The sequence below is a fragment of the Thunnus maccoyii genome, chromosome 4 (genome assembly GCF_910596095.1).
Source record: "Thunnus maccoyii chromosome 4, fThuMac1.1, whole genome shotgun sequence".
In the NCBI taxonomy this organism is placed as follows: domain Eukaryota; kingdom Metazoa; phylum Chordata; class Actinopteri; order Scombriformes; family Scombridae; genus Thunnus; species Thunnus maccoyii.
The window spans coordinates 32,244,030-32,364,023 of NC_056536.1; the positions used below are offsets into that span (position 1 = coordinate 32,244,030).

At 39.1% G+C, this 119,994-nt stretch overlaps 2 protein-coding genes and 1 long non-coding RNA gene across 11 annotated transcripts; 1 reads left to right on the plus strand and 2 right to left on the minus strand.

Annotated features, from left to right (window-relative positions):
* Positions 1-13,892: 13,892 nt before the first annotated feature.
* On the plus strand, positions 13,893-79,952 carry magixa (MAGI family member, X-linked a). 9 transcript variants are annotated; one of them, XM_042409276.1, is made up of 22 exons: positions 13,893-14,126; positions 14,276-14,381; positions 34,005-34,056; positions 34,206-34,443; positions 35,433-35,549; positions 38,744-38,863; positions 41,898-42,071; positions 43,418-43,619; positions 44,126-44,196; positions 44,781-44,948; positions 49,415-49,584; positions 49,670-49,772; positions 50,292-50,463; positions 50,595-51,231; positions 53,108-53,171; positions 53,647-53,862; positions 53,952-54,236; positions 69,182-69,376; positions 71,757-71,833; positions 72,327-72,473; positions 75,503-75,641; positions 77,465-79,952. In XM_042409276.1, exons 1-22 carry the CDS (start codon positions 13,952-13,954, stop codon positions 78,331-78,333), a joined length of 4,497 nt encoding a protein of 1,498 aa, XP_042265210.1. In that variant the 5' UTR covers positions 13,893-13,951; the 3' UTR covers positions 78,334-79,952. The 9 variants fall into 9 exon arrangements, with proteins under 9 accessions (XP_042265210.1, XP_042265212.1, XP_042265211.1 ...); XM_042409278.1 differs by having other exon boundaries at positions 49,673-49,772; XM_042409277.1 differs by having other exon boundaries at positions 43,421-43,619.
* Positions 73,032-74,332, minus strand: LOC121895817. The gene is made up of 3 exons (XR_006095849.1): positions 73,493-74,332; positions 73,260-73,364; positions 73,032-73,137 (listed from the first exon to the last, which is right to left on the minus strand). It is a non-coding gene; the product is annotated as an uncharacterized LOC121895817 (long non-coding RNA).
* A 12,498-nt stretch (positions 79,953-92,450) lies between the features above and the next one.
* Positions 92,451-94,735, minus strand: LOC121895747. The gene is made up of 4 exons (XM_042409170.1): positions 94,538-94,735; positions 94,265-94,447; positions 93,383-93,517; positions 92,451-93,070 (listed from the first exon to the last, which is right to left on the minus strand). Exons 1-4 carry the CDS (start codon positions 94,733-94,735, stop codon positions 92,873-92,875), a joined length of 714 nt encoding a protein of 237 aa, XP_042265104.1. The 3' UTR covers positions 92,451-92,872.
* Positions 94,736-119,994: the final 25,259 nt, after the last annotated feature.

Sequence of the window (119,994 nt, forward strand, 5' to 3'; positions counted from 1 at the left end):
GTGTTTGTTGTCACTAATTAGGCCTGCAAAGGAGGCAGCTCTCGCCTCTTTGATGTTTTGGTTGAGTATGGACAGCGATGCTCAAGGAGAAGGACCTTTAGTTTAGATTTCTTCCAATTACGTTCCACTCTTCTAAATATCCTTAAACCAGGTCTCAGTTAAAAGTAAGAAATCCAGATTGTGAGATAAAATGAGATTGTTAAGAATAAAAGTCTTGTTAAACAGAGATCTTACGTTACGTAACATAAAAACACTGCTGGAGTGAAAGGCTTGACTGAGAGTGAACTCTTGATGGAGATCTGAGCCAGACTGTTTCTATTAAGAGCAGTCTGACAGTGTTTGACACGTTTTAGTGGTCTGTTGTTAATTATAACAGAGATAGGATGGACTGGAGGAGGACCAGGCTCCGCCAGAGAAATAGAGGTCTGTGTCCTGGTAGACAGAGAGCCTGGACACAGTTTAACGCATGGTCTCTACATGCAGCTAAATGTCAGACTGAAGAAGCCATTTGCGTGAATACCGTCTTTTTTGTAAAGATCCCTCCTATGAAGTCATGGCCTGTAGTGGTACAGATATTCATTAACCAGCAGTACAGACTGTGGAGGCAGCTAAAGTGCTCAGAGCCCTTACCTAGAGATGGCATAAGGCCAGAGAGGGTACAGTTTTTGCCCGGGTTCTCTGGAGTTAGGCTGAGGGACTCAAAGCTAGACTGTAGTTTTATTGATTGTCTTGACATGATGTCATTAGTTCCAATGTGCATGATAACAGTGTAGACAGTTGAAATGCAGTCTGTATGGCTGGAATGTGTATAGAGACATCAGAGACTTTACATCCAGAGAAACAGTAAGTTAGGTCACAAGGGAGCTTGACGAACCTGCAGATGGAATCACCAATCATAAGGATTTTGGGTTGACCATTGAGGCATCCTCCATCGTAGATCGTCAGCTTTGGATGCCGAAGGTCGTCTGTATTGGCAGCCAAACCTGCTCAACTCATGGACGCTCGGTCTTGGGGGTGTTAAGGGAGAGCACGCCGAGCTGGATGATGCAAGACATTTTCTAGTCGATAAAGTGACATCAGCCACTGGAGTAACAGGCTGGGATCTGTTGTCAGCAAACGCTGTCATTGGGGAGAGTGAGCTTTCCCAGGGGAGGTAAAAGTCTGGATCAAACAGGGCGACCTTTACTGAGGACCAGCTGCAGGAAGGACGCGGACCATCAGCCAGACCTCCGTGCTCCTCTGGGTTGGACCAGATGGCAGCTAACTGCTAACTCATAGTTGAGCTTGGCAATGTAGGAGATGGTCATCACTGTTATTAGTCTTTGGAGCCGTTTCTAAACAAACTAACACAACCAAACTCTTCATGATGAAGGAACATGTCGCCCAGTGCAGCGGTGTGGCTCACTGACGTGTTTTTAATAGTTTTTGGACAACAACAGAGGGATAAGATATATCAGGCTTTGATACACACACAATACTTTTTAGTAGATCAGTTCATTGTTGGTTTGGATCCAAACATGAGATTTGTTGACAATAAGAAAAATATAGACAATTGCAGCCAAATCCTTTAATGCTGAATGTAACTTTATTCCAGAGATGTTTTTTAATCTGATATCTGTGTCACATGACCTCCTCAAATATGTCGACGTGTGTTCCCAACTTTGAGAAATGTATAGCGACGGGCTGCATGAACCAATCAGGACTCAGACTGTTGACTTGTATTTACTACAGTCACCAATAGCAACAGGAAGTTACCTCTGCTTTTTAACATCCACCCTGTCTCTTTCCTTTCCTTTCCTTTCCTTTCCTTTCCTCCTTTTGTCCTTGCTTCCTCCCTCTACATCCTCCACTGTCTTTCTCTCCTCTGTATCTTCCTCTCTCCTCCTCTACCTCCACCTTTCATCACTCACTTCTTCTTCTTCTTCTTCTCCCACTTTACTTTCTCTCCTGTTCACCTGCTCCTCCTTTATTCCCTCCCTTTCCTCCTCCACCTCCAGATAGATAGACAGATAGAAACTCTCCATCAGATCAGTATGTGCGTGTGTGTGTGTGTGTGTGTGTTAGTGTGTGTGTGTGTTTGTGTGTGTGTGTGTGTGTGTCACTAAGCTTCTATATTAAGCCGTTCATAATCTGCTGCTGCTGCAGCCACAGAGAGGATTTACCTCTTTCTCTCTTTTCTGTCTCTGGTCAGTTGTTTGTGTCCCAATCAAAACGAAAACAGTTAAAATCAAATAACTCTTCACTGATAAAAAACACTTTCTAAATATCTCTCCATGTTTAGTTTCTCCTTGTGATTTGCTTCCTGTATTTCATCTCTTGAACTCAGCAGAAACAGTCACATTATGTTTTATTTAATTCTAAAGAAATAACAGAAATAAAACATGTTCAACATCTTTGCTTTCTTTGTCAAATTCTGTTTGTTTTCTGTAAAACTGAGCTGCTGTTCACACACTGAATACATCACCCTCATATTTTCATATCAGGGTTACACATGTGATATATAGAAATAGATAAATAAGAAGGATAATGTTAGCATATACTGTAAAATATCATACATCATACGAATATGTTGTCATTAGCTTAACATAATTAACCTTAATTCAACCTAAGATTTCTAGTTTTTATTTCAGTACCATTTCATAACTCATATCTATGAGTCCTTCTGGCTTATTAAGATGAATAAATGAACTCATCTCATTAAATTAAGTTTCAAAAGAAACATAAACAACATATTAGCAGATTTCCCAGCATGCACTGTTTTAGAGTTAAAACATCTCTTTTGTAGTTAGAAGAAAATAGACATGATAGCAACTTACTGTGTGTCTTTATATTAAAATAATTCACAGTGGTTTGTTTTTATAACAATAAAAACAATGTAAACCATGATGAAGTTATTAATATTGAACTCAGGCCCTGAACTCTCACCGATCTTTGATCTGACTTTACGGAGCAACAGCAGCAAAAACAGCTGTAAGTTCTTTCTGTCGAATAAAATACTGATTCATCTAATTAAGAAAATATAAATGATAATCTGAATTATATTTACAATTTCAAACTTTCAAACCAAAACCTGAGGTGTTCTTGTCCACAGTTTCATGTTTGGTAAACATTTCCTGTTAATACTTAAAGGTTCAGATACACAAACAATCATAACATCATTGATGCATCATGAACTAGAATCTCATTCATGTCTTAAATATGTTCATTAATGCATCAACTGCAGGATTTCCACCTTCAGGATTTCTGAGTTATTGATGATGTTCAGGTCTTCTTCAGAGTTCAGTCTGCAGTTAAAGGGATGTTCATCTGCATCATGTTGAATTAGAAGTGTAAATAAACTCAGACCTGCTCCTCAGGAGAGTAGTTCTGTGTAAGACAGACGCCACTGAGCATGTGCAGGAACGCTGTTCTGTTTACAGCTTCACTAGCTTGTTGTCTTACAAATCACAACCTCTTGACTTTGTACTACAAATAATTTCAGTACAAGAAGTCATGATAAGTAGCAGAACAAGCTAGCGAAGCTGTACTAGGAACATCTCTCCTGAGAGTTAAGGTCTTAACGTTGTTATTAGTCTTTGGAGCTGTTTATGAGAAAAGGAGAACAGACATTATTTTAGTTTGTGCTACATTAAAAATTTCTCAAAGAACTTCAGTTCAAAGTCAGGAGGTTGTGATATATAACACAACAAGCCAGCAAAGCTGTAACCAGAACAGCGTTCCTGCACATGCTCAGTGGCGTCTGTCATACACAGAACTACTCTCCTGAGACTGAAAATGTGATGCTGTTATTAGTCCTTGGAGCCGTTTCTAACGTGACCAAACTCTTCATAATAAAGGAACATGTCACCCAGTGCAGCGTTGTGACTCACTGACGTGTTTTTAATAGTTTTTAATAGTTTTGGTTCAAACATGAGATTTGTTGACAATAAGAAAAACATAGAAAATCACCAGAATGATCCTTTCATAACTCAGAAATCATGATGATTAAATTACTGCAGCTTCTTGCATTAAGATACGAAAGAGATTCTGTTTATTCTTGTACATTCCTGATAGTTCATGATTATTAAGTATTATTATGAAGGAATATATTCACGATAACTCATGTACTCTTATCATAAGGTGTCACCAAATTATCTTGCAAGGCAAAGATTACAGGAAAATATGAAAAATTAAACATAATTTGGTGCAACAGAAATAATTTTGCTCCCTGTCATCTTAATAATAATAATCTTCATTTATAGAGCATGTTACAAAGTTCTTCACAAAGGCAGAAAAATAAAACAGACGAATCATAAAATCATCAGGTTTTAAAAAACAGATAAAGCTAATTTAGTGTAAAAATAAGGGAAATTTTAAAATAAATCATAACAGATACAGTTAAAAGAAAATACAGTATATTTAATCAATATAAGATAAACTTAATTATCTACTGAGCCCTCAGATTTGTCTTGTGGATCATTTAGAGGCTGCGACCCTCAGGTTGAGAACCGCTGCTGTACACAAACATATCTGTGGTTATATTTTTTATTTCTAACTGTTTTCTAGTGTTGAGTTTCCTCTTTGATGACCTGAGTGAACTTGAGTGTGTGTTTGATTGTGATCTGATAATAATAAGTCGTGTTTAACATTCTTCATGATCTCCTATTAAAAAAAGGCAGAATCCTCATCAGATGTGTTTGTTTTCTTCTTTACAGTCTGAATGACTGTCAGAATAATTCCTGCTCTTTTATTTTCATAAAACCTGCTCTAATTTTCTCTCTCCCATAATCCTCTCTGTGTGTGATGTCATCCTCAGACAATTTAAACAGACCTCTGCTGCCTCCTGCTGGACGATCGAGCTGCTGCAACCAGAGTTCAGTCTGATTATTCTGCTTCCTGCTGACGTCACTGCTCTGTGGAGGAAACAGGAAAGAAACAAAAAGCCAAAAAAATCAAAATAAAACAAAAGAGAGAAGATAGAGTTTTATTAAAATAACAATATATAAACTGAGCTGAACAACTGTAAGATATCTTATCTGTTAGTTGATCAGTCTTTTACATTTTTGCAGGATGTGTACTCCACATATATGTACAACAGAACATCATATCATTCATAAATGTTTGAAAACAGATTTTGTACACAGTTTTGTAAGAAGGACACACCAGAGCTGCAACTAATCTGTCTTTATCTTATGGGGTGTGCTTGAATACAAATATGTTATTCGGCAAAGCACAAATAGTGGGGGTTTTTTATGAATATTTGTTTCATACAAATATTTTAAAAATTATTTGGTTTTGGGAAGAAAAAAAACAAACATGTCAAATACCAGCGTGCAGGTCGGTTACATCACTATCTCAGTGTCTCTCCTCTGCTCCGCTGTGACGTCTATCAGCAGGTCTCAACGAGGGGAGTCACATCCACCTGCTACATGATGCACATTTCTTAATTTGGACATCACTTTTCTAAATTTTCTAAAATTATAGCGTAATAAAAACAAAAACAGGATTTTTAAACCTCTTTCCACTTTTATTCAAATACAAATACAAATAATTTTGCTGCCTCAACAAATACAGATACAAATACAAATACTGGGCCCTCTGCACATCCCTAGTATGTATTTATTGGGATCATTTACAGTGTTAAACATAAATGTTACCATGTGTTGTACTGTACCAGAGTTAGCTTATAGCTAACTAGCACAATTAAAACATATAACAATAAACAGTACAGCTCTAAATTAATCTGTATAAACACAAGAGCACATGCTTGTAGCACAGAGATCACAGCTTCAGACTTTAACATAGAGAACTAGTTTCTGTGTTTGCAGGTGTGTTTATGTATTTATGTATTAATTATGTTGTTTGACATGTTTGTTTTTATGCAGAAACATTTTTTAATCTAACAGTTTTCTCCTTCAGGAGACAATAAACAACAATAAACAAAAGACAATAAAGTAATTACCTTGATTACAGGTACAAACTCCTGTTTTCACCTTTATGAGTGATTTAATATTCATTCATATACAGTTTAGCTGTTTGAATAAAGTTGTTATTGACACTAATCAATAAAGTTATCTGTCAGACATCATCAGCTGATTAAACATTTTATTCTGGTTCAGGTTTGTGGATCCTGCTGGAACTTTATTTCTCTTTTTTTTAATTCTTTTGTTTATGGTTATTGTTGGTTTATTTTTATAAAATCATTCACATTCTGTGACAAACAGAGCTCGACGATAACAAGAGTCTCCACTAGAGGGAGCTGTTCTGTTACATTTTGCTCAAAGTTGAGTTAAAACTCATCAGATGTTTGTTTGTTTGTTTTTTGGTGTATATATACTAATGTATGTATTTGTAACTTTTTTTTGTTTTGCTTTGTTTTTTAAAATTAGTTTATTTATTTATTTAATTTATTTATTTACTTTTTTATTTACCTTTTTTATTATTATTATTCATTTTATTTACTTATGCACTGATAATGGCTGTATGGATGATGGACACATGGACACATGATGGAAGGTCAAAAATCATGATGGAACCCTTAACATTGCTTCATTTACACCTGTATTAATGTAAATATTTGAAAAGCTGATTGTACTGTATGACTGCACTTGAGAAAAGGAAAAAAAGGTAAATAAATAAAGTTAAAAAAAAAAAAAAAACCTCATCAGACGTTAAAGTCTTTATATCTGAGCATCAGCAGGACTGTAAACATGTTAAATCTAGTTTGAAAACACGTCTGAAGGAGATTCAGAGGTTCTTTCACTGATGAAAGCATTAATACTTCCTGTCCGGCTGGAAATTTCTTTTAATTATGAAATGTTTTTAAAGATGTTGAGATTACTGTCTGATTACTGATGACTCATTAGGGAAAAGTACTGTTGTGTTGTTTTATGTGTCTGTTTTAATTCACCACTACTGACTGTTTTGCTTTTACTGCGTCACTGCTGGTCTCCAGATTCAGAGTCACGACTGTCTGCAGGATCCTGATTCATTCAGACTCACACGAAGCGAAACGAGACGAAGATTCAGTCTGATTATCAGCTCGGATTCACACAAGGTTGTTAACGAGGGTCCTCACAAGTATAGACGACACACACACACACACACACACACAGCAGATGATGAATTAATCATTAGGTTTCATATGACAGCGTACAGACACTAATTGACCTGACTGTGTGTGTGTGTGTGTGTGTGTGTGTGTGTGTGTGTGTGTGTGTGTGTGTGTGTGTGTGTGTGCTGTTGATTAGAGACCGCCTCTCTGTCTCACACTTTTCCAAACAGAAGTTATTAAAAGCTTCACATTAAAAACATTAAAAGAAAATAATATTTTATATATTTCTACACTCACCGAGCACTTTATTAGGAACACCTCTGCAATCTGATGCAACAGCTCTGCCATAAATTCTATTTATTTATTTATATTTATTTATATTTTAGGAAGTTTATGCATTTTCAGTTTTTGTTGACATTGTCAGATACGCTCCGGTTCACCACCATCACCCACTACGACCTCAATAATAAACATAAAGTAGAATTATCACCTTTTCTGATAACGTCAACAAAAAACTGAGAATGTAAAAGCTTCATAAAAGTAGAATTTATGTCAGAGCTGTTGTGTGTTGGTTCCTGTTATCAATCCGTCTCAAACTGTTTTACTGTTTACTGTCTACTCAGTCGTTGTGTTTTATTATCAGCTTGTCATCTGTGAAGCACTTTAAACCTCACTAACCTGCATGAAAGGTGCTACACAAATAAAGTTTAACTGACTGAGTGTGATTGATATTTTCATCCTGTTCATCCAGGAAGTATTTCTGTAGTTTTGCATCTGTTGCACATCTGTCCGTCCTGAGAGAAGAATCCTCTGCTGCTCTTCTTGAAGTTTCTCCCGTTTTTTCCCTCTTTAAGTGTTTTTCTTTGTTCACATCGAGGGTCTAAACTCGGAGGACTGTGAAGCCCCCTGATGGAAATTAGTGATATTTGGCTTTATGTATAAAAATTTACTACAAAACACATTAAAACTATTAAAAGAGTTTTGAGACTTTTTTAAATAGTTTCAGTGGATCTGTAAGAGGTAAAACTATTCTAAAGTTTAGGGACAAAGACAGTAAATGCAGCATATAGAATTTAGTGGCATCTAGCAGGACAGACTTGGCGCTGTTCCTGAGGTCTTGAGAGTGAGCCATGGAGTGGATCATGGATGTAGAAAGAGAACTGGATACAGGAAGAGCACCAGGCTTTGAAGCCAGTTTGACATAGCGGCCAAACCGTGTAATTACAACGTCACGTGATGCACACTGGCCTAAAAAGACTTTTTCCCATAGACTTATATTGTGAAAGAGATGTCTGTAAATCAGCAGATACATTTTCTTGAGCGTCACAACCCCCGCAAAATGACTCGTCTCACTATCAGAATTAAAACCGTTCGGTCCGATCACATTTCAAAAGCCTTGAAGAGCCGCATGATTGAATTGTTTTATCCCCATTCAAGTTAGCTGAAGGGCTAAACCGGAAGTAGCTGACTTGGCCAGCGAAAGTCACTAGTGCGCTCACTCTATGGGCCGCACAATGCGGAAGATCCAGGTACTTTCATACTCGTCGATTTTTTTATGCTTCATGCCACGGATGTATAAAGAGAACTGGATACAGCGACGGAGGCGGGGCCCCGTTCATTCCTATGAAAGTTGCTCAGTGGTGCATGAAGCCAAAAAAGTTCGACTTACGTGTATAAAAGTACCCGGATCTTCCAGGATCATTGGGCCCATAGAGCATGCGCACTAGCAGCTTTCACCGGCCGAGTCGGCTACTTCCGGTTTAGCCCTCCAGCTAACTTGAATGGGGATAAAGCAATTAAATCGTGTGGCTCTTCTAGACTTTCAAAATGTGATCGGACCGAATGAATCAAATTCTGACAGTGAGACAAGTCATTTCGCGGGGATTGTGATGCTAAAAAAATTTATCCGCTGATTTACGGACGTCTCTCTCACAGTGTAAGTCTGCGGGAAAAAGTCTTTTTGGGCCCAATAGCGTCACGTGACGTTGTCATTACACGGTTTGGCCGCTATGTCAAACTGGCTACAAAGCCTGGCGCTCTTCCTGGGGGCTTGTTCATGCGCCACTGATCAACTTTCATAGGAATGAACGAGGCCCCGCCTCCGACGCTGTATTCAGTTCTCTTTATACATCCATAGGCAGGTCCTCTTCCAGGGAGTCAGCCATATTGCACCACCATGTTTCTACAGTAGCCCAGAAGGGACAAACCAAACACTGGCTCTAGAGAGGAACTTTCGCGTTTTTTGAAAGTTTCATGGCCACTGTAGGTTCTCTTACATGCTTGGAGGGGGAGGAGTAATCAGTTTGTTGCTGCAACCTCACCGCTAGATGCCAGTAAATCCTACAAACTGGTCCATACTGGACTGAAGGCTGCGTGTTGTATAAACTCTTGAACTGCTCAGGTTCTTGTGGACTAACCTTCATCTTGATTTGCATTGTTTTCATTGTTACGAAAAGAAACAATGATGACTTATTTCAACATGTATTAAAGACACACAGCAAGTTTCCATCATGTCTGTTTTCTTCAAACTTTCTTCAAACTGCAAAACAAAAGTTTTGCTGATGAACTGATGACGTTTCTTTAAAAACTTAATTTAACGAGTCGAGTAAACTTTCTCCAACTTGTCATTTCAAGTCAGAGGGACTCATAATTAACACTGGAAATTTTAGATTGAATTAACTTAAAATGATTTTTAAAAATTCTATATTTAAGTTGACAAAATATTGATTCCTCTAAATTTCTGTATGATGTTTGTGATGTTTTACAGTGTTGAGACCCTTTAAGTTACTATTTTCAGAGTCCAGAAAGAATAAATAAATTTTCTGCTAAAAACAGAACAAGTAGAAACATTTTAATCTGGAAACCAACAGTCCAGTTAACCCAGAACTCTGCACACGTCATCAACAGGTTTAAAAGTGTCATATATGACATCAGTAACAGCAGCAGAGAGAAGAGCGTCTGCAGTGAGAGATCCGGCAGCAATAGAAGATCTTTGACTCCATGTAAACAGAGAGAGAAGGAAGCGCTGATGTCAGCAAAACACAGAGAGACAGAAACAGATGGAGGAGAGAGAGAGAGACATCCTGAGGGAGAGATGCTGAGAGCAAACAAGACAAATACAAACTACAGTCTATCTATATATATATGTATACACACACACACACACACACACACATATATATACATATATTTATATATATATATATATAGAGAGAGAGAGAGAGAGAGATCCTGAGGGAGAGATGCTGAGAACAAACAAGACAAATACAAACTACAGTCTATCTATATATATGTATGTATACACACACACACACACACACACACACACACATATATATATATATATATATATATATATATATATATATATATAGAGAGAGAGAGAGAGAGAGAGAGAGAGAGAGAGAGAGAGAGATAGAGAGAGAGAGAGAGAGAGAGAGAGACATCCTAAGGGAGAGATGCTGAGAACAAACAAGACAAATACAAACTACAGTCTATCTATATATATATGTATACACACACACACACACACACACACACACACACATATATATATATATATATATATAGAGAGAGAGAGAGAGAGAGAGAGAGAGAGAGAGACATCCTAAGGGAGAGATGCTGAGAACAAACAAGACAAATACAAACTACAGTCTATCTATATATATGTATACACACACACACACACACACACATATATATATATATATATATATATATAGAGAGAGAGAGAGAGAGAGAGAGAGAGACATGCAGCAGATTTACTGACAGAAATGTGATGAACAAACAGAGAAATAAGGAGCTTTGTGTCGACATCTTGTTTTATTATTTTAGTTTGTTGTGTGTTTAGATGATGCATATTCCAATTTAATCATCAAATGATCACAAACCAACAGAAATGAATGATTACTGGTTGCACTGGGCTTCATGGGAATGTTATTTTTATCCCAGAAGTTCAGATCTGAGCTTAATATCTTGAATTTGGACGACAGGGTTTATTAAATTTGAATTTTAGATCTAAATTGTGTTTATTGAATTTCAGCAATTGAATTATGAATTTTTGTGAACCTTCAAAAAAAATAAACAAATTAGAAATGTTTTTTTTGAAATTTCTGATTGAAAAGTGGAAATCAGACCACAATAATTCAGATAAATGGTTATTAAACTGAAATATTTCACTGCTATCAATTCAAAATTCCAACATTAAGCAAACCAGAGTGTTTAAGTGTCATAATTAAGTGTTCAGTTGTTTTCATAATCACATCTTTACAATGACAGTCTATGTAGTAGGGGTGTGCCCGAATACAAATACGTTATTCAGCAAAGCACAAATAGTGGGATTTTTACAAATATTTGTTTCATACAAATATTTTAAAAATTATTTGTTTTCGGGAAGAAAAAAAACCCATGTCAAGCACCAGCGTGCAGGTCGGTTACATCACTATCTCAGTGTCTCTCCTCTGCTCTGCTGTGACGTCTATCAGCAGGTCTCAACGAGGGGAGTCACATCCACCTGCTACATGACGCACATTTCCTAATTTGGACATCACTCCCGGAGTTGGGGGTGTTCCCCAGAGATAAAACTGAGCTACTGAGCTCCCAAGAGACTCTTCATAACCTGTCGTTCCTCTTCTCCTTTCCACAAAGTTAGGTTGTAAAAAATAGGCTTTAAATGAAAAGTGCAAAGCAAGAATCACCTTTGAAGTTCGTCCCTACATGTTACATCTGTCTCTGTGTTATGGGTGTATAAATAGGATGAGTGAGGTGATGAGTAAAGTTTTAGCTCAGTAGTCAGTGCAGTCGTCTATGATCTGGGAGACTCCAGTTTGGGACTCGATGTGGGGACCTCCTTCATAAGGTAGTTTATTCATGAACACTTATTGTAACACTTTCATTTTCTAAAATTAAAAGCGTAATAAAAACAAAAACAGGATTTTTAAGCCTCTTTCCACTTTTATACAAATACAAATAATTTTGCTGCCTCAACAAATACAGATACAAATACAAATACTGGGCCCTCTGCACATCCCTACTACGTACACAGCAGGAGGGTTTTCGGGGATCAGTGAGGGTCCAACAGTAAATCTTTGCCCTGAAGTCTCCTCACAGATGAATCCAGCTGTGTTGAAACATCACTGAGAAATAAAGACCTGCAGAAAATATGAAACTGTCTCCTGAGAAACAACAAGAAGTCATAATATCAGTCACTTCAAACAACCTGTAGTTATGTTTAAGGGACAGAAGCTTTCTAGCAGCTTGTTACTATTATTAGTTATTAGTGGAAGCAGCCTGTTTGGTGTATTTACTACTTTATTATCAGTGTCTCTTGCATGACTTATGTATCAGCTGTATAATTTTATGAACCTGAAACTCATGTATATAGTCACGTATATATTGTGTCTTACCTCGACTGGTGCTTCAGTGAGTGAATGTGCTGCCTGCGGACTGTATGTGTGTGTTTTATCATGTCCACTGCGTCATGCCTTTTCTTTATTTCTAGAGACACGTCAGCATAAACCTCTCTCCACGCTGCCGGAGGGAGGGAGCCGAGCTTGAAATGTGTTGCAGTCCAGAGGAGCTGCTGATCAAAGCCTTTTTCTGTGTTCTTCACGCCGTTTAGTGTTTTTGTGCACATACTGAGCTTATTCTATTAACTCACTTTTTTTTTTTTTTTTTTGGATTTCACAGCCCCCCCTCCCCCCCCCTCTCCACCTCCTCCGTGAAATCTCACTGACCCATTTGGGGAAAAACAGTTTTCCATGAATTACTAACTTGTAACTGCATCTTTTAACATTTTTTTTTTATTAAGATCAATATTATGATTATCATGTTTTATTTATGTCTTATTGCTGCTCTGCGTGTCTGCATGCACCAAATAATTATTATAATCAGTTTTGCTCGGTTGGGGGGGGGGGGCTGCATCAACATCTGCAACTCAACACACAGACTACTGGTTACCAGTGATGGAAGAAGATAAATCTGAGGGATCATGAGATGATTAATGGGAGAAGAAAGAAGAAAAAACAAAGTTCTGATACACAAATCTGATTTCAGTTTTTGGACTTTTTCTCTAATCTTTGATTTTTGGTGAAATATTGGATCATTTGAACATCATTTCAGTTGTTGCACTAATGTGTTGCTGTTTCCTGTCGCTGTGTGTGGCGTCTGCTCCGTCACGTTTTGCTTATTTTCTTGTCTTTATGGCGTCTTCACTGGTTTCAGGAGATTTTAATGACTGCAGCTGAAAATGATCCAGCTGGCTGACATCAACACGTTTACAGAAATCTTCATTAATGCGTTTCTGTCCTTATAAATAAACACATGATTCCACTGGTACCCACACACACACACACACACACACACACACACACACAAACACACACACACACACTCACACACACGCTGATGTCAGCCTATCACCCTGAATACCCCCCTCATCACGCAGACTCCTCCCACTGAAGGTGGAGCTCTGACTTCCTCTTCTCCTTCCTCTTTCCTTCCTGCTGCCCCCCCCCCCCCCTTACCACACACACACGCACACGCACGCGCTTCCTTTATCATCACCCTCTTCCTTATTGCTTCTATGAGAGAGAGAGAGAGGATGGTAGAGAGACATTAACTCGTCACTGCTTTCACTGTGTAGTAAAGCTCCATTAAGCTGCTACCTGCGGGCATCACACACACACACACACACACACACACACATATAAATATATATATATATATGCACACACACACACACACACACACACAGAACACGTGTGTGTGTGTGTGTGTGTGTGTGTGTGTGTGTGAGTGAGAGAGAGAGAGAGAGAGAGAGAGAGAGAGAGAGAGAGAGAGAGAGAGAGAGAGAGATCTCCTTCCACCTTTCAGCGCTTTTGCATTTTTACCTGCAGTGGACATCACGCACTGTCACGCATGCACGCGCCCCCCCGCGCAGCGCACGCTCGCGCATGCACGGAGCAGCAGCAGCACCGAGGGAGCGATCAATACACTAAAAGCCCGGAGAGGATTTTTTTTTTTTTTACCGGAGCGGAGAAAAGACGCGTCGCGAGGGGGGGAGAACCGGAGGAAGACGGCAGGAAATATGAAGGTAACGGAACCGACGCTGCGCTTTGTTTTTAACCGTTTCTCTGGGCACGAGGCACACACCGGGGCGCGTTCTCGGTGGTTTTGACCGAGAAACCCGGTTTGTCGGAGTGTGTGTGTGTGTGTGCATGTGTGTGTGTGTTTTTCCTGCAGGTACAAACGGCGCTGTCAGCAGATTCACAGCCGAGCCATGCCGCCTGCTGCCCGGGCTGAAGACACAGCGGACTGACGGTCACATCCTCCATCACCACCGCGGTGTGTGAGTGTGTGTATATGTGTGTGTGTGTGTGTGTGTGTGTGTGTACACCTGGAGGTCTCATCTGTCACCGTGTAAACCTAGAACTGTAAACCAGCAGCTGGATCAGTATGAGTGAACGGGAGGTGACACCGTGTGTGTGTGTGTGTGTGTGTGTGTGTGTGTGTGTGTGTGTGTGTGTGTGTGTGTGTGTGTGTGTTTACATTGTGGACAGCAGCTGGATCTGCGCTGTAGAAGCTGCTCTTTGTCTGCTCTCAGCGTTTCTAGTGAATGGCAGCAGGAGGAGCAGGTTCCACTGGTGCTGTGTGTTAATGGACAGTAGAATCTGGATCCAGCTGGACAAACACAACAATATCATGTAGATGTGTGGAGCTACTGGTTTCCACAAACTGGGAGATGGTGTGTTACTGGAGAAGAGGAGGTTTACTTCCTCGTGTGTGTGTGTGTGTGTGTGTGTGTGTGTGTGTGTGTGTGTGTGTGTGTGTGCTCACATATATTGATAGAAGAAGAAAAGCTGCGTTTGTTGTGTGATTTAGATGAGATACAAGTTGTTTTATTCATGATTTCACGAAGCTACATGTTTTATTAAAAAGTCATTCATTTCTGGTTCTTCTTCTGGTCTTTTAGGAGCGTTAAACATGTTTTGTAGGTTTTATTTTTGCGGAGGCCGACAGAGACGACGTCCTCCGTTTGAAATGTGATGTTTTACCTCATAAGTTCTTCTTCACTCGTGCAACTGTACGTCTGATAAATCCATGTGTGCGAGAGGATGTGGTGCAGTTTCGGAGAGGAGGAGATCTTCATCAGTCAAAGACTGGAGGAGAGAGTGTGGTTTATTAATGAGAGGATGATAAATATCAGTTACGGTTGTTAATATGGAGAATAGAATCTGTAGTTGTGTTACTGGAGGTTTGTCTCCTCGTGTCAAAAGGAAAGAAGGTCTCAGTGACATCACACATCCATAGAAGAAGAAAAGATTCGTTTGTTATATGATTTAGGTGACACACGATGTTTTAAAGGTTTCTATGTAAAGGCTGCATGTTTCAGTTTATTTGTGATGATTTTCTGTGGTTGCATGATGATAAAAATGTGTTTTAGGAACATTGTTTTAATGGAGTCCAAGAGGAACAAGGTTCTCTGTTTCATATGTGATCTTTCATCCATTAGTAGCGGCTATTTTGATAATCGATTAATCGTCTTTTTTTAATGGTTTCAGCTTCTTCATGATTTGCTGCTTTTGCTGCTTTTCTTTTACAGTAAACTGCTCGGATAAAAAAATCTGAATACGTCTGGTTGATCTGTGTTTAAGTGCTGCAGCTGTGACACGATAACCGACATCACTGACAGACTGTAGAGGAGGTTGTGGTTCATATTGAAGACTGAAGGTAACTGAGGAGATGTTGATGAGTTGTTGTTGTTGTTGTTGTTGATGCAGGTTGGACTTTATGGTTCATCATTAAATACATTCAGCACAATCAATAATGCTGTATTAATAATGCCAATTAACAGAGAAATAACCAGCAACATGTGTGATACTTTTCTCAGTTCCAGTTCGTCATTTGTGAAGATTTTGCTGTGTTTTTTTTTCTCTTATGTGACAGTAAATTGAATATCTGTGGATTCACTTTGTGCAGCTACTTTAATATTCTGACATTTTATAGACTTAATGGAAAACAATTTGACAGATTAATGGACACTTTATTGTTCATCACTACAGTACATACAACAAGGTTAGATGGTGTCTCCGCTTGTTTTTAACTAAAGTGTTTTGACACTAGTGTTGTTTTATGACATTTTAACTAGTTAATTTAACTTTTTTATGTGGAAAAAACATATCAGATACAAATTATTAGAGTATTTTTTATGTCTTTGTGGCTCTTGAACTGTTCCTTTAAGGTTTGAAGCTAAAAGCGAACATGTTACTGTGTGATAAATATAATACAAACTGTTAGAGGAGCTTTCAAACATCACAGAACATGCTGAACGTTTCCATCTGACGGACAAACGCAGCCATAAAAAACTGTTGAAGGTAAATTTAAGGTGAAAGTTGGAGCAGAGTGTGTGTGTGTGTGTGTTCAGGTGTGTTCAGGTGTGTTCAGGTGTGTGTGTGTGTGTGAGGGTCAGAGCAGGAAGGTGTTGTCTTCAGGTTAATTATTCTCCAGCGTTTGCAGCAGGTGACAGATTACTGAACACATGAACACACAGTGGAGTCGAGTAGAAACTCACAGAGGAATGTGAGGAAAGAGAAAAGTCAACAGTAACAACAGAGACTCTGTTCACAACACACACACACACACACATACACACACACATACACACACACACACACACACACACACACACACACACACACAGACCGAAACACTCAGATTAACACGATTATCATCAGAAACAACACGGCGACAGATGAGACGGCGTCACCACCGGGCTGTAACGTTCATTTCACTGCAGACGATTTAAACTGCTTTCTTTTCTTATGCTTCATGTTTTAAAATTTCTGCATCATTTCCTGATATTTTCCAGAAGTTTCCTGGAAAAAAAACTAATTGAAAAACTAATTTGCTGCTAATAATATTGTAATTAATGTCAACAGGGAAGAAAGTTGTTTTTATGCACAAAATGTGAATAAAAACAGGTGAATAGTCCTGATTGGTCCACACAGCCTGCTTTACATCTCTCATAGTCTGAAACACATCCAGCATATTGGAGCAGGTCATGTGACCTGACAGCAGCACATCCGGCACAGACATCAGATTAAAAAGATGTTTGTTAGATTTCTAGAGCTGCAACTAATGAGTATTTTCTCAATTAATGATTAATCATTGGTGAAAAATGTGGATCAGTGTTTCCCAAAAGCCCGAGATGACGTCTTGTTTTATCCGCAACTCAAAGATCTTCAGTTTACTGTCAAAGACGACTGAAGGAACCAGAAAATATTCACATCTGAGAAGCTGGAACCAGAGAATTTTATCTTTTCTTCTTAAAAAAAATGACTCAAAACGATGAATCAATTCTCTAAATAGCAGGTGATTAATTTCTGTCGATCAATTAGCTCTACAGCTCAGCTCACTTCCTGTTGCTGAAGCTGTTTATATGAAAATCATCTAACGGTTATTACTTAACATAATATTAGCATTATATTAAGTATTAATATTATTTTCATTCTTCACAAATAATCAGTTAATCAGATGGTTTTGTTACTTTGTTGGTCTGATTTATTGTAAAGTAAACTATGTAATATAACATATATTTTATTGGTAATATAAGTTGTAATAATCAGGGAAACAGATTGTGTGTAATAGTGTAAATAAACTGATGAGTCTCCACTTTACACTCTGTGTTTTAGATGAAGAAACAGCGTCTGTTCTGATATCATATTATTATAAACACAATAAAACACAAACACATGAGATGTTATGACAGTAATCCAATCAAATCCACTTTATTTATGTCGCAGGATTTTAACAAACACAAGGTTTCCAAAGTGCTGCACAGCAAGATGAAAAACACAATAAATAGCACAACAGAACACAATAAAACGATGAAGGACACGAAAGGATAAAAGTAATAAAATAAGATAAAATCAAATAAAAAAAGATAAAAACAAGTGTGTGTAGAGTGTGTAGGTGAAATAATCTGATAATCAGTCTGTGTGTTATTTTATAAAACCGATCAGATATTTGATCAAACGTTCGCTGATCACAAGCTGCAGACGTACACAACGCGACAAATCCACACTTCCTGTACAGACAGGAAGTTAAAAGACAAAATGACGGAGCACAAAGGTCAATTCTCAGATGTTTGTCATGATGTAAAGTTTCCACTGAGGGCGGCGACAGAAGAGAGAAGTGATGTTGTTCCCTAAATCAAAAGGGTTTATCATGTACGGTGGCCTGTTTAGGACACATCAGCCTGTCAGACTCAGATTCAACCTTCTTCTTCTTCTCTGTCTCTAATATTAATGAATGAGCTGCAGAAATGAACCAGATCTCGTGTGAAAGTTGATGAAATACCTCCCTGAAAAAGTGTTGAATCGACAAAAAGTGAAACTACCTGAGAGGAGGAGGAGGAAGAGGAGGACAGGAGAGGTAGTACTAGCAGAGGAAGAGGAAGAGGAGCGAGGGATACGTAAAGAAAAAGTGAAGAATGAGAGGAGAGGAGAGAGAGACGGAGGAGAGGATTGAGAGAGAGAGAGGGGAAGCTGTAAATGAGAGGAAACCACAGAAGAAGAAGAAGAAGAAGAAGAGAGGGATGAGAGGACAGAGTGTTCAGACTCTCTGCAGTCTGACTCAGCTGATGTGGATCGCTCTGATTCTCGCTCCGATTGGCTGAATATTGTCTCTCGTTTTGCGGTTCAGGCGTGTCGTACAACTACTACGACACACATGTGGTCGATTATTGTATTATTTATGATTCATGTATCTATTTATGATGTTTTGGGGAGCTTTCAGTCGGCGTCCATGGTCATCCTGCTGCCTCTGAGGTCTCTGTAGAGTTAGAAACTGAAGGTAGAATCACTTTCGGATGTAAATGAAGGATTTAGAAGGTAAAACCGTGTTAAAATCTTCAGGTTTTTACTGGACAGTTTTATATTATCATTGTAAAAATTCTGTTTTACATATTAATGATTGTGAGCTGAGCCGGACACGTTTCTGAGCATCACTTCAGCAACTTGATGCATCAGATGCAAATCATTATTTGCATACTTGCAGCAGTCAAATAAACAAAAAGTGATGATCTGATATGAAAATTCTTGATACTATTAACAGATTGTTTACAATAATATGTGCAGATGCTACAACAGTGTCAGTTTGTCTTTCAGCTGAATAAACACAGCTGACTGATGAATATGTAGTTTCTACTGTTTTACTTTATTACTCCACTAATAATTAATCTTGAAGCCAATTTGACATTTGAAAAGATGATTTTCAGCTGATTTGAACAGATGATGACAACGTAGCTGTAAAACACAAACCAGCATAAACAGACTGTTTTGTGTTTTGTGTGGTGAATTAATATTGTAGAGCTGGTTAATATAACTGTTCTCATTATAGGAAGGTTATTAATTAATGATATGATGACCTGATAATAACACAGGCTGAATATGAACATGACATCACATCCTTCTTTACATATTGTACTTAGTTTCCTTTTGTTGAAATTTTCATAGAGCACACACACACCTAGCAGGCCACAGTGCTGCTTTCTGTCTTTTTGTTCCAACTTTATTGAGTAAACGATGCGTACGTTTGTTTTGGTCTGAGATGTTGGTGATATAGTTCTACATCTAATGGCTGAATGTCATGTATCGCAATTTTAAGGGGCCTACGAGCAGGATTTATGACATCACAACTTGTTCGGAGCCAATCGTGATCCAGTATTCAACTTATACAAGTGTGATGTGGAAACTTGAAACTGCTGAAACTTGACTGTAAATGTGTCAGATATCCACTTGATATGACTAACTCAGACTGCTGAAGCTGAATAGAAGCTTCACAGAGACTTTTAAATGACTGTGTGGACACACTGTGGATTTTATCCTCCATCACTAACATTGAAAACACATTTGAAGGATCTTTTAATATCCAGTATGAACAGGAGGAATGATTACGGCGAGGAAAACCTCTTTCACTGTTCATATGGACACCTGACTGCTGCTTTAACACACACTTGAAAAATTGTGAACCCGTCCTTTAACTTCCTGTCTACACAGGAAGTGGGGATGTGTGGTGTTTTGCTGTTTGAATTTGCGGCTTGTGATCAGCTTTATCAGCATTTTAGCTAATTAGATCATTTCTCCCACACAGCACTGGGATCAGCTGTTCATCTTACTGTTATAACAGTCATGTGACTGATTATTATGTGTTTATAACTCTGATATCAGAACAGAAGCTGCCAGAACATGTTGATACAATATTTCTTATCAGGTTAGTTACTGTGTTACACTGCACAGTCCAGTTTCACATGATGTGACCTTATTGATGTGGAACAAGCTGATTATTTTAAGTTATAGTATTGATTAAATATGTATTATTATAGAGGCCAGTTTCCACCAGTAGAAGTTATGTATGGTAAAAGAAGATTTCTGATGGTGAGTCAAAATGACCACGTAAGTCAAAATTAGGAGATAAAAAGAAACATTTTTTGATAAAAAGTCATTAATGCTTTATTTTATAGGTCCCTCGGTTTTATACACATTTCCTGGAGTGATATGCAGATATTTAATAGTTCATTTTTTAGACATTTTACAGAAAGGTCGGTGCAATTTGGCACAAATTATAAGAAAAATCAAATAAAAGTGTCAAGTTGGTTTAGTTGTTAAACACACACTTATTATATTTGGGTTCATTCATATTTCTTAACTCTGTTTTCAGTGTGTCAAACGATATTTTAGCATATTAGAGTTTTTTTAATAAAAAAAATAAGCTGTTAATTCTTAGGATGAAGGGTTATGTATGTAGTTTGGTTGTGTACAGGAAATGTGCTTATAATAGAAACAACCTAATATGCTAATATTTAACAAACAAAACTAAGTATTTTATGAAGAAATGTCAGGACTCTAATTTATTAAACTTTTTTGCAAAATACCAACTATGTATGAACCCAAATATAATGAGAGAGCACTTAACAACTTAACCAACTTAACACTTTTTACAATTTTGTCCTCATAATTTGTACCAAATTGCATCTCTCGCTCTGTAAAAATAACTGTAAATATACAGGAAATTAGTATGTAATTGAAGGACCTTCAAAATAAAGCGTTAACAAAACAATCAGCTTCCAGTCCAACAGAGTAAAAATGTGAAAATGTAAATAATGTTAATAAGTTAATAACCTGCATCATCAGACTGACGTGTCACTGATGTGAAACATGGAAACACATGACAGTCTTTTTAATCTGATATCCGTGCTGGATGTGCTCCTGTCAGGTCACATGACCTCTTTAGAAGTGTGAGAGACGTACAGTCGGCTGTGTGAACCAATCAGGATCCAGACTGTTGGCTTTTATTTACTGTAGCTGGTCTCCAGTGACCCAAACACGAAGAGACACTCGGACGTGATTCTTGTGTTGTGTAAATACAACCTGTGAGGTCCCGATGGCGTCACATGAGATCAAACACACAGTTGACCTTTGACCCCCCCCCGGCAGAGCACGCTCAGTAGAGATTGCTGGTGACATCATCAGAGGCTGCTGTGTCTAGGGATGATGTCATGAGAGGCTGCTCGCCGTGCGTCCGCGACTCTCAGAGATTCAGACTGACAGTCGCTGTCAGAGCCGCTCAGCGTTACCGGAGAGGAAATACAAACACTGCCTCGTCTTCATCGTCCTCATCTTCATCGCCGCAGACTCTCAGGGAGGATTTGTTCCTCTCCTGTCAGGCTACAGCGACCTCTGACCTCTGGCCTGCTGGAAGGATGGAAACAACAGAAGATAAATCAGCGCGAATGTTTAGTTTGTTCAGTTGCAGCAACTTCAACACTGACATTAAAAGCTGCAAATAATTACTATAATCAGTGTGTTATGTCCAACATGGCCTCTTCAGATGTCTTGTTTTGTCCAACTATTGGTCCAAAACCCAAAAATATTCAGTTTGTGATGACAAACCCTAACCCTAACCCTAACAGAGAAAAACAAAAAAATCTAAGACATTAGAGAAAAGAGGGAGTTTCTGATGACTTAAATGACATCACTGATTATTCGACCAATCATTTCAGCTCTTCACATACGTTTCAGAACTCAGCTGAACATCCTTAAGTGTCTGACGATATGGTGATAAATAACACGAGATGATAGAAATGTGTTTATATGAACAGATCCTTTTATATGTCGGAGTGTGTTGGATGTTGCGGCTGGTTTGAGGAAACGTTTGGAGCTTTCTGGTGTTGTTTTACTGGATGTGGTTGTACTGGTTAATGGTGCAGGAAGTGTTTTTGTGACCTGACCCCATCAGCAGCACATCATCATCTGTCTGTGGCCTTCAAAACCTGTTAAACATCCCTGTCGGAAGGATTCATGTGTTTTATGATGTGATGATGAAGGTCTGGTCGGGTTTAAGGCGGATATACTCTTGTTTTCATTCAGCTTGATTTTAACCCTCAGTCTGTTCCCTGATTAAATAGAGAGTCAGTTTGAGTTTCTGTCAGATGGGATGTTGTTTGACTTTGTGTTTGAGGAAACAAGACTGAAGGAAAAGCATCCAGGTCATGAAGCTGGTTAAGATTTTGCCGACAGTGTGCAAAGTTGTCATCAAGACAAACTGTGGCTACTTTAAAGAATCTAAAATATGAAATATATGTTTAGTTTGTTTACTATATGTGTTCTTTCATAGTTTTGATATCTTCAGTATTGTTCTACAACGTAGAAAACTAGTAAAAATAAAGAAAAACCCTTGAACCCTTTGACTGGTGCTGTATATTTGCTGAGGACTACATTATAGTGAGTTAAGGCCCCTGGAAAGGCAAATCCATGATTGGCTATTAATCATGTAATTTGGGATCTAATGTGCATATAGTAAACACCTAAAAAGTATGAGAACATAGCCTTTGATATAGCCATAGCTGTTCAAATTTGCTTGACATGGTTTTAAAGTTACTGTGTTAAGCTAACTAGCAGACTTGGGTACACCATCCAAATCTGTATTAAGTGGATAAGTAGCTCGAAAGTGTAGCATAGCAATGCTAATGCTAACCGTTTCATGTAAGTGAATGGAAGGTGCTAAAACACTTAGCTTCATATTCTGGGAGGCATAGTTCAATAAAAACAGATATGTGTGGTCTACTCTAGTCTGCTAGTTAGCTAATTAGTCAAGATAACTAGTAGACCACTGGGGTAGTTGATAGTAGGCTCAAAAGTTTTGAATAGAAAAGCTAATGCTAACCGTTTCATGTAAGTGAATGGAAGATGCTAAAACGATTAGCGCCATACTCCAGGGGTATAGTTAAATAAAAACACAGTTTCGGGTGGTTTAACCTAGTTTGTTAGTTAGTGGATTATTCAAGCTTTCAAACAAGGAGGGGAGGGTCCATTTGATAGATTTGGTAGTTAATAGCAAAACGTTTAAGCTAATGCTAACCGTTTCATGTAAGTGAATGGAAGACGCTAAAACAATTAGCGTCATACTCTGGGAGGTATAATTAAATAAAAACGAAGATTTGGCTGGTTTTATATCAGCAAAACGTTTTAGTGAATGAATAGAAAATAAAACGGTACTTGAGTTGAAAGTGAGCTGTCAATCAAACGTGATCTGGACACGCCCACACAGTCCTGAGAAATGCTTTGAGCAGCCAAATCAGCTGTTTTTGAGCTAAGTTTTCTAATAGTTATGAGTGTTTATTTTCATTCAGATTTTTGTGGATGCTTAATGAGACATTCAACTTTGATATCATATATGCATTTTTATGATTTCAAGCCACGTTTCCAGAGGCTTTAAAACCATCTAGTAACTGTTTATAGACGCACTTAATGATAAATAGATGAGTTAAAGTAGAGTTTTTTTTATCTTTGATATCCTTAAACATGATTTAACATTAAACATGTTATATTCTGTTAATTTCTGCACACAAATGCCAAATTCTGCAGATTTTTATTTTTTTTAAACTCCTGCAGGTTCTATATGAACCACCGAAATGATGAAACAGATAAATGACTCAAAAGCACCAGACGCTCCTCGCTGTAAGGAAGATTCTCCCTCATCGCTCATTAAGTTCAGTCAGCGCTAAGCTGTTAGCAACAGACTACAGACCTTTGATGTAAAAGACTACAACTCCCAGAGGAGCAGCGGAGGCTGTGAGCTGTGTTTGAGTTTATTCTGTTCAGGAGTCATGAATAATGTGCGTTAGAGATGAGAGCGATGAGCCCCGAGGTGACGCTCTGTGTGATCCCGGCAGGTCGATCCTCAGGGAATAATGCTTCTCATCACTTTGTGTGAAGTGATTTGATTGGCTGTTGATCCTGTCACTGTTTGGTAAAGTGGAGATGAAATGGAAAATGCCTTTTTATCCCTTTTAGATTGCATCCTCAGTCATATTATGCACCTACTTAACAATATCAAACAAAATCCAATCATGTTTTCATTCTGTAAAATAAAATATGACGTGTGCTTACGTAGGCTTGAACCAATCAATGTCAACCAATAATATCATCAATCAGTCCTAAGATTCATGAGGACATGCCCACTTTTCACAGAGGTCGAGAGGGTGGAGCTGACCTTAGCGCTAGCTGCACGGCTAGCACGGTTAGCATGGTGCATTTACACTCTATGGTTAATTGTAATAATGTTAATGCTAATGCTAATTTTCGCTAGTGAGAAACTGGCTTAAAACCATTAAAACAATATGCACTTATAGGAAAAAACTGCACATCCACCTCCATAGAGGATCTTTTATCACAACCAAACACTGAACAAGACTTTTTTAGGCGACTAAAATGTTACAATTAACTTTCATGAACTGAAAACACACTGTGAAATAGCAGCAGCTACACCTGTACTCTGTGAATCTGGTGGTGAGGTTACATAATCAGTATGTATTGAAGAAGACTTGAGAGTAGTGATTGAGACCATAAACTCATTAGGAAAGTGTTTACTGAGGTAATAAATCAAGTGAGATGAAGGATCATTTTCTCATAGACCTCCATACAATCAGACTTCTTTCTGGATCCAGTGGAGTCGCCTCCTGCTGGCCATTAGAGAGAATGCAGGTTTAACCTCTTAACATCCACCAGGTTGCCGGCGACCCGCTTAAGCCAGTTGTTAGCGGTTTAGCATCACACAATAATGAGTATAAGCACAATTTGGCTACTTGGAGACATTTTGGAGGTTTCGGGACACCAGTGATACCACAAACTAAAAACTCTGTAGCTCCCATAAGGTTTGGCCTAGAGGTCTGGAATTTTATGCAGGTGTGGTTGACAAGATGTAGAAGGTATGTGGTGATTTGCATAGTTCTGGCATAAGTCATGTCCTAGTTATTGTTATTCAAATATGACTCCTGATAGACGAGAACCAAAAAACACTTTTTGGAGCCTTATTTGAACTGATGTAATTTTGGTTATGTTTTAGCCACATGCTAAACAAACTAGAAGATGTTACCTTTCAAATGAAGCCTTTAATATGCATTTTGGCCTCACAATTCTTATGTTATAAGCATTTCCATTTAGGTATGCCAAATAAGTGAAAATTCCAAAAGAAAAAGGGTGGCGGTTAAGAGGTTAAAGCACTTCTGCATTGGCTTCACTGTTCAGACTGTGAGCTTCCTGCTTGGAGCTGAAACATCATCTAAATAACTTTTTCCTACTCTCAGGTCGATCCTCAGGGACATGTTACTGAGACTCCACACTGTAAAAAAAACAAAAACAGTAAAAAAAACTCACCTGACAAACGCAGATCAGGGTTAAAAAAGAAGGTTGTGATTTTACTTCCTGAGCAAAAACAAATCAGCCTTTTAACAGTTTCAGTTTGATGTGAATGTGATAAAAAATGTTCATGTGTTCATTTAGGTCGCTTTCAGTTATTATCCTGAACTCACTGTGATCAGCTTTACAAGCAGCAGCGAGTCATTTACTGACTTTTTTCCCCTCAGTTTCATCTAAATGTAGCTCAAATTTGAACTGAATTTCCAAAGAATTGTTTAAAGATTTGAATAAATGTGCATTTAAATCCACTGCAGGTAAAACTTTAAGTCTATTTATCATTTATAACCAGTATATAAACAGTTAATAAAAGGGTTATAACACACCACAGTGTAATAATAAGCAGATATAAGGTTTAAATGTTTATTAATGTACAGTATTTATTATAACTTCTCATATGAAGACAAGTTTTTCATTCATTGTCTTGTTAACAGCTGTGCAAACTGATGACTTTAGATGTGGCTCAAATTTTAACTGAATTTCCAAAAAGTAGTCAAAAGAAAATCAGAATAATGTTTGTTTTTGCTGTTATGTGAATATTAAGAGTAAGAGTAACCCTTAACCTTTGACCTTTCTGACTGTAATAACGAAATATATTTAACCAAAGATGTGTGGTTGAAATAATACTTTTGCAAATATTTGTCTCTATGCTTATCTTCTTCCAGCTCTTTATATCCCGTCTGTACATTTGGTTTTCATATAATAGTTACTTTTCTAATTTAAATTGAACAGACAGTTTAAATGCTGATGTTGCTATTTATGTATGAACCAGACAAACAAACAACAGTCATCTAGTAACTTCTTAAACCTTCAATAAGTGATTTTTTTTGTCCTTTTTTCATCCTAAACAAGTAGTGAACGTAACACTGATCATCAGCTTTTAAGTTGATATCTTGAACTTGTTACGACCAAATTATACAAGTTAAACAGATAATTATCCTTTATATTACCCGGCTGTTTCTTTACCTTCTAGCAGACCTACATCCTGGTCTACTCTGCACCGACGATCACTTTTAAAAGCGTTTTTTTTCAGCTGTTTAGAGTTGAGTTGAGGTCGGATGAGTCAGATGAGTTACTGAAGGGATTCTTTAGGATGAAAGCGTTTTGTTGGTGTGTCTGAGTGTCAGAGCTGGTTTAAACTGCAGAGTCTGAAAGATCTGCAACCTCATTAGAGACGCTGGAAATGTCAGTCAGCATCTAGCTGACCACACACACACACACACATACACATACAGGGATGAAAAAATAGGTTACATACAGTTAGACAGAAAAACAAAGGGAGAGAAAAAACGAGGCCACATTGAAGCGAACATCCACACATCCGTACAGCGTCTGTATGTGACCTACATATGACCCGCTGAATATAAATCCAGTCACACACTGAATATCAGTCTGAATCTGCTCGGCTGCAGATTCTCAGAGGACGAATATAAAACACTTAAATTAATGATTTGATCCATTAAATCCCTTAATTTGCCGCCATCCTCCGCCCGCAGAGAGCCCTGCTTCTCTGCTCGCTGGGTGTTCGTGACATTTTTCATGAGTGGATGTGCCTGCAGTATCATCACAGTTTTTACAGTTTAGGAATAGCTTCTTTTTTAATTTTTTTTAAGTCTGTTTTAATATAATACCTCTCATATGTACGTGGAAATGGGTCTTATGAGTCGCTGTAACAGTTCCTGCTCTCCATAGTGGAACTGTGAGACAGAACACTGAGTGAATCACAGTGTAATTGTGTATAAAGTCAATGGAAAGATGCGATTATACAAAAACACACCTGGGGCAGCAGGGATTGAAGCGAAGGTACGTCCGCACCAGTTGAAAATGTTTCAACTGGAGGGAGAAATCTGTCCATATCCCCGAGCTTTCTACAGAGACGAGAGGAAAAAAAAGAGAGACTGGAACAGAGAAGAATCGGAGTCTCTCTGGTGTTTTTCTGAGTTCAGTTAGAAGCTGAGCTAAACACACAAACACACACAGACACACAGTCGGTGCATCAAACCACAGCAGGCACAGCGGGAGAGCCGACGCAGAGAGCTCCAGCAAAACACCACAGGGTCCAGCAAGACGGTTGAACTGGGATCAACTTTTGCTGCAACACAACGTCATCTGACAAGGCGCTGCGATGGCAAACACATACATGCAAGCTCATATTTACTTTTAATATATGATATTACTTTGTGTGTTGCTTTGAGTTGTAAAATCCTGTCTGTCTATATTACATTAATCTGTTTGAATGCATTAATCTGTAGCTCCAACTCGACTTCCTAGATTGTGTTTCATTGTCTCATTGGTACCTTAAACAACAGGCCCCACCAGTGCAGCCCTTTGCACTGTTTTTGCAGGGCTGTTTTAGGTCTGAACACGCCTCAGAAATAGAGCACAAAATCCACAGCCCTCGTTAGCTGAAGCTCATATGAGACTTCAGCAGTCTGAAGGTTCATTATCATTGAAAAACAGCTTGTAATTGTTGTGTTATGTGGTTTGTTGTGATGCCTTTGCACAGATGGTCATGGTGCACTGAGAGAAGCCGCGTGTGCCAGAAGTTAAAGTTTGTTAAACTTTGAACCCGAGCGAAGCTGAACTTCGTGGTCGCTAATCGCTGTTGACCACTGCATGAAACTGAAAGATGGACAAAAAATAAAAACTTGTGGTGTTGAATTTCCAGAACTGTACAGTAACAAACTAGACTTATAAATAAAGATATCAACATGCAGATGCAGCCACCAGGTTTGTTACAGAAACACTGTTTGAGTCTTTGAAACTTAGAGCTCTACTGCTAGCCGTATTAGCATCATAGCTAAGCTGCTGCCCATTAGTAAGTGCCACCAGGAGTACACGGACCAACGTGAAACACATAGAGCAAGACCTTTGTTTTCCTGCGATAATGTGAGTATGCCTTGAGTAAGATAAATCAAGTCTGTTTTTTTGTTTCCCTGTAATGAAATTCCTCACTGAGCTGCGACCACGAGATACAATCTGGAGATGCTGCTTGGTTCTTTGTGGTCTCTTTAGTTTTTGCTGTGTTGAATTTTCACCATTGATGAACTTGTTTAAACCATGTGTGACGTCACCCGCTGGTTTCAATGGAGCGAGTTTGAAGCCCAGAGTTGCAGCTTATGTTTGGCGCCATCTTTTCCGTTTGGAGCCAGGAACTTCCAGATAAGGAGTGCTGACCCAAGCTAACGCTAGCTTATTGGCAACACCGAGTGCTACACACACAAGCTAACGTTAACTACTTTTGCCAAATGGTGCTAACAGGGCAGGTATCGTAATCAAATAACATTAAACTCTAGTGAAATATTGTATGTAAGGGCAAGTTTGATCCCAGGTGTTTCAGTCAGTTATTATGCTTGTTCCACCTGAGTTTTACATGAGTAAATACTCTGGAGGTCACATAGCTTTTTCATTTATATAGACCACACCACACACTCACACATTCCTTCAAACAGCATACATAAAGAGTAAAGTAGTCCCCTCCCTGAACACACTATGAATTACATCACACTCTGTACTCTGACCAGTCTTATCAGAGAGAGAGAGAGAGAGGGCGAGGGACAACAAGAAAGACAGAGAGAGAGAGAGAGAGAGAGAGAGAGAGAGAGAGAGAGAGAGAGAGAGAGAGTGAATAACAGAAAGAGAAAAACGAGTTACGAGAGAAACTAATTGAGATACTGAGACAGTCTGGGTACATGGCAGCTGAACACACAACAAGCCAAACTGTTCTTCTGTAGAGGTACGACACACACACACACACACACACACACACAGACACACACACACACACAGACACAAACACGCAGACAGGCAGGGTTCACGTATTTAGACGTGTGAAGGTTGTAAAGGCGTTTGCATGTGAACGAGTTGACAGACAGGAAGTGACAGACAGAGAGAGAGACGGGGCGAGCGAGCGTGTGTTAATGATGTGTTAATAGCAGCATGTCTACTTCATGCTGCGGCGAGTATCACTGCACTTCCTGTCTGACTGACAAACACTGAGCCGCCAAATCCATTCACAAGTACCTCCTCACATCTTTATAATACCTCCTTGCTACCTTCTTTATCCTCTCATGACTTCATTAGGAAACAGCTTTTTGCTACCTTTAATTCCTCGTTAAGGATTTCGCTGTTGATTTTCTGTATTTTTGTTACTGACAACAAATCTCATGTTTGGAGCCAAACCACCAACAAGTGATTCTACTAACAAATATTGTGTGTGTATCCAAAGTCTGATATATCTTATTCCTCCTATTAAAACTCATCAGTGAGTCTCACCACTGCACTGGGTGACATGTTCCTTCATTATGAAGAGTTTGGTCATGTTAGTTTGTTTAGAAACGGCTCCAAAGACTAATAACAGCATCACGTTTTCAGTCTCAGGAGAGTAGTTCTGTGTAAAGCAGATGCCACTGAGCATGTGCAGGAACGTGGTTCTGTTTACAGCTTTGCTAGCTTGTTGTGCTATATATCACAACCTCTGGAACTTACTGAAGTTCTTTGAGAAATTTATAATGTCGCACATTTAATTCTTCTCAACTTCACTAACTAGGAAGCTTCTTCATCTCCTCACTACTGTACTGTACTAGGATGCCTTTTACCAACTTGCTTCCTTCTTACTTACTAACTTGTCTTACCTTCTCGCTATTAAGCTTCTTATCCTCATCACTTCCTCACTTTTTTTACCTCCTCACTTCACAATTAGCTACCTTTACCTCTTCTCAACCTCGCAACCTAACTAGGAAGCTTCTTTACCTCTTCACTACTTGACTAGGAAGTCTTCTCAACATCCTTAATTCCTAACTAGGAAGCTTCTTTACCTCTTCACTACTTGACTAGGAAGCGTTTATACCCTTTTTCTACCTAAAAGTCTTCTCAACATCCTTAATTCCTCACAAGGAAGCTTCTTTACCTCTTCACTACCTGACTAGGAAGTCTTCTCAACATCCTTAATTCCTAACTAGGAAGCTTCTTTACCTCTTCACTACCTGACTAGGAAGTCTTCTCAACATCCTTAATTCCTAACAAGGAAGCTTCTTTACCTCTTCACTACCTGACTAGGAAGTCTTCTCAACATCCTTAATTCCTAACAAGGAAGCTTCTTACCTTCTTGCTACCTTAAATTCTTCTTAAGGTCCTTTCTACCTTGTGAGGAAGCTTCTTTACCTCTTCTCAACCTCACTACCTACCTCGGAAATATCTTACCTCCTAGCTACCTTTAATTCTTCTTAACCACCCCTAGTCCCTAACTAGGGAGCGTCATATCCTCCTCACTACCTACCTAGGAGGGTTTTATCCTCTTCACTACCTTAAATTCTTCTTAAGCTCCATACTACCTAACAAGAAAGCTTCTTTGCCTCTTCACTACCTCACCAGGAAGCTCCTTTACCTCCTCACTACCTAACTAGGAAGCTTCTTCATCTCCTCACTACTGTACCTTACTAGGATGCCTTTTACCAACTTGCTTCCTTCTTACTTACTAACTCGTCTTACATCCTCACTATCAAATTAGGAAGCGTCTTATCCTCTTCACTTCCTCACTTTCTTTTTACCTCCTCACTTCCTAATTAGCTACCTTTACCTCTTCTCAACCTCACAACCTAACTAGGAAGCTTTTATACCTTTTTACTACCTTAAAATCTTCTCAACATCCTTAATTCCTAACTAGGAAGCTTCCTACCTTCTTGCTACCTGAAATTCTTCTTAAGGTCCTTACTACATTATGAGGAAGCGTCTTTACCTCCTCTCAACCTCACTACCTAACTAGGAAATATCTTACCTCCTCGCTACCTTTAGTTCTTCTTAACCACCCTAATCCCTAACTAGGGAGCGTCATATCCTCCTCACTACCTACCTAGGAGGGTTTTATCCTCTTTGCTACCTTAAATTCTTCTTAAGCTGTGTACTACCTAACTAGAAAGCTTCTTTACCTCCTTACTACCTAACTAGGAAGCATCTTATCCTCTTTGCTACCTTAAATTCTTCTTGAGCTCCTTACTACCCAACAAAAAAGCTTCTTTACCTTTTCACTACCTCACCAGGAAGCTCTTTTACACCCTCGCTACCTAACTAGGATGCTTCTTAAACTCCTTACCGCATAACTAGAAATGTTCACCTCTTTCCTTCCAAACTAGAAAGCTTCCCAACTTGTTTTTCTGTGCGTCAATTAAATTTGTTGTTTCAGTCGCTGCTCTCTTCACCGACTCCCACCTTCACATATGCTCATGCATATTTAATGTACGACGTCTAGCAGCCTGTGTTTGTGTGTGTGTGTTTCCCTGTGGGTTTGATTGTGTAAATGAAATGGTGTCAGTGCTGGTCTGCATGTATTTGTATTTGTGTGCGGCTCCCTGCTGTCTGCCACCATCTGCTGTTCTCTGACAGAAGCAGAGAGTGGATGAGTCGATGGAGGAACTGATCCCAAACACTCTCAGGAAAACAGTTCTCTGCTGATTAAACATTTCAACAGAACATTTTGTTGTTGCTAGGAGATGGATTAAAACCTGCGGGCGGCATGAAAACATGTCTGTGGGGTCTGTGTGACGTTTTCAAGTCTGGAGTTCGGTAAAGAGGCTTCTTAGTAAGGACACAAAGAAGAAACTAATCCTTTAGAGTAACAAACAAGGAGGTAAAAAAGCTTTCTAGTTATGTAACGGCGAGTTAAAGAAGCTTACGGACCAAAGTGGTGACGTTGCTTCTGAGTAATGAAGTCATTAACAGGTTGTCACAGGTGTTACAGGTATGAGCAGGTGTCTGCAGGTGTGAAAAGGTGTCTACATCATCAATAGGTGTGAACAGATGGTGTTGTCAGGTGTATACAGGTCTATACATGATTACAGGTGTTTGCAGGTGTGAAGAGGTACTTACAGATGTTTTAAAGGCATGAGCAAGTGTCTGTATATCTATACTTATACATGTGTACATTTACCTTGTCATAGGTATCTGTGAGCATGACTAAATGGTGTGAACAGGTATTTTACAGGTGTGAATGGGTGTCTGCAGGTGTTCAAAAGTGTGACGAGGTCTTTAGGGGTTTTATTATGTGTTTAAAGGTGTAAACAGGTGTGAACTGTTTTTTTAGGTGTCTACATGTCTATACATATACATGTGTTCACAGGTGATTGCAGGTGTGAAAAGGTACTTATCTTGTCACCAGTGTCTATGCATGAATATATATACAGGTGAACAGGTATTTGCAGGTGTGAATGTGTGTTTACATGTGTCAAGAGGTGTCTGCAGGTGTTAAAAGGTGTTTATAGGTGTCTACAAGCATCAATAGGTGTGAACGGATGGTGTTGTCAGGTGTCTACAGGTCTATACATGTTTACAGGTGTTTGCAGGTGTGAAGAAGTACTTACAGATGTTCTGAAGGCATGAGCAGGTGTCTACATAAGTGCTTACCTTGTCATAGGTGTCTGTGAGCATGAATAAATGGTGTGAACGAGGTCTTTAGGGGTTTTAATATGGGTTTAAAGGTGTAAACAGGTGTGACTGGTTATCTTAGGTGTCTACAGGTCTATACATGTGTTCACGGGTGATTGCAGGTGTGAAGAAGTACTTACTGATGTTTTACAAGCGTGATCAGGTGTGAGCAGGTGTCTACATGTCTATACATATACATGTGTTCACGGGTGATTACAGGTGTGAAAAGGTACTTATCTTGTCACCAGTGTCTGTGAATATAAATATATATATACAGGTGTGAACAGGTATTTGCAAGTGTCAAGAGGTGTCTGCAGGTGTGAATAAGTCTTTACAGGTTTTAATGGGTGTTTAAAGGTGTAAACAGGTGTTATCGGGTGCTTACTGGTATTCTCAGATGTTTACAGGTGTCCACACGTCTATGCATGTGTTCACAGGTGTTTATAAGTGTTTAAATGTTTTGAAAGTGTGTGTAAAAGGTACTCACAGATGTTTTACAGGTGTCTATGAGCATGAACAAGTGATTACAGGTGTTCATAGATTTTTACGTGTGGACAGGTGTTTGCTTGTCTTACAGGTGTCTACAGATGTTTACAGGTGTTTACAGGTGTCTTAAGGTGTTTATAGTTGTCTACATGTGTCTACAGGTGTTACAGGAGATGAAGGACACAATTAAATTCAGATTACCTGTGAATACGAGCCAGTCGGATGCTTAAGTTGTGTTGTGTGAGCAACAGGTGAACTGTGTCTTATTGAGCATGCTCAGTAACTTCTTGCGTGTTTCTTTCTGTTTGCAGCTCGGCCGCCATGTCTAGAGCGACGGTGAAGAAGCTGCACTGGCGCTCCAAGGTAACGACGCATTTTTTAATACCTGGAATGAAAATAAATCTCCTGAATCTCTTTGAAATTGAATTTAGTGATTATTCTGACGTCAGTGAATCATTTAAGAGTCTTTAGTGTTCTCAGTTGTTCACTTCTTGTCTTCCATGTTTGTTAAGGTCCAGGAGAGCTTCGTGCCGCTGGGCGGCGGCTCCGGAGAGCTGGGGCTCGCCATCGGGGGCGGGGCAGACTACGGCGAGTTCCCGTTCGTCACAGCGGCTCCAGGGGGCGGGGCCACGGTAGGCGACATCATCTTAGAGATCGGGGGGACGCCCGTGTTAGGGATGACACTCGGCGATGTCAGAGGAGTCCTCAACTCCTGTCCTCATCCAATCAGGATCAAGACTGTCTCGCCAGGTGAGTCGACAGAGTTAAACAAAAAAAAAAACAAAAACAAAAGTAATGTAGTGAGTTTATATTGTTCTATTTTTAAAATTCATTCATGTTTGACACAATGGATAATATAACAAGCTTTTAAAATACAACACATTGTTAAAGATGAAACCAGTGGTTTCCAACCTTTTTGGCTTTTGACGTCTTACAAAAAGCAGTGTGTAGTCGGGGTCACATTTCACATGTCTATGAGTTGTTAACAGCTCCACCAAATAGTGATTTTTCCCTCTAAACTTCTCACATGCTTTCATCTCAATAAATGTTCAAATGATCCAATATTTCAGCAAAAATCAAAGATTAGAGAAAAAGTCCAAAAACTGAAAACAGATTTGTGTATCAGAACTTTGTTTTTTCTTCTTTCCTCTCCCATTAATCATCTCACGACCCCTCAGATTTATCTGCTGACCCTTTGGAGGGGCCCGACCCCTAGGTTGGGAACCACTGGACTAAACTAGCTAACTGTATATAAAGTAGTGTAAACTAGCTCCACCTCCAGCAGCTACAACAGTAACATGCTGCTCTAACACTGATGCTTCACTATTAATAATCTAATGATGTCATATATAATAATATATCAGTCAGAGGGACCAAACCACTACTTTTACTGCAATACTTTAACTACATCAAGCTCATAACACTTATGTACTTTTACTGCAATACTTTAACTACATCAAGCTCATAATACTTATGTACTTTTACTGCAATACTTTTACTACATCAAGCTCATAATACTTATGTACTTTTACTGCAATACTTTAACTACATCAAGCTCATAATACTTATGTACTTTTACTGTAGGAGGATTTTTCATGCAGGACTTTTACTTGTAATGGAGTATTTTTACTTTGCTGTATTGGTGGATCTGAGTATTTCTTCCACTGTTGGTAGAAATGTTTAGTCTCTGAGCCTGATGACATCACTATGACATCATAATCTCTCTCTCTGTCCTTCAGGTTCGTCTCTGTGTAAGGACCTCAGGTTGTACCTCAGCAAGTGTTTCACTCCGGGCTCCATGGACAGTCAGCTGCAGCAGCTCATCAGAGAGAACCTGTACCTGCGCGCTGTACCCTGTACGACACACCTGTACACACACACACACACACGCACACACACACATACACACACACACACACCTGTACAGACACACACACACACACACACCTGTACACACACACATCCAGTAATCATTAACTGAGATGTAAATGTTCTTGGTGTGTTCAGGGACAGTCCGACTTCTGACATTTAACTGTCAGTTTATGGTTCACTTTCTGGGTATTTATTTACTACAAGATAAAACATTCTTCAAAAAGGCTCCTAATCCACAAATAACTTTTGGCCTTTCTGACTGTAATAGCAAAATGAATTTAAACATAGATGTGTGGTTTTATTAATACTTTGGTAAAAACTTTTCTTTTTAATTCATTTTGCCAACATTATTTCATTCAAACACACTTTGATACTGGAGTCCAGATGGTTTCTATCCATCCTTTATATCTTCAGGTCTTATTAAGATACAAACAGTCAGTTTCTGTTCTGTTGGTTTTCATACAATAGTTACTTTTTGAATACAGATCAAACGCTGATACTTTGAGTTTGCTTTGCAGTTCTGTATGAACTGATGTTTCAATCAGCTGATGTTATTTTTGTGTAAACCAGACAACAAACAACATGTAGTAACTTCTTAAACATTCAAGAAGTGATTTTTTGTCCTGTTGTTCTCATCAGAAACAAGTAGTGAACACAACTCTGACACATCATCATCTTTTAAGTTGATATGTTGAACTTGTTAGCAAACAGTTGCTTATTTCCACATAATTAATCGTGGGGTTCCTCAGGGTTCTATTCTTGATCCTTTGTAGTTTCAGTCTGGTTGAAATGATTTTTTTTGTCCACTTGATTTTAGCAGAATAGTTTCTAAACATGACTTCTGTCATATCATCAGCTTATAGAGCAGTTGCGGCTAACATGTTAGCAAACAGTTGCTTATTTCCACATCCAGCAGTTACGGAGCAACATTATCATTCATGTGGAGTCGTGTTTTTACAGCTTTTTCTCTGAAAACGACACTATGAGACGCTGAGAGTGAACCAGAGCAGTAAAATTGCAGCCGGACAGATAAATAATGAGCTGAAACTCACTATAAAGCTCCGTAAAGCCGAGAGGAGCTGCAGAGCCACGACCAACACATTACACACCGACAGATACTGTGGTGTCATAGATGCTTTAAAGTTAAATAAAGATGGCGGTCGTGGTTAAAAGAAAGCAGTGATCTGCTAGGTAGGAGGTGGAGGGGAGAACATCTGAACAAATGACTGATGCTCTTGTTTTTTCTGGTGGACAGTTTTTAAAATGAAAAGAATGATGATGCAACAGAGCTGCAACAACAAAACAACCTCTGATCAGATCCTTCAGTGTAAATAAAACATAAAGAGTAAAGATAAAACCTGTTCAAATGCAAGGTGCAAAAAAAAAAAGATAGAAAGTAAACCTTCATTTTCTCTGGTTTCTTTTAATAAAACATCCAGATTTTTTTTTTGTAATTATGATTAATGAGAAAACATCTCCAGTTTGTTTTCTTTTGTAAATGCGATAGACTTCCACACATGTTCTGTCCTCCAGTAAATTATTTTGGTTACAGTTTATATGATTTGAATATTTTCAGCAAGGTTTAAAGGATCAATTTATTCATCCATAAGAACATGGATATTACAGAGCTCCCATCCTGATCAACCAGAACGCAGTAAATAAACACCCACAAAGTGAATGTCAGAAGTCAGACTGTCCCTGAACACACCAGCAACATTCACACAGTAACTTAAACAAAAAACCTGAAGTTGATGAAACATTAACAGTTGGATTCTCTCTCAGCGACGAGCTTCCCGATAATGAGCTGAAATATTTATAGTGATGTGTCAGAAGTTGTGATGTCATAACTGAGGTCAAAGTTCATTGAGGTCATAAATTACATAAAGATCAGAACTGCTGGTTTCTGTTTGTGGTGGTTTAAAGAAAGTGTCAGAAAACTGATTAACTCTGTTAATGATTACTGGATGTGTGTGTGTGTGTGTGTGTTTGATTACTCACACACACACACACACACACACACACACACACACACACACCCACACACACACACACACACACACACACACTGAGAGCTGAGAGGAATTTTTGAAGTGCTGCTTCAACATTGTTGAATTGACACCTGGAACTAAAAGTCAGCGACGGCTCATAAAGACGTTCAACTATTGACGTAATACAAAAAACACAGAAATGATTGATGACAGTAAATATTGAAGAAATGACACCGACTGAGTTACAGTCAGTTTATCTTGTTTGAACTGAAGTGAAAAGCAGATTTTTACTCGTTTATCTACGATGCTTGTCGGTTAAATGAACACAGCACAGTTATCAGCAGTAATTCATGTTATTATTAGTGACTTAAGTTACCGTGACGACCACTGAATGAAAGCTGAAATGTTAATATGGAAGAACATGAGACACATTCAGGCTGCTGATAATAACGACACTCGCTGCCAACTGGGTTTGTGCAGCGTTGCCAACTTTCTTTTTAAGATCCATTTAACGCCTTTTTTTCTCAAAAAATCTGGTGAATATTTGGGCAGACCTTAAAGGACACGTTCACAGTTTTTCAAGTGTGTGTTAAAACAACAGTCAGGTGTCCATATGAGCAGTGAAAGAGGTTTTCCTCGCTGTAATCATTCCTCCTGTTCATACTGGATATTAAAAGATCCTTCAAATGTGTTTTCAATGTTAGTGATGGAGGATAAAATCCACAGTGTGTCCACACAGTCATTTAAAAGTCTCTGTGAAGCTTCTATTCAGCTTCATCAGTCTGAGTTAGTCATATCAAGTGGATATCTGACACATTTACAGTCTTTTTAGCATCAAATTCCCTCTTTGTGTTTCCTCGGACAGTGTTTCCCTGTTGAGCTGCAGGTGGAAGTATAGTAACAAAAAGAGGGACTTTGGCACTAAAAAGACTGTAACGTTGAAAGATATCTACTTGATTTGACTCATTTGGACGCTGAAGCTTCATATTAGCTTCAGATAAACTTTTAAATACATTTATATGGACACTTGACTGTTAAGATTCAGTTGAAAAATAGTGAATCCGTCCTTTAACTCCTCAGTATTTCTCAGTGAATGAGCATAAATGTGACTCTCTGTGGACTGACTGTGTTCAGTTTGTGGGACGGAGCAGCGTCCAGTGATGACATCACGCTCTGCGTCCTCCCTGCAGGTACGACCAGGCAGCCTCGGGACGGGGAGATCACAGGTGTGGATTACAACTTTGTGTCCATCGAGGAGTTCTTCTCTCTGGAGGAGTCTGGAGCTCTGCTGGAGAGCGGCAAGTTCAAAGGTACGGAAAACAAACGCACCCAGCGGACTGTCCCTTTATTACAACATGTTCAACTCATTATAGTTTATAGATTTCTTTAATTTGAGGTTCTTTTACACTGTAAAACATCTTGCTGGAAAGATATGTCCTTAAAACTCACCAACACTCTCTGAAATTGAATTTTCCAGCAATTATTTTTGTTATCAATTAATCTAATTATTTTCTCAATTAATTGATTAGTCGTTTGGTCAATAAAATGTCAGAAAATGGTGAAAAATGTTTTGTTTTATCAACAACCCAAAGACATTCAGTTCATCCTCACAGAAGATTAAATAAACCAGAAAATATTCACAGTTTAAAAGAATTTTTCTTAGAAAATTACTCAAAATGATTCATCAATTACCAAAATAATTGGCAATTAATATTCTGTCGGGTGACTGATCTAATAATTGGCTAATCGTTGCTAATCTTTGATTAGCTGTGAGTTTTTCTTAAATTGAATTAATTTAAAAAAATAACTAATTAAAATCAGCTGCACATCCACCAGATACATTAAAATGCTGCTTTCACATCAATAATAATAATAATAAAACTCATGTTTTCAATGATCTGCTTTCATTTTTGATCTTTTATCTACATTTTGCTGTTAATTTGACTTAAATAAGATTTTGAGTTTAGAATAAAACATCATCATTCTTCCTCCTGCGGCGTCTAAAACACGAGCGGTGATGTTTTTTACAGCGGCCAGTGTATTTGAAGGGTGATTGACATGGAGGGTTTTTTTAACAGTATTTGGGAGGAAAAGAGGATTTTCTGTCTCTAATCCTTCAGACCTCAAACCTGCCTGTCAGCGGCTCGTTCGGCGTCTTGTCTCTCTCTCTCTCTCTCTTTAACCCACTCTGTGTCTCTCTGTCGGCTTTAATCTGACGGGATTAATGAGACTAAAATAGAAACTGAATTCACACACAAACATTTCTGTGTTCACACTCAACAAAGTGACGAACCATTACTTTATGTTTCTCTTTAATAGACTTTATATAATGATGATTCAGGGATTTGACATATTGTATTATTCATTATAATATTGATATAATTGTTAATATGATACAATAAAATTTCATATCGTGATAATGGTGATATTCCTACGTGTTGATGTAATGAGGTCAACGGTGGAGGAGTTCATCAGGGTGGTTAAAAACGATCAGACAGTAATATGTGAGATGTGAAGACGACTGTAACAACAACAAGGAAGAAGAAGAAGCACCTGGTTGAGTTTGAGGAAAGTCAAAAACCCCGCCAGAAGTATTTTATGATGTCATCAAGAATATCATTATCACAGAAATACTCTGAAATATCATGATGTTATTTAAAGGCCATATCACCCACCGCTAATGTGATTATATGTGTGTTTTACATCCTCCGCCACAGATCAAGTCTTATATTTAATAGATGTTTTAGTGTTTTTTCTACTGGTGAATCTGCACTTTTTGCATTTTGGGGAAAAAGGATTCAAACTTGTAAATGTGAACAATAATCTACAGTGTCCTAAAAATGACCTAAAATGTTTAAAACTCTGGACATTTTGGTTTAAAACTGCAATTTGGGAGGTTTTTTTTTGTCCACAGTAAAATCAATGAATTTACCCAAACAATTAAAAAAAAAAACCATTAGGCATAGAGAGAGGACCTTACGGGAAGACATCCCAATAGAAAACAATGGAGAACTAAGAAACACCCACCTGAAATTGCTACAGTATAACTGGTTAATGCGAACATATATAATTCCAGAAAAGCTAAACAGATATAACAGCAGCGCTATAACTGATATTTGTATTAAATGTGAGAAGGAAAAAGGTACTTTTTTTTCCATTGTACTTGACAATGTACAGAAATACAAAAATTCTGTACTCAAAATATTTGACAGATTCAAGTACCCTTCATCCCACAGCTGTTTATATCAGGTTTACATCCGGATAATTTGAAATTTAAAAAGAATTAACGAATATTTGTAGACTTAAGTGTGTTAATGGTGTTTCTCATGGAAAAACACCAGGAAACCAAGTATAAGCAGGTGGTTGTCTGAGATATCATAACTCTCCCTTTAGAGAAAATGACCTATTCCAGAAAACAACAACAACAGTAAATAAAATTGTAGAAATATTTCTTCTTTTTTTTTTTTACACAAGGTAATGGACTATAAAGCATTATCCTGACCCCCAACCAAGACCTGGAATAATGTGGGGGGTGGAGGGTTGACATGTTTGTTCAATGTATGTAATTTTATTACTTGATATTTCTTCGTTATGCTGTAAAAACAATAAAAAGAATGTTGGTAAAAAAAAAACAAACAAACATTAAATTATTTTTATTATTTTTATTTCTTTATTGAATTATATTTCATTATTGTTTTCCTGTACCACCACCTCAAGAAGAAGCAAAAACGGAGTCAGAAAGTATTTTATTATATCATCAAGAACATCATTATTGCAGAAATACCCTGAAATATCATATCTAACCCGCCGCTAATGTGTTTATATGTCTGTTTTACATCCTCCCCCACAGATCAACTCTTATATTTAACAGATTAAGTGTTTTTTCTACTGGTGACTCTGCACATGATGATTCGAACTTGTAAATGTGAACAATAATTGATGGTCCTAAAAATGACTTTAAATCTTTAAATCTCTGGACATTTTGGTTTAAAGCTGCAATTTGGGAGTTTTTTTTGTCCACAGTAAAATCAATAAATTTATGCAAACAATTTAAAAAATACATTAATATTTTTTTCATTATGTAGTATATCTTATTTCATATAGTTTTTTTATATTTTCTCTTTTATTGTCTTTGTTTTTTTCACTGTTCTGACCTCTTCAAATCCACACGTATACATATTTTATTACAATTACTTATTCAACAACAAATACATTTTTTTTTCAGTTTTTGAACTTTAAATCAGTGAGCTTTGACTGTTGTTGGACTTTACTTCCTGTCATGTGTTGCTGTTTGGTATTCAGCTCCACCATGATTGTTTTTCCTTTTTCTTCATCCAATCACAGGGAACTACTACGGGACGCCCCGCCCCGTCCACATCGGTCCGGAGAGTCCACCAATCACGTACCAGGAACATCGAAACCTGCTGAGGAACTTCAGGACGAGGAGCAAATCTCTGAGCAACCTGGAGAAAGCTGTGGAGGAAGGAGACAACAGCGAGGAAGACAGCGGACTGTCAGGTAACACGCACACACACACACACACACACACACACACACACACACACACACCTGGTGACAGCACTTGTTCAGTAATTCATTGTCCTGCATCAATCCTACATGATTCCTTCACAGTTGAAACATGTTCCTGAGTTCCTTAAGAGTACAGACTCCTGCTTTTATGTTCATATTGAATTTGTTTTTTTGTTTTTTATTAAAAAAAGAAAAGGACAGAAATCCATACAAACGTTGAAATGTCATTTAAAGGGTTTTTCTTCCTCTTGGTTGAGGTTTTGTGTCCATAAACAAAAGTTGTGATAAAATAAGGAGACTTTTTGAAATGTTTTTCTACTGTTGACTCAGCGTTGGAGTCGCTTCATCTGCATCAAAAGAGCAAAAATAAAGAGTGAAAAAAATAACATAAATACATACAGTCATTAATATAAAGTCACAGTAAACATTTGAATTACCATCAGCCATTATGTTTATATATCAGGTATTTTTTATGGCATTTTTTTGTAAACTACCTGCTAAAAAAAGAAAAGGACAGAAATCCATACAAACGTTGAAATGTCATTTAAAGGGTTTTTCCTTCTTCTTTGTTGATTTAAAAGTCTGTTCACATCCTGTTGGTTCGACCGAGGAAATTATTCCTCTTGTTATTTTATATTTAGAGTCTCAACCAGCTGCCAACATTATATTTTATATGATATAAAAGACAAAATAGAAATTAAATAAATAAATAAAAGTCCACTGCCTTCAACCAGGATTTTAGTACTGTAGTTATGTAGTTGTGTATAAAAAATACAGGAATCAGACTTTGTACAACTTGTTTATTTAATCTTCAGTTATAAATGCAGGTCTTTTAGTTATGATGATGTTTTTTACTGTTGACTCAGCGTTGGAGTCGCTTCATCTGCATCAAAAGAGCAAAACTAAAGGATGGAAAAAATAACAAATACATACAGTCATTAATATAAAGTCACAGTAAACATTTGAATTACATGTTTGTATATCAGGTATTTTTTATGGCATTTTTTTGTACATTATTATTCTTATGGAAAGTTGAAAACCAATATAATCAGAATTTGTAATTAAATAGATGATACACATTTATAGATACACTAACTGAGCACTTTATTAGGAACACCTGTGTAATCTAATGTAATCCAACATAACAACTCTGCAGTAAAAAATTCTGCTTTTACGAAGCTTATATATTTTCAGTGTGTGTGTGTGTGTGTGTGTGTGTGTATGTGTGTGTGTGTGTGTGTGTGTGTGTGTGTGTGTGTGTGTGTGTGTTGTTTTAACGTTTCACCAGGTGTGTGTTTTTGTGTGACTCTGACGCTCCTCTTTCTCTCTTTCAGCAGGTTCAGCCGGAGCCCCGCCCACCACCCTGCCTCTCAGCCAATCATGGGAGTCGACGGTCGGGACCCGGGAGGGAATAGAGAACGGAGGAGGAAGAGGAGTAGGAAGAGGAAGAGGAGGAGGAGGAGGAGGAGGAGGAGGTCCGCTGCCTGAAAACTGGGAGTTAGCGTTCAGTGATTCAGGAGAGCCGTACTACATCGAGTGAGTAACGAGATCAATTAAAAACATCAATAATCAGATTTTTATCTCATTTTGGTGTCTGATTCTGATTGTTTGTAATATATTAAGTTGATCTGAGGAAAGTTTAATAACATTTTAGCTTAAATCGAACATATTTTCAGTGTAGTTTGGTACTTAGTGATGATTTAAAAGCCTCATTATCTGCACCAGTACTCTTTAATTTTAACGGATGAGTCAGTTTTTGTTAATTTGCAAAGTGAGACGACACCAGACGCTCAGATCAGAAACTGTGACATCATCACTGAATGTTTCCTTTATTTATAAAAGCCAATATTTTTCACACAGAGTCAAACCAGGTTCAGAAAACACCAAACTTTAACACGCAGTCAAGTTCTGACTGGTTCCAGTGTTCCTACATTACCCAGGAGTCACTGCGAATGTTGCTTTCTGACCATGGATGAACAGATGATGATGATGATGATGATGATGATGATGATGATGATGATGATGATGTGTCTCTCCGTCAGTCATAACTCAAAGACGACCAGCTGGCTGGATCCTCGCACTCAGAGCAAAGAGACGATTTCCTGTACAGAACGTAAGTCCAAACTGTCACTTCCTGTTTCTGTCTTTTACTTTGTAATCTGCTGCTGAGGATCACAGAGACTCACTTCCTGTTACATTAGATCAGTGGCTCTCAAACCTTTTCACATCAAAGGACCATAATAATTGTTATTGTGTTAATTAAAGATGAATTATAGTGAAAATAAATTATTCCCCTATGCCCTTCAAGGCCCCCTGGGGGTCCCAGGACCCCACATTGAGAACCACTGCCTTAGACTTATTTTGACAGCAGGAGGCAGCACAGACTCACAAACTGCTTCACATCCTGTTGGTTCGACTCAGATTTTACTGCAGTTTATGAAATTATCAGCAAACTTTTCCTCTTATTATTTTATATTTAGAGTCTCAAACACCTGCCAGCATTTTATTTTATATGATATAAAAGACAAAATAGAAATGAAAAAATTAAATAAAAGTCCACTGCCTTCAATCAGGATTTTACTACTGTAGTTTTATATAAAATATACAGGAATCAGACTTTGTACAACTTGTTTATTAAAAAATTAAAGAGTAAGTCTTCAAGTGTGAACCAGTGTTTTATTCTCCGTCCTGTTTCAGTCCCAGAGTTCACCGAGGAGCCCAGTGAGCTGAAGGGTTATTCCATCCACACTCGGCTCTCTAAAGGTCCTCGAGGTTTCGGCTTCAACATCGTTGGAGGAAGTCGACCGCGAGAGTTCCTGCAGGTGTACAGCGTCACACCTGGAGGCCCGCCTGCTCTCAACACAGGTACTGATACTGTTTACTGCAAGTATTACTTCATCAGTACTGATATTACAGTTGTTTTTTATGATTGGTTACCTGCAGGGTTCAGTACTGAGTCCACACGTTGTACAGAAGCAGACGCACTGAGATAAAAACGACAGGAAGCACATGAGGATCGTTTTATGGCCGTCTATGAAGTTACATCATTGTTTTATTGTGTTTATGTAGTTTTAATGGTTGATAGTGTAGAAGTCCATTCATACTCTTCAGGGGTAATATGAGTAATATAATGATATAACAAGATAAACATTGTATGAATGATATGAGTATTAATATAGAAGAATATAGAAATAAATACAGTAAAAATGATATAAAACCAAACATGATACAGACACAGACGCACTCCACATGTGCACAACTATAGACTGTATATAAATATGAACAACATGTCTCCACTTCCTGCCACTACGCAAAACTGAAGCCAAAATATCTCCTTTCCGAGAGCGGCCATCTTGCTTTTTTTGACGTCATTTGGAGTCAGAGTATGCACAGTAGAGTCGGGTGGCGGGATGACGGCCAGCGGGACACGCCCCCCTCAGCCGTCCCGCTGCCTGACGGAGGTTTGAGAGCGGCTGTCACAGCTGTCAATCATGACGTCAGACCCCTCCCTCCCTTTCTATATCATCAAATAACTAATTAAAAACAAACTTATAAGAAAAATGAGCACTTGAACAAACATTAGCATGATAAGAACTACCTGAAATGACAGAAACCATCTTTGACTTTGATTTTTTTAGTTTGGCTCGTGTCCCATCCGCTAACATGGAGGGGGCGGGGCTTATGACCTATACTGCAGCCAGCCACCAGGGGGCGATCATGAAGCTGTCATGACGTCCATCTTTATATACAGTCTATGGTGAACACTAGTAAACAGGCTGCAGTCTGATAACTTTCCAGAGTTGTGAATATTACTGCAGTGTGTTTTTTACGATCAGCATTTAAACGCAATCATCTGTTACTCCAACCAGACTGCTGGATCATATTTCATCGTCTCACTTTAAACAACACGACCCCTCAGTGTTTTACACAGGACGGTTTTCAGCACAGGTGAAATCTTCACTGATCAAAATGTTGATCAGTGTTTCTGAAAGACCAACAATAAGGACTAAAGAAACCAGAAAACATTCACATTTGAGAAGCTGGAATCAGAGAATTTGGACATTTTCTTCTTAAAATAATGACTCCAAATGATTCATTGATTATTAAAATAGTTGAATTGATTAATCTTTGTAGCTCTTGTAGAGTTTTCTGTTGATCAGACAAAACAAGACTTTTGAAGACGTCACCTTTGACTCTGAGAAATTATAAAGAGCGTTTTTCACTATTTTTATAGACGTATATAGTCAATTTATAGACAAAACTATGAATCAATAATGAAACTTAATGGATAATGAAGATAATTGTTAGTGGTGATTGTTGTTACTGTTATAAACAGACAGACTATTCTGATGTGTTTAGTTTATTTTTGTTTTCTTAGAATCTTTTTATTATCATTTTTCCAAACAACAACGCGTCTTTTTCCATCTTATAGTTTTCAAGAGCTTAAAATATAAATATGAATTTGGAAAAAAACAAAACAAAACTCTTCATCGTGCTTTCTTCACTTTCCTCCTACTTTTCTCTCTTTTTACATAATGTTCATATAAATAATGTATATAAATAGAAAAAGGATTCTCATCAACATTCACGAGGAGATTCCTGACATCAGCGTATCTCAGACTGGATGCTTTCCAGATATTTTTAAGTGTTTTTGTTATTTTTCATATTTTAAACTCGACGTGATCTGATGTGTTCAGATGTTATAAAACAGAGACAGTTTTAGACAAACATCTCAAATCTGTTCGCTTCTCAGCTCTTTATTTTTTTTCTTTTTTCTCACGGACACAAAACACATGATCTACAGCTAATCCACACACACACACACACACATACACACACACACACACACACATACACTCTCTCTCCCTCTAATCTGTCTGACACACAGCCTCCTTTCTCTCCCACACTATCAGACCTGCTCACGTGCATTCAGGATAAATAGTCAGGAATGTAACACACACACACACACACACACACACATTTCATAAAATCTCCTGGGAAAAAGAGAGCGGAGAGTTTCAACAGGCAGCAGAAAAGACAAGAAATACAAGAAAATCTTGAAGCTGAAAACAATAAAAACAGAAACTGTAATAAACTGGTTAAAAAGACACAAACTAACCAACAATGTGGAGAAACGTACGATGGATCAGACGACATCATCAGAATCTCACTCAGATCCTCAACATCATGTTATGTGATCGTGATTCCTGCTTTTTCTTGTCTGTTGACATTTTTTCTGTTTTAAGCGTCTTTACTGATGCATTTTCATCAAAAACACCTTTGTTAGATTTATGAGAAACACTCTGTACGCTCATTGACCCAGTTTCAGTCCAGCTGCCTACAATCACCTCCTGCCACTCATCTCAAGTCAAGTCAAGTCAATTTTATTTGTTCAAATAAGGAAAAACTCCCCTTTGGAAGAAACTTCAGGAGGAGCAACAGAGGAGGAATCCCTCTCCCACTATGGAATGACAGGAAACAGGTGTTGTGTGTACAGAATAGACCAGTACCAGACCAGTAACACAGACAGCTGGACAGCTGGGTGTGTCGTAACCCTCACGAGGAGTCACCAGAGCTTCAAAAGGTCAAAGGGCCCTCTGGATTTTAAAGGGTGTGTGATTTTTTTTTTAACCCTTTCGCGCATGAATTATAATAACCTCAGTCAGGGTTTTTATTCCTCTTTAGGCATAAAAAAAAATATTTGAACATCATTTTTTTTTAAATACGCATTTTTCAAGGAGTTTGTCCAACTTAGTGGACAGATGATTAATTGTCATTTTCTCCCAACATAAAATCAATACTTGGAAATTTTAACAATTGTATCACTTCTTAGTTGTTACTTGATGTTACAACATTTTATTTACCTGCAAGGGTCTATTACTATAGAAGGATTGGCAAGATGTTCCTGAGCTGGGGAGCATTTCCGGCCTTCTCCATAATGCAGCAGCAGCATCAGGGAGGCGTCTGATCATCTGCAGCAGGACAACGAGCCCAAACATCCAGCCGGAGTCATAAAGATCTATCTTCAGCTACAAGAAGAACAAGGAGTCCTGCAACAGATGGTCTCTGGTCTCAACATCATGGCGTCAGTCTGGGATTAACATGAAGAGACAGAAGCAGCTGAAGAAGAACTGCAGCAACTTCTCCAAGACGCAGGAACGACCGACCTGCCGAGAACCTGAAACACCGAGGAGAACTGCTGCTGGTTTAAAGGCGAAGCTGCTCACAGCAACATATTGATTTACTTTAAGTTTCTGCTGTTTGCTCAACTTTGTATGAAATTAACTGATAAATAAAAACTGTTCGTGATATTATTTTTGGAAACATCCTCACTTTACTTTTAGTGCCTGAAACTTTTGCATAGTACTGTTTATATACTGTATCTCTCTCAGCATCGCATCCGCATTCCTTTCTGTGAGGAAAATAACTACATTTAATCATTATTTTAAAAGTTTATATCTTTATGGATTTAGAAAAATCAAAGAAATAAAATCTAAAAAATTATTGCGAGGATAAGGGCGCCGTGTAGATGTGAGCATGAGACTAGCATAGACCATAGACTGTATAAAAATATGGACGTAGTTACCGTGACGTCACTCGTTGGTTTCTGAAGAGCGGTTTTGAAGCTCAAAGAGAGCCGCTCCGGCCGTCGCCATCTTGGCAGTGTGTAACTCCCAGCCAATCAAAAATGGGTAAAGAGGCGGGCCGAATGGCTGAAACAAGCCACCTAGCGGCTGGCGGACCTGTCACTCAAAGCAGCCATGTCCTTCATTATGCAGAACTTTATGGCTTAATAAAATTTAAACGGATGAGTTATAAAAAAATTCACCCCCCCGTACAGTTGTCATGAAAGGAGAAATTAGCAACAGAGACCAAAACCGTTGTTTGTACCAGGCTGTAAACATGTTTATTTCTGCTGTAAAGTTGGGCATCTTAACATGGAGGTCTATGGGGATTGACTCACTTTTGGAGCCTCAAGTGGTCGTTCAAGGAACTGCAGTTTTTGGCACTGTTGCCACTTGGCGTAGACAGGTGGTTAAATATCTTTGTGCTGATTTTCAAAAGTAGTAAAAACAACCAAAGAGCTGCACTGGCCAAACATTTTAATGAACATTTTACTTCATAAAGGCGAGAGACAAAATCAGAATTGAGTGTCATTCGTGGTGAAAAATTGGTGAAATTAAAGTATGAAACCCTGCAGGTGGGGGGGTTGTCAGTGTACTCGATGGTACAACAAACGTCCATTAAAGAAAAAGGTTGTGAGTCACTGCGTCAGATGATGATAAACTGACCTGAAGACTGACTGGACTCTCGTTTGTGTGTCTCTGCAGCCGACATCCTGGTCTACATCAACGACAGCTGCGTGTTGGGTCGCTCTCATAAAGAGGTGGTGGAGATGCTGAAGTCGGTGCCGATGGGTCAGAGCGTGGACGTGGTGCTGAGGAGAGGATACCCGATGCTGTACAACCCCGACGGATGTCCCAAACAGAGTCTGGAGACGGTGCGGAGTTTAATCCGATGTTTCAGTTTATATATGTGTTCTGTATGTTTCTGTATATAAATCATTAACCTTCTAACTCCTCCAGCAGCCACAGACCCCCAGCGAGCCCTCCAACCCCCCCAACCTGAACCGCGGCCTGACGCACCTCACCTACAGCCGCACGCTGGACACCAATGGCAGCATCGCAGGTCAGGAACATGACTCACCTTTATATATACCTTCAGTTTTTACGTCTTGTAGCTTCGACTTTTTACTAAGGAGAGTTTCATGTTGATCCAAACTGTAGAAGAGAGAACTACTGACATGAGAAACATGAATTAGACTTTTACTACAGGAACCAGGAAGTCCTGAGATAACGCCTCTTTTTTCAAACCTTCCTTGAAAAAATGTCAGTAAAGTCAGCATGCACATTTTAAACCAAATGTCTAGATCCCTGCTTGTGTTGTATCCGTCTCAGATGTACGTCGCTTTGGATAAAAATTGCTGCTAAATGAAAAAATGTAAATGTAAAATGCAATAAAATCAAGTAACAGATCTGCTGTTCGCACCAAACTACACCAGCATTTCCAAACATCTCATTATTCTGTTTTATTTCTTCTGAGATGAAAACATGTTTAGTTGAATTCCTACAGAGAATCAAACACACATTTTATTATCTATTGATTTCTAATTTCACTGACAGTTAACTTCCTCGCTCTCTAACGCAGCACTGGCACAAACCCCGCCCTCCTATGCTGCTCAGCCAATGACGAACGGGCTGACAAGCCCGCCGACTCCCACTCCCTCTGAACCCCCAGTGGGTCCACCCCCCCCTCCAGAGAGGACGGCATCCAGTCACAGCAACTCTGACTCCGGTCTTTCCAACCCTGGAACACGAAGGTGAGCTTTAGCGTTAGCATCGTTAGCTACAATAACAGACAATTATTTATAGAGCGCTAACACGACGACTGATCAGAAGTTGAAATTAAACATTTCTACTTTATGTTTCTTCCTCTTCCTCCTGCTTGCAGGTCTTCTCTGATTCGCTACAACAGCAGCACTCTCCCCACCCTCTCCTCCTCCTCCCTCCTCCACCATCAGAGCTCCAAGTCCTCAGAGAGCGACCTGTCTACGTCCACCCTCCCCATCTCCTCCTCCACCCTCCCCATCGCCTCCTCGTCCTCCCACACTCTGTCCAAACTGCCGCTCTCTCAGCCTGAGACGGGCCTCCACCAACCCTCCACCAGCCCCTCTGCCGCTAACACCCCCACCCCTTCCTCCACACCTCCCGGCGCTCCTGTTCAGCGCCCGCCGATGCCCCAGACCTCCGTGTCCCTGACCCCGCCCAGAGACATCCCACCCTGCGGTTTTAATGGGTGCCCCGCCAATCACGCGGCCCCCTCCCCGGCCTCCAGAGGAAACCCGGGGCTGGTGCTGCCGGTTGGGGTGGGGTCGCCTGGGTCGGCCCCCGGCGGGGAGCTTGTGCCGGTGGCCCTCGGGCGCAACGAGGGCGGGGGGCTTGGGTTCAGTGTGACAGCGGGGGGCCAGGGGGGTCAGCTGGCGGTGGTGAGGCGGGTCTGGGATCGAAGGCAGTGCCCCTCCCTGCAGCCGGGGGACGCTATAGTGAAGATCAACGGAGCGGACGTGCAGAGTCTCAGCTTCTCACAGGTCAGAGATTAATATTTACCCAACATCCAAACAGTCAGGGTCACATGTCAATGCTCCACTCTTATTGGCTAACCAGAATTTAAATCTTCGACTGCGTCTACATGAAGTCGGCTAGATTCTAAAATGCCAACATGCGTCAACAGCAGGAGTTTCAGCTCATTTCTGCAAACACCTCCGTCCATATTAAAACGCCAGAACGGGTAACATACTGGGCATGTGCGGAGGACAGACGAGGAAGTCAGCCACAGAAAACCAGCAAAGAAGAAACAGGATATTGTTTCTGTTTTCACTGCGGCTTCCTGACATTTAGTTTATTGTGACCAGATTCCAACAGTTATAGGAGAGAAAGGTGGTAGATAGCTACGATTAACTCTAAACAAGCTGTTAAAGAAGAAAATAAACAGAACAACACTTGCGTCCGCCATTGTTGTTGTTGTCCTTGTGTTTCTTCTTCTTCCTCTTCCAATGAAACGCTGCACTGCCACCATCTGTTCTATCAGTGATATGACAGTGTTTCTACACACTACAACACCAAGCCAGCTGGAAGATTTTAGCAGGAAAATTGCCGTGATGTCACTTGTTACACTTATTATGTTGCTGATTATGATTATTATTATTATGAGTATTGCATGAAGTATGGAATATGGACAACCATCATGAAGATCTTGGATCACCTCTGGAGCTGAGTGGACAGTTGAACGTGTATTTGACAATCATTATATTGTACATGAGCCACAGTTTGTGTCAAAACTCGTCCTCCTTTGAGTCATAACTCAGTCAAATCTGAACACACGAACATGAAACACATATTTTTAGATTCAGTGTGACTCACACTTCCCGAGAATATCATTATCATCTCTGATGTTGTGAATAAACGTCCATAAATCTGCTAAGACATTCCCTACGACTGCAGAACTTGTCTGAGAATCATCACATTTTAAAGTTTTCTTCAGTAATCCAGTGATAGTTGTCTGTACATCCATGTTACACTGCAGCAGCTGCTAACAGCTGATTCAGCAGACTTTTAATGGGGACTATTTGACAAAAATTAAACAAATATAGACAAGTTGTAGCCTACAGCTAACTCCCGGACCCCATGACAGTTATACTTCCTGTTTACATCCCTGAGGCTTTAACCCAACAGCGGACTTTGTTACAGGAGAACACTGTTCATTACCTGTTTCCGACCACAAGTTTTTTAAAAAGTGTAACTACAGTCGTCCCCTAACCTTAACCCTGTATATATTATTGTAGTTATGATGACGAAGGTGGCCTAACTTTAAGGAAGTAGTAACTTCAACCCACCACATGTTTCTTTAACCTTTACAAAGTGATCATTTGAACCCAAACCATCATCTTTCCCTAAACCTAACCCGACCTGAACCACAGCGTTGTCACATCATAAAACATTATTACTGTTTAACAGTGATGTGTGTAGTTGGACAGGTGTTGGACAGGTGTTGGACAGTAGTTGGACAGGTGTTGGACAGTAGTTGGACAGGTGTTAGACAGGTGTTGGACAGGTGTTGGACGGGTGTTAGACAGGTGTTGGACAGGTGTTGGACAGGTGTTGGACAGTAGTTGGACAGGTGTTGGACAGTAGTTTGACAGGTGTTGGACAGGTGTTGGACAGTAGTTGGACAGGTGTTGGACAGTAGTTTGACAGGTGTTGGACGGGTGTTAGACAGGTGTTGGACAGGTGTTGGACAGGTGTTGGACGGGTGTTAGACAGGTGTTGGACGGGTGTTAGACAGGTGTTGGACAGTAGTTGGACAGTAGTTGGACAGGTGTTGGACAGGTGTTGGGCAGGTGTCAAGGGGGTCGTCCTGTACTTGAGCTGATACAGTAATAACCAGGAGTGTATTTCCTTCCTCAGGTCCAGAGAGTTCTGCAAGAACACACCAAACAGGGAGAAGTGGTACTACTGGTCCTCAGAGGAGGTACGCATATCTGAAAACCTCCAACGCTGTTCATTGATTATTGACATTATTAGCAGCTTTATGAGATTATAAAGCACCAATAAAGATAAACGAGTCCTGACTGCAGGTTTAAGTCGATTAATCAATTAGTTGCCAACTATTAAATTAATCTGCAGCTATTTTGATAATCAATTAAATGTTTTGAGTCATTTTTTTAGGAAAAAAGTCCAAATCCTCTGATTCCAGCTTCTTAAACGTGAATATTTTCTGGTTTCTTTAGTCGTCTATGACAGTAAACTGAATATCTTTGGGTTGTGGACAAAACAAGACATTTAGAGGACGTCAACGACATTTTTCACCGTTTTCTAGCATTTTATAGACCAAACAACTAATCAATTAATCTAGAAAATAATCAACAGATGAATCAATAATGACAATAACAGTCATTTGCAGCTCTAGTTTGGAACTAACAAACTTTCTCGTCTTCCTCTCTCAGGTCCCGTCTCCTCCCCAGTCGTCACTCCTAACCTCTACAAGCCCCTCCCCTCTCCTCACAGCCTCGCCACCCCTTCCTCCCACCCCCCCACTTCAGCCGACTTGCCTTCCCCGTCCACGGGTGCCTTGGTGGGGGGCGTCCCCCCGCTCAGCCAGGCCGGCTTGGCCCTCGAGAGCCCCCAGGAGGGGCACCTACCGGCCACAGGGACCCACCAAGGTAAATGCCCCCCCCCCCATCCCTCAAGTACCATGTGACTTCTCCTCGTCCTTCATCTCCCATCAGTCTGACTCCTCCTTGTCTTCCAGGGGCCCCTCCTGCCCAGACTCCCAACGGGCCCCCGGCCTCGACCCTCATCCAGAGCACCAGCTTCCTGGACTCTGTTCCTGTGACGTTGACGTTAGAGCCACGGGATCTGCTGGGGGTGGAGGAGAGCGCCGGTGGGCCTCCTCCACTCAGAGGAGGGGGGGGAGGAGCTCTGGGTGCAGTCGCCAAAGATGGAAGAGGAGCAAAGGCCGTGGAGGTGGACTTGAGGAGGCGGCCCGGAGAAGGCTTCGGATTCGTCATCGCCTCCCAGGAAGTGACCAATGGAGGTGAGTCCTGATGAATCCAAAGGTTTTATTTTCACTTCCTGTATTCACAGCCAGGTCACTACGCATCATAGGCGAGGACCATGTTGTTTTTCGTGTTTGTTTGTTTTTTTCTTTCTTAATTATTACTGGACTTCACACCTAAATTTGACCCCTTAAACATGCTCAAAAACTCACCAAATTTGGCACACACATCAGATCTGGTGAAAAATTTGATAATATCTAAAAATTAACCCCCAATGTGCTCTCTAGTGCCACCTATGTAACTAAAATGGCCGCCACGACCCGTAGGAATGTCGTAGAGAGATCAAACCAATCAAGACTTTGCCCCAATTTTGGCCCCCGAACAAACACTGTCTCCTCCGAGGGCGTTAATGGTATCGGCTTCAAACTTTTATAGGTGACTTATGACACTGTGCTGAAAAAAAGTTGTTAAAAACCTTGTAATAACTTGAACGGTTTGGATTTAATAAGTCCTGAAAGTTGCAGTGCCACATCACAGCTTACAATGTAAACCAATGGGGAGGCAATCTATGGGCATGAACTTTGTGTCAAACAGAGGCTTCTGACGTCTAAACTATAAGTCTGGCCACTTTCAAACCTGTATCAATGGATTTGCAACAAAATTTCCTTCTAAAATATGATTTTTAATGTAAGATTTGGCCAAAGTCATGGGATTTATGAGGAGATTTCACAAGAAGTGTACTCTAAAATCCTCCTCTCCAACTGCTCCTGGTGATGTCACTCCCTCACACTCATTATAAAATCACAGGAGGAGCAAGAAAAGACTTTAAAACTCACACTCTAATATCTCAAAAACAATAAAAGATAGAAAAAACATGTAAATTCAAGATTTGTAGGTCAAAGTCTCGTGACTCATTTAAAGTTCAAATGAAGTTTGTATCTAAAACTATGTGGAAGCAGTAAATGATCAAAAAGGTGTGGGTTCGCTCACACTCTCCATTCAAATATATGAGTATTTGTCTGTGTCCAGCTGCAGTTACTTATTGTCTCTACACACCTGACAGTACACATGTCAATCAAACTTTTATAAAAATAGAATTGATGAAAATTAGGAAAATAATTTGTTTTACACACAAACTCATCAAGAGTTTTCAATATACTCATTGAAATTCAAGTGAATGGGCCCAAAACTTGCATGATTTTGATGACACAGGTGTGAGCAAGACAGACATGTTTCAACCTGCAGAAAATTCTCATCCTGTCAATCAAACTTTCAAAATAAAAGCACCAAACTTGTAAGAAATATCCCTCATTTTTAAAAAGCAAAATTATCTGATCCTGACGGGCCAGAGCGTGAGGTCCCAACCAACGCTGCTTGCAGCTTTATATTGAAAAGTGTTTTGTCCAATATGTCGTTAAACTGTATAAATGATCACAATACATCAACATGTAGATCAGTCTACTGTTTCATATATGAAAACACACCAAACTACATGTTTATGTCCACTGAGACTGTGAGAACAGATAAATCATCAGCCGGTTTGTTGGTGTTGTGTCTGTAGTGATCAGTGCAGCCTCTAGAGGACGCCAGCGGGACTCAGGAAATGTTCACAAGCAGCTCTAATGAGTCTCTGGTTGATTAAAGCTTCTGTTTGTTCCAACGATTCAACTGAATTCAGCCGGAAGGAACCAAGAGACGAACAACACAGTCACAGAGCGAACACATCGTTTCCTCTCCTCTCTTGTTTCCTTCCTCCTTGTTTCCTCTCCTCTTCTTTCTACTTTTGTCTCATCTCTCCGCTTGTTTCTTCTTCTCTTGTTTCCTCTTTGTTTCATCTCTCTTGTTTCTCCTCTTGTTTCCTTCCTCCTTATTTCCTCTCTTGTTTAGTTTTTTGTGTCATCTCTCCTCATTTCTTCTTCTCTTGTTTCCTCTCTTGTTTCCTCTCCTCTCTTGTTTTTATCTCTTGTTTCCTTCCTCCTTGTTTCCTCTCTTGTTTCATCTCTCTTCGTTTCTTCTTCTATTGATTCCTCTCCTCGCTTGTTTCCTCTCTTGCTTCCTCTCTTCTTGTTTCCTCTCCTCTCTTGTTTTCTATCGTTTCCTCTATTTACTTGTTTCCTCTCTTGTTTTCTCTCCTTTCTTGTTTCCTTTCCTCTCTGAAGTCCTCTCTTGTTTCCTCTCTTGTTTCCTCTCCTGAAAGCAGAACAATAATCTCTTGTGTTAACATTCCTCTCCCTCACTTGTGCGTGTGCGTGTGCGTGTGTGTGCGTGTGTGTGTGTGTGTGTTTGCCTCTAGTCCATATCTGTTCCCTCCCACCACTATCTGCTCTCACTTGGCCCCGCCCCCCTCTACCAGCTGTCTCTCTCTCTCTCTCTCTAAGACTCAGTCTCGCTCGTCCGCTCTCAGAGGCACAACCTGCCTCACACACAGAGACAGACAGTCAGATAGAGAGACAGTCAGGTGGACAGATAGACAGACAGGTGGACAGATAGACAGACAGACAGGTGGACAGACAGACAGACAGGTGGACAGATAGACAGACAGACAGGTGGACAGACAGACAGACAGTCAGACAGAGAGACAGGTGGACAGTCAGGACGGGCTGCAGTAGTTTTTGTTTTTGGTGTTTTTTGTGGTCTGGACTGTTCAGCATGTTGGAGCGACTGCAGTCAGCTTTGAAAACTGTCAAAGACTCCAAACGTAAGTCAGCGAGTGTGTGTGTGTGTGTGTGTGTGTGTGTGTGTGTGTGTGTGTGTGTGTGTGTGTGTGTGTGTGTGTTTGTGTGTGTTGATACAGATCAGGGAGACACAGATACTCTGTTAAAGATTAAATAATCTGTTTTATATTAGATTTGATCCAGTCTGTCTGTGAATACAACATGTAAAGAGTTGTGAGCTGTGTGATCTCCTCTCGTCTGCGAGAGATGGAGGATAAAATTTAAAGTTTAAAGTTCAATCTGAGAAACTCCTCATGTCCTCTGGATGAGTCTCTGTCTCATCTCTGCAGCTCCTCAAGTGTCTCAGTCTTCAGCAGATGTTGTTTTCAGTTGTTTTACAGACATTTTTCAGTTTTACACATCTGCACTTCATGTCTGAAGCATCCAGTCCGACCTCTGACCTCCTGCTGCAGTATTGTATGTACTGTAACTGTACTTCCATTCATCAGAAACACTGTGAACATAATCCAGGCAGAGATTATATAAGTGAACACAAACTATATGTCTAGTAGACAGCGTTGGTCTGGTGGACATTAAAGGTTATTTAGATTAAGATAAAACCCTCAAAAGTCTTTTTAGCGTCGTTACAGAGCAGCAGCAGCAGAGGGATCAATGAATCATTCAAGTCGTTTATCAGCAAAAACTTCACTGATGTGAGTTTCTGTGTTTTATATGACGTTAAACAGAATATTTTAGGTTTTGGACTGTTGGTTGAACATCTGAAGACAACATCATGGACATTTTTCACTATTTTTATTCTCTACATAGTGCACTATATTCACTGTCTTTCTACTAACAAAAGCTAAAATGTCTGTTGTGCTTCCAGCTTCTCAAATGTGAATAATGTTCTTGTTTCCTCTGTGACAGTAAACTGAATAACTTTGGGTTGTGGGCTGTTTGTTTGACATTTTAAAATCCAACTAATCTGTTCATTAAGAAAATAATTGTTAGTTGCAGCTCTAAATCATCTCATAAAAATCTGAAACACGTGATGCTGTAAAAGTGGAATTTCAGCCTGAAAAAACACCTTTTTTCTTTTTTTTTTCACTCCCTCGTTTATCATTCCCTGGTCGGTGATTTATCAGGATGTTGTTCAAATATAAAATGAGGATTTAATGGAGATTTTTGAGAGTTAAATAGATTTCATGGAGCAGGAGGTTTGTTGTCAGAGAAGTTAATAAAAGTTCAAACTGGAAGACATTTAGTTTGTAGATGAGAACCTTTATTCTACATGTTCAACATATAACTGCTGCTGCAGGATCTACTGAACAGATTAAACATTAGAGTGTTAATAATAACGACACAGATTCATCCTGCTCTGTTGCTTCTGTTACGGCTGTAAAACGGTGGATAAATTGTTTTGAGCGTCACACAACGAATGCAAAATGACTCATTTAACTATCAGAATTTGATCTGTTCGGTCCGATAACATTTGGAAAATCTAGAAGAGCCACATGATTAAATTATTTTATCCTAATTCAAGTTAGCAGAGGGCTAACTGGATGCTAGCTGCTTGGCTAGCAGGAGTCTCTGGTGCGCATGTTCACGCTCAGTATGCATCATCCGGCCAGCGTGGGAATGTCAAACTCGACCTCAGATTAAAAACTCTGTATGCTGTGAGATACAAAGATATTTATCTGGTGCTGAAAGGTTTAATCAGCATCGTGTGAATTTGTTTGAATGTAACAGACGTTCATTTATATGTAAAATTCCACGGCGCAGGTTTAACAAACACACTACATATTTACTCTGTGATTGGTTTTATCAGCTGGTATTTAATCTGCAGTAACAGTTTGTCCTTCAGACCGACCGACTCCACTCGACTACTGGAAGGATACATTTTGGTGGAATATTCCTTTAATCCTAAACATTGAGCAGCAGCTCCGCAGGTCAAACACGTAAACCCAGAAACAAAAGTCGGAGCGAAACCCAGCTGGTACTCGACTGTCACTGTGTGAAGTTATTGACCTGTAGATTACACACACACACACACACACACACACACACACACACACACAGACACACACAAACACACACACACACACACACACACACACACACACACACACACACACACACACAGAGTTTCGATGAGGTGAAAATATTTCAGACATTCCTGAGAGATGAGGAGGAGGAGGGAGAGAAGGAAAGAAAGAAAGGAGGAAGGACTCAGTCAGATGTGAACACATAGACATGAAACACATATTAATATCATTCAGTGTGAATTATTATTATCTCTGATGTCCATCAACAGTAAACCATAAATCCACTGAGAAATCAGAGAAAAATGAGGCTGTAGATGCCTGAGAATCATCACATTATTAAGTTTTCTTCAGTATCTAATGATATTTGTCTGTACATACATGTTACACTGCAAACAGGAGCTGCTAACAGCTGATTCAGCAGACTATTAATGGAGATTATTTGACATAATGTGAACAAACATGTTGTAAAAACGTGTCTGACAGAGAACTGCAGCACCTACCTGTAGCTGAGATTAAAGCAGCACATCTGATGAGCTTTATGGGGTCTCGCTCTCCTGATGGTTTTATTTTTTATGTTGTCATATCGGTTCCCCAAATAGGCTGATATGTTGGTGTGTGTGTGTGTGTGTGTGTGTGTGTGTGTGTGTGCGTGTGTGTGTGTGTGTGTGTGTGTGTGTTATATAACAATAAGCCTCAGTGACTCGACCCAGTTGACTGTCTCTGTCTCTGTCCAGATGTGCCGTCTGTTTCCAGCTGTGGCTCTCTCTGTTCAAACACCACAAACCCAAAAAAAAAAAAAAACTCTGTCTGTCCTCATAATGAACACGTTCATACGTTCATGTTCACACCGGCGTCCCTTTAGAATCCGTCCGATTTAAAGGAACAGTCCAACATTTCTCTGTGTGTCCAGTACAGAGAGAGGTTTAATCTAATCTAGTTTAGCATAAAGACTGGAAGCAGAGAGAAACTGCTAGCCTGGCTAGCTAAGTGTGCTAAGCTAAGCTAAGCGAGGATAAACACGTCCCGGACCCGTCTATGTTCTGGACACACAGAGATGAAAGTGAGACAGAGGACAAGACGACTTCACGCTAAAATCAGTAAATAAAGTACATTTACTCAAGTACTATACTTAAGTACCATTTTAAGGTACTTTTTTGTACCATGTGATGCTACTTTATACTTCCACTCCACTACATTTCAGAGGGAAATATTGTACTTTCTACTCCACTACATTTATTTGACAGCTTTAGTTACTTTTCAGATGAAGATTTGACACAATGGATAATATAACAAGCTTTTAAAATACAACACATTGTTAAAGATGAAACCAGTGTGGCCCCTTACAAAAACATCAGTGTGTATTTGTGTCTCTTTGTCATGTTTCAGATGTCTTTGAGTTGTTTGTAGTTACACCAAAGAGACATTTCCCCTCACATGGTTTCAAATAAATAACTGTTTAAGGTCCAAAAGAGGTTAAAATTTCCAATATTTCACAAAAAAGCAAAGATTAAAGAAAAATTATAACATGCTGCTGATGCACTGATTCATCTCTATTAACAATACAAGTATTTCATATATCAGTCACAGCCCCATTTACTGCAAAATTTGAGTTATTTTACTTTGATACTTAAAGTAAATGTAACTTCTATACTTTTACAGAAGTAGGTTTTTAAATGCAGGACTTTTACTGGTAATGGAGTATTTTTACATTGTGGTATTAATACTTTTACTTAAATAAAGGATGTGAGTACTTCTTCCACCACTGAATAAAGTATTGTAACTAATTGTATGTTGAAGCAGTCAGATGTCAGTTATTCTAGTGTGCGTGTTCAGTTTTAGCACGTTGAATAGGAAATGTTAAACTTTCTAATAATAGAATCTTTAATCCATAATTCAGCAGACCAACCGAGTGGAGCTCTGTGTGTGTGTGTGTGTCTGTGTGTGTGTGTGTGTGTGTGTCTGTGTGTCTGTGTGTGTGTGCGTGTCATACTGGAGCGCAGGTGAGTTTATTGTTCTGTGAAATTGGACAGAAATCACCGAGTGTCTGTGGCTCAGGGGGTAGAGCGGGTCGTCCACTAATCAGAAGGTCGGGGGTTTGATACCCGACTCCTCCAGTCTGCATGTCGAAGTGTCTTTGAGCAAGACACTGAACCCCAAACTGTGATGTGTGTGTGAACGGGTGAGTGAGCATTAGAAACATTGTAAAGGTTGGCACTTTGCATGGCAGCCTCTAACATCAGTATGTATGTTTTGTAGAGCGCTTTGAGTGGTCGATAAGACTATAAAAGCTCTGTATGAGTGCAGACTATTATTATTATTACTATTTACACACAGTCAGGTTGAACAGAGCAGCAGGTTTGTTATATTATATTAGCATTCAACAACTACATCACTCATGAGGCTCTGCCAGCACGTCACACTTCCTGTGATTAACTACTTTAGATTCTGACATGTTAAATATCATCCAGGTCATAATCACAGCTTACATCAGTCAAAGTAATTAAATCTAAATTTAATAAATTTAATGAAGTATTGCAGTAAAAGTACATAAGTATTATGAGCTTGATGTAGTTAAAGTATTGCAGTAAAAGTAGTGGTTTGGTCCCTCTGACTGATATATTATTATATATGACATCATTAGATTATTAATAGTGAAGCATCAGTGTTAGAGCAGCATGTTACTGTTGTAGCTGCTGGAGGTGGAGCTAGTTTACACTACTTTATATACAGTTAGCTAGTTTAGTCCAGTGGTTCCCAACCTAGGGGTCGGGCCCCTCCAAAGGGTCAGCAGATAAATCTGAGGGGTCGTGATCATTTGAACATTTATTGAAATGAAAGCATGTGAGAAGTTTAGAGGGAAAAATCACTATTTGGTGGAGCTGTTAACAACTCATAGACATGTGAAATGTGACCCCGACTACACACTGCTTTTTGTAAGACGTCAAAAGCCAAAAAAGGTTGGAAACCACTGGTTTCATCTTTAACAATGTGTTGTATTTTAAAAGCTTGTTATATTATCCAATGTGTCAAATCTTCATCTGAAAAGTAACTAAAGCTGTCAAATAAATGTAGTGGAGTAGAAAGTACAATATTTCCCTCTGAAATGTAGAAAGTAGCATCACATAGAAATACTCAAGTAAAGTACAAGTACCTCAAAACTGCACCAAAGTACAGGACTTGAGTAAAGGAAGAAAGGCAGTTTGAGGAGCAGTGGAGCTGACTTTTACCTCAACAGGTTAATATTTTATTGGTTTTCCATCTGCAGCAGATCTGGCGTCAGACTGTGGTTGAAAGAACAGTTTCACCAAATGTTCTTATACATGTTTAATTGAGTCAGATGCAGCGAAGTGAACTCAGACAGACAGCGAACACATCGTCTGAGAGAGGAAACATTCAGAAACACACTTTCAAATTTGAACCTAACCTAAGATACAGTTATATATTGAAGTAGTCGGTCAGTGTGGTCTAAATGTCAACATTTTATAGATAAATTGACAATTTATGTTTTCATTTTGAAACAGGCGGTATCTTTGGGCTGCTGTTAGCATGCTACAAGCTAATGAAGCTAAAAGAGAGTTTCGTTTTTAAATGAAAACAGGCTTTTTGAGAATAAAATGTCAGAATCTGATTTCAAGCAGCTGCTTCTTGTTGTTGAGCTTCTCATAAAGATTTAAACATCAGAAACGCACGAACTGGATGTGCAGCAGCCCTTAAATCCATATCATGACGGTTCACACAGACGCTGCAACTAAAGATTATTTTCATTATCGATTAATCGTTTTATCAGAGCTGAAGGGGACATTTATGACTAGTTTGTCCAACACACAAAGACATTCAGTTTACTGTCGTACAAGATAAAGAAACAAAGAAAAATTGTCATATTTGAGAATTAAGAAACTAAATGTTTTAGCTCAGGAACTAAACTCAGTGTGGGACGTTCAGGAACTAAACTGAGCATGGTGCGTTCGGAAACTAAACGGAGCATGGTGCATTCGGGAGCTAAACTGAGCGTGTTGCATTCAGGAACTAAACTGAGCGTGGTGTGTTCAGGAACTAAACTGAGCATGGTGTGTTTGGGAACTAAACGGAGCGTGTTGCATTCGGGAACTAAACTGAGCGTGGTGTGTTCAGGAACTAAACTGAGCATGGTGCGTTCGGAAACTAAACGGAGCATGGTGCATTCGGGAACTAAACTGAGCGTGTTGCATTCAGGAACTAAACTGAGCGTGGTGTGTTCAGGAACTAAACTGAGCATGGTGCGTTCGGTAACTAAACGGAGCATGGTGCATTCGGGAACTAAACTGAGCGTGTTGCATTCAGGAACTAAACTGAGCGTGGTGTGTTCAGGAACTAAACTGAGCATGGTGTGTTTGGGAACTAAACTGAGCGTGTTGCATTCAGAAACTAAACTGAGCATGGTGCGTTCGGGAACTAAACTGAGCGCGTTGCATTCAGGAACTAAACTGAGCGTGGTGCGTTCAGGAATTAAACTGAGTGTGTTGCATTCGGGAATTAAACTGAGTCACACTACATGCTTAAAGGTCTAAATGTTGACATTTTGCTATTTTTAGTGCTACAGAGCGTTTTTCTGTGTCAGTGTTTTTAATTTCTGCTCTGTACTTCCAGCTGTCAGTCTGAATAACATCCCGCTTCAGCTTCATGTTTCCTCCTCCACCGACTCTGAACATGCTGAACTCAGCACTTTCCTTATCAGCTCACATGTAAACATCTACCCAACACTCTGTGTGTGTGTGTGTGTGTGTGTGTGTGTGTGAGTGTCAGGATGAGTCAAGGCTCTACAGCGTGGATCTGGAGCGAGGTCCTACAGGTTTCGGTGTGTTAAACACACAGACTTTTGTCTCTTTGTTTAAAATCCTTTAAATTTACTTTAAAGGTCCAACCTGCTGTTGAAGAACTAAAATGGGTGCAGTGGGGCTCAAGAACTAAACTGAGCATTTAGGAACTAAAATCAGCACGGTGCCTTCAGGAACTGTACTGGGTATGGTGCGTTCAGGAACTAAACTGAGCATGGTGTGTTTGGGAACGAAAATGACAGTCGGGCATTCATGACCTAAACTGAGCGCAGGATGTTCAGGAACTAAAATAAGCATGGTGCGTTCGGAACTATAGCTTACTGAACGCAGGGCGTACAAGAACTAAACTGAGCGATGGGAACTCTACTGAGCGCCAAGTGTTCAGGAACCATAGCTTACTGCGTGTTGGGCGTTTGGGAACTAAAATGAACCCAGGGCATTTAGGAACTAAAATCAGCACAGTGCCTTCAGGAACTGTACTGGGTAAGGTGCGTTCAGGAACTAAATTGAGCAGTGGGAACTCTACTGAGCGCAAGGTGTTCAGGAACCATAGCTTACTGCGTGTCGGGCATTTGGGAACTAAACTGAGCGCAGTACGTTTGGGAACTAAACTGAGCGCAGTGCGTTTTAGAACTCAACTGAGTGTGGTGCATTTGGGAACTAAACTGAGTGCAGTGCATTTGGGAACTAAACTGAGTGCAGTGCATTTGGGAACTAAACTGAGCGCAGTGCGTTTGAGAACACAACTGAGCGTGGTGCGTTTGGGAACTAAACTGAGCGCGGTGCGTTTGGGAACTAAACTGAGCGTGGTGCGTTTGGGAACTAAACTGAGCGTGGTGCGTTTGGGAACTAAACTGAGCGTGGTGTGTTTAGGAGTTAAACTGAGAAAGATATTTATGCCTTCATATATCACAGCTGGTATAATACAGGACTATAGAGGAGCTTTCTAACAGTCACATGATTAAATGTTTAAATGTTGACATTTTGCTATTTTTAGTGCTACAGAACATTTTTCTGTGTCAGTGTTTTAATTTCTGCTCTGTACTTCCAGCTGTCAGTCTGAATAACATCCCAGTGCAGCTTCATACATGCAGAACTCAGCACTTTGCTTATCAGCTCACATGCAAACATCCACCCAACACTCTGCATGTGTGTGTGTCTTTGTGTGTGTGTGTGTGTGTGTGTGTGAGTTCAGTGTTAAACACACAGACTTTTGTCTCTTTGTTTAAAGTCCTTTAAACTTGCTTTAAAGGACCATCCCGCTGTTTTTTCCTCTTTCAGTCCTTTCTCTTTAAATCCTGTTTACTGTACTCTCCCGCTGAGCTCAGTACAGTTTATTTGTGCAGCTTATAGTCACGCACTCTGTCTCTGATGTTTACAGACTCACGAGAACAACAACAAATATATTTCCTGACAGCACAAACTCCCTGAGACGACCAACACAAAGTAAAAAAGTGCACAGTTTGTCTAGAATGTTGATTTTCTTACTTCCAGGCAGCTGTTAATTTATGAAACTCGATCACAGTCGGTGTTTAGTCGACTATATTTAGATAGTCAGTCACATTAGCATCATTTATTGATGCAGCTGAGAGCAGAGACTGTTTTAAAAACTCTCTTGTGCAAAGTAAGGCTGCACAATTATTCAAAAATGTACCAAATCTGACATTACAACTGGCTATAAATGTAGTCAGTGTTGTTCACGTCTGTTTAGAGTAGAGCTTATGTTAGTGGCGCTCTGGTGACCAAAATGTTTAATTTATGTCCCAGATTTAAGTCAGACCTTTGCTGCACATCGTCCCTCATCTCTGTCCTCATTTTGTTTCATCTCTTCACTGTCAGCTGTCCAATAAAGACATAAGATGCACCAAAAAATACTTTAAACAAATCTAACTTATAACTTAAAGCTAGGTCTTAAACCAGCAGTAATTGTGTTTTCAATGTAAGTGATGGAGGATAAAATCCACAGTGTGTCCACACAGTCATTTAAAAGTCTCTGTGAAGCTTCTATTCAGCTTCAGCAGTCTGAGTTAGTCATATCAAGTGGATATCTGACACATTTACAGTCTTTTTAGCATCAAATTCCCTCTTTGTGTTTCCTCGGACAGTGTTTCCCTGTTGAGCTGCAGGTGGAAGTATAGTAACAAAAAGAGGAACTTTGGCACTAAAAAGACTGTAACGTTGAAAGATATCTACTTGATTTGACTCATTTGGACGCTGAAGCTTCATATTAGCTTCAGATAAACTTTTAAATACATTGTTAAATTGAACAGCTAATGATGTGGTGCGATTTACTTTCAATATGTTGACAAACTACTGATGTTAGGTTGTATAATTTAACAATAGATTAGGTTCTTTAAATCCATATTTGCACAGAAGGAGGACTGTGGATTTTGTCCTCCATCACTTCCATTGTAAGGTCATGGGAGAGGTCAACAGCTTTAATGTTCATTTGAACTGAACCTGAAATCTTAAAAACAAAAAGTTGTTTCACCACTGAAAATACTGAAAAGCAATAAATAAATATATAACAAATAAATAAATATTACAGCTTAATCTATGATCTGGTTTCTATGACAACAAACTGAATATCTTTGGATACTGTTGGGCGGGACAAAACTGATGATGTCACTGATGATGTCACTTGAGTCGGTGTCGGTTGGGGCTGAAGGCGACAAGTTTGAAAAAAATCTGGGAGAGTTGAGTTAAAGAAAAGTTCCAGGCTACATTAGCTGCTACTAGCATAGCACACCACAATCTCCAGGTGCATTGTGGGTAATGTAGGCGGCAGGTTTTGACAAGAATGTGTGGAATAAAAAAAAATACAGTGGGTGCTTTCTGTTCTGCTAATTTCTGCTTCCTCCCGTCCTCGCTCCTCCTCCGTCCTCCGGCTGTGAAACTGATCCGCCACCGCCGTCATCGAGGATGTCAGCTAATCTGAGACCATTTCAAATATGTCTCAACTCTCCTATAACATCACCCACACATCGCTCCTTTACGTCCGTTCAGTTCTTTTAGTAATTAACAGATATAAATTGTCTATTTGTGTCTCATCCTGTGACAGACAGACGCTGCTATAGATCTATAATCTAATGATACAAAAATGGAGTAGTTATCAGATGTTTTTCTTTTAAACTATTAATTAATAATTTCCACATATTGATAGTTGACTTCTGTCATATTTGACAGTTGAGATGCTGTTCGTCATGAGTCATCTCCTCTGAGTGATGCTGGAGTGAATGAAGTGAGCATTGAACTTCATTCTTCTTTAAATACTTTAAATACTACAATGTTTATTTATCATTAAATATATATATGTGTGTGTGTGTGTGTGTGTGTTGAAGGAGTGAAATGCTAAATCCCTGCATGACTCTTTTCAGCTCACACATGAACAGCTGATTGTTCTCAGTGTTGGGATACGCAGCTGCTGGTCTGTGATGTAACTCTAAAGCTTCTTACACACAGAAAGTTGCTCTTTTTTAAAGCCTCTTTTTAAAGTGTTGTTCTGCAACACTAAAAGCACCATTCCAGAGTTTTTAGACCCTGAAAACTGTAAATCCTGCAGCTATACCGATCATTCACTTCACTGTATTTCCATGAAAATCAAATCAGAGATAATCCGCCACATGTTGCAGTAAGAAGGTTTCTGTGTTCAGGTGGTTGCAGCGACGCACAACATGAAACTCTGCAAACAGCTCAGTCAGTCAGTAGTTGAGGCTGGTTAATGGTGGTCTGTCTGTCCACCTGTCTGTCTGTCTGTCTGTCTGTCTGCTGGTCATGTGACCTCTCAGTTCTGTACTTGTTTCCAGTTTTTCTTTGTTCTCGGCGATTAATGTCTCGCTGAGCCAGAAAATCTTTCTGAGAATTTCACTCCCTCCTCCCTCACTGAGGTTTCCACCCCAGATTGGACTGACATGGGATCAGGTGTGTGTGTGTGTGTGTGTGTGTGTGCGTGTGTGTGTGTGTGTGTGTGTGTGTGTATGAACTTGGCGGTCTCTGTTGCAAGACCAAACTCCTACAAATTTTTCTCTCCATGTTCATTCCTGAAAATGAGTTCAGATCAGTTAAATTAGCAACACAATGAAAAAACACTCAATTACAAATACATTCAAAATACTACTTAAGTAAAAATACATAAGTATTGTCAGCAGAATATACTTAAAGTATTGAAAGTAAAAGTACTCATTATGCAAAATGGCCTGATTGAGATTGTTGTTAAATATTAAAACTGATTAATTGATGTGTACATGTGAGCAGCATTTTAATGATGTCATGGTAACGCTCATTTTAACAACTCAGACTATTGGATGGTCTAATATATAACAAACTGATCATATGTTTTAAATATAAAATCTTCAACTGAAACGTAACTAAATCTGTCAAATAAATATAGAGGAGTAGAAAGTACAATATTTACATGAAGCATGATATTTACTCATCAGATGAACATCTTTTGTTTTTTAGTGTCTAAAACTTAAACTGTTTAAAAAAATGTTTCAGCTCTTTAAAGGAGACATATTCTGTTTTATGTGCTTTTCTGTTATTTATATCCTGTTATGATGTTAAACATGGTCAAAGTTTCATAACTTGAGGTCAGGTTTTTGTTTTATCTTGCTGATGAGCTGACGTCGGCTCGTCGCACATGCCTATAAATGGCCGTCTGTTCTGTAGCCTTGGTTGCTAAGTTTGTTGCTAAGGTGTGTTGCTAGCGTTGTTCGCTCTCATATTTCAGATGTGATTCAGCTCCAACATGTACGGATGTGTTTGAGAAGTTGACATTTGGAGTAAAGAAGGAGAAAAAGAAGTGAAATCCTGCTACTATAGTTTGTTTACGTAGCTTCCTGAAGCTGACCAATCAGAACAGAGTGGGCTCATCAGGAGGCGGGGCCTTAAAGAGACAGGAGCTAAAACGGCCTGTTTCAGACAGAGGCTGAACTGAGGGGCTGCATAAAGGACCAGTAGAAGATAAATAAGGAGTTTTTAACAGGAAACCATGCAAAGATATTCCAGTAGAGCCCCAGAATATAAATATAGAGCTGGAAATGTGCAGAATACGTCCTCTTTAACAAACTCTAATTCCAGCTTTGCTCCTGACAGACAGCATCATGTGACCGCTCCCTCAGTGAAACTTAAACATCATTTTTAGGTGTTTGAACAAATGACTGACTGTTCTTTTCCAGCGGGGTCTGTGGATGTGAGAACTGGTCTCTTGTGCTGCAGCAGCTGCTCGTTCAGACTGAACAGACTTCAATTATTAAACCTGAAACACATTTATTATTACGCAGCTATCAGAAAGTCACAGAAACAGTCCACATTTATACAACGCACATTTGTTTCCATCATTTAAAAACAAATCTGACGGGTCAACAGACATGATGAGCATGTATCTAGTGTACCAGTGTTGCCATGGTTACAGGTGTTATCCAGTTTGATTGGATGACATATGACTCTCTCTCTCTCTGTCTCTGTGCAGCCCCGTCCCTGATGTCGCACCGCTTCGTGACGGTGCGTCGCGGCAGCCCGGCGGCGCGCACGGGGCAGATCCAGCCGGGAGACCAGCTGGAGGCGGTGGAGGGTCGAGCGGTCGGAGGCCTGCAGCACCGAGACCTCGCCCAGATCCTGAGGAGAGCCGGGAACACGCTGAGACTGAGCATCACGCCCAGACACCGTACGACACACACGCTTGACTTTTACAGGTTTATTTCACACAGAGATGAGGTCCGATGGCGTTCAAAATAACTCCAACTCAAAGATGTCTGATCATCTTTTGTTGTCTGAGAAGCAGAAACACGACTGGAGCTGAAAATGAGCTGAGCAGTGAAAAATAGATGAAATGTAACTTTAAGTGAAGTGAGTCTCCACTCTGTCAGACTACAGGAACACACAGTCCGCTGGCGGTCGTACAGCGGCGTTACAGAGTGATGCGTCTTTACTCACAAACAGTCTTTGTGTGAATACAGACAGCAGCTGCAGAGACGCATCAACCACAGAAAACACTGACTTCATTTCATTAACCTTCATCATCTGCAGCTGATTAAAATACGAGAACATGCCGCTGCCAGCATGGCATTGCTCAGTTTCCTCCAGCGGTGGAAAGTAACTAAGTACATTTGCTCAAGTTCTGTATTTAAGTACAACTTTGAGGTACCAAATAGTGATTTTTCCCTCTAAACTTCTCACATGCTTTCATTTCAATAAATGTTCAAATGATCCAATATTTCAGCAAAAATCAAAGATTAGAGAAAAAGTCCAAAAACTGAAAACAGATTTGTGTATCAGAACTTTGTTTTTTCTTCTTTCCTCTCCCATTAATCATCTCACGACCCCTCAGATTTATCTGCTGACCCTTTGGAGGGGCCCGACCCCTAGGTTGGGAACCACTGGACTAAACTAGCTAACTGTATATAAAGTAGTGTAAACTAGCTCCACCTCCAGCAGCTACAACAGTAACATGCTGCTCTAACACTGATGCTTCACTATTAATAATCTAATGATGTCATATATAATAATATATCAGTCAGAGGGACCAAACCACTACTTTTACTGCAATACTTTAACTACATCAAGCTCATAATACTTATGTACTTTTACTGCAATACTTTAACTACATCAAGCTCATAATACTTATGTACTTTTACTGCAGTAAAGGATTTTTCATCACTGGTTTCTTGTTAAAATGAGAAACTTTTCATGTTATTAAAATATACTTTTCTTGTCATTATGACATATTTTTTCATAATTAGTTGATACTAAATTATTCAGTTTTTACAATAAACTTTTTTTTTTTGTTGAATCACAAAACTTTCACTTTATTTCACAAAATGAGAATAATATGAAATCAACATACATAAAAACATCCTGTCACATAGATCAATCATGTTATATGGTTGCTATGGCGACAGTGACACTGAGCACTGACTGTATCTCATTATAACAACAAACCTTCCTGTTAAAACAAGAAAACTTTGTTTTATTGAGATAAACGTTTCTCTATAACAATAAAGTTTTGTGATTTAACAAAATAAAGTGACAGCTGATCATAAGAAAAGTTTCTCGAAAACACTGAATCATTTGATATCTAATAATAATGAGAAAATACACTTCTCAATCACAATCTAATGCAATCCAATACAACTAGTGGATTAGATTGAAAAATGTTCCTAATATTTTGTCCACTTCATTAACATACTTTTCAATATAACACACTCCAGTTCATCACCACCTGAATAATAAACATAAAGTGGAATTATCATCTTTCTGACAATGTCAACAAAAACTAATATATAAACTTCATAAGTAGAGTTTATAGCAGAGCTGTTGTGTTGGATCACATTAGATTACACAAGTGTTCCTGATGAAACGGCTGGTTAGTTTATGTCATAACAACATGAAAATCATCTTGTTATATCACGAAAAAGATGCGAAAACGAGAAAGTTTTCATGTTCTAATGAGAAACTAAGTGAATATGTTGTTGTCATGGTTTTAATGTGAGAGACAGATAAACATGAGAAGCTGCTGCTGATATATTCTCTACTGATCTTTGATCATGAAACACTGTCAGCAGAGATCAAAGCTTTCAGAAGAGACTCGTTAATGAATCCAGACGGAGAACAGGATCCTCTCTGATCTCTGACGTCTCTGATTTCACACGTTTCCTCCTTTAAGGCTCGAGAGCAGGATTTAAACTCCACTTTTATTTTCATTAACGGTTCATCTGCTGATTATTCTCTCAATTAATTGATTAGTTGTTTGATCCATAAAATATCAGAAAATGTTGAAAAATGTTGATCAGTGTTTCCCAAAAAACCCAAGATGATGTCTTCAAATGTCTTGTTTTGTCCTCAAGACAAAGATATTCAGTTTACTGTCAGAGAAGACTAAAAAAAACAGAAAATATTCACATTTAAGAAGCTGGAATCAGAGAATTTGGACATTTTTTCATAAAAAACGAGTCAAAATGATCAATAGTTGGCAACTAATCGATGAATCAACTAATCGTTGCAGCTTTACTCCTCTTGAATGAACGTTTCTCTTCTCTCCTCCTCAGACTCGTCGTCCCTGTCAGAAGGAGCCGACCTGGACATCGACGGCCGGTTGATGAAGGGATCCAGAGGGAGGTCAAAGGTCGCTCTCACATTCATTCTGGTTTCTAGAACTAGAAAAAGTAGTGGAGCCTTAAAGAGACAGGAACTAAAACGACCTGTTTCAGACAGAGGCTGAACTGAGGGGCTGCAGAAAGGACCAGTAGAAGATAAATAAGGAGTTTTTAACTGGAAATCATTCAAAGATATTCCAGTAGAGCCCCAGAATATAAATAAATATAGAGCTGGAAATGTGCAGAGTACGTCCCCTTTAACTGAATCTATAACTTATCTTACCCACCAGGAGCGTCGGTTCCACGTTGATATTATTGTTATTTACTTAAAGTCATAAAACCCGAAAACTGTGCATCAGTCCAGCTGTAGAAGCAACACAGGCAGTAGTCGTGTGAATAACAGTGGTAGTAATATTAGCAGCAGTAGTTGTAGTAAAGTTTACTTGTAGTAATCAGAGTGTGTGTGTGTGTGTGTGTGTGTGTGTGTGTGTGTGTGTGTGTGTGTGTGTGTGTGTGTGTCAGGAGGAGTCGAGGTTCTACAGCGTGGATCTGGAACGAGGTCCTACAGGTTTCGGTTTCTCTCTGAGGGGGGGCAGCGAGTACAACATGGGGCTGTATGTGCTGGGACTGATGGAGGGGGGGCCGGCCCAGCGCAGCAACAAGATACAGGTAAACACACACACACACACACAGACACACACACACACACACACACACACACACACACACACACACACACACACCGGACTTACTGTGAAGCAGCTGCAGGAAGTTTTCTGCTCTTTCTGTAACGTTTGTCCTGTTTTCCTTCATGACGTTAAATGATGTGAAGTTTTCATGATCTTTAGTTTTCTTAGTTTCTGTCTGCAGCTCTGAGACTCTGAGCATCAAACATTCAACATCACAGCTGCTTCAGCCGCTCTCTGCTTTCTGTCCGTTTGAATATTTAACACCAAATGGTCCAGACTGAAAATCTAAAGTGCCGCTAGCGTCCCCTAGAGGCCACAGAGGGGTCATTAAAATCTAAAGGGTTCGTCCTCTGAGGAGCAGGAACCAGATCAGGACATTTATGTTGTGTCGGGTTGTCCAGTGACAATTCCAATAAAGTTTATTCAAACACAGCATCCTCAACGATGTTCCTGTGTCCCGCCCTCTGGCTGCTTGTATCATGACTACAATACATCACATTAACAGAGTCTCTGTGTCCGTGAACCTTCAGGATTTCTGGAGAGCTGAGGTCATGATGTCACTTCCTGTCTAGCCTCTGTTCCACCGGCTTCTGTAACTCAACGCAATCTCTCATTCAGCGTTTCCGTATTCTCAGACCGCTCAGCTGCTGTCAGAAATTTAAATCTTTGTTATTTTAACAAAATCAAACAACATTTTCGTTGCGCACACAGAAAAAACTACAACTCCCATTAAAAGAACTACAAGTGCAGCAGCGACTTTACTTACATCATCGAAACTGGGTTTTGTCCATATCTGTAAAACTTCCCACCGCTTTCCTCTGAAGTCATCGTTACTGTCTGTCGCATGTCTTCAGCCTGTAAACATCTAGGACTGATGGGAACAGATGTTTGTTAAAGGCTGATAAAAAACACATATATTGTATAAATAATGATATTAAATGTTTTTTTCAGAAAACTCCCGTCCTTATTTAAACATAGGAATCGAGTCACATGACATACTGTTGAGCATGGGTGTAGATTTGAGTATGAACGGTGGTGAAATGTCCCAACAACCAGTGTTTTTACTGATTCCAAACAATCTTGCCATTTGTCTCCATATAATGTTACCCGTTAGATCTCTGCAGGGTTGCCAGGTTTGTGTGTTTTCTGCAAAAAGAAGTGTGTTATTATGTGTCAGGGACCAAGCAGTAAAACTCAGGAACACAAGGTGTATAAAGCAAAAATTAGTCATCTATTTACAACTTAATTTCAACTTTTCCCAAAATACAAAAATAGGAAAACTAGTAGAAAGTAATTTCAAAAACTCAAATTGAGGTCAACTAAACAAACAGCATAACAGACCTGACAAATGACACATAAGGGGGGCAGGAATAAACAATTAACTCTATAACACAAAGTAACCTTAATATCAACAAAGATTTAAATCAAGAAACTATTTATAACCAAAACTAACTATCAAAAGCAAGAAAAATAAACTTAAAGTAACTGAAGTTTACTGGATCCTGAAAGGCAGACTCCCCTCTGACACGCTCCCGTTGGTCTCTTCCACTTCCTGCCTGCCGCAGTATAAGCGGCCATCTTTACCGGCGCCGACTCTTTCGGCCAGAGGGAGGACTCGCCGAATCCATGAAACAAAAGACAAATCAGGATTAAACACAAGCAAGAAATATGAAAAACAGAATGTTAACTAAAACACGTGCACTCAAATTATCCAACAAACTGTCAGTAATAAAGTGTGTGCTGTATGTGTACTGTGATTATCTGAAATGTTTGTATGTTAAGTGTTAAAAAAGAAAACTACTAACACTTGTTCACATGTGGTGTGGCCACCACGTTATGATAGAGAGTGAAAGAGGGGGATACTCGACTTGAGTATCTGGCAACCCTTCACGCTGTGTTACACGTCGTCAACTAGCTGCAGCCCAGCAGAGGCCTGGTAGTAGGAGGTGAATCTGAAGCGGTTGGTATTTATTTATTCATAACTTTTAAACATAACATAACTGAAAAGATCTTCACTGAATAAAACTAACATCTCGTTACTGTTGGTGAAAATTGCTCCCAAAAGCAAATGAAGACTTCGGGTCCTTTATAAAGAAGAACCGAAGTGTAAAAGAATGTTCTGTTATCAATGATTAATCTTCTTGGACGTTATTAGAGGAAATATTTATACAACTCCGTCCTCCCCCAGTTCAAAGAGTGGATGAGTTATTATTGCATATGGGTCATTACAACATGGATTATTTAGAAGCTAAATCAGTCACAGCTTGTCTAACTGATCTGTTTGACATCATTTTATTATAAAAGTCCCGTCAGCAGCAGCCTGAGCAGCACAGAGACACACAGACAGGTGAGCTGCAGCCTGTTTGATTAAAAAAAACCAAAGTTAAAACCAAATCTACGACCTTTGAGTGAGGTTCTGTTCCAAGGTCGGATTTCTACTTATTAGCAGAGTTACAAATGTTAACGAGACTTTTAATGAGGAATCTGGAAGTTCTGGTTTCATTTTGGCTCTTTAACTTTAACTCAGAGCTGCTGAACCTGCTGCCAGAAATCCAACCGATCATCTAACAGACAGAACTTTGATCAATCAGGTGATCGATCTACGGTGGCCCTGAAGTGCACATCACAATGACAAACAGGAAAACACAACAGCAAATCACAAAACACAACAACAAATCACAAAACACAACCGCAAAAGCTGAAAACACAACTGCAAAAGCTGACAACACAACCGAAGAAGTTAATGTTGTTGTGTTGTCTGCTATTGTGGTTGTGTTTTGTTATTTGTCGTTGTGATGTGCACTTCAGGGCCACCGTATCAATCAGACATTAAACAACAACCGATCTGACAGAAGCTCAGCCTGATTCTAAAATTAGTCGGAGTGACTAATTCTTCCCGACTTCACTGTAAACTAAAGATAAACTGACCGTCTTCCTCCCTGCCTGTAGATCAGAAGGACTCCGTGGTGTTTGTGTCGGTGACAGCAGGTGCGCTTGTTGTGTTCTCAGGTGTCCGACCAGCTGGTGGAGATCAACGGAGACAGCACGGCCGGGATGACTCACAGTCAGGCTGTGGAGCAGATCAGAAGAGGAGGACATCGAATCCACCTCGTCCTCAAGAAGGGAAACGGATACGTGCCCGACTACGGTGAGATTCAACCGCATGACGGCGTACTGACATTTACATGATGTCACCTGAACACACCAGTCAGCAGGAGAAGAAGAAGAAGAGTTTGTAGCTGCTGCTTCTCTTTCACTTTTGCTTCTTTTTAACTTCCTGATTCTTGTTGAATTCTCACCTTTAACTAAATCTTTTCCTTTTGATTCACAAAAGTGAAGTTTAAGCTTAAAGGAAGGTGATTTATATATTGTTCTTACTGTCAACAGATCTCATCTTTCAGTCTCTGGAGAGTTGTTCCGTATCAGGAAGTTGTTGGTTTGGTTCTGTTGTTGACAATAAGAAAAATATAAACATCTCCAGCTTTATGCTTTAAAACAGAACTGACTTCTCTGTCCAATCATAGCTCTGGATTCTCCTGATTCCTCCTGTCTTGACTTTGTATTTTTTTTGTACTTTCTCTTTCTTCTTCCTTCTTTTGTTTCCTGCTCTGTTCTTCCTCTCTCTCCTCCTCCTCCTCGTCTTCCTCAGTGGAGTTGTCCAGCCTGTCTCTCTGTATGACCAACTCTAAACAGGGGGAGCCCTGCTTCTACGTGATTGGACGCACTGAAAACTCGCGGTTGGTAACTTGTCTTCGCTCAGACACTTCATCTCCTTTTCCTGAACTCTCTCTCTGTCTCTCATCCCTTCATCTTTACATTTTCATCAGCAGCTTTTGCAGAACAGTTAAAGTATTTTTTTTAAAAGGAATTAACATGAATACATCACTTTTTAAAATATTAAACATACAGAATGTACGAGACACAAAGAGCTAATAAACTTAGCTCTGTAATCACTAAATAGGCCTAATTCAAAACATACGACATTTTCTACCATTTATCTGTGTCCAGGTCACATTAATTTTATCAATGTTATCATTAGGAATTGTTTATATACGTACTGGACATATCTACTGGTTTAACATCATTAAACTGGTTTAAAGAACAGTCAGGTGTCCATAGTAACAGTAAAGAGGTTTTCCTCGCTGTAATCATTCCTCCTGTTCATACTGGATATTAAAAGATCCTTCAAATGTGCTTTCAATGTTAGTGATGGAGGATAAAATCCACAGTGTGTCCACACAGTCATTTAAAAGTCTCTGTGAAGCTTATATGAGTCTTCATCAGTCTGAGTTAGTCATATCAAGTGGATATCTGACACATTTACAGTCTTTTTAGCATCAAATTCCCTCTTTGTGTTTCCTCGGACAGTGTTTCCCTGTTGAGCTGCAGGTGGAAGTATAGTAACAAAAAGAGGGACTTTGGCACTAAAAAGACTGTAACGTTGAAAGATATCTACTTGATTTGACTCATTTGGACGCTGAAGCTTCATATTAGCTTCAGAAGGAGGACTGTGGATTTTGTCCTCCATCACTTCCATTGTAAGGTCATTATGAAGGGATCTTCTAATGGTCAGTATGAACAGGAGGAACGATTACAGCAAGAAAAACAGGTTTCAATGTTCATTTGGGCTCCTGACTGTTGTTTTAAGACACACTTGAAAAACTGTGAACACGTCCTTTAAGGTTATTTATCTTGGATGAGAAAAAATTAATCATATTTAACCATCCTAACATATGATTAGATTAGTTTTTAGCTAATTATTTTTTCAAAATCATCCATCAGTTTCTAGATTGATTTCCTTCCTTTAGTTTCACTTGATTTCTATGAAAATAAACCATCAGAGTCAGTGTTGAATTTTGAAAATCAGCCTGACAGTAGGAAGAAGCTCAGTGAATCTGCTGAGAGCTGAACTTCATCAGCAGCATCAGGTGGACGAACTGCAGCTGAATATTTTCTGTCTGTTTCTCTCAGGCCCTGAGGAAGGAGCCCTCTCCCCCTCCTCCTCTTCACGAATAGAGGAGCAGGATGTGGATACGGTAACCATGACGACTGCCTCCCTCAGCCCACAGAGGGGAGGAGGAAGTACCAAAGGAGAAGGAGGAGGAGGAGAGAAGAGGAGGATGAGGAGAGAGGGAGAAACCAAACGAAGAACAGGAGGAGGAGGAGGAGGAGGGTTAGTGCCTCCTGATCTGGACCTAGACGTGGTAGAGGAGGAGGCGCGGGAGGAGGAGAGACGGAGGGAGGAGGAGGAGGAGGAAGAGGAGAGGAGGAGAAGGAAGGAGGAAGAGCAGAAGAGGAAGATGAGGAGCCAGACTGTGAGGCATAAGGATACACGGGACCACCAGAGGGAGCAGGGGAGGAGGACCCGGAGCTTACCCAGGAACGTTGCGCGATCCTGGGACACACCGGCGACGCAGGAGGGGGAGGAGTCTGGGGGAGCGAAGCAGCAGAGGAGGAGGAGGAGCGAGATGAAGAGCAGGAGGAGGGTGAGAGAGGAGGAGGAGGAGGAGGGAGACGTCACCACCACCCACCACACAGAGCATTCTGGGAGCTCAGCTGGTGCTCAGAGATCAGCGTTCTCCTTCCTCATGCCGATGGACGACGACGAGCGTCTGTCTGACAACGAATCAGCAGCCAGCTTCTCAGAGGTCAGCCTATCAGCAGCCAGCATCGCCACCGCGGGATGGAGGGGGGAATCTGATTGGACAAGAGCTCAGTTGTCACGGCATCAAGGGGGCAGCCCAGGCCCCTGGCTGGAGCCGAGCCCGCAGAGACTGACGCGGGTTCTGATTGGCAGTCGGCTCAGTGGGCGGGGACTAGAGGGCGGGCTCTCTCTCTGATTGGCCAGCAGCGAGGACGTTCTCTTTCTTCATTCACTGACTTTTTTTTGAGGGGGGGGATATTTATAAGGGCTTTGAAGACCCGCCTCTTCCTGCATCTTATTGGATGACTCTTCTGGTTTTTATTGGAGGATGAGAAGCATGCAGAGTGAGGACCTGTTTCTGATTGGCTGGTGGACGGGATTCGAGGCCTCTGACTGGCTAATGACACAACAGCTGCCCACAGAGCCGCCGCATCTTTAACATGTTTAATTTTTTGGTGTTTTCATTTTTACCCATCATCCCGCAGTGTGTCCTGATGAGACGTTTCAGTCGAAAACGTCACATCAGCTCATCTTCATCATCTTCATTATTCTGACTTTATAAACGTATGCAAAGATCATCGTCAGCGGCTCGTATTACAGCTGGTGATTTATCAAACAGTCTTTATGTGTATCTGAGCATGTGAATATCAGCGGAATGATTTTTTATTTTTATAAACTGAACATGTGACGGCTCGATGACGTCATTGTTATTATTATTATTATTATTATTATTAGACATTAAATAGAAGCAGAGATGATTTGATTTGCTTGCTTGCTTGTAAAAAAAAAAAAAAAAAGAAAATTGCCCGATGTTTTGAAATTCCTGATGATGTAACAGAGCCATACACACACACACACACTCTCACACACACACACACACACACACACACACATACACTCTGTGGCCAACATGGCCGACGACCTGCAGCTCTGCATCATAACAAGTGCCTCATTTAAACTTCAGCCTTCGTCCTGCAAACTGACGCCGAGGCTGCAGGCAGAGACACCGCAACTTCCTGTCATGTACTGTCACATCACACTATATACCACCACCACCACTTCCTGTCACATCACGTCACGTCACGCTATATAGACCGAATCACCGTGACGTCACGCTAATAACAACAACAACAACAGTCACTTCCGGGTAGACAACTGGTAGTTGATTTGAAGATATGTGACATCAGCAAACTTGTTTATTTCTGTTGTTATTTTCATAATTGTAACATTTGAAGATATATAGTTAAACCAAATCTACCCAATAGCGACATCTCACCACCAGTTGGACTAACTGGTAGCTGATTTTGTCATAGTGGGAAGCCGCCTACCGCTGCTTTACTCATTTATACTTATGCTTACTTTTAATTACTTTTACTACTTACTGCTTATACTTATACTGATTTACATGTGCTTCTTTATTTACTTCTTTACTTGATTAAACTCATATTTATTTATGCTCCACGTCATTGAATTGTATGTACGTGATGCAGTTGTTTTCTACCCGGAAGTTATTGTAAACACTGATTGGTTCTATATACCGCCACTTCCTGTCACATTACGTCACGCTATATATACCACTGAAAACCAACTGATGATTTAACCAGCAAATACTATTATTGCAATATTTTTACTGCATGTTTGGGCAGAAACAGTTTCAGAATCAAATTTTATTTGTTTCTATGTGATTACATTTCTCAGTTAGACTTTTGTTTTTTTTATTTTTTGGAGGAGAAATCAGTTCTGTAGGTTTGACTGACACTCAAAAGTAAACATTTATAAGAGTAAACATTTTAATAAAAGTCAACTTAGATGATTCATTTATTAATTTTTTTGCAGTTCAGTTACACGTTCCATTATGATGTTTTTATGTCTGTCTGTCTGTCTGTCTGTCTACATTTACACCCTCAGCAGTCACACTACAACTCCCACAATCCCTTGCGCTGCCATTTAGCCCCGCCCTTCAGCCTGCTCTCTCTCTTAAGGGCATTTGGATCTTTGTCTTCTATGCATTTCCTAAAGACTGTCTGCTGGTGATCGATTCTAGCTGATCAGCAGCCGATCGGAGGAGGAGGAGGAGCTCGCTGATCGCCCCCAGAGTCTGACTCTGGTTCTAAAGATGGGTCGAATTATTCAGGTTCTGGTCCAAAGTCGACCAAGAAGCATCGACGTCTGCACAGGATTCAACAATTTATCCATCAGACGTCTGCAAGAAACATCGCTGAGCTTCATAACATACAGACTGACAGAAACGCGAGTTAATAAATAGCTGTTAACACACTATTAGATATAAGTGTTTATTAATGTAATAGTCAATAACTATAACTCCTCCTGTGGACACCCAGAAGTGTTTGCTGCTGCATAAACAGACAATGAACGACAATATACTAAAACACAGCTGTAATAATATAAAATAGCTCTTCAAAGGAGAAATAATAAGTATAAAAGAAGTATAATAAATACTGTACATTAATAAACACTTAAAATGTTCTTATATCTGCTTATAACTACATTGTAGTGTGTTATAAACCATTTATTAACTGTTTATATTCTAAATTATAAATGATGAATTGGGGGACTTAAAGCTCTTTTTCTATATTTTTCTTCTTGTCAACTAATCTGATGTTAATTTGATGTTTACAAGTATTGTGTGTGTATCAAAGCCTGATATATCTTATCCCTCTGTTGTTGTCCAGAAACTATTAAAAACACATCAGTGAGTCACACCGCTGCACTGGGTGACATGTTCCTTCATTATGAAGAGTTTGGTCATGTTAATTTGTTTAGAAACGGCTCCAAAGACTGATAACAGAGATGTTTTCAGTCTCCGGAGAGTAGTTCTGTGTACGGCTTGTTGTGCTTCATATCACAACCTTTGGACTTTGTGCTGAAGCTCTTTGAGAAATTCATAATGTAGTACAAATTCAAGAGCTGTAGCACAACAATCTAGTGAAGCAGTAAACAGAACAGCGTTCCCACACATGCTCAGTGGCATCTGCCTTACAGAGAACTACTCTCTGGAGACTGAAAATGTGATCACTGTAACTAGTCTTTGGAGCCGTTTCCAAACAAACTAACGTGACCAAACTCTTCATAATGAAGGAACATGTCACCCAGTGCAGCGGTGGGACTAACTGACATGTTTTCAATAGTTTTTGGACAACAACGGAGGTCTACGGCACAGAGGAATAAGATATATCAGGCTTTGGATACATACACAATACTTGTCGGTAGATCAGTTCATTGTTGGACTGGATCCAAACATGAGAGTTGCTGACAAGAAGAAAAATATAGAAAATCACCAATCTAATGTAGAAATTGAGACATTCTGTCACAGTTAAAGACTAAATCTGATCCAGGACATCATAATAACACGTTATCACATCAGTGGACACACATATCACCAAACATTTCACTCACTTAATAGCTCATACACGTTACAGGCTGAAAATACGACTGAATGGCACAGTCGGAAATCTTTCTAAGGTGGATTTCAGCTTCAACTGAGACCAGAACCTTTGACATTATCAATTGATCCAATGATTATCTTCTCGATTGATCATTTGGTCTAGTACAATACAAGTACAATATTTCCCTCTGAACTACAGCTGAGTAGAAGTATAAGCAGTAGTAGCAGAAAATGGAAATACTTAAGTGCAAGTAAGTAATAAGTACAAGTACCTCAAAATTGGACTTATGTACACTACTTGAGCAGCTACTTCAATCATAGATTCCACCGCTGGATCTGACATGGTTTCTACTGACTTTAATGTAGAGCTGCAATGATTAGTTAATTAATCAATTAGTTACCAACTATTATATTAATCTGCAATTATTTTGATAATATATCAATTGTTTTGAGTGCTTTGATTCCAGCATCTCAAATGTGAATACTTTCTGGTTTCTTTAGTCTTCTATGTCAGTAAACTGAATATCTTTGGGTTGTGGACAAAACGACATTTGAGGACGTCATCTTGGGCTTTTGGGAAACACTGATCAACATTTTAACCATTTTCTGACATTTTATAGACCAAACAACTCATCGATTAATCAAGAAGATAATAGACACATTTTTTTCAACATTATAAGAGTGTGGTTCTTGTGGTTCTGGATCAGGACGACTGATGACTTTCACTGCACTTTGCTCAACATTTTTCCACAAGTTTACATTAACAATTAAATAGACTGATTTAACAATAAGTCAAATATATTGTATAATGTTGAGCAGAATATAATAAGATAGCAGCTACCAGGTGTGCTAGTTGTTCTATTATCTACAAAAGGGCAAATTTTTCATTGTCCCACTTTGGAAAATGTGGTTTGAAATGTGGGACAGCTGGTTTCACAAATGTGGGACAGTCATGTAAATTGGTGAAATATGCATTCAAGCACATGAAATGTGCAATACAAATAATAATTTGGGGGTCTTAGTCTTGTAATGTTTTTTGTTATTTTTATGCAGGTTGCAAATTATATTAATATTAATATCAATACATAATATAATACATTACTATACTATTTGTAACAGCAAAAGCATTGTAATTACTGAGATGACCAAACATGGGCATGTACTTGGAAGTGTGATTTAGACCTTTTGGTGAGTATCCCAGATTTCAGTCTAAACTGTCCCACATAGGGAATTAGGAATAATCTGGGACAATTTGAAGGATCCTTTTTACATTTGCCATTTCTTCTCTGACTTTGATATCAGCATTATATGAGTAGAAAACACCTTGGGGATTTCAGATTGGCAGTGGGTGCAGATATAATGTACTGGCTTCATATCAAAATACATTATTACTCTAATTCACCCTCTTTAAGCCACAACTGTGATTTTTTTTAAAAAGTAACAGGACATCAAGTCTCTACAAGAGTTATAAAAGTGATTGAATATTTCATAAGACTCACAAGTACAACTCAGATACTGTAAACATTGATATATGTGGAGTATCAATATTCAAATGGGTCTCATGATAAGTCAGTTGTTTGTTAGCTCATTATTTTAGCCTGCTGGCTAATAACCAACAAAGTAATTTGTAGTTCAGTTCTGTGAGGTGATTTAACTGTGACAGAATGGACTTCCTGCTGACTTGGAGCTAACTTTAACTCTGTTTAAAGACTTTTTTCACAGCAGACATGTTGACAAATGGCGTTATAATGTTATTAATTACAACTGAGCTTTTCCTGCTGTGACAAAACATTGGCCATTAAAAAAAGTTTATTCCCACCAAGGTAACACAGTACAATGATGTTCAACAATCCTGTTTTTTATCAAATAACAAAGACCTCACGGACAAAATGTGTCCGATGAGAAATCTTCAACATGAAAAACTGCAGGAACCTGAATTCAGAGAAAAATCAACATTTAGAGTTTTTAGAGGTACAGAAGTGTCAATGAATGAACAGTTAACGACACTCATCAGGCTGTCGGTCATTACTGTACTGTGTTTCTGCATCAGTCTCTAGTTTATACCTCGAGCCTTCAGCAATAAAAGCCATCCTGATGCGTCCACATCATAGCTCACCACACAGCTCCTCTGATCAGACACTGGGCAACTTTTGGAGGCAACGGAGACGACGGTGTTGACCGGATTCATTCCAAAATTATTAATCAGTTTGATGACAGGACAACAGTCAAAATCTACAGCTGATAAGTATTTCGAAAACAACAACCCTGTTAATGAAAATCTGCCTCCTGTTGATGTCAGGAGTTGTTTTATGAGCGACAGTTTGAATCTTGTCGTCTGCGTGGCCTCTGAACATCAATCAGCCCCAGAGAAACAGGAGCAAGCCTTTCATTTTGAAAAGCTCAGAGACCCGTCTTAAGTTCTCTCCTTTTCCTGTTTAAACCTTTGATGATGTCACATGCTGTTGGACTGGTCACGTGTCTGATGCGGAGTTGACCTTTGACCCCTGATCAGAAACAGCACACTGATGACTGTTTGGTTTAGAAACCACAATCAGCACTCAGCAGACACTCTCAGTTCCTCTACTGACAAAAAAAACAACAAAAAAACTATTGCTGTATTTAAGTGAATGTGAAAACTGTGGAAGAGCATGTCTGTCAGGAAAAGAAGAAAATAGATGAAATGTTCAGAATATGATGAATGATAATAATATTTGTACATGAAATTATGAGATACTACTTCAGAATTATGGTTTATGTCAAAATTATGACTTCTTAAAAGTAAAATTATAAGACTATGTTGAATTGAGATGCTTAAAAAGTACAATATAATGACACATGAAACCAAAAGTATGAAATAATATGACAAAATTATGACCACTTCAATACTGTCACATTCAGTGCTTTTTAAAATGAGATACTAAGTCAGAGTTTTAAGATACTGTGACAAAACTACAAGAATTATATCAAAATTATGAAACTACATCAAAAGTGGGACTTCTTGAGTCAAAACTCTAACATACTACTTCAAAGTTATAAGATAATACTTAAAAATTGTGCCTTAAGTTAAAATTATAAGATACAATGTCAAAGTTATAACTTACTACTGTAAAATCATCAAAATTATAAGATGCTACCTTAAAATTATGACTTTGAGCCAAAGGTATGACACAATGTCAAAGTTATAAGATGTTACTGAAAAATGGCAACTTTCTAAGTCATATTAACATATTAATTCAAAGTTCTAAAATAATACTTTAAAATTGTCACTTTTTAAGTCAAAATCATTAGATACAATGTCAAGGTTATATGATGCTACCATAAAATGATAACTTTTGAGTCAAAAGTGTGACACAGTATGTCAATATGTTAAAATTATGAAATACTGTCAAATGTGTGACTTTGTGAGTCAAAATGATGTGATACTACTGAAGAGATTTGACTTGTAATGTCAAAAGTATAACATGCGACACCAAAATGATAGTATGTCAGAATTATGCTATGTCAAAATTGTGACATTCCAAGTTTAAAATTATGAGATACAATTTCAAAGTTATAAGATGCTATGGCAAAATTATGAGATAGCTACAACTTTAAAATTGTACTTTGAACAATTACGACACTATTACAACAAAATGTCAAAACGTATGACAGCTACTACACTTTTTGAGGCTTCAAAGTCAAAGTTATAAGATACTGTGACAAACTACAAGATACTATATCAAAATTATGAAATTACATCAAAATTGCGACTTTTTGAGTCAAAAATATAACATACTACTCCAAAGTTATTAGAAAATACTTAACAATTGTGACTTTTTAATTTATAATTATTAAATACAATGTCAAATTTATAAGATGATACTTTATAACTATCACTTTTTAAGTCAAAATTATAAGATCAAAAGTCATGGTTTTATGATACTATTGTAAAATTATAACTTTTAAGTCACAAGTGTGACAGTACGTCAAAATCATAACATACTCTGTCACACACAGATGCTATGCTAAAATTATTGGGTTTATTTTGCAGATTCTATGTCAAAAATATGAAATACTTTGTCAAAATTGTGATTTTGTGAGTCAAAATGATGAGATAAAATTAAAAAATGTGACTTGTAATGCCAAAAGTTTGACATAGCACATAACAATTCTGAAATACTACATCAGAATTATGCTTATTGTGACATTGTTTGAAAATATGAGTCACAAATTTCAAAGTTTTAAGATGCTATGTCAAAATTATGAGATAGCTACAACATTAAAATTACAATTAAAAAATTGTGACAAGTAAGAAATATTAAGTCACACTCATGACATACTACATCAAAATTACATAATTGTGACACAAAATTATACTATAACATGTTGAAAATTGAGATACTATGACAAATTATGAGATACTATTTTTAAGTCAAATGTATGCTGTACTACATCACAATCATGAACCTCAAAATAAGGAAAATAATATGTAACAAAAAATTGAGATACCAAAACACTGTATAAAAATGATCTTTTCGAGGTCAAATAATGAAATACTATATCAAAATCATGAGACAGAAATAAAGTTTTGACTTTCTGAGTCACACTTATGAAGTAAGTCCAGATTTTGACTAAAATAGTCAAAAAGTATGAGAATATAGGTCAAAATGTTTTGTTTTTCAAGTCAAAAATAATATATGAGACAAATGAAGATTGTGCTTTAGGAGTGAGGAGACACTGTGACAACATTTTGAGACACAATGTCAGAGTAGTATACTACAAAAGTCTGATATGATGATCAGTGACAGTTATGAGATTATGTCAAATCTATGAAATATGCATCTATATTATGAAATACTATGTCAGAATTATGCTTTGTTAGTTTAAAATTGTTAGATACTATGTCAAAGTTATCAGAAAAAAAATAATTATGTGAAAATTATGAAATATGTAAAAAAAAAAAAAAAAAAAAAGGTGACTTATCAAGTACAAATAATAAAATACTGCATCAAAATTATGAGACAAAAAATAAAGTTCTGACTTTTTGAGTCTCAATTATGAAATAAGTCCAAATTTCAACTAAGAATAGTTTATCATGTCTCATTATGTTTATGCTATCATTAAGATGATTCAGAAGGAGCATTTTTATTTTGATCATTTCTAAAATTTAATCTTTTTATTTTTATTTTCTGGGCAGAAATGAGCTTCCACAGTCTCAAATTGACAGTCTATATATTTTTCTCATCTCACCGTAACATTTGGTCGAATAAGGGTTCCCTAAGGCTGTGTGGCTCCCAGTGTCTGCCTGCTGACTGTGGTTGTCTGGAAGCTTTATTCAGCCTCTGAGATCAGTATCAGGACAGTAAACCTGACAATATGTTACATGAAGATTTTTTAAAAAGTTTTATATGTTTCTGAAGTTTTTTTTTTTCATGAGGAGTTTTCAACATTTTCACTAAAAAAAGGAAAAGAAAATGCACAGAAAAAATAATCAAAGTGCTACACTCAGCTTGGATGCAAAAACAAAAAGGTCTAAATATTTAAATGTATCAGTTTCAGCCAATCAGGAGACAGCCAGTCAATGAAGGTGTCATCCAATCAGCAAGCAGCTAATCAGTCTAACCAGCTGGCAGTCTGCTAGCATCCATATGATAGTCAGTGCCTACAGCGCCATGCTTTATCAGAGCCATACACACACAAACACACACACACACACACACACACACACACACACACACACACACACACACACACACATGCACACACATGCATACACACATACACAATTTACAATTTATAAAATCAAACTTTCAGCTGGAGATGACAGTTATCAAAAAATGCAGGTTTAGGTTTTTATCACAGCAGTCAAGCATCATGAAACAGAAACTGCAGCTGCAGCCTTGAAGCTTTTTAAACTCCAGACCACCTCATATCAGCTGGTAATGGTTTCATGAAGATGACAAAATGATTTTGTTCCAAAATGATGAAGCTTCTGTCTCGATTCTGATCTAAAAAAAACCTTCACAAAGAACCGGAAATGTCGTTAAATCTGTCTTCAATGTCTTAATGTCTGGCGGAGGATTCATATGGCAGTTCAGGCCTGTTTCAGGTCCCGTTCAGGCCTGATTCAGGACCAGTTCAGGTCTGGTTCAGCAGTGGAAACAGAACCACAGAGCAGCAGCAGCTCTCATCTCTGCTGCAGATGTCAAATAACAAAGTGAAATGTGTCTTTTCCTCCGAAGCCGGTTTAGATTTTAATCCTTTTTTTTTTGTCTTGCTGTCTTCTAGAAAAGTGCCACCTTCAACATCCAACACAAATCTAATTCTTTCAGTCATGAAATTCATTGTTTTCATGTCAATTTGATACCAAGATTCAAATATCTTATTTTAAAAAAATACAAAAAAATCACATGCAGACCATAATTTCACATGTGATGAATTTACATACAGTACATCTAATTATCTGACATCAGTAAATCAAATCTTGACTCAAGTTTCTACAACTTAAAAACAAAAATTCTTGATTTCAGAATTGATGCTGTTGATATATTTTTATATATATATATATATATATATATATATATATATATATATATGGATGACAGACATTTATCCAGTCAGTTAAGTTTTATTTAGTTTAACTTTGACAAGTTGAAATTGCAGTTTTTATTGTTTTTATTATTATTATTTATATATATTTTGTTCAATTTGAAAATGATTCAGTTTTTACTTAAATAATGTAGATTCATTTCACGTGAAATGTACATGATGACTGCACATCTAATTACACCTGACACATTTACATACAGTATATATATATATATATATATATATATAGTAGACATACATGTGCTTTTCCCCGAGATAATCTGAACTATAGCAGGTTAAAGTTTTATTTTAAATTGAATTGAATCTATTAGTCTTGTTTCAATATCAAAAATTTATAGTAAAAATAGTAAACATTTAACTGAAACTTTGCATATCCCCATCAACAGGTGACGTTTTAGTCATTACAGTTGATTTTTAAGTGTCATTAATTTAATTATCTCATATCAGCATCATAAATTCTGATGTCAGGTATTTAAGTTTGGTATCAATTATTTCCAGAGTTATCCAAGATTTGAATTTCTGATTTTAGGAAATAAATAAATTAAACTAATATTAGATATATTTGTAATACTGGCACAGGAAAAGGATCAGAATAAAGTCACTTTTTTTTTTAAATTATTATGCTATGATTAGGATTAAAAGACATTTTTTCAAACTAAAAAAGTCAAATTTGACCCACTGTGGTTGTATTGATATAAGTTCTGAGTCAAAATTTGACATGTTTAAATTAAATTTGTGATACTGATTAAAAAGTATTAAAAGCTAAACTGGCTATGTAGTGTTCAGTCTGCAGTGTGACGCCCCCTGGAGGCCACGCTGTGAACTGAAACTTCACCACAGACATGAAAAATAAAAAACACTGAATTCAACATTAACACAAGCAAAGTGTTATCAGAGGTTTACTTACCGCGACAACACTGCAGGAGACGAGCAAATACAGCTATTGTGTAGCTAAAAGACAGACAGGAAGTAGCTGTGACAGATCAGCTGTCTGTCAGCAGTGACATCATGGATCAGCTGATTGGTTTGTGAGCTTTAAAAAAAAACAAAAAAAACCTGAGGATGTAAGACATGTACAGCTTTGTAAAATGTTGGTATTGTTTATGAATGCAGCTCACGGGGAATTTTAACTAAAACTGAGTAATAAATGACTTGCAGTTATAATGAGATGATCCATGAATTAAAATTATTATCAGATATAAATAAAAGGCTTTTATTCAAGCTGGTGTTTTGTGTTCTTTTTTTAAATATATAAAAGCAACAGCGACAGAGGCCTCAACTACAAAGCAAGATTAGTAGGTTAGCAGCTAGCTTGGAGCTTAAAGGACCAGTGTGTAGGATTAGTGCCATCTAGTGGTGAGGTTGAAGATTGCAACCAACTGAATACCCCTCCTCCTCCCCTTCCAAACATGTAGGAGAACCTACAGTGGCCGCAAAACTCACGAAAAACACAAAAGGCCCTCTTTAGAGCCAGTGTTTGGTTTGTTCCTTCTGGGCTACTGTAGAAACATGGCGGGCTCCATGGAAGAGGACCCACTCTCTCTAGATATAAAGGTAAGAAAAACACAACAATTCTTATTTTCAGGTGATTATACACTAATTAAAACATACTTATGAATATTACATTGCAATTCCGCCAATACCTGATATTCCTGGCCTCTATCAGAAGGCTTTGGCAACTTATTCGATGAAGAAAGAGCTTCCACAGATTGTGTTCATTCTCACTGTCGGAATACTTTACTGAAGGGTTGTTTGTGGAATATCATCAACATGTACAATGTGTGGTGTATCTGAAATAAACAATGGAAAAAACATAATGAATAATAATCTCCAGGAAACTGCTTCCCTTTATATACATGAGGGCATAGAATACATACGCTGGATAATCCAAAGTGAAGCAATAATGCCCTCTAGTGGCCAAAGACACTAGGATGACTTGTACAAGTTGAACCATCCACTACACAATCAATGGTAATAAATTGTGTTAAATGCCATGAAATAAGTAGGAGATGTAAGTAATATTACAAGGTTCAGGCTAGTATGACATAAAGAGCAATAGCAATAACATAAATTAACAAATCAATAAGAAATAATTAACTAAAGGCTTATAACAATATAGGGTGGCCAGATGCTTCTTCCACCTTGTGTTTGCATACTATGCCACATGTACAACAGATTTAACATATTCAACGACATAACACATTAATTATTTCCTTGATTGCATCGTCTTTAGTCTGTACGAACGCTGAATACTGCCTTGTATCCTCCTGAGCTAGCCATGAAGCTACATATCATAGCATCATCCACCTGCTCCTGCTAACGTTACCCTCTTTCAATCACGTGATGTCACGGAGCAGAATGCAACTTACATGCTCATAAACGCACACACACGTCCACAGACAAAGGCGAACAGTAAGTCCATGGATGAAGGAAAGAACTCGATACGCAACCGGACTGAACCTGTCCGGATGTTTTCCTTGCGGATCTAGTCCGTATTCCCCACCCCCTATTGTCAGTGATGTCATGGGTGAGCCCAAGTTGTAGCAGCAACAGGGGGTTTTGTACAGATCCCCCTAAATTTTACACACAAGTTCTTTAAATGCATTTTTGCACAGAAAAACTGTGGATTTTGTCCCCCATCAACTTCCATTGTAAGGTCATTATGAAGGGATCTTCTAATGGTCAGTATGAACAGGAGGAATGATTACAGCAAGAAAAACATGTTTAATGTTCATTTGGGCTCCTGATTGTTGTTTTAAACCTGTCCTTTAAAGCCTTAAAAACAGGAAACAAACAAAAAAAAAGTTCAAATCAAACAAAGAAGGAAGGCGTCTGCACAACGTGAATGACAGGAGCAGCACACTGATGATGTCAGAGGGCTGTGATTGGTTGATCACAATGTTGATCCAGGACCGCAATGTGATGTTGATCCAGGAACACGTTCTACTTGGCTAAATCACGTTGTGCGTCTGCTTACAACCTGTTTTGAGGGTTTAGTTGTCACTGCAGTGTTTTTGTTGGTTTATGTTTTAACTTTTATGTTTTTTAAAAATTTGTAGCACATTTCTTTAAAGTTTGCACTTTTGCTGTTGTGTGTGTTTTGTCCTTTGGCGGCCACCGTAATAAACAGTTCAATCTACTGAATCACATGTTGTGATATAAAATTACAATCAATGAAAATTTGATCCATATTTCCCTCCAAGAGAAAACCGTGTTATGGTGCATTCAAGGACACAACAAGGACGCTGGAAATCGCTGCGTTGATGAACTGTTGTTTAATTGAACTTAGAACACAAACAATCAGCAAAAATGGACACTGTGAGCAAAACAGGAAACAACAAGATTTAGACCAAACGGGTCAGATACACACTCTAAACAGAGCAACATGAGAATAAAACAGACAGGATGTAAACACAGGTAGAGGCTACTGCAGGCCACGGGGCGGCCATGTTGGAGCGTTGTATAAAACATGTTGAGGTAGAAACATTTTGGTCTCAAACTGGTTCAGAACCAGAATCTGGATTTACAGACAGACGGACGTTAAAGCTGCCGAGGAAACAGACTAAACATTCAGAGCTGAAGAACACAGTGTGAGAGCTGAGGACTTCATTACCCACAAGCCCTGGTTCATACTGTGTGTGTGTGTGTGTGTGTCTGCAGCCACAGTAAACCAGTAACACATTCATTACTGTCTGCCAGTGTATTTTTTCATATTTCCACTGGGAGGCACAAAAGTCACAAAAGCTGCAGCTTTAAATATTAAAGCTTATATAGTTACAGCTGTTTTACTGCGTCGTCATTCAGAGCTGCAATGATCAATCGATTAGTCAATCAAGAGAAACTGAATTGCCAAACATTTTGATAATCGATTTATCATTTGAGTCATTTTTTTAAAGAAAAAATACAAAAATTCTCTGATTCCAGCTTTTCAAATGTCAATATCTTCTGGTTTCTGGACATCACCTTCATTTTTGGGATAAAATAATGATTTTCTGACAATTTTCTGACATGTTACACACCAAACGACTAACCGATTAATCGAGAAAATAACAGACTCCCAACTACCTCCGATCCTCCAACAGTCTGCTCTGATAAATAGAGTGGGTTTAATCTCAAAATAGAAGCTAAAAACCTAATGATAAAAACCTGTTTATCACTAATAATCAGTATATAAACAATTAATAAATGGTTTATAACACACTAATGTCATTGTCATCAGATATAAGTGTTTATTAATGTATTAATCAACAACTATAAGTCCTCCTGCTGTATAAACAGATGATGAATGACAATATAGTAAAATACATTTGTAATAATATAAAATATCTCTTCATAAGAGAAATTATAATTGTTGACAAATACTGTACATCAAAGGATACGTTCAAGTTTTTTCCACATCAGTACTGAATTAAGAAAAAATCTGAATCTATCCTTTAATAAACACTTAAAATGTCCTTAAATCTGCTTATAACTACACTATAGTCTGTGTTATAAACCATTTATTAACTGTCTATGTGCTGATTATTACTGATAAATAGGAGACTTGAAGTTAAATTTTTACAACACTTTCAACTGAAGAAGATCAGCCAGACTCATCTACTGCAGGCTGTGATTGCCTACATTTCCCAGAATGCCTCTCACAACAGCATGAGAGCATTGTTCCAGTGGAGGCTGGTCTGCTGAGGCTGCAGCGTTACCTTCTGTATGATGACAGTATGACCACATTAATAAACACTTATAGTCAGCTCTGTTTGTCACTTATATCCTCCTCCACCTCCTCTCCTTCTTCATCCTCTTCTTCTTCATCCTCCTCCCCCTCGTCCCCCAGCCGGCAGGGCAGACAGGTGAGGCGGGGCGGGGCGACCAGCAGGTGGCAGGATCGAACCCTCGAGTCTCGACAGACGACGAACCCTTCAAGCTCCAACAGCAGAGACACCAGCTGACCGACAGAGAGCTAACTGTTAGCATCGTTAGCATGTAGAGTTAACTTGTTAGTGTAAAGTCACATTTTACTCTTTACGTCTGTCGTATTCCCTAACGAGCACAGAGAATCACCATGGCAACTGAACAGACACCTTGGAGACAGTCATTAGTATGTTTGCTGTGGTTTGAACTAGAGATGGTCAATTTCACTGCTTCTCTATCAAACACTAACAGATGCACTGCAGACAGGTGTGTGTGTGTGTGTGTGTGTGTGTGTGTGTGTGTGTGTGTGTGTGTGTGTGTGTGTGTGTGTGTGTGTGTGTGTTACCTGGCTCAGGCGTGTGATCCGCTGTGTGTGTGTCTGGTACAGAGTGTGTGTGTCTGGCAGCAGCTGGTTCTCTACAGTGATGAAGAAGCAGAGATCCGGCTGGATGTGGATGATGGTGGTGAGCATGGAGGACAGCTGCAGGGACACAAACAGCCGTCTGTCTGTTTACATGTAAACTACTGTTTATATTTACATGTAAACCACTGACACACTGACACATTTCCACTGCTGGTTTTTGGCATCTTTTGCCTCGATTGACAGCTGAACGTACAGAGAGGAAAGTTATATGACAACAAATATCCACTACATGAAACGGCACAAGTTGCAGTTCACTAGATAAATAACTTTATTAATAGTTATGTGGAATAAGTTTTAACATCCTGATGTTTTATATCCAGAATCAAGGAAGTTCTGCACTTTTAATTTATGCAGCAGTCAAACAGCAGGAAGTTAAACATGCTAATAAATACTTTATTTTAAACATTAGCATACATTTTTAAAGAACTAATATTACTTTATTCCATTAATGTTTCTTTTTTTTTAAATGCTAAATATACCTTTTTTAGGGGATAATAATGTACATTTTTTAATGCTAAGATTACTCTTAAAAATGCTAATGTTACTTTTTAAAAATATTAACGTGACTGTTTTAATGAGAGGATGAGTGTCACATATGAATTTACTTCTAAACAGTAACTTTACTGACACAAACGCAGCGTTCAGAGCAGGTTGAAGCCCTGACTTTTGACTTACAGGCAGCATTTCTACATATGTTCACCTTATGTTCTGTAACTTTAACCACGTTTAACATCTGACATCAGAACAGAAAATAACAAAAAGCAGAATATGGTCCCTTTAAGTATATTTATGTTTGAGTCGTACCCTGGAGCACTGCAGCAGCTGCAGCAGAGGTCCGTCAGCCAGAACAGCTACCCAATGAGCCGGCAGCACCGTCTTCCTCAGCTCCTGCAGCAGCCGTGACAAGCGCCGCCCACATGTGACCTCATCACCGCCGCCGCCGCCGCCGCCGCCGCCGCCTCCTAACAGGCTGAACGACCCCGAGCTCTGAAAAAAAAGAAAACAAACAGGAAGTTATAAAGTCTGGTTTCATGTTTTTTATGTCCCGACTGAACATGACTCCACAGCTCCACTGACCAATGAAATGTCGTCATGGGCTGTGACATCATCGGCGACCTTTGCTGTGACATCATCGGCGACCTCTGCGATTCCAGAAAGCCTTGATGCCGCCGTAAGCGTCTCCTCGTTGGAGTGGAGCCCCGGCATCTCCACCTGGATCTCGTAGTACTTTCCCTCCTCCGTCACTCCTTCACCGCACTCCTCCTCCTCCTTCATCCCTCCTGCTGCCTCCTCCTCCTCCTCCTTCATCCCTCCTGCTGCCTCCTCTTCCTCCTCCATCATCCCTCCGTCCTCTCTCTGTCCTCCCTTCCCTCCTGTCCTCCCGTACTCATGGATGTCCACCGCCTCCTCCTCCTCTTTGGGCTGGAGGGAGGGAGGAGCAGCTGGAGGAGGGATGAAGGTGAGGCCTGTGGACGTGTGGAGGACTGAACCCTCCTGGACACAGACGACACATTTGTATTAAATATTAGTTAGATGAAGACAAACCAGGTCGAGCTCAGCAGTTAGATTCAACCAGTTTTTTAAGGATTTTTCATTAGAGGGTCAATAAACAGCGGAGCAGCGGAACAACAGGTCTGTATGTTTGTTTATCTATAATTAATCTATTCTATAACTATGATGATACTAATCTCATAGTTACTCATGATGATTTCAAAGCACTAATCCAGTATGCAAACAACGGGATGTCCCTCATCTCTAAATGGTTTCGGATGAACAAAGTCTCAATGTCGAAAAATCTAATTTTGTGATATTTTGCAATAAAAACAAAAAATATCCAAAAGATGACGCTAAAATATTCATATAGACGTCCCATTTACAAAATTCTCAGGAGTTATTGTAGATGAAAGACTAACTTGGAAAAAAACATATTGAACATGTTTGCAAAAGGTCAATGAAAATGATTCATCCTTCTTCTTATTTAACTCTGTATTATCGTCTAATCTATTCATATATCAGTTATTGTAATTTAAAAAAGGTTTTTTTAAAGAATGATTTCAAACTCTACTAGCCAAGAGCCATCTGCACCTTTTTGTTTAGGAAATTTAAAATTTTGTCAATTTATTCTGTAAATACTCTTCTAACATGCGTGTTTATGTTCAAATTCATAAATCACAGACAAAAACCTTCCAGATATATTTCATAGTTTTGTCCTTTTATCATCAGACATTCACTCTTATTCAACGAGGCGATCAAAGGACTTTCGTTTACCTTATTCTCACACTTACAATCATCAGTTTTTTTTAATCAAATTTAGAGGAATTGACTAAATACAACTTTGAAGTCGTCTTCTTTAATAACATTTAAAACACATTTTAAAAAAGTATCTTTTATTTACACAGAATTTTGTGTGACTGGGTTTATATTACACCTCTTGCACATTTAAAGTGTTCAAATTTCTGTTTTACTTATTTTTTCTTTTCTTTCTTTTTCTCTTGTTTTTTGCTATAAACGTTTGATGTTAAACTGTTTTATGACTGTATGTTTTTATGACTTGTTGAAATGAAGGGGAGGACTTTGTATAAGTTCTCTGGGCACAATTTAATATACATTTTACTGTGAAATGTTTTTATTGTAACCTTTGTGCAAATAAAAAATACTAAAATACTATCTATAACTCTGTTGAGCAGGAAATTGTGGTTTTGCCGTTTCGATAATTGATGCAAATTCAAGAAATCGCTGCAATATTTGCAAGAGTTTGCAGTTTTGCTAAATTACAGCAACTTTACCACATAAAAACCAAATCAACAGACGGTTTGTGATTTGGACCACTTGTTGCATTAAATGTGGTGGTAATTTGCGTCATCGCAGCTCGTTCAGGTGGAAGAAGATAAATCTCATCTGCAAACAAAAACAATTCCCAAATGAGGTTTAAATTCAGTTAGTAAGAAGAAAACCAGCTGATGTTGTTCAGACAGCGAAGATGGACGTAATCTACCTCAAATATAAACATTGACACTATATTTTTATATTAATGGATTTATTTTAATGCCATTATTAACTGATTTTATTTGGTGTTCATGTTGAGCTGAAAGTTTATTTAATAAAGGCTTATAAGTGGAGCTCAAGTACAGTATTTTCTTTTTTATGTAACTTTGAGCTCGTGGTTCTCGTGTTGTGTGCAGTGAAGTCCAGTATAAATAAATAACTAAATATAGATTCTGTGATATGCAGAATGCTTTTTATCAAAGGAAGTGATAACATATGACTCTTCATTAATCGCAGTTTTAGAAATTTTTTCTCACAATTTTACTGCAATAAGAGCACATAAAACATTGCAAATTGTGTCACGATTTTTGAGGAAAGACGCTGCAAAATTAAACATTTTTGGCCGTTTAATCACAAAAAAACAAAATCCTGGAGGGACTGAAACCACAAGACATGTCAACCATAGTATTAAAAACCAAAGCATGTGTCTGAGTGGTAAAACTGTCAAAATAAGACAATAAATTAAAATAAATAAATTGTAAATATTACAACATAATCAAAATTTTAAAAAACAAGATAAATTAACATGAAATGAGTCTTCAGTTTAAATTAAAGGTCAATACATTCAGGATCTATTAACTTGTACAGTTTTACATTTCAGCTCATTTGCAGATTTTAAATTCATTCACTGTAGGAATTTATAAAACCGTTAGAAGTGGGAGGATTTTTATAAATTTGGCTTTGTGTAATATTTTGTCATTACGAGAATGAGTGTGTGTGTGTGTGTGTGTGTGTGTGTGTGTGTGTGTGTGTTACCTGAGGCAGCAGTGCTGACAGACTGTTGAGGGTGGAATCAGAGAGGATGCTGGGAGAAAAATGGCTGCCGTCCAGAGTCAAATTCAACTGCATTAAAAATAAATAGAAACAAGTGAGACGCAGAAAAAACAAGACTGCAACTAACGATTATTACTATTATCAATTAAGTGATTTAAGTATAAAACATCAGATAACAAAATGACAAAGTACAGTTTTGAGGTACTTGTACTTTACTTGAGTATTTCCATGTGATGCTACTTTATACTTCCACTCCACTACATTTCAGAGGGAAATATTGTACTTTCTACTTTAGTTACTTTTCAGATGTAGATTTGACACAATGGATAATATAACAAGCTTTTAAAATACAACACATTGTTAAAGATGAAACCAGTGGTTTCCAACCTTTTTGTCTTTTGACGTCTTACAAAAAGCAGTGTGTAGTCGGGGTCACATTTCACATGTCTATGAGTTGTTAACAGCTCCACCAAATAGTGATTTTTCCCTCTAAACTTCTCACATGCTTTCATTTCAATAAATGTTCAAATGATCCAATATTTCAGCAAAAATCAAAGATTTAGAGAAAAAGTCCAAAAACTGAAAACAGATTTGTGTATCAGAACTTTGTTTTTTCTTCTTTCCTCTCCCATTAATCATCTCACGACCCCTCAGATTTATCTGCTGACCCTTTGGAGGGGCCCGACCCCTAGGTTGGGAACCACTGGACTAAACTAGCTAACTGTATATAAAGTAGTGTAAACTAGCTCCACCTCCAGCAGCTACAACAGTAACATGCTGCTCTAACACTGATGCTTCACTATTAATAATCTAATGATGTCATATATAATAATATATCAGTCAGAGGGACCAAACCACTACTTTTACTGCAATACTTTAACTACATCAAGCTCATAATACTTATGTACTTTTACTGCAATACTTTAACTACATCAAGCTCATAATACTTATGTACTTTTACTGCAATACTTTAACTACATCAAGCTCATAATACTTATGTACTTTTACTGCAATACTTTAACTACATCAAGCTCATAATACTTATGTACTTTTACTGCAATACTTTAACTACATCAAGCTCATAATACTTATGTACTTTTACTGCAATACTTTAACTACATCAAGCTCATAATACTTATGTACTTTTACTGCAATACTTTAACTACATCAAGCTCATAATACTTATGTACTTCTACTGTAGTAAAGGATCTGAATACTTCTTCCACCACTGGCTGCATGTCATCTCTCCTCATGTTTCACGTCTGTTTCTCTAAATGCACAAAATATACTAAAAAACATAATAAAGTTACAGTTTAGAAAGTGTGTGATATCATTGAGGTTTGTGTTACCTGTATGTTCGTCCCATTCAGCAGCTCTGCAGTTCCACTGACCAGTGTGAAGGCAGGAAACTAAATATAACAAAAACAAAAAAAAAGTTAAATTCAGAAACATCTGAACACATTTCACATCATTAAAGGACAGATTCAAAATTTTCATGTGTGTCTTAAAACAACAATCAGGAGCCCAAATGAACATTAAAGCTGTTTTTCTGGCTGTAGTCATTCCTCCTGTTCATACTGACCATTAGAAGATCCCTTCATAATGACCTTACAATGGAAGTGATGGAGGACAAAATCCACAGTCCTCCTTCTGTGCAAAAATGTATTTAAAAGTTTATCTTTAATTAAGATTAATTAATTAATCTCTCCACTGTGTATCTGTATGAAGTGCTGATGTCACCTGATGGTTGGTACCTGAGGTGGGTTTGTCTCTTTCTTTGGCTCCTCTTCCTGCATCTTCTTCTTCTCCATTTCTTCTGTCTCCTTCAGCAGCTCAGGAGTCCACTCCTCCTCCTCCTCTGACTGTCTCCTCTTTGCTCTCCTTCTTGCCCAGAGCCACCACCTCCTCCTCTTCTTCTTCACCTCCTGCAACACAACAGAGTTGGCTCGAGTCGGGTTGACAGACACACCGACACACCGTCAGCAGAGTCGTCAGTACAGAGAAGAAGTGACATTTTGTCAGGTCAGAAACAATGATCTGAACCAGCACACGTTCTCAGCAGGATGAGAAAACATCTGGAGACTCTGCAGGAACTTCATCTGTAACTTCAGGTGTTTCCAACAACAGCTGGTTTACAACATTACAAACCATACAGGACGTGTGTTTAGAGGAAGAACTCTGTGTCAACATCTAGTTTTAAGACTTAGTTTTAGTTTCTATCGAGCTTGTTAGTTGTAACGTTGTGTTTTATCAAACTGCAAACAGAAAACTGAGGAACAGGTCGTATTATTCCATCATAGGAGGACTGTAAGGCTGCAACCAACTATTATTTTCTTTAATGATCCATTGATGATCCACTGAATGAAATGTTGATCATTGAAGCTGAAGTGAACATATTCAGATGTTTAGTCTGAGCAACAGTTAAAAACACAAAGATGTTGAGTTTACTGTCACAGGAAACTGGAAAACTAGTAAATATTCACATTTGAGAAGCTGCTAGTGGATTTTTTTTTTTATTTAAATGACTAATTAACTATCAAACTTGTTGCTAATTAATTCATTTCAGCTCTAGAGTACTACCATGTGTAGTGGGGGGTCAATGGGGCCAAAAGGAGGTTTGTCTGGACCTTCAGGGCAGCTCTGAGACCTGGTCTGGAGTCTCTGTTCTCTGTTAAACTAATAATCTTCTAATCATTTAACTATACTGATGTTTAAATGTAAAATGAAATGTAAAAGAAAATCTATCAGTGACACAACTGAACTTCTCTCACAACACAACACCAGATAAAGATCAGAACGGCGTCGTGTATCTGAGACGAACCGGTTTGTAAAACAGCGGAAACATGAGACGTTACGGTTAGAAGAAGGATGTGATGAAGGACAGAAGTCTTCTCGTTTATTTGAAACATAAAAACAACTTCATACACGTAGACGTTGTAACGTCTGCGGTGTGAAACACAAACTGAGCTGCTCTGTACCGTCTCTTCTTCTTCTTTACACTTCGTCTTCGGACACGTCCAGCCTCTCTCTCGGTTTATCTTCGCTTTGTTTTTCCCAAACTGCCGCCACCACCTCCTCATCTTCCTCATCTCCATCTGTAGTAGAAACACAGTAGAGTAGAGTAGAGTAGTGGGATGAGGGACAGAGGAAGAGACTAGAATAAAATAGAGTAAAAAACAGACGAGAAAGAAGAAGACAACACCCACCTCCTCTTCTTCTGTGGTGTCTTTCTGACATGTCTGTCTCCTCCCCTGATGACGGTGATGGGGTCGAGTTGGCATGGTCATCGTGGTCAGTGTGTTCGCCGGGGTTGCCATGGTCACCGTGCTCAGTGTGTTCACCGAGGTTGCCGTGGTCAAAGTGTTCGCCAGGGTTACTGTGGTAACCGTATTCGCCAGGGTTGCTGTGGTAACCTCCTCCTCTGCAGCCTCGATGGTTTTCAGTGGTTTGGGTCTGATCTTCTTGGTCTCCTGAGGACACGAGGACACAAACACACACACACACACACACACACACACACACACACACACACACACACACACACACACACACACACACACACACACACAGAGCTGCAGTTCCCGTGCTGACCAGCAGGCGGCGGCGTTGTGTGATGACGACAGAGACTCACCACCACCAGACAGACTCTCAGCTGACACCTCTGCTTCCTCGTCGCCGGACCGCCAAACTTCCTCTTATCCAGGCAGTTAATACATTTCCCACAATCCTCTCTGAGGCAGGCCGTGCACTTCCTGCAGGCACCCTGACGCTTCGTCAACTGCGGGGAGGTCAGAGGTCAGAGGTCATCACTGCTGTGAGTGTGTGTGTGTGTGTGTACGTGTGTGTGTGTCCTCTCACACTCACTGTTATCGGCTTCGGTGTGCACTTCGGTGAGGTCTCCTTCATCCTCGTCTTCATCTAGAGGACCAATCACAAGACGGCAGCGGGTCACATGGTGGAGGAGAGACAGGTTATTGGTTAAAATCTCTTCCAGCAACCTCGCAGCGAGTTTTTGCCTTTATTTGTTTACCTTTCAAACTGGTTCTATTAAAAGTCTGCTGAATTAGCTTTTAGCATTTCCTGTTTGCAGCGTAAACAAGCTAAGCGATCTAATACTGAAAAAACAAATCTATTTATTTTCCAGGAGACACATCGAGCTTCATACCAACAGATCTGGGCCTCGTTCCCCAAAAGCATCTTAAGGCTGAGATGATGAGATGATTTCCCAAAAGTATCAATACTGGAGACCCTTAGAAATGATCGTAGATTAATGATCAATTTAGATGAATGATCATAGATTAACTCGTAGGAGGTTCGGAGCATCTTCAGAAGCTGCAGGAGGAACCAAAACCTTCATGTTTTATTTAAGTTTTCATTGTTTTTGTTCATTTTTAAGTCTCTACTTTTTTTTATGAACACTGATGTTTGATGTAAAATGACGTTGATGCTTAAATTATAAAGTAAAACTAACTGATCTGTCAGTTTGTGTCGTCATCCTTCTCCTCTTCCTCTTCTTACATCATATCTTCATCTCTTCTGGTTCAAACACTGACTTCTCTTTTCCTTCTTATTTATTGTGTTTGTCTCACCTGAACCGGAAATGATGCCAGAATGATGTTTAGTCATGTTTCTTAGAATAAAAAGGAAACAAGGAAGCTTCACTGCTTCATTTTAGTTTTAATCTGATTTTTCAGGGAAACGTTCAGTTTACTGTTTACTGTTTTAAACCGGCTTCCACCCAGGAACATGAATTATAAAGACTGTTGAAAACTGAGTCTCAAGTAGTAGTCTGAAGTTAATATGAAGCTTCAGCGTCCAAATGAGTCAAATCAAGTAGATATCTTTCAACGTTACAGTCTTTTTAGTGCCAAAGTCCCTCTTTTTGTTACTATACTTCCACCTGCAGCTCAACAGGGAAACACTGTCCGAGGAAACACAAAGAGGGAATTTGATGCTAAAAAGACTGTAAATGTGTCAAAATGTTTTATTGTTTTTACAGCTCTCAGTGTTTTATAACAGTTTTAAAGAGACTACTGGGCCCCGGTTGATGAATCGTGTTGATTCAAAGTAAATATGTAAATCAGAACATGTTCCACGTCTGGATATTTTCCTTAAATTGACGCCATCAGACAGTTTCTGCAAAGCTGCATTCTTAATCATTCAACCTGTCTCTTAGTCCTCTTCCCCCCTTTATATTCAAAGTATTTGTGTGGTGTCGTTCCCTCCTTTTCCTTTATTATTTTGGTATATTTCATCATGAAATAAAAGGGACAGGTTGACACATTGAGATAGTCTGTGTGCATACTAACTTCCACACCAACTCAAGCTGTAAAGACTGATAATGACACCTTGAAGTGGACGAGCAGTCCAGGCCTTTACTTGAAGAGTTCACCAACTTTTATGTGAACAGTGTCACAGCTCTTGTCAATCAGATGTATTTGTCTTTTTAATAATCAGATGATGATGACTGACTGAACACTGTTCAATATAATCTGACAGCTAAAAACATGTCAACAGTTTTCACTGATTAAAACTTTACTAAAATTATTAGTTTTCTTTGACTAAGATAAGACTTTTATTCAACTAAAACCTGACTTATGATAAAAACCAACATGGACATGTGACACAGGACTAAGACTAAGAATAAATAAAATAAAAATAGCTGACAAACGAACACGACCATCGGCAGCTCAGGAGTCCACACATCCTCCTCTGACTGTCTCCTCTTTGCTTTCCTTTGTGCCCACAACCACCGCTCCCTCTTCTTCTTCACCTCCTGCAACACAACAGAGTCGGTTCAGAGGTTCGACAGAAACAGACAAACAGCTGACCGTCAGCAGAGTCGTCACTACAGAGGAGAAGTGACTGTATCTCAGGTGAAAACCACCTTTCAGTGTTCACACAAGCATCCGACTGTTGTTTTAAGACGCCGTGAACTCGTCCTTCATCAGTTTTCTTGTACTTAACATTTCGTCTGAGGTACGAACAAAATTCACGAGTTCAGAGCCGTCGAACGAGTCACGAACAGTCTGACTTCTTCGAGCTGTTTCTCTCTGTGAGATGTTTTGAGTTTGAGTGAAAGAAGCGACGGAAGAAATTACCGGCTGTGACGCGTCGCTGATGCTGCTGCCTCCGTCTTCCTCCTCTTCTTCTTCTTCTTTTTCTTTTTTGACCTTTGACCTCCCCAGCACCCACTGGTCCCCGTCGACCTGAACACAACACAATCACAGAGACACACTAGAAACAAACAGTGCTGAGTTCACTGCAGGCGGTAAAAGACAGTAAATATGAGCGTCGTTACAGGAAACACTGATGAGTTCAGGAACAGAAAGACAGATGATGTCTCACCTTTTTGAAAACTATATTTGGAGGTTTCTTCTTCTCTGAAATTAAAAAAACAACTGTTTTATGAGCAGAAAGAGCTGCTGTTGAATGATGAAACACTGAGATCTGACATAGAGACAGAGACAGGTGGGACGTTACCTGACGAGCCGGAGTCTTTCTGTCCACAGGAGGGCGACAGACTGCAGGAGGACCAGAGAAGAAGAAAGAAAAGGAGTTGAACAAACTTCTTCTTCTACTGTTGTCAGTCTGTTGACTGATTCACAGACGTTCTACTAACTGTCCAATCATATGTACGTCCATCACCTACAATAATATCTCTTCAACTGAGAGATGAAGCCAATGTTTTTGTTCAGTTTATGATATAAAAGTAATTTTTTTAGTTTTACAATAAAAAAACTACTAATAATAAAAAGTAATTATGCTTTAATGTTTTCTGTTCCATATCCCAGAGAGACTGTTTACATCTTTTCAATTAAAAAATAACCAAAATATGTTATTTGTGTAAAAATAGCGAAAAACTTTTTCACTTATTAAATCTCAAATTACCACGACTGAAATACGCATTCTATTATATTTTCATTTAATTTTTTTAGTGTTGATTAATATCATCAAGTAGGTTTTATTTATATATTTATATATTTATCATCTTGTGTTTTTATGTTCATTTTATGTCTTTTTTTGATGTGAAGCACTTGGAGGATGTAATTTCTCTTTGAGCTGCATTTTTTTGTATGAAAGCTGCTACACAAATAAAGTTATTATTATTATTTGTAATAACAGGGAGGCCAAACCTTTGCATACAACTCTAATAACTTAATAACACTTGAAAATGATAAATGAAAAATTATAGTGAGTCATAAACCATTTATCAATTGTTTATAAATGCAAAATAATTATAATTACAACTATATTTTGTAATATTGTGACTTTCCCACTGATACAATTATAATCTTATATCATAATGACATTTACAGCTTAATCCTCATAAAACAATCAGTTTTTCTGAAAACATTGTGACTTTTTCTCATAATGCTACAACTTGAAGTGTTCCTGTTAAAAAAGATAAAACAAAATTACAACTGTATCTCAAATTATTAAGATATTTTCTCATTAAATTATGACTGTATTCTTAAAATATGACTTTTACTAGTAAAATTGCGACTTCATGTGTGTATTATTGACTTTTTCTCTCACAAAATTAAAACCTTTTGCCATAATAATGATTTTTCCCACAAACTTACAACTTTATCCTCATGAAACGAGTTTTTCTCAAAATATTTTAACTTTTTCTTGTAAAATTAAACATTTTTCTTGTAACTTATTTTGTTTATTTTTATATTGTTCATTATTTATTTCTGAGTTTCTTAAACAATTTCTTTATTATTAAAATTATTTATTTATTTAAAACATCAGTATTGGTCCTCCATATGAAGACGGTATTGAACTTTTGATAAATAAATAAATGTAAATATTTTTTGATATATTTTCTTCCAGCTCTCAGCTCGGCTCTCTTGGCTCCTCCCCCTCTTACCTGGCGTCTTGTGATTGGCTGTTGGGCGTATCTCCGTCGGGGTCATCTTTGACAGGTGTTGCGACGACGCTGTAGTTGTGCTCCGTTGTTGATTGGCTGTTGTTGTTGTTGTTGACACTGCGGGACCGGAGTTGGCGGCGGTGGGCGGGGTCAGTGGTGACATCATCATGTCTCAGCCTCAGCACATCACCGCAGGGCTTCCCGCGCCTGTTAGCAGGGGCGTGGGAAACTTTGACCTCCACCTTCTTCACAAATCTCCTGTCACCGATGTCATTCAGCTCCAACGGTTTCATCCAATCACAGTCTGGCTCTGGGTCACCTGACCTCCCTCCTCCCTTCTCCTCCTCTTCCTCCACCTCCTCCTCCTCCTCCTCTCGCCTCTCCTCTTTCAGCTTCAACAAGGCCAGTTTTTCGGGTCTCGGACGAGTGATCACAATCATACACTTCTTTATTTCGGGGTACAGCTTCATCCACCTCTCCTCCCTTTTCCTCCTCTTCTCCTCCGCCTCCGTGTCCATGGCAACCGCTCCTCTGATGCTCCTGCTTGGAGTTTCCTGTTCATTCATGTCTGCTGAATAAAAAGATCCTGATTCAGATCTCCTTCTAAGTTTTGTTAAGTTAAAGGACGGGTTCAGTCATCTCACCTTGCACCACAAGCCCCGCCCCCAGAGACAGCTCATCCAATGGTATCACTTCCATCTCAGGATCAGAGTTAGAACCGCCCCCTTTGGCTACAACGGCCAATGACAGCGAGTCCTGCTGTGTGTGGGGGCGTGGCCTCTGGGTTCATGTTGTTCAGTCCGATAACTGACAGACGACAAACACGCTGGATCACCTGAAGTAACAACGACAAACAGTTTCATGTCAGAAACAATCACAACTAATCGATTATAATAAGAAGAGTCTGATTGTCACATGACCAGTGATGTTGCTACAGAAACATCCTGCTTATCTGACACATTCAAATCTGAAAGGATATTGACGCAGCATATTTCTTCCCTGATAATTCTACTGAACAACAAATCTGTGTTGAAATCACAGAAATAAACATAAGAAAATAATCCACTGGTCTCTATTTTCCTGCGTTAATAGTCTCAATCATCGTGGCATCGTTTTACTTTCACTGCAAAAGCTTCAAGTCAGTTTGACTCCAGAGAGATCTTTATTTAAAGCCGCTCTCCTCGCTCTGTCTGAGTGTGTGAGTGTGTGTAGTGTGTGAGTGTGTGTAGTGTGGATTTCACTTTACTTAAAGACTTTGTTTAGTTAGACTTTGTCAACATTCATTTTCAGATGTTTTGAGGTCATTTATCCTTTTCTGTGTTTCCACATCGTAGTGAGGATCATTAATTTAACATTTAAAACAAGATTATTTCACAAAGATTTCGGCAGAGTTATTACATTAATCCCTGTCAGTCTCATTGACATTCTGCTAACGTGAATCCTGCTGCCAGAAACTGGGAGTCCTACTTGATTCAGATTTAAGCTTTGAATCACAGATCCAACAAGTTGTCCAGTCCTGCTAATAAGAAACCATCTCCAGAATTAAACTGAAGCTCTCACACTCATTCACACACTTTATTTCCTTCAGACTTTCATATTGCAGCTTTAACCTGATTCTCATGTTTTATTCTGTGTCAGATCATTTTTGTTATCGTCCGCTGATGTGATTATAAGCTCTTGTTATCCAATTTTTTGCTCTCAAAACGTCTTAAAAAGCAGATATTTTGTTCTGGAAAATCAACATTTTTCAAGACCCCCCCCCCCCCCCCAGGCAGCTCATCTTCTAGACCTGGTATTTTTAAAATCCTGCCTACGGCCATGATCAGAGGACAGAGTTTCTACAGACACACACACACACACACACACCAACACACACTTGTAGCGGGTCACACGTGATGATTAAGAGGGATTATTTTTGTTGAGTCTGTTTTTTTGGGAAAGTCCTGCATAGTTTGCTTTTAATATAAGTTCACGTTGCTTTGAGTTAATGAAACACTCAGAGGGAGAGAAACATGTTTTGCTCCGCTCCGGACCTCTCAGCGGTGAACTGTGTCCTCCTCCTCCGCTCCTCCGCTCCTCCTGCCCGGCTGTCTGTCCTCCGCCTGTCCGCTGTCTCACCGCCGCTCTGCTCGCGCTTCTATTAAAATCCCAATTAAGGCGAATTAAAGCAGTTTTTAATTTTCGCTCTCTCCGCTCCGCGAGCTCCTCCGCTGCTCCGCCCCCCCGCTCCGCTGCTGCATTCACGGTCCGCACCGAGCGTCGGAATTGACACAAACCAGACAGAAACATGCAAAATAAATTAGGAAATGTAGATTTTTGAAATACAAAAGATACGTTAGACGCTGGATTAATTGTGGTGCAAAATGTTTATTAAATAAATGTTGGTTGTAAGGACCAAAACCAATCCACTACTTTTAATTTAATAGGCTACTTTAACTACATTTTGCTACTTAAGTAGGACTAGTAATGGAGTATTTTTACATTGATGTATTTGTACTTTTACTGAAGTAAAGGATCTGAATACTTCTTCCAGCACTGTTGTCAAATAATGTATGATACACACTCATGGTAACCTGAGAATATGAGATAGTAGGTGGAGAAACTGACAGACTTTAAGCTGCACAACAGAGAGGGAAGAATTAAAAAAAAAAAGGCAGATACATAAACCACCAATCATACATGTCCACTTACTAGCTTCTGCTGAAGCTTTCCACCACAACTCACAGTCTTCATCAACAGAAGTTTGTTGCTTCGTTAAAGATATTTATGGTCAAACGTCTGTTTCCAACGTCAAGAATTAACTTTCACACTGGATTTCACATTTTTTATCACATGTGAATAATAACTGCACAGGCGTGTGATTCTTATTTCACATGTGCCTTTTTTTGTCAGGGAGGGTATGGAGGTACTGTTGTGTCTTTATTAAGCAATCAAACAGAATATGTTTGCAATCAAAAAAAAGATTTCAGAACAAAACTGTTGAACAAATGTTTAATGCAAGTAAGATACATTTGTGATTAAAATGCAAATCAAAAACATTGTTTTTGCAATGTAAGACGCGTCTCTATTGGCCAATCAGAGCGACGTCTTGCCAACATCCACAGTAAGTAAATGAGAGAGTTTAGAAGTCCACAGAGAACGCAGGTATGTTTACATATAACATAATGTTATGTTTGAACTGATGTATGTGGATTGTTTTTGTTTGATGATCTGTGATGTTGTAATGGGTTAAAACATACGTATCATTTTATCATCAACACATCAGCACAAGATTCAGCTCAACAGCAAACAAAACTTTTGGATTTGCATTTTAATCAAATTCATTTTACTTGCAATGAAACATTTTGTGATTGCAGTGTCGATAGTTTTGCTCTCATATCTATTCTGTTTGATTGCATAATAAAGAGACAAAAGTGCCTCCAAAGGACGGATAATAAAAGTTTGATATTTCTAATATTTGACTAAACTAACCTTCAATTCACAGCAGACTTCTGAGACTTATGAAGAATAGAATGAGAAGTTTAATGTCCACCAGACTGGAAAATCACCTTTGACTCACTAAAACAACAAGCAACATACAGACAACAAGACACCATCTAAACAAACAAACAAAAAAGTGCACAGAAGTAAACAAGTAAAAAGAAAAAAAAGACAAAAATAAATCACAAAATAGTAGAACATGATAAAATACTGCGGAGCTTTTAAAGTTTAAAATGTTGATTGTGATTGAAATAAGAGAGAGAGAGACTAACTAACTGTGGATGAGATCTGTAAGCTTAATATTGCATGTTTTCGAGGAGACATTGAACGCAGCATCTTCCCGGGATGCTCGTCACAGCCACTGAGCATGCGCAGAATGTAACCTGCCGCGAAACTCAATCGATCCTGAGTTCCTCAATCACTTCTATCGATCTGAACTAAACTAGAAAACAACAAAATAGCTCATAAGATTCTTAAAACATTACATCAAATTACAATGAAATATATAAATTATAATAATTTTATTAATTGATTAAATAACTAAAGAATATAAATGAATGAAGAAAAAAGGCAGAAAAATAAAGAATAAGAAATGTTTCTTTTTTGTTTGTATGTTTTACAACATACAAAATTAAAAGCACAGTTTTAGATCCTTTAAAAAACACATTTTTATTTTCCATCAGAAGAAAATAACCAGTTTTCTCTGGAAGATGATGAAGTTCAACATCTTCATCGCTGAGTTCAGAACCAAACATCACATCATAGAAGGAGGAAAAACCAACGATTCAGCAGTTTCTGTTTCATTATTATAAAATGTTCATGAAATTAAATTTAGTGTGAAGAAATTACGTTCATTCATTGTTCTGCTGAGTCAGTTAACAACACTTTTACACAACACATCAATCAATCTTTGCAACTTTCTACAAAGTGTTTTGTACGTTTGTGTAAAAGTCAGTCGTGAAAACTGGTTCTGAAGGACTTTTAGATGAAACGGAGTCTTTGTCTCATTGATGTATTAATACTTTTACTAAAGTAAAGGATCTGAGACTTATATTAACATGAATTAAAGACACAGAAAGTTTCCAAGTTTAGACTTTAAGTCACATGAACTAATGTTTATAAGTTCTGAAATGGTTTGAAAATGAAAACTAGACCTTTTAAGTTGAATTAACTAGAAATGAATAAAACTCATTGTGATGTTTTACAGTGAAAACTTAAAGGTTCAACAATTTATTTCCATGTTGAGACTCTTTTGATTAAATGTAGTGAACCAATAAGTGTTTGACCAGTAATTATTGGGGTTATCTCATCTATTTATTTATGTTTATATATTCAAAGTGACAGGTTTAGAATTATGATTATTCTCCTTTTGAATATCTGGATAAATATACGCTACACGTTTCTTTGTAAAACAAATACGATGTTTGATGTGATGAACCTGTAGAGAATAGTAGCAGTGATGAGTCAGCAGGGGGCGCTCTTCACTTACACTCTGCACAGTTTCACCGCACCTCATGTTCACTTTCTCCTGTTATTTCAAACTAAATGTACAGGTGAACATTCAGGTGAGGAACGTATTCTTGAATTTGTGCATAAAAGTGAAGGATTTTTACTTTCATCTTTCACTGAAGTACAAAATTTGACTCTAGAAATCAGGGACGACAGTCTAAGATATGCACATAAATGTTCTATAAACACCAGATAATGCTTAATTCAATTTATATATTAGTTTATATATTTATATATCAGTATATTAGCTTGAGAATGCGTCCTGACCCTGATCATCCACGGCTCAACAGAGACACTGATCACATTTAACACATTTAACACATTCACAATTGTTCCAGTGTGTGTTAAACCAGCAGTCAGGTGTCCATAGTAACAGTGAAAGAGGTTTTCCTCACTGTAATCATTCCTCCTGTTCATACTGGATATTAAAAGATCCTTCAAATGTGTTTTCAATGGAAGTGATGGAGGATAAAATCCACAGTGTGTCCACACAGTCATTTAGTGCAAAAATGCATTTAATTTATTCAGTGATACGTCTGGTCGTCTCCACTTTGAAGGGATCAGTTTTGCTCTGAAGGACAAACTAAATGGGAAGAACCAGAAGCTGTCGACAACCAAACTCTCTGGTAACCATCAGACTACAGTGACTCACTTGATAATCTTGTGCTCATAGTTTATCCGACCCAGTATGAAGCTTCTGAAGAACTTTATTTCAGGATTTTGAAAAGGCTCCAATAAAAATACATATGACACGAAATTCCAGTTTTAGCAGTTTGATAAACACTGTGAGATGATTTTAAAGCTTAATGCATCTCTGATGGAAGACTGGCTTTTATTTATATTTATCATATATTTTTTTAAATGATCTTTTTCTGTATTTAACTCTTGTTTTACGTGGTCCAGTTTGTCACGTCTATGAGGCTTTTTGCTTCCTATCAGTTGCAGTGAAATGGCAGCGTGGAGTGTTTGAACTGAAACTGTTTCAACATCCATGGCTGCAGCTGGTGATATCTGGTTTTCACATCCCACACACTGGTCCAAAAACACAAGAAATATCAAAATTTAAACGGCAGATTGCCATGAAATACTAAAGGGCCTCAGAGGATGAATGATTCTGCTGACCTGTGACCTTTCTCTGTCGCCACCTGCAGGATCAACTTTACATTTTCTGCTCATAAAACCTTTTATAGTAAGAATGAAACGTCATCAGGATGTTGTTTGTTGTTTTTGTGGTTTTGGATTCAGACTTTTGAATCATCTGATGAAGTAAACAAAAAACACATTCAGAGAGTCTGGAGTGTGTGTTCATGTTCAGGTGCCCTCAGAGGACAGAAAGATGTCGACATGTTTAACTGTACAACCGTTTACTGTGTGTGTGTGTGTGTGTGTGTGTGTGTGTGTGTGTGTGTGTGTGTGTGTGTGTGTGTGTGTGTGTGTGTGTGTGCACTCCTAACGACCAAACGGATCCTCTTGTGTGTGTGTGTTGTGGTTGCTAATCTCTCCGTATCATTCATTGAAGCCTGGACGCCTCAGAGAGAGAGAGAGAGAGAGAGGCAGAGAGAGACAGAGAGAGAGAGGCAGAGAGAGGCAGAGAGAGAGAGGCAGAGAGAGAGAGGCAGAGAGAGGCAGAGAGAGCGCCTGGCCGGGCTCCGACCACCAACTGTTCTCTGTTCATCTCCCTTTTCCTCTCTTGGCCTTTTTTTTCTGGGGTCCGGAAAACCAAAAGCCTCCTGCGTTGCACAACAGCGGCCTCCAGCAGGCAGCCTGCAGGGAGGCTTTGGGGGGGGGATGATGCCATCACTGTCTGCATTTACATCAACCACTGATGCCCTTCAAACTCTGTTCCAGCCTCTGTTACAGCTGCTATCATCTATCATCCTAATACTAAAACCTACATTTATTATATTAAAGCTGCTATAATCTATATTTATTATATTAAAGCTGCTATAATCTATATTTATTATATTAAAGCTGCTGTAAATAGTGATGAAGCTACAGAGAATTATCAGTTTTGTAGTTCCCCTCTTCTCATCTTTTATTGTTTTGCGACCAACTGTTTTATTTCTTTTTTCCCATGTAGTTTGGTAAGAGTACAGGACACATAAAAAGGAAGTACCATACAAGGAAAACAGACTCCACGTGAATCAAAAAACTCAGACGGGATGTATCAACATCTCTATCCAGGGTTTTTTAAATGACCAAAACAACTCAGCAGACAAAAACAGCCTGTGCCCAACCACCCTGTATATACTGTATACCAGTGGTAGACAAACAGTGGCCCGTGGGCCAAAGCTGGCCCTCCAACAAAAATATTCAGCCCCATAACGAAAGCTGAAGTTTTCCCTTTTATAGATGACATCACATCTTTTACACCACTCTTCATAAATCCACAGTAGATAACAATGTAAACACAAGACTCGTGTAAATAACAATAAATGACCTGTTAAGCTCTTATAAACTTACAAGATGAATGATGCATATACGTGAGATAACTGAGCCTATCTGACCAGAACACATATGTGTCAATGACAACACTTTGCTTCAACCATAAATAAAGCAGACCACTGTTTATTGCGTAGGGATAAGATATCAATTACATTTCTAGTTTCATGTATGTTCATGTTTATGAGTCATTTTTTTTGCCAAATGAATCTCAACGTAAGCTGTTGTAACTCTTTTAGCCTTCGTTCGCTAATGGGAATTATTACACCTGCAATCAGCTATTTTATTCTTGAATGAATTGAAAGAAATAAACAAAACATATTAACATATATGTATTGCCCCCTGAACAAACAGTCGAAAACAACTGACCCATGGATGAACCTAATAATCTTGTTGACAACCATGAGGACAAAGAGACTATAGAACTGTGTTGTGTTCTTGATAACTATGAACTGACTCAGCATTTGACGTCATCTCCAAGGGTCTGAACAATTTCTAAGGTTGTGGTGAATGACGTTGGTCTCCCTGATCGTTGCTGTGTTTTCTTTGAGAGTACTATCTCCCTGCACACAAATGTTCAAACATAGGCAATGACAAAACAGTAGATCACTGACAACACCAGTGGAATATTAATTCAGGCTTTCTCTTCCACACCCTTCCGCCCCTCTCTTGGGTCTCAGTGAGTGAGCTTGTAGATGATTTCATCTCTAAAATTACAAGTGTTATTGATGCCATTCCACTGAAGAAGAAAATACACATGGCTCAGGAGGTAGAGCGGGTCGTCCACTAATTGGAAGATCAGCGGTTCGATTCCCGGCTCCTCCAGTCCACATGCCGATGTGTCCTTGGGCAAGACACTTAACCCCAAATTGCTCCTGATGGCTGTGCCATCAGTGTATGAATGGTTAGCTTCCTCTGATGGGCAGGTTGGGACCTTGCATGGTAGCCCCTGTACCCATTCAGCGTATGAATGTGTGTGAATGGGTGAATGTGATTCGTAGTGTAAAAAGCGCTTTGAGTGGTCGGAAGACTAGAAAGGCGCTATACAAGTACAGTCCATTTACCATTTACATTTAGGTAGAGACTCTTGATGATTAAGTGATGTTTGGGAACAACTTCTTGATCAACAAGATGCCAACTGTGTGTCTTTCCTGCCTTTGACCCCTGCTGATTTGACCCATTTGAACCTGTCTGAATGCAGGACAGGTGAGGAGGGAAAGTGTGAAGGGAAAAGCAGGCTTAGGACACAAAACAGAGCAAACCAAGAACCCAGAAACAAAATGTCACACTAACATTTCAAACATACAAGTTAAACAAACAAAAACCTGACAGACTGATACTGTCGAATCCACCTTCTGTCCACCTACAGATTCCCCTTCAATCTATCTATGAACATCAATAGAGAACAGATCAATAAACACAAAGGGCATCTATGGCAATGTAAGATCACAATGCAGGATTAAACAGTCAGTTCATCTTAATATTCAGACTATCTGTCCTTCTCCCACTCAGTCCAGATTTAACATCACAGGGAAAAAAAAGCAGATGGTTTCTGGTGGACTGGTGGATAAACAAAGAGCTAGACTGGAAAAGAACCATAATACTGACATCATCGCCAAAAACAATAACAAGGCACGTGCCTTGTTTGCTGCTGTCGACAGGCTAACAAACCCGCCTTTGTCATTAGCCTCTGAGCGTCTATCCATCAGGGTCTTCGATGAATTTGCCCCCTTCTTCACTGACAAAATTCAGAAAATTAGACAAGCAGTCAGTGCCTCTATATCAGGTACTGGTATGTGTTGTCCTTGTGTCCACTTCAAATCAATTCAAATACTATGACACAATTTTATCCAACCATAAAAACTTGGAGGACATTATACAACATCTGAAATCCTCCTCCTGCTGCCTTGATATTCTGCCAACAGGCTTTTTCAAAAATGTTTAAAAGTGCACGGCCTCTTCTCTTAGGCTTCTTCCCACAGACCCTGAAAACTGCCGTCATCAAGCCACTCTTAAAATAATAAAAATCTAGACACGTCGCTAATGAACAATTATAGGACAATATCAAACCTCCTGTTTTTAAGTAAAATCACTGAAAAAGCTTATAAACCCCTTCAATCTATCAATGAATATCGATAGAGAACAGATCAATAAACACAAAAGCCATCTATGGCAATGTAAGATCGCAACGCAAGATCAAACAGTTCATCTTAATATTCAAAGTAGCTGTCTTTCTCCCACTCAGTCCAGACTTAACATCACAGGGAAAAAAGCATTTTCCAGACATTTTTAAACTGGGCATGTGTACAATGTATTTTGTCTTTTTATGTTGTGTATTTGTGTTTGCGTGTTGTAATTTAAACTGTTTCTGTTTTTGTTACCTGCCGAGGGACTACAGATGTAAATTAGCATTTTTTGCTAACTCTGGCATGTTTACGTCTTATGGTGTTCATTAATGTGCTCAGTCCCTATCAAATAAACAAAATTTTAAAAAAATAAATAAAAAAAAACACCAAGCAGGGTTCATGGAGGAGGGATTCAACGGCAAGTGTCCTGGGGGCAGAACAAGGACAGAACATGAGACCTCAGGCAGACAGGCTGGGGGCTAGGCTGAAGGACGAAACAGATCAGGAGGGCGACCAGGATGCAGGACCGAAGGCCGGTATTGCTCCGGAGAGCAACCAGGGGGCAGGACAGATGGGAGAGGTCAGGCGGGACAGATTACCAGTGTGGCTCTGAAGGGCGACCAGGTGAACGACCAGACATGCGGGGGCCCTCTGGAGTTTGGAGAAGAAGGCTGGGCCACTCTGGAGGTCGGCAATGAAGGCTGGGCTGCTATGGAGGTTGGCGATGAAGGCGGAGGCCAGGAAGGGCAGCCAACACCAGAAGATTCGGCTGCAGGTCGGGGCAGGGTGCAGGAGAGGCAGATCGCTGGAGTGCAGAGCAGGTGGCGGGCAGCTGGAGATCTGGCTTGGCATCGGCAAAGATGGCTGACTGATGATCTTGGAGGTCTAGCTGTGGGTTGGCAGAGATGGCCAACTAGAGGTCTCTGGTTGAGCATCAGCGAAGAGTGTGGACTGATGGCCTGGAAAGTCTGGCTGTGGGTCAGTGGAGACTGCTGACTGGAGGTCTGGTAGTGCATTGGCAGAAGCAGCTGACCGCTGAAGGTCTGGGAGGAGGTCAGCGGAGACGGCCGACCGCTGAAGGTCTGGGAGGAGGTCAGCGGAGACAACCAACTGCTGGGAGCATGGCTGGTGAGCCAGAGAAGCCAGGGAAAGAGGAGGCTGCTGCAGCTCAGAAACGGGGGGCTGCTGCAGCTCAGAAACGGGGGGCTGCTGCAGCTCAGAAACGGGGGGCTGCTGCAGCTCAGAAACGGGGGGCTGCTGCGGCCCAGCAGGGACAGGAGATTGCTTAAGCCCGGGCTCAGATGGCTGGGGTGGCTGCTTGCACTGAAAACTGGGAACCAGGGGCTGACTTTTTGTGGCACTGGGCAGTGGAGACTTTGTGGCGCGGAGGAGCGGAGACTCTGGGGGCGGGACCACAGGGGATCCAGTCAAGGAGCATGGCAGATCAGGTGCAGGACCTACAGGTGTGATACCAGCCAGAGCCAAAACAGGATCAGCAGCATAAGTGTTCACAATCTCTTTCATATTAGGCAGCAGCCATAGCTTGGATGAATAAGCGCAGAGTGCTCGAGAAAAAGCTGCATTCTTCTGCTTAATACTGGAAGTCACATTGCAGAAGGCAGAAAATTGCTACAAAGCATATTAAAGTTCTGTTACCTCCTTAAGCATATCTGCTGGGTCCTTGTCTGGCCACTTCGTCCAGTTGACAGTGTCCATGGGGACTGAGGCTGGACTTGGAGGGGTATGATGAGGCAGGAGGCTAGCCGACTCAGAGGCAGAGGTATACTGAAGGCAAGCAGTCCCAAGTGCAGGCCGAAGTACAGAGGAAGCTGGAGTGACAGGCTTAGAAGAAACAGGATAGCTTGGCTGCTGGTGGCCAACAGGCTTGGGGGTTGGATGGCTATCATACTGGTGTCTAACATGCTGGTGTCTGCTGGTGAGGACTGGAGCTTGGGCTGGCCTGGGTAGAGACGGCACCAGCAGTCCACAGGCCGCGACTGGAGATTGACGAGAGCCAGTTGAACATGCTCTGGATCTGGTGGGCACAGTGGAAACACAAGGTCCCCCTAGTGCCAGGTGGGTTCCCAGGAAAGGTTTGTCTCTGCTGGGTCCATGACTGGTTGGATCCTTCTGTTAGGTGGAACAGAGCAGGTGAACCCAAATGCAAGAGGCTGCAGGCTGAGCGAGGCTAAAGAATAACTTCTTTATTTAAGGATTGTGCAGGCAAAAAACAAAGCTGGCAGGTCAAAGTAAAACTAAAACAGAATGCCGCACAAACAGAGCAGGCTGAACAAAGGATCCAACAACTGAAATGAAAACCAGGACTTAAATACAAACGGAACTAATGAAATAACAAGGAACAGGTGGCAAGACACAAGGACAGGCTGGGAGCTGATTGGCTGGAGAAGACACAGGGAGTAGAGCAGGGCTAATGAGACTGAATGCAGGACAGGTGTGGAGGGAAAGTGTGAAGGGAAAAGCAGGCTGGGAACACAAGAGGAAAAACACAGAGCAAACCAAGAACCCAGAAACAAAATCCTGTCTTCAGTATGTCACACTAACATTTTAAACTGTCAAACATACAAGTGAAACCAACAAAAATATGACAGACTGATACTGTCGAATCCACCTTCTATCCACTTACAGATTCCCCTTCAATCTAGGTCCTGTCCTTCTCCCACTCAGTCCAGACTTAACAACTTAACATCACAGGGAAAAAAGCAGATGGTTTCTGGTGGACTGGTGGATAATGGCAGCTAGGGAACAAAGAGCCAGACTGGAAAAGAACCATAATACTGACATCATCGCCAAAAACAATAACAATGCACGTGTCTTGTTTGCTGCTGTCGACAGGCTAACAAACCCGCCTGTGTCATTAGCCTCTGAGCGTCTATCCATCAGGGTCTGCAATAAATTTGCCCCCTTCTTCACTGACAAAATTCAGAAAATTAGACAAGCAGTCAGTGCCTCCATATCAGGTACTGGTATGTGTTGTCCTTGTGTCCATTTCAAATCAATTCAAATACTATGACACAATTTTATCCGATCAACCATAAAAACTTGGAGGACATTATACAACATCTGAAATCCTCCTCCTGCTGCCTTGATATTCTGCCAACAGGCTTTTTCAAAAATGTTTAAAAGTGCACGGCCTCTTCTCTTAGGCTTCTTCCCACAGACCCTGAAAACTGCCGTCATCAAGCCACTCTTAAAGAACAATCTAGAAATGTCACTAATGAACAATTATAGGCCCATATCAAACCTCCTGTTTTTAGGTACAATCATTGAAAAAGCTGAACAACAACAGCTGAACAACGTCTTGGCACTAAACAACTGTTTTCAAGTCTTCCAGTCAGGATTTCGACCACACCACAGCACTGAGACTGCGAGACTGAGTATTAGTATTACTAGATTTCAGTGCTGCAGTCGACACAGTCAACCACAACATATTACTAGACAGACTGGAAAACTGGGTGGGACTTTCTGGCACAGTACTGAACTGATTTTAATCCTACTTAAAGGACAGGAACTACTTTGTGTCTGTAGGTAATTACTATGGATGTATAATAAAAGCTGGATAGGGTGCCACTGCTCAGCCTTGCAGCCAATTTTCCCGGAGGTCACTCGCGGTATTGCAACGAAAAATCCCCCTGCCCAAAAAGCATTTTCTCTATAGACCACCACCGAACTTCAAACAAGATCAGTTATGACTCTTCTATTATGAACTTTTGATCCATGGAGGTTTTATATTTGTAAAACTTTCCCCGAGCCGCGAAAAGCGATTTTAAAATCTGTGATGTCACCACAATGTAAAGTCTATGGGCCGAGCGGGAGCTCGCGGGTGGGGCCAACGGGGGAAACACTACTGCACTTATTCAGTGGGCCACACAATGTGAAAGCAAACCCAGAAGCTAGAAACTTTTTTTGGCGTATGTGCCAGCCGAGCAACTCCTATAGGACTGAATGGGCGCCATTTTTAGTCCGGTATCCAGCTCTTATTATACATCCATGGTAATTACACATCTGAGTGGACAAAAATGACATGGGGAGTTCCCCATGGCTCCATTCTGGGGCCTCTTCTGTTCAACATCTAAATGCTCCCACTAGCTCAGATTTTGGAAAACAACAAAATATTTTACCACAGTTATGCAGATGACACACAAATTTACATAAGTGTATCACCAGGGGACTAGGGTCCAAAGCAAGCACTGGGTAAGTGCAATGAATAAATCGTCAGAATTTTCTTCAATTAAACAAACATAACACTGAAGTAATTGTTTTTGGAGCCAAGAAAGAATGATTGAATTGATAATGTTAAAAACCACAAACCAAGCCAGAAATCTTGGTGTAGTCATGGACTCAGACCTGAATTTCAACAGCCATATTAAGACAATTACAAAGTCAGCCTACAATCACCTAAAGAATATATCAAGAAATAAAGGACTTATGTCTCAGCAGGATTTGGAAAAACTTGTCCATACATTTATCTTCAGTAGACTCAACTACTGTAACATTATCTTTAAAGGTCTCCCTAAAAAAATCGATCAGACTCCAGTTCTAAGATCTTTACACTGGCTTCCTGTCTGTCAAAGAATTGTTTTTAAAATACTGCTGTTGATTTATAAAGCACCGAATGGTTTGGGGCCAAAATACATTTCTGATCTGCTGCTACGTTATAAAGCATCCAGACCTCTCAGATCGTCTGGGACAGGTCTACTTTCTGTCCCCAGAGTCAAAACTAAACCTGGAGAAGCAGCGTTCAGTTTTTATGAAATATTTATGGAAAATACTCCCAGAAAACTGCAGGTCTGCTGCAACTCTCAGTTCTTTTAAATCACAGCTGAAGACTTTTCTGTTTGCTGTTGCCTTTGAATAAATCACTGCACTGTAGCGTTTATTCTCATATTTTATCTGTCTTATTCTATTTTAGTTTATTATTGATTTCTCTTAACTCTTTAATAACTGTTTTTTAATTGTACTTAAATGTTCATATGTTTCTTTTGCATTTACACTTAATGCTTAAATGTTTTGTGTAAAGCACTTTGAATTGCCTTGTTGTTGAAATGTGCTGTACAAATAAACTTGCCAGTAGCTGCCAAGTTTACAATATCATCTATTTGTACACACATATTTAGATATACAGTACATTAGTATACTGTAAATACAGTACTTTTTGAGTGCATAAGTTATATAAGGAGTTCTGAGTAATTCTTAATTGCCATCTTTTTCTTAGTGTTAAATAAAATCTTTGAATTAACTTATAGTGCAGAACAGGGCCATTT

Coding starts and splice junctions, on each gene's coding strand:
- magixa (XM_042409276.1), top strand. CDS start 13,952: ATGCACGCGCCCCCCCGCGCAGCGCACGCTCGCGCATGCACGGAGCAG. Junction 44,197..44,780: donor GACGATTTCCTGTACAGAAC/GTAAGTCCAAAC, acceptor GTCCTGTTTCAG/TCCCAGAGTTCACCGAGGAG. Junction 50,464..50,594: donor TCCAACCCTGGAACACGAAG/GTGAGCTTTAGC, acceptor TCCTGCTTGCAG/GTCTTCTCTGATTCGCTACA.
- LOC121895747 (XM_042409170.1), bottom strand. CDS start 94,735: ATGAAGGAGGAGGAGGAGTGCGGTGAAGGAGTGACGGAGGAGGGAAAG. Junction 93,518..94,264: donor AGCTGCTGCAGTGCTCCAGG/GTACGACTCAAA, acceptor GTGTCCCTGCAG/CTGTCCTCCATGCTCACCAC. Junction 93,071..93,382: donor GGATCACACGCCTGAGCCAG/GTAACACACACA, acceptor TCTGTCGGTCAG/CTGGTGTCTCTGCTGTTGGA.